Below are 144,179 nucleotides of genomic sequence, written 5' to 3' on the forward strand. Positions count from 1 at the left end.
ACGTAAGTCGAGAAATAGACATCAGAATCCAAACGTTTAAAATGTAACGCATAGCCTATGTTATTGTGCATCACATATGAAAATTTTATTTGATTCGGTTGACTGGTTGCTAAGAAATTAACGATTACATAATGCGCGCATTAATGCAGTTCATTCCAAGTTTGATCAAAAGCGCTATTTTCATACTCGCTTACTGCTTGCCTAAAGTTTATGTATCTCAATAACTTTATAGTGCACATTATCTATTTTATAATCCGACGGTGTTATGTTATTCATGCTCTCACTGAAGATGAATATCAGTTTGTCCGAGAAAACTTTGATTTCTGCAATTTGAAGCTTTCCATCTTTAATTCTTTATGTTATATTTTAAATTTTTCGAAGAACATTTGAGTCAGGAATGACAATGATCAAGTGCTTACAGCTTTACGTGTGATTTTTGATAGCTGCAACATTAATGTTGAAGTTTTAAAAGATTTTAACTTTGCATTACAATTCCTTGGAAAAATTCCAAAAACATTAATGTGTGTGAGTATTTTTAAGCCAGCTGGAATATGCAATAGTTCTGTATGCAACATTTATATCAACATTACCGCAAAAAGATATTTACATGTACCGAGCATCTTACATGCAAGCTTTCATTTTCAATATGTAGGTTTTCAAATTTGAACAAAACCTAATAAATGTTTTGCAAGAAACAGATTTTTTAAAAAGAACGAAAAGGAGTTCACAGAACAAAATTTGAAGCCCATTGACAGTTAACCGCTGGTGCGCATTGTGTTAAATGATCTTTCTTTCAAACTTGGAATGGAGTGATTTGATGCATGCGTTATGTAATCGCGCATTTCTTCGCACTCAGTCAACCGATTCCAGTCAAATTGGCGTATAAGATGCAGAATAAGATGGGCTACACGCTGATGTTTTGATTTTTGGATTTTGATGTCTATTTCTCGACTTACGTTCAAATGTATTCGCCCGGTAATTTTTTCTGGGACACCCTGTATATAGTGACATGGACATAAAGGAAAAGTAAATTAGCAAGACAATAGAAGACATAAGTGGTTCCTGGGAACTATCAATTGGGGCAGGAAGTGCGATGTCATGAATGGAGATGAGAGGGATAAGGACATGAATGAAGACAATGGGCTGAATAGAAAAATGAAAATGTGTGGTAAAAATAAAAACTACAAAAACATAATACATGATGATGGAAGTAAAAGGGAAATAATAAAGTGGATGGAAAATATAAATAACAAAATAGGAAGAAACAAATTGGGGGGGGGGGGTGGTTGGAATATTATGATAATGAAAACCAAGTTAATCGTTTCCCTCTTGGATGTTGAGACCATGTGGCTGGATGGTACGTAGGCGCTTCATCCAGAATTTCTCCCTGCGTCCACAGCCGTTTTACCACAGCACTCACAAAACACACGCAATGTTTTACGTTTTCAGAGTCTTATCCGTTTGTATTCAATGCATATGCTTACGCCACTGAGCGGCAAGTCGCATAATAGTATGAACCAACTTTTGTTATGAACGAACTGAAGGACAGATCTATTGCATGAACTGGCTTACCGCTAAAAATATTTTCAACTTGCATATTATTCCAAGCTAGTGTGATTAGTCATGCATAGAGTAGTTGAACTATTCATTAATTGTGCACCTTATATTGTGAATGTTGAAATAAACACAATTTACTGGCATTCAATGTTGATAATATATATGTTTACATTCCGTATACAGTGTCATCGTTTTATGTAAGTAGATTATGTTATATATTTAAAATATTTGATATATTGTATTAAAACAATAAGATTGTAAGCTTTTTGACTTGCTTAATTTTATAGTTCGGAGAATAAACTATTTTCTAAAGCTGTTTTTACCCATTGTGGGCTCAATAAATGCAACACTCTGTAAATTTAGTTGCCTTGTGTTGTATAAGCTTGCAGACTTGTAGTGGAAAGTACCTGTGTGATATAAAGGGGCCTTTTCTTGAACTACTAACCTGCTGACTTCCCTGCAGTAATCAAATTGTTCAAATCATCACAATATTGTTTTAGTCACATGACAATATAATACTTCACACCCATATTTGGGTGGGTGGGTGGGACAAAAAACTTTCTTCTGGTGTGACAGGCAAAAACCATATGATACCAAATACTAAACAAAGAAGAGCACAGCCAATGCTAAAGCTAGAAAGCTGACAAAAATGCTGAAAATCTAGGCAACCAGAAACAAATTCCTTCAAAACACAATACCCAAGGGCACCGCACTGAAGCCCAAGGAGCATTATGAATGACCTGGAACTTTGCAACTTTGCATATAAAGCTGGCTGCTCTTAAGGACCCTTGGCCTGCATGCATGGCTGGCCAAAGACCAATGGTTAAACAAGTCCCAAATTATCTACTTAACAAAACCCTTAAACCTTAAAAGTATCGGGCGAATGTAAAAAAGCCATATGTCACTCTAAAAAAATATAATAAACATGTATATTTTTTATCAATGAAACAATGGAGCTACGTTGTTTGGTATCAGAGACTCAACTATCAAATATATATATTCTCGTAACCTGATTGATATTAAATATGGCGACCAAAATGGCCGCCAATATACTGCGCGCTGGTACTTATATTAACTTAGTAAACATAGTAAAATATAATGATACAATTTAAGTACATATGATAACTTTTGTGTATATGGTCAATATCTCAAGTGGCATACGTCTGTGGTCCTAAAGGACAATGTTTTATACACATTTACCATACCAGTTGTTAAATTCAAGATGGTCGGCATCAGATATTAGTACTAAGCAGTGGCGTAAATTTCTTTTTGACTTTTGGGGGGGGGGATGGGGTTGGAAAAAATTCTTGAAGTATAGTGAAAGCAGCACCTTTTGGCGACAGAATAAGTTAATGGTACAAATGCGCGCGAAGCGCGCGAAAAATGTTGCTATTTTTAAGCTAAACTGATGAAATATGGTGCAAAAGTGGAATAAATGCGCTTTGTACTTTTGGGGCTAAAATGGGCAAATATGAGGTTAATTTGGTTAGAAACTTATATTCAGGCGTCAACATTGGGGGGATGATTGTATGGAGCATCCCCCCGTGGTAAAATATTGGGGGGATAAATCCCCCCATCCCCCCGGGATCTACGCCTATGGTACTAAGCAGCTGTGGAGCAAGGTGCTCTCAAATTATAATACGCATAATTTATCATTGATTAAACTTAATTGTCATTTATTTCTTATGCAAATTGTGTGAAATTGATGCACCCATACTGTAGGCAATCACATAATTATATGTAACCTAGTGAAACTATAATTCCCAGTGCGTTGTATAATATCGCATTAATCATGCTAATATAGAGCTAATTTCATTTAAAAAAATAATATTATTTCACTTTTTTATGGGCTATCTTCGTTGGTAATAAGATATCCTGTACCGCTGCATTGTTTCCGGTAGATATTAAAAGTTAAATTATTAGCAAGCTGATATATTTGTACTACAAAAAGCAATATGGCATTTACTCTAACAAAATCCGACAGCATGTATGGTTACCCACATCTAAGTATTTTATGATTATTCATGAGAATTTCCGCTTTCTTTCGACAGGTAAATTTGACCAAAAATTGTAATTAAAAAAGTGCTTATGCAAATCTAACGTTTTATGTTTCTTCACACACGTAGGGACTATTTGTATTTCTTTTGAAAAATCGGTCAAAATGGACTCATTGAAGTAGACAATTCTTGACAATCTTGAAAATGACCTTGAACTTATGTTGAAATACTATGCCTTACTATCTATGGGTAGGGCCTATACTATGCTGTAATATACAAATATAACAAGTTTTTTTGAGGGGAAGTAGTCAAAACTACTTGTCCCGAGGTGTTGGATGATTTGACTGCTTCTTCGCTATTACAATAAAAAAACATAAACAAACGTCAAAACACACCGGTACCGGTCAGCGTGCCGGCCGGTATGGAAAAGTGTGCTGAGGCTTGCGGATCAACGTCTAGGCGTTGTGCCTGTGCGCTTTTTTTGTTGAAATAAGCTTAATATTTTGCTTACCGGATTCTATAGGAAGATTTATGTTCAATCAATTTAGATTTATATTATTCTAATTTTCTTTTTAACACTCCATACAAAATATTTCGTTTCTTAGAACGTCAAATTCGCGTGTTAATATTATCCATCGGTACTCTCGGCAAAATAACTGCAGCAGACGCCATTTCCATGTGTGTACATGTTTGTTTGTTTGTTTCACGAAGCTTAGCTCCAGTGATAACTGCGCGCAGGTACTTCATGCTCATCATTGATTAAACTTAACTGCGGTTAAATTGCCATCTATTTCGCAAATTGTGTAAAGCAACCACATTAAATTATAAACATCTAAAAAAAAGTAACTAACCCCCTTAAATAATTACCATTATTCAAAAACAGATGATAGAGGTTATCCACGTTACTCATGTGTGACTTGTAACAAAAGGCGCTGGTTCCCGTAGTATTCCTCATTCAAACCAATTCAATGCACGACCTCGGAGTTACTTGCCTGACTTTGGCGGTCTATTTTGAAACAGTCATGGTTGCACAAGCAGGTACTTCTTTTGAAAATTTTAATTATGGTATAGTAGTCGCTGATAGGATATGCAGCTTATAGAACACGGATAACATCTATTAATTGTATTACAAATCTGTAAAATAAGTTGGAAGCACATTTTGACACCTCATTTGCAGCAATTGACAAAATATTGACGTCACAGCGTACATTTAAATCAATGTAACCCAATATTTGAAAGTTGCAATAAATTGTATTGATTTTGTATTCAGTGTAATGGAAGGAAATCTCCTTAATGATATCTGAGTGTTTTTCTATTGTAAAAATTTGTATGTAAGTGCAACTTTCAAATCTGGACCTCACTACGTTAAATTGACCGGTGTTTTATTGCTTTCTGGGCTATCGTATCAAATGAGGTGTCAACATGCGCAGAAATAACTTCTGCTTTCAACGCATTTTACAGATTTGTAATACAATAACCCCTTTTTGAATAATTCATTCATATATTTTCATGACTAAACGGTTGTTAATGCCTCATGGAGCAATCGGAAGACTTCCATTTTGTTGACATAGAAGGTTTCAAGCAAGAAAAACTGCGATGGGTGCATTAAGGTATGCATTGACCATGTTCATGAGTCAGATATAAAGAATTTGGCTAGTACTTCTGCAAGTATCTTGTTCTACGAATTTATTAACAGCACTTCGTATCGCTAGGTTTCAAAGAGGACCAATAAAGATCAATTGATGAATATCCATCTTAAGTAAAGTAAAAATAGTCATAATTACTACATAAAAGGTTTTCTAAATCAAAAACACGTGTATTTAGCTTGGTAAATTCTCTTGATATTGAAACTTGCTGTCATTATTTACTCTTTAATTTCTATTCAGGAAAACAGACGCACACGCACAGAATGGAATCTCTTGAACTACGGAATTGCTCAGAATATGTACAATCTTCAACCACTCCTGAATCTTTAAGGCTAGTTTTTGTTATCATCATGGCGTTCATGGCCATAGTTGGGCTGTGTACGATAAACTTAAAAGCGTTCACAACATCTTCATTGTAAACTTGGCTGTGGCTGATTTATGTGTCACTACACTTGTGATGCCCTTTGCTATTGTCGGAGCAATAGGAAAAGGGTCTTTCTTTTGTCAACATGATGCAATATGTCAAGTCATGGGACTATTGCTTATAGTAAGCTGTGGTACATCGGTATGTTCAATAGCTAGTATCGCTATAGAAAGATACGTATACATTTGCTATAACCATGTATATTTCAAAATTTATAATCGCGTCACGTTCCCAATCATAATAATGTGTATTTGGGTATATGCTTTTCTCCTTGATTTGCCCAATTTCGTCGGATGGGGAGAACATCTTTTTACAACTGAATTACTTGCGTGTACTTTTCGACCAGTGCCTGGCTACATTTGGTTCATCAATGTGTTTGGAGGTGGCATTCCTTTTCTCATTCTAAGCTTCTGTTACACGCAAATATATCTTTTCGTCCGTAGAGTTTCTTTCAAACAATTCATACTACGGAGAGCTTCATCGGACTCCACAAGCACAATTACCGGAATAAAATCCCCAGACAAACACCTGTTGAAGATTCTTGCCGTCATTATTTTATTTTTTACCTTAATGTGGACTCCTTTCATGTGGCTGATGATAGTTTATTCCTACACTCCCTTGCCACATTGGCTACTTTATATATGTGGTAATTTGTGCCTTGGTAACAGCGCCGTCAATTTTTGGATCTATGCATTTAACAAAGATTTCAGGGATGGCTATCTTCTTGTTGTTAAACGAATTAAACGACAAAAGAAAGACGAAGAAAAAATCGTGGTGGAATCCAAACAGAAGACAGACTTCGATAATGTCACGTATGATACTAAACTGTGACCATAACGATGTATCTTTAGGTAAAGTGCATCAGTATAATTGAAGACCGAATTAAAAAGACTAGTTTGCGTCTGACGTCAGGACAAAGGCGCAACGTGATTGGTTCCCTATACCTGCGCAGTACGCCAGTTTTGGTCTGGTTGTCAGGACGTGATACGCAAACTAGTCGTTTTAATTCGGTCTTCAATTATAGATGTATAATACATCCCTATACTATTTAATATGCGGGTTTGGAGAGTAACCTGTTGTTATATATTGAGGTGCTCATAATTATTTTCACATGCAATATAAAATGGTTCTATTCCGTTTGAAGACATGACCTTAATCTTCCACACAGTGAGTGTGAATTTTAAACGGGATTACCTGAATGGATGACTCCATTTGAAATCTACACACCCTGTGTGGGAGATTAAGGTCATGTTTCCATGGTGGGGGGGTGGATTTTAACCAGAATAGCCCTTGCCCTATAACCTTAACGGGAACCATAGTTTTATTGCTATCGGAAGGGAAAGAAGAAGAGGAAGTCACTTGGTACCTCCGGGATAGCGTAGCTAGCTAGTGGTTTTAGCGCCCGGAGCCAAGGATACTTAATGCCCCTTCTCCATTCTTGAAACAATTACGCGCTGAGCGTGCAAACATTTGCACAAATACCATAAAAGTAACTTTGGTTATAATGAAGTTCAGTGAATTTCGGTCTTAATTGATCAAATGAGTATTGGTGCTGAAATGCGCGCCAAGCTCGCTCTCACAAAAATTTTGACGGCGCAGAATCCATGCTGAATTGGCCAATTTGGCGCCCCACTAAGGTGGCGCTCAGGGCATGGACCCCCTCTGTCCCCCGGTCGCTACGCCACTGTAACAAACAAACACTGTTTTGAAGGTCATCTGCATATAGGAGCTCATAGTATTGCACAGGCCCGTACGCAGGATTTTTTTTTGGGGGGTGCTGATTTTGAAAAAGTGGACCTTTTTTTTTTTTCCAAGTGGGGGGGCGGTTTTTAAAAAGTGGACTTTTCCTCAAAAATTAGGACCTTTTTTGGCCAAAAAAGCGTAAAAACCCTTATTTTTTTGCTCGCTACGTTCGTAAATTGTCACATTTTGGGACTTTTTTTTTTTTATACAGGGGGGCGACGGACCCCGCACCCCCCCCTGCGTACGGGCCTGGTTTTGCACACCCATTCTGAGCAGAAGGTGGCTATTGTGTACATTAAACGAATTAAATGGTAACAGGGATTCCCCAATATGTTAGTTTGAACTTTGTAGCTCTTTGTATATTAACCTTTTGAATGCAGGAGAGGCAGAAAACGTAATTAAATCAATAATTACATACATACATAAAGAAAAATAAAAGAAACAATCACACATGCAACAATAGCTAAAGCATCTAACACTGCTGTAGGTACTCTAGTAGACTAGTAGATATTGTTTCAAGAGCAATTTTCTAATAAATATTAATATCGCCTATTTTAGAGTATATTAAAATATTCAATATTAGATTATTCGGCCAATTAAGTCACGGTTCAAGAACTCTTGGTGTAGTAACATTATTTTCAACTTGACATATTATACCAAGCTAGTGTGTTTAGTCATGCATTGATATTAAAGCAGTTTATGAACTGTTCAATAATTGTGTACCTCATATTGTGAACGTTGAAATACACATACAATTTTAATGGCATTCAATGTTTTATTATTATTATATTAAAATAATAAGTTTTGCATTCCGTATACAGTTGCATCGGTTATGTAAGTAGATTATGTTATATTTATACAATTTGATGTTAAAACATTCATATTGTAAGTTTAACTTGTTTAATTTTGTAATTCGGTGCATAAACTATTTTGTAAATCTGTTATCCATTGTGCACATGGGCCTCAATATAAAACGCCTCACTATCTGACTATGTAGCTCCATTGTAAACATGCATATTTGTAGTGGAGTCATGATTTTTGAGTGACTCAATACAAAAACACATGTGACTCGACTCGACTATTTCTCAATTGTACAGTGACTCAACTGACTCGATATCCGAGTCAACCTGAAAATAGCTCTATAATGCCTCGACTTAATCTCACTTATCATGACCCAACTACAAATCTGGTCGTTAAAAAGAGATTAACAATACAACTGTTCATTTTTCTATATTTGAGTCACTGGTTGTGGTCCAGTACCGGATTACCTTTTCCCAATTTCTTACAGGCGGGCTAGGAGAGAATAACTTAGCGGTTTGCGCTCATTATTGAGACACATGAAGCGGACATACAAGAGGAATGGCATGGTTCCTATGAATTTCATGAAAAGTTTTGATACAAGGGACTGTAATTTCCGCCACATATGTGATGATATTTCTCGGGAAGGGTAAAACGCCGAAAACTAGTCTTGAACTTAGCTCAAATTATATGGAAATATAAATGCGATGAGTGACACCATTTAGCACTTGCTTATCAAATCAATGTATTAGAATACTAAGAAGTACACTGTATTTTTTTTCTCGTTTAATGGCAAAATTGAAAAATGTGGTTCTTGCCATCCCACTCGTCTTTGTAGGGATCTACAGGCTGTTTTGTAAAATGTAAATTATCACGTTGTGAGTGTTTCGTGTTAGTTTCTGTTTATGTTTGGGTTCATTGAACATCTAAATACATGAACAAAGTCATACCAAATTCTAGGCAACGTACCATAAGATACAAAACAGCTTCAACAGGAGTATAATGTCTATGATAAATACTATAGTTCGTTTAATTTGCGCAATTTGACAGGCTCATGTCATATCGGTAAACATGGCAAAAATTGTTATATTCATTTTTTATTCATCAAACATACATGATACAATATAATAATAATAATAATAATAATAATACTAATAACAAGAACAAGAACAAAAACAATAATAATAATAATAATAATAACAAGAACAACAACAAGAACAACAAGAACAATAAAAAAATAAAATAAAAATAAAAATAATAGATTACAGGCAGGTCCAATATTTGATCGTAGTTGTCTATCGGACGGTAGAGGATGGTGAAAAAAATTCATATCGTTTATTGTCTAAGTACTGAATATTTTAACTCCATACTATATAATCTTATCTTTAGGTTTCAATGAAAATCAGTAAAGATCAATTGATGAATATCCTTATAAAGAATTTAAGGAAAGTTTAAATAATCATAGTTGCTACACAAAATGATTACTAAATCTAATCAAAATATACTTGTATTTACTTTTGTACTTAAAAATAAATTTCGCTATTGGTCATTTTGCTCTTTACTTTCTATTCAGGAAAACAGGCGTACACACACAAAATGGAATCTCTTGAACTACGGAATTGTTCGGAATCTGTACAAGCTTCAACCACTCCTGAATCCTTTAGACTCGTTTTTGCTGTCATCATGGCGTTCATGGCCATAGCTGGGACCTTGGGGAACACACTTATTATAGCTGCTGTGGCGGTGTACGATAAACTTAGAAGTGCCCACAACATCTTTATTGTAAACTTAGCTGTGGCTGATTTATTTGTCACTACACTTGTGATACCCTTTGCTATTGTCGGAGCAATAGGAAATGGCTCTTTCTTTTGTCAACATGATGCAATATGCCAAATTATGGGACTATTGCTTGTAGTAAGCTGTGGTACATCGGTATGTTCAATAGCTAGTATCGCTATAGAAAGATACATAATACATTTGCTATAACCATGTATATTTCAAAATTTATAATCGCGTCACGTTCCCGATCATAATAATGTGTATTTGGGTATATGCTTTTCTCCTTGATTTGCCCAATTTCGTCGGATGGGGAATTACAAATTTGCCGGCTTGGGCCCTAAACCAGATATCACACATTGTTACAAAACATTCCAGCAACCTGTTATTTCAATTACTTGTCTTTATATGAATATACTAAAGTGAAGTCAAATAGGCCTACAGCATCTAACTCAATTCATACAAAATCTCAGTTTTGTTAGGCATTGTGTGTTAATGCTGTGCTGACTTTTCAATTAATATTAATTAACAACATTGACAACATTGAAGATAAACCTGCAGTGACAAAATCATTAAACGGAGACGAATATAACTATTCGTCTCAGATGTGACATGTTTTCATTCAAAGATTATTTATTCTATACAGTCTCTTAAGTTAAGTGCTTTCAGTGATCCCAGCGAAAGTACAAAGAAATTAAATTGTTTATAAATTATCTAAAAGTGAAGGATAAGTAATGAAATAGTCATTAGGTATTTTTGAAACGAAAAAACTGTGGCCCCATTCAAATCATGTCTTATTTTGTCTTAATTAATGGCTTTCAGCTGAATTACTATGTTAGCACATCTATGACAATGCAAAGGTACCAAAATCTGAATTTTGATGACTCACGATACGATCGTCCAAATGAGCAAATCGCCGAATGGGCCTTTAAAACCTGTTACCTTTAAATCAGTGGCTCCGGAACCGAGGCAAATCCATCATGTTTCCTTTAATCACAAGACATTTCTTGTTAAAGTTGAATTACTTGCGTGTACTTTTCGGTTCATCAATGTGTTTGGAGGTGGCATTCCTTTTCTCATTCTAAGCTTCTGTTACACGCGAATATATCTTTTCGTCCGTAGAGTTTCTTTCAAACAATTCATACTACGGAGATCATCATCGGACTCCATTAGCACACTTACCGGAATAAAATCCGCAGACAAACACCTGTTGAAGATTCTTGCAGTCATCATTTTATTTTTTGTCTTAATGTGGACTCCTTTCATGTGGCTAATGCTAGTTAATTCATACACTCCTTGCCACATTGGCTACTTTATATATGTGGTAATTTGTGCCTGGCTAACAGCGCCGTCAATTTTTGGATCTATGCATTTAACAAAGATTTCAGGGATGGCTATCTTTTCATTATTAAACGAATTAAAGGACAAAAGAAAGGAGAAGAAAAAATCGTGGAGGAAACTAAAGACAAGAAAAAGGCAGTTTACGACAATGTCGTGGATGATACTAAACTATGACTAAAGGGTTTTACCTTAATATGTAAGCATTACGAAATGTTATATTCCAAAGAGTCTAACCTCAATGCAAACCCTAAAATCCTAAATTTATGAAAGTAAAACCGATTAAAGAGGTCTGTTGATAAATCAGCTTTTGTTTGTGTGTTTGTTCTGATCCTACCAATGGGAAACCCAGCAGAAATAGACAAAGCTACACGAACACCAAGGTGGTAATACCAGTCAAACAAGCAGATTTACGTCTAAGACAATCAACCACATGCCATGACATATAGGTTGCCTTCCTTCTTAGACGAAACAAATAATTTACTCTAGGCCTGTAGTCCCAGAATCAAAAAATTATTTCTTGCATCCTTTTTTGAGGTCATTTTCCAACGTTCCTACGTTTTCTGCTGACAGTTCGCCAAAAACCTTCTGGCTTTCTCAAAGACTTGATGTTATTGATCCATCTGCTTGGAGCGGGAACCTTGACCGGATGTTTTGGTTTTCCAGGAAGTGTTGCTCACATACTCAGTGGCGTAGCGACGGGGGGGGCATGCCCTGGGCGAATACCCTTAGGGGCGCCAAATTAATCAATTAAGCATCGATTCTGCGCCCCCACCAAGCGATGAAATTTAAGACCGATATTCAACTTCATTATGACCAAAATTAATGAGTGATATAGACCCTATTTGTGCAAATGTTCGCCAGGTCCGCGCGCACTTGTTTCAAGAATTGGGGAGGGGCGCCATTATGTATCCTTAGCCCTAGGCGCCACGACCCCTAGCTACGCCACAGTTGCTCCTGCCTCCAACGTTGGTATTGAGTAGACGAAACGAATTAATAATAATGTAACTAGGAAGAATCTGCCCTCGTCTCTGTTCATGGTGTTGTCCCCTCTGTTGCGAATCCATATTGCTTCTTACACACAAAATACACCGAGTGACTTCTTTTGTGAGTCATCAGCAATCCGACTCATTTGTTTGAAATATCGAGTCTTTACTGACTCAGTAAAATTAGGCAAAGATATGGTGAGTTTGGTGACTCACTTCATAATAAGTAAGTTGACTCATTTCATCGTGAAAGATGAGTCAAGATCGCTTTTTGACTCATTTTCAATTCTAATGAGTCAAATCCGAAAATGAAAGCGAGGCTGATTTTCTTTCATCGCCTGCCATTTTGTTATGTGTCGCTTTGGTCTACTGCAGTGATTGAGGTGATATTACTGACATCAAAATCATCATTTCTTTAGAAATTATGTAATTCTGGATGCTAAATTTATGCTGGCATTAGTTGAGCTTGGTAGTCAATATGCAGCTGAAACAACCGACCAGTACGTTTCCCGAAATGAGAGACCGAGTTAGGCTTACCTGTAAGCTTACACAACAATGCAGCTCGTATTTTACTGTGCATGATACTACGAGTATAACTGTAGGTATGTCATGTTAATGTGTTTGATTAAATAGTGATTTTAGTGTCTACAATCTCCGATAATGTACTAAAATGTGACCAAACATGCAAAAACAAAAAAATAAACGTAGGAAAAAGTGGGAACACAGACACAGAGTCAGTTGACTCATTTTTCTCATTTTGTTGAGTCTATGGTTTGTCCATAAAACGACACGCTTTAACATTTAATTGAGTCAATTGCCTCATCACTAATGAGTCAATGAGTCAAGTGACTCAGTAATGAGTCAAACAAATCAATTGCAAATCACTGCAAATGAGTCAATTGACTCATTAATGAGTGACTTGACTCATTTAGAGTGAGTCAGTTGACTTACTAATGAGTCTGCTAATTCAGTAATGAGTCAATTGATTCATTTGGAGCAAGTCACTTGACCCAATTAACTCCTTACTGAGTCACTTGACTCATTAGTGATGGGTTAATACATTTATAAATGCAATAATTCCACGGCATTACACTCAGTTCATTATCCTGATCAAAATCCCAAAAATATGGTGTGTTTTCTGTCTTTGATTGTCTGTCCTTAAAGGAGGATTTCGTGATCCTAGCATCCTCTTTTTATGACATTTTTCAGTAGATATCCACGAAAAAAGCTTATTTCCAAAATTTCAGTTGATTCCGATTTTGCGTTTGCGAGTTATGCATGATTATGTGTATTACACTGCTCCATAGACAATGTGTTGTAATTTCGTTCTGGTGCACCAGAACGAAATTCAAATTTAACGATATTTTGCTAAACGAATTAATCTGCAAGAAATATTTGGTACATAAACATTATGTAGCCAGAGGTATTCAGTGGTGTAAAAATCTCAACTTTTTTTGGGAAAAGTGGGGGATGAGGCTGTGGATCACGAAATGCCCCTTTAACATTGTTTTAATTCAATACCCGTTATGTTAGGGTTGTGTACATGGAACTTCAAATTTCAAGATGGCAACCTATGTGTATAACTTAATGGTCAAGTGGTCTAAGGCGCTGTCGCTATTCCGACAATAGTGGTTTAATTCGCCAGCGAAGTGTTACGTGTTATCCGATTATCACTATGCCAACTGGATCACGCTTTTGAGTTCTGCACCACGATCGAAATGATCGCAACACAAAGTCTATTCGCTACTTGCACGGTTCCGCCATTATGCACTATATGCGGGGAGAGCCTCGAACTGGCAGCATACATGAAAGGAAGAATTACGTAACCTTACACAGAATGTTATATGACTGGTTCAATTCCCATTCATGTATGCTGCCAGTTCGAGGCTCTCCCGCACATAGTGCATAATGGCGGAACCGTGCAAGTGGCGAATGGCATGTACTATCAATTCCAAAAGGTGCGTGGTCCAGTTACCAGGGAGTTACGTAACCACTTCGCTGGCGAATATCGGTGAGGTGCGGCATGGGTTCGAATCGCTCCTCTGCCAAACTTTTGAACATTTTCAATTTAGGAAAATCGGCCTAGAGACGAATTTATGTATGGCGTAGGATGGAGTGGTTTTGGATACTCTCACTGGTATGGATATTAAACTTCGCATGGTTCACAATTATAATATTAGGGAGGGGTGATAATTCGAATCTTTTTTATGACTTCTAAAAATCGAGGGGTCACTAGTTGATTGATTGTCAGCGGCTATACATAGGCTTGACATAGTGCATATCCCTCGCAAAATGTAAATCACAATTTTATTTTGGAAATGGTCAAAATAACCCATGTTCCTAATGATCTAATAATTATGACCTCCATGACATTTAAAAAATAAACTTGAATCGCGTCTGTGGACTTACAGCTACGATGCAGACGATTTAGCTCCATAGTATAATGTTTTTAGTTTCAGACACGTTTAAATGCAATCTATTGCTACAATAAAATTGTGCATTCCGATATTTTACATTTTACATGTTACCCCTGAAGGTCTGTGAACCCTTCTATAATTTTAATACCAGGAAAATGATAAATGCGGAATGTTCAATTTTATCACCCTCCTAAATTAATTACCTAAATCCCATTTTCAATTATGGAAGGATTGAATTCAACATGTAAATATTTTCCATGAACAAATAATTTGTGAAATACCTAAACGCAGTGATCATCACGGGTCATCACACAACACCACATCCACACCGCCAGTGCAGTGCGGATTCGCCAAACAAACAAAACATGGGTGTAAGTATTAATCTCCATGTGAGGGAAACATTTTCCTCGGGTGTTCTAGCAGATATATTATAATAGCTGTAACAATTCGCCCTACAATTCGCTACACAACTCGCCCGTGCAGTTGCAACAAATACAACAACCACAACCCAATCTATAACTCGTCCCACAACTCGCTCGCCAAAACACAACTCGCCATTAGCATGACTAGGCAATCCCGTAAAAATACGACCGAGTGTATTTGAAATAAAAACGCACTGGCGGTGTGATGGAACACCAAGTAATTTGGGGAATTCCGTTGCGCATTTAATAATTCCATTAACAACACAAGCCATAAACATGCAGCTTTGTTGCAACATGGTTGGCAAATAATTTGGGGAATTCCATTGCGCATTAATAATTTCATTTACAACTCTAGACACAAACATGCAGCTTTGTTGAATTTTAAGTCTTAATATTCTTTCCGGTACCGTTAGTGCTTTGGTGGATTATATTCATTCTTATTTAATGCAATCGTACTTTAAAGGTAAGTCAATTTTGATAATTGTCAAGTAAAGGTTGCAATGTCAAGTAAAGAATATAAAATGAAAATATTTCCCCATTGGGAGTGACACTCCTCATATTAAGACCTGGGTCAATATTCCTATTTTGGGTCTTTTTCAATGCCAGGAAGGTGTGACCCCATGTCAATGGAAAGATAAAAAAGTGAAAAATATTATGAAAAATATTTACTCCATCAGGAGTGACACTCCTCGTAAGATCAGGGGCAAATTCGTATTTTGGGACTTTTCTACATTAAATATTTCGAAAACATAACAAAGGTGTGGCCCCTGGTTGGTGGTTTCACATGAAAGGAAAGAGAAATGGTTCGAAACGAGTGACATTTAATATGCATTAAGGGGGTACTACACCCCTGTGGTAAATTTGTGACTATTTTGGCATTTTTCTCTAAAAATAATAAGACACTGGTAACAAAGGTTATGTATATTATTGGGGCAAGGAATCCAATTACTACACTGAAATTTCAGTGACTCAAGAGAAGCGGTTCAGTATTATATGATAGAAAATGAGGTACATCGTAGCGGTACCTTATTTCTTATCATTAATAACGAACCGCTTGTCTTGGGTCACTGAAATTCCAGTGTAGTAATTGAATTCCTTGCCCGTATAATATACATAACTTTTGTTACCAGTGTGTTATTAGTTTTTGAGAAAAATGCAAAAATAGACACAAACTTATTGAGGGGTGTAGTACCCCCTTAAGGGCTGGGGTATGAACGTTTGGACAGTATTTATTTTGGGACATTAGAGCACATCAGACTTATCGAATTGCATTCTGAATACGAAGAAAGTCATTCTGATATCAAATAATTTTGATTTTTGAAATTCGCAATTTAATACACATTTTATGGCAAATCATTAAAATTGATATTTTGATATTTAACAGTACTTGAAGTAAACTTTATAAATCTGATGATTTATACTTAAAGTGTATGTATAAAAAGGGGTGAAAAGCCGACGATCAATTGAAAAATTTGACCTTTCGTATTGAAGATATGGATTTTTTTCCCAAAACACCAAAAAAAAATTAGGTCTTTTGGGGAAAAAATCCATATCTTCAATATGAAAGGTCAAAATTTTCAATTGACCGTCATCAATTTTTCCTCCCAGCTACATACACTTTAAGAATATATCATTAGATTTATATAATTTACTTCGAGGACTGTTATATATCAACAATTTGAAAAATATCAAATTTTTATAATTTGTCATAAAATTTGTATTATATTGTAATTTTCAAAAATTACAATTATTTGATATCAGAAAGACATGCTTCGTATTCAGAATGCAATTCGATAGGTCTGAGATGCTCTCATGTCCCAAAAAATACTGTCGAAACGCAATAAACGCTCATTTTAGATCCCTTAAATTAGCTCTTTGAATACCATGTTTGACGCTTGGAACAGAATATGATTTTAACCTAATTCAATCAGTTATTTTCAACAACATATGGCATGCTTCTTATCCAAACCAGTTTAGATTTCCAATAATTGTTCACTTCGAGAGGTTTTAATGACATAATGTTTTCGAATACATAATCCTCTATAATCAGATAATCCTCTAGACGTTGAAGTTGTACTTTTGAACAGCGTTTCGTAAAATCTCCATTATTAAGGAGTTTCGTTTAATTTGATAGTGTAAATAAATCAATAATATTTGGCTTTACTTGTTTCTATGCCAACCAGTTAAAGATATGAATGCTAAAACCGGTCTCACTCTAGTGGTTAGACTATGCCATGGTATATTTTTGATCAATAAAAGCATGTTATTAATGTTAATCATGATGAAAGCATTCAGTTGAACTCGAAATTATACTGATATTTATTACATTAAAATATATACTAGTATAAAATTGTTATGAAAAAGTTTATATAATTATATTAGTGACAGTACAAGTAAAGTGTACGTAGGCTTATATTATTGAATGCAACATATCATAATGTCACAATTGTATTGGCACTTCACTGAACAATTCTGATTTTAAAATCTGCCAGTTTATTAATCGCGAAATTCCAGGTTAAAAATAGACTATGGACTTTCAATTTTAAACGGGATTTTGAGCGGGCAAAGTCCCTGACATTCACACTGTCAATCACACTTGTTTATCAATCAAATTTAACCGCAAGCAAATACAATACTCGCTCGCGTTCATGCAATTACGCCACACAATGGCGGCAGACTTGTGTACCATGTACATTTACCCGGAGGATTTAAACCATAACGAGATAAATTTTGGGGGAATTTTTCATCAAAACTGTAAAATACTACTAGAAAACATGTCATTTCGGCATGTTACTCTGAAATGTGCACATTTTTGACTATACAGCTAAGTATTTTCAGTGATTTAAAAAAACCAAAACTTACAAAATCAGCAGATAGGCGAGATCTGCTTGTTTCTGTTGACAAGGGGCAGTCTTCAGCAAACGGCTCTTTTCAGAGCCACCAAAACTTAAAAATCAGCAGATAGGCGAGATCTGCTTGTTTCTGTAGACAAGGGGCAGTCGTCAGCAAACGGCTCTTTTCAGAGCCACCAAAACCTTTATATTAGCAGATAGGTGAGATCTGCTTGTTCTCTGTTGACAAGGGGCATTCTTCAGTGAACGACTCTTTTCAGAGTCATCAGTAGACAAGGGGCGGTCTACATGTCTCAATCTTAGGTACTTTGTCCTGAAGAAGTCAGAGCTACTCCTGACGAAAGCTTGACAGTTCTAAACTTGTCCGACGGCGAACCCGCTAAAAACCCACTAATTACAATACAATACAATACAATACATAATACCGTTTTTGTTTTTAAGAGAGACTGTACATGTCTTCGAGCTTCCCAAAAGGGTAAATTGGGACGTTTTGCGCGCGTAGCGGGAAAAAATTTGTATTTTACTCTATTTTCGCGCATGATCTGGATGAAAAGAGCTTTATTGTGACAATGTGCTCGCGCAGCGAGCAAAAAATGTGTATTTTACACTATTTTGGCCCATGGTCGGGGTGAATTTTGGTGGAAAAGGGGCTCCTTGCCCCTTTTCTTTTCATTTGCCCTCCAGATTTTGTTTGTCAGAGGGGCACTTTTTCTTTCATTTGTCAGGGGGAGGGGGCACTCTGCCCCCTATGGTATACAGTAGGCTATGAATACATAATCCTCTAACCCCCCCCCCCCCCCGCGCTGGCTACGCTATACTGTTCGTACCGATACCAATCGTCTCCACTCTTTCCGCAGTCCTTTAGTACCACCCAGGATCAGCATGCCCAGGGTGAGGCCAAAGTGGGAACTGCTACGGCCAGAGTAGGACCAATTGGTGCGTTTTTATTTCAAATACACTCGGTCGTATTTTTACGGGATTGCCTAGTCATGCTAATGGCGAGTTGTGTTTTGGCGAGCGAGTTGTGGGACGAGTTATAGATTGGGTTGTGGTTGTTGTATTTGTTGCAACTGCACGGGCGAGTTGTGTAGCGAATTGTAGGGCGAATTGTTACAGCTATTATAATATATCTGCTAGAACACCCGAGGAAAATGTTTCCCTCACATGGAGATTAATACTTACACCCATGTTTTGTTTGTTTGGCGAATCCGCACTGCACTGGCGGTGTGGATGTGGTGTTGTGTGATGACCCGTGATGATCACTGCGTTTAGGGTATTTCACAAATTATTTGTTCATGGAAAATATTTACATGTTGAATTCAATCCTTCCATAATTGAAAATGGGATTTAGGTAATTAATTTAGGAGGGGTGATAAAATTGAACATTCCGCATTTATCATTTTCCTGGTATTAAAATTATAGAAGGGGTTCACAGACCTTCAGGGGGTAACATGTAAAATGTAAAATATCGGAATGCACAATTTTATTGTAGCAATAGATTGCATTTAAACGTGTCTGAAACTAAAAACATTATACTATGGAGCTAAATCGTCTGCATCGTAGCTGTAAGTCCACAGACGCGATTCAAGTTTATTTTTAAATGTCATGGAGGTCATAATTATTAGATCATTAGGAACATGGGTTATTTTGACCATTTCCAAAATAAAATTGTGATTTACATTTTGCGAGGGATATGCACTATGTCAAGCCTATGTATAGCCGCTGACAATCAATCAACTAGTGACCCCCTCGATTTTTAGAAGTCATAAAAAAAAGATTCGAATTATCACCCCTCCCTAATATTATAATTGTGAACCATGCGAAGTTTAATATCCATACCAGTGAGAGTATCCAAAACCACTCCATCCTACGCCATACATAAATTCGTCTCTAGGCCGATTTTCCTAAATTGAAAATGTTCAAAAGTTTGGCAAAAGGAATTGAATGCGGCATGGCAATTTACGAAGGAGATACCGACAAAGCCATCGAAAAAGGTGTTGGAGCAGTAGTAAGCCTAGGATTTGATGCATTTGGAGGAGGTCTAAGCGTATTTAAGGGAGCGGGAGAATTGGTAGAAGCAGGTATTAAAGGGAAGCTGACGCAAATATCGCAAAAAATAGTGTTCGAGGAAATAGTGGAAACAGCGGGCAAAAAAGTTACCAAGAGAATCATAGTTGAAAACGTCGTGAAAGAATGCTCTATTCACGTTTCAGAAAGAGCTGTGTGTCTTCTTGCAACCAAAGGGGCTTGTCATTGCACCTTGTGTGTGATTTAACATTTTTGACGACTACAAAATCATTAACATTATCATCATTTTTATAATTAGTATGCTATCTATATTATTATTTATAAACTTCAACATCCCTTGAAAATCAAAACAAAGATTAAATAGCTTTCCGTAGCCTACAGTATACCATGGCTGTACAGGACAAACTTGGACAAATAAAGGATGCAAAATAGTGACAACAGAAATAAAAATAAAAAAGATGGCGGAAAGAAGGAGAAAAACATTATTTTTATCGACATTGGATTTGAATCTAACATCAGCGATAACTTGAAGTCTTTCTTCTTCTAATCAATGGCGTGGAACCGGTCCTGCTGTTTTAAGGCGAGACGGAACGCCCCGCTCAAGACTACTCGACAATATTGTTTGTATTTTATATCGCCCAGGACTGTGAAAAGTATGCAACAGGACAATATTTCTCTCAAATATCTAATTTCGTCCGTAACTTGTGGTCCAAGACCATATTGCTAGAAGGGTCGCAAGCGCGGCATGGCTGAGGTCGCTACTTAACGTAGCTTAACATAAGAAATAAGTGTCAACTTCTTTTTATGGACTATAATAGCATTGTTGTCCACAAGAGCGGGCGGAATCAGCTTTTTGCATATTTCTCTAACTAAATTTTCTGATTCTCAAGCTGTGTAATTAGCACAGATATGTATATCTGTGGTAGTGTGTAGCTATTTTAAAAACGAACCATCAGAGGTATCGAGTAATGCAGAGTTGGCGTAAATTTTTTTGTGTGAGCTGAGAGCACATCAGATATACCAAATCGCATTCTGAATACGAGGAATGACCTGATGATATCAAATTATTTTGATTTTTGAAATTCACGATGCAAATTATTAAAACTGACATTTTTGACACTTAGAAGTCCTCGAAGTAAAATTTATAAATGTAATGAAGTTTCCCCAAAGACCAAAAACTTCATGTATATCTTCAATACAAAAGGTCAAATTTTCACATGATGGTCGGCTTCCCATCCCAGCTACAAACACTCTAAGTCAGTACGAAACATATTTATAAAGTCTACCTAGTTTACTACGAAAACTGTTAAAGGGCATTTCTATTGCAAAAACAAGTCTAACTCCATTCGAAGAGAATAATTATTACATTACAAGTTGTTATCGTTGCAATTTTTGTATGCGTATTTCTCCTGAAAAAAGAGAAATTGTGTTGGTAAAGTTCGGCCTCGTACGGGTCCTTCCCCCGTTCGAAGCGAAATTAATTTTCAAGGCAGCGGGATGAATGACGTAAGTAAATGAAGCGGACACTATATGGGAGAGTGGGGTAATCCCAAGCATCTTTTCATTTAAGCCTATTACTATACACATTAAAACAACGTAAGATAGAATAAACCATACCAATGTCAAGAGTGGGATTACCCGCCGTTCCCCTATGTTCACGATAACATAATGGCCTAGAGCTCTTTTCATGTTCATTCATGTATAAATGCGTGACCTTCAATGGTCAACAAAAGATTAGCTACTGGCCCATTGAATAATTTGCATAATAAATACAGTATTGATCACTGATATTAGTATACCTGAATATACTAGTCTCAGATTGATCACGCTAAAATTCTAAGCTCAAAATATATTTTTATTTTTTAGTCCAAATATTTCTCAGTATGTTGATATACATATGAATTGTAATATCACAATTTACTAATATATAATAAAGACGCGGCTGATTTTATCCGTATATGTTTTAAACCATTAAATTTGTAATACTTGATTCGAGTATTCAACAGTTTACGTCCTGTGCATTAAGAGTGTTTACAGTCCATTCTTTCAAAGCGGGCACATTTCATTTCATGACGTCAACTTTTTCTAGGTCAAATCTGTCTCGTTCGAAGGAACTCACAACTTGCAGTTGGTTTTTGCGGAATATCAATTTTAAACGTCTTATTTTCTCATGTATTTCAATATTAAATAGATAACATACACGAATAACGATTTCACATAAATAATTAAATATCTTTGACAATGATTTACAAAATTCAACTGCTTCGTTTGATGAGTACCTGAGTTAAGTTGAATATTGGAATTCTCAGTTCATTTCATTTCAGTTCATTTCAGTTCAAGTCCATTCTTTAGTAATAAAATTTAATACCGACATTTTTATACGTCATTAGTTGGAACCATTAATGTTACAACATGTTCGTACACAGCCGTCCTGGAATTGGTTGATGGTGTGCTGACCCCGAATCTCTACAGATTGGTTTGTCTTAGCTAGGGTGGCCAAACCCGTCACTTTAAATGGTACAGCTGATTAATTCTTAGGGATTTGGTTGGTAACGGTAACGGTAACAATGTCTGGTTCATGGTTGGATGGATCGGTCGAGAACTGAAACATTAATAAAATTACCCAAGTGGTGATAATACAAGTACCAAAGCAAATCTTGGGATAATTTTTATTAGACTCATTTTTTAATGACATTAAAATAATACATAATTACACATGATACTCATTCCATTTTATTCATATTAATAAGTGCATGAATATATCTCCAATTAACAATCATGTAAACATGCAAGTTCTTTGTTCTCCAATTTTGGCGGGAAATCTAAACTTCTTTGTTCTTCAAATACAATCAATTTCCACCAGTTTGTTTTTAAACTTTAAAATAATACATTAAGAATAACAACATACAGTATCAAGCATGCATATAATTTAACATAATAGCAATAACAATTAAGAGTTTTATAAACTTACTTCATCCGTTCATTGTTGTGACTCCCAACACAGTTGCAGATCGCATTTCAAACTCACACGCCCGTGTGACCAATGAGCTATCTTCACCTCAAGTAAAGTGTGATGATAAAAATTACATCAAATTATACCACCCTCTGCCTGGATACAATATAACAATTGAAAAAGCCTATCTTTAGCTTGGATAGGTCTTATACTGGTATAAAACAAGTACAATTAATTTTGTTCTCACAAAATATACTGATGATGCGATCAATTTTGCAACACACACACAATATTTTGTGTGTTCACTTGAACAAGTCTTGCATGGAAGTAAGAACAGTTTCTTATAAGTGGTGTGAATCGTAAAATTATTTGATTTGAAGTTACCTACTCTAAATAATTATTGACAGCAACTGATGTTTTAAAAATGTATTTTGTGGCATTTAGAATATGTTAATTGTCGTCTGCAATCGCTATCGCCGTGATAAGTATAAATGCAAAAGCGACGGGCGATGCATCGCAAAATTCGGCGATTACAAATCGTTTTTTCAAAAGCGATTAATCGCATCGCTCGGCGATCGAGTATAAATTCAGCTTAAGATTTTTGATTTTTACAGGCCTCAACTTCGCCCGTAAGCTTTTTTCGGAATTAAATTTTTCGCGTTTCAAACTAATATAGTTGGTTAAAGAAAGATATTTCCAACCTCTGTAAGGCACATCGTGTGGGTCTATTATAGTTTTGTCATAATATCCGTTTTGATTTCACCTTTTTTTCACTTGCGACTGCCAAAATGTCCAACCAGTACTTTCTATTTGTATTGTGGCTTGCAAAATCATCCATCTATGGGTACATTTGCTAGTTGATTTTGACAAAATTGGTAGTCGGAAGTGAAATAGCTCTATAAGCTTTACATGATGTACTTTAGAAAGTTGGGAAATATCATTTTCGTTAGCGAATTAGGTTACTTTGAAAAGCAAAAACGTTGACCCCCCAAAAAAGCTCGCGGAGCAAGTTGAAGCCTGTGAAAATCGAAAAACTAGAAGCCTAAATTTCACACCTAAGTTAAACACCAGGGTTTGAATAAAATATACAGTACCAACCATTATAGTTTTTCTCTGACATTTGCCGAAGAATTATTGCTTTTTATTTGATCAAGAAAATTAATTATGAAGTGAAAAGGTATAACTAATTTTTGTTGTTGCAAATTTAAACCCCCAATTCGATCGAAGTAAAAAACTTTTGCAAAATGAATACCTAATTGTAGCTATTTGGTGGCCCATTTTGGCACTATTGGTGTGTAAAAATGTAGTTTAAAAAAGCCCAAATTTGTGAAATGACTGTCCATGAAGCCTTTTGTTGAAAAGTTTTCCCTATTATTGTAGGCCTATAAATTGTCGAAAGGAGAAGTGAAATTGACCACTTGTTTATCCACTACATTTTGCAAAATGAAGGTCCAATTGAAGCCAGTTGGTGCATCATTTTTACACTATTTAAATAAATCAATCAATTTGCAAACTTTCAAATGTTACAGACTGAGGTAACTGATACTTTATAAGAGCCGCTCCCCTGAATCGGCTCCTGCGGGTGTAGAAGTGAAAGCGACCACTCGTTTATACATAGGGGGTGTCTGAGGGGGATGTTACTGATGTTCCACTTCAGACGTTGGAAAATTTTGCATAATGAAGGTCCAATGAAGTCATTTTGTCAAAATTTTACTGAGATTTGGGATTCACAATTACTAAAGCATGCATGGATTGATGTTGAAATCAGCATTGAGTCCGTCTTAATACTGACTTTTTTGGTGATAAAATGTGACAGGCCCTGCATATCGGCAGACCCGTAGAAATTTTTACAGGCTTATTGGCCGTGGACCCGCCTTCACGCAATGCCTAAAATAACCACCGGCCTATCATAAACGACTGTGCGGTTTTTTAGGCATAGGCAGTGATGGGCATACTCATTACGTGAAATTTAAACTTCTCTTTTTTTATCTCTTTTCTCTTCTCTTTTTCTCCTTTTCTCCCTTTCTCTTCTCTCTGTTCCTTTTTTTTTGTGGTTTTTACCAAAATGTGTGTGTGTGGGGGGGATTTGATAAAGTGAGGGGGACGTGTTCCCCTGTCCCCCACCCAATTTACGCCCTTGTTCGTCTTACGTCTTGACGTATAAACTGTGTGCATTTCGCTATTCGTCTTACGTCTTTGAACGACCCAGCTGCGTGAAGCTACGCCATGATAATAATACGATCGGCGAACTAATACACGCATTGTAGGCACTGGAATGAAATAGCAATTTTCTTCGTTTTACCTCATTTGTTTGGCTAGAAATTTAAAAAAATGGACAATGTCATCAGTGAAAACTAACATTTAAATAGGAATATCCCAGCAAACACAAAATGTTTTACAGAAAACGTTTAAATGTCGGGTTATATAAAGGGTATAAAGACGTTTTAATAACATTCCAAAACATGTTTGAAAACTTTCTAAACAGAATGTTATTTTGGGGTTGAAAAAAATATTTTGCGAAAAATGTTTGTCCAAAATATTTGTAATAACGTTATTAAAACGTTTTCATGACCTTTATATAACCCGACATTTAAATGTTATTAAAACGTTTTGAAAAAAAAAACATCTTAAGAACATTTCTGTGTTTGCTGGGATATTCTTAATGCAAATCACACATTATGGCTTTAATGCTGTTGAAGGGTATAACAGAGATTTTTTTTTTTTATTATAGCCTATAGTGAAAGTACATGTATGCCTACCTTGTAACTAGAGCATACAAATGACATGTATAATTTTTGCATAATCTTTGTGATTGTGATTCTTGACTTATAGAATAACTCTGATAAAATATTAAAGTGAAAAAAACCCTCAAACTGTTTTACATTCTTACAATTATTACAGTGTTTAATTACCTTTTGAATATAAAAGCGCCCGACTAGTAAACGGAAGTTCGTGGGTTCGCATCCCATGCAAGCGCATTTCCTTGCTTTTTTCAGTTGGGTTGTGCGCCGGCCGGGATTTCATTTATATTATCTAGTAGAATTGTAATACTTTGGATTGTTAAGGGGTGTGCAATGGGCGTGAACCTGGTTTGGATTCCAGCGGCGGTGTACCTGTAAAGAGACACAGCCATCAGAAAAGGACCAGCTCAGATCGCGCGCCAAATAAGTTTGCAGTTCAGAAATAGCATTTTTTTCTCAGCCTTGAAAACAAAACAGGCAGAGCTGGGAATCGAGCCCGGGAGCTCCCTGTTGTAAAACTCAATGCATACCACTGAGCCAAGTAACTATTAGCTGCAAGAAGTTTAATAGTAATCCTTGATATTGCTGAATAGAATAAATCAATACTTATAGCCCTATTTATCTAATGTACGATGTAATTCAAAATTAATCGACGTTCCATAGGGGCCTATAAACTAGGAATATGTGTGAAATGGCTATCAATCGATCAATCAATCAAGTTTTCAAGTTATCAAACAATATAAACCGATGAATCATGGAATATTAGTACTTACATAAATAAATACATAATGCAGAACGCAGTTAGTATTTTGTTATTCTATTATTTATAATTTTCTACTATCATGACTATACACGCAAAGGACCTGTGCTTTTAATATCCGCGCCTAATCAATAATGGGTCTTTCACCATGTTCACTCAATAGTTAAGCTATACTGTATCCCTGCAGGATTATCTACTAACCAGGTGCTAAAGTGGATGCTTTAACAGTACCCAAACAAGTGTACATATCAAGGTCATAGCAGGGCACTATACAAAGAATGGTCTTTGACCATTCTTTTCCAAAGAAGTAGAGTATAGAAGTAGACGCAAGCTTTCGTTTGGGAAACATAAATACATACTCGGCAGTTGTGGCCTTTTTATGAGATTTGATACGGTGCCGAAGACTAAAGCTGTTCCATAATTTAGTCCGAAACCCTGTTTCCAGACGAACATTTGTGTGTTGTTACAAGGAATTCAAAGTAATTTTATCATCAAGTGACCCACATAGAGGAATACGACACCTATCGTGAGCCAATCTGCATTCTGTTGCCTGCAAAAGCCGACGATCAGGTAAAATTCTAAAAGGAGCGTGACCAGATATTTTTCTTAATTTCGAGATAAGCTTAAATTGCATTGAAAACGCCAAATTGCAAAATATATAATATTAGTAAATCACCAAAGCGAATGGTAACGTAGGTATGTGTGAAAGAAGTGCAATGGCAATAACAAAGTATGTGCCCAAAGAGTTGTCTTTGGCATGTCGCTTTTTTGAAATATCACCAAAAATATCCAATTTTGGAAAAACGCCCCAAAATTTAAAACAAACACAAACCTTCCAAAATAAATGCATATTCGCACTCGGCTGTCCAGTCACTATACCTGCCGCTGTGATTTGGGGGTAACTCGTTATACTTTCCCTCTCCAGATACCTGTACTTCAAGTTCGTCCATACCCCACGCCTTTATTTTAGAAGAATTTTGAAGATAAAGTTCTTGCGATATGTTTTAGCTAACATTTATTATAATAGATAATGATATTTTTAGCATTATATTCGAATTTATTGCATATTCATTATTTTAACTGACCTAACATGTCAGTTGTTTATTTTATTATTTAATTTTTCGATTGTTTCTTGAACACATCTTTATCTGTGTCCAGAAAGCTAAACCGTGCTATAATCATACAATATTCTGTTTAGGTCGCATCCTTTTCCGATTCCATTGCAACCTGTTAAACACGACAGCAGAAAGTATGACTAAAGCAATTAAATCAATTAAGGTCGAATCATTTTTCCGATTCCATTTCAACATGTTAAACACGACAGAAGAAACCACGCCTAAAGCATGGTATAATCATAGAATATTCAATTTAAGTTGAATCATTTTTCCGATTCCATTTCAATATGTTAAACACGATAGCAATACTATAAACAACATTTTTTTATAATTCAATTGCTTGTCTAAAATATCCTTGCTTTAAGGCATTTAGCAACACAATAATCTCCCTTAACATTGGAGAGGTGGGTGGGAAATAAATTTTTCGTCTACCCGATTGCTGGTCAACAAATGGAATGACAAAATCCGCGATCTCAGCGACCCAGCGTCGCAGAAAGGACAGCTCTCATTGGCCGAAAAACGATGCCAATCTCGCTGCCTTGGAAACTCCTGGGAAATTACGATCTGACAAGGCATGACCCTGAAGTGTCTCCGTTTGGGGTCAAAAGTGTTGTCTAATTGTTTCACGTTAGAAAACTTTATTTTGTCTTTTATACACGGCTTTTGGCTTATATTAGCTACTAGCAGGTTATGTTAGCCTGCTAGTGGGAAGGATCCAGGTTGTCCCGCAGTACCAGCTAACTTGGTAGAAATCCATCTAACTAGGATCTTCAAGGACTGCTGCCATTATAAGGATAGTATTAAGACTGACCTCTGCCACCAGACCCCATTCACCACTGCTGCTGCCCATGCAGTGGCTTAACTAACCAACTAAGATGTTGATTACTGCCATGTACTGACGCGCTGGCAGGATGCGTTGTCAGTAGAGGTTAATAGGGTTACCTCACTCTGAATGCAAGATGTTATTTGCATCCCATGATGTTAATACAACCTATTAATTATCTATGACACTAACAAAGGTGCCAAAATTTGAATTTTGATGATTTTAGCGATCCTCCGGATGAGCTTATCGCTGAATATGGCTTTAATTACAACCCACCTTTGGGTTTAGAGTCCATGCAAAAGATGATATCAACTGCATGCGTACTGTAAAACTCATTAAAATTTCTCAGTATTATCTTGCATGGAAGACTTAAAAAAATTTATAGGTCTTTTATGAAACTACATTTATATCATCAATACGAAAGGTCAAAATTTTCATATGATTGTCGGCTTTTCCTCCCTGCTACATGTACACTTTAAAGCAATATTATAACATTTTCAAACAAAATAGATTAGCATTTCTTTGCCATAAAATGTTAGCTTTTACTGTCAGATATATCCCTTTTATTTTTGAGCCGAACAACTACGGCAAAGCAAAGAAAATTGGAATTTTCTACTAGGGCACACGTCGCCAATACGTACCACTCCTTCGGTCATTTTGTGGTACGACCCTTTGTTGTGTATATCACCGTCCCGCACGCCGTGACGTACTGTGTGTTATGAACATCGTGTATGTGTTCGACTAATAATTCCATCGTAATAATAAAGCGCTGAATCAGCCTTTAATTCAAAATCACGGATTTTGACAAAACTACAGCACTTAGAGTCTGGATTTTTGCAGGGTATATTGGTTTAATAAAGTACAATTTAATCGTGTAAAAAAGGAATTTTAAAAATTCAGTGAGGGCGTCTTCCTCAGCAAATGTTATAATATGGCTTTAAGTACATAAAGTTTACTTCGAGGACTGTTAAATGTCAAAAACATAAATTTTAAATAATAAAATAATATCCCATAAAATTTGTATCATATCATGAATTTTGGAAAAAAAATCAAAATTATTTGATACCTGAAGGACATTCATCGTATTCAAAAAGTCCATTACGAACTACCGTCCCATCTCTCTCCAGCCCATCATTTCCACGATTTTAGAGAAAGTTATTCATAAATATATTCTCTCCCACCTTCAAGAATTGAATCTGCTCACTGAGAGGCAATTTGGATTCCTTCCAAATTCATGTATCACAGATGCCTTTCTTAGACTGGCACAATGTCATTGAAGCCCGCAAAGATGTTGTGGTTGCCCTTTTCGATCTGGCGAAAGCCTTCGATAAAGTGCCACACAGACTTTTGTTTCAAAAACTTAGTGCGTTTGGCATATCTGGTCAACTGCTGTCATGGGTTAATTCTAACCTTACAGACAGGTACCAGTGTGTTGCCGTCCATGGGTGTTCCTCTCGTCTTGTTCCCGTTGTTTCTGGAGTTACCCAGGGGTCTGGGCTGCGGCCCCTTCTTTTCTTGCTTTTTATCAACAACATATGTCATCCCATTTTCTGCAGGTAGCAAATTAGTTTTATATGCTGATGACACTACTTTGTACAAACCATCAGGATTTAGTTGATTTTCAAGAGGACATCACCAAAATCTCCGTTTGGTTTTCTTGCAATCTACTTCAAGCCAATGCTAAGAAAACCAAAGCCATGATCATATCCACGAAAAACAATCCTTACCCGGACCTACTTTTACAACTTAACCTTTACAAAAAACCTATTGATATAGTGACAGAGATCATGTTCCTTGGCATTCACATTTCAACATCCACATTGATGTCCTTTGTAAGAGGGCTCGTCGGATGATTGGCATGATACATAGGAACTTCCACCTTGATCAACACCTTCGTCGCACCCTGTACACTTCTCTGGTCCATCCAGCTCTTGAGTACAGCAGCTCAACCTGTCACCCACTCATCAAAACCCAAACCAACCGCCTGGAATATGTTCAGTGGTTTGCCTTCCGAGTCATATTACAATCTTGGGACCTGGATCATGACAGCCTCCTTTCCCAAACTAGCCTCCCCTCCCTTGAGGTCCGTCGCGACTCCTTTACGGTGCGCCATGTGTTCAAAATTCTTGCCGGCCTTTCATCTGCTCCTAATGTGTTCACACCTCATTCGTGTTCAAACTCAAGGTGTAACCATTCCCGCGCTCTCTACTCACCTTTCAGCCGCCTCACACTTTGTCAAAGACGTTTCTTCCACCTGGGTCCTATGTTATGGAATGAGCTACCGGAAAATGTTGTCTGTTGCCCCACCTTGTCCGCTTTCAAGGCTGCAGTTAAAGCAGTCGAATAATTGTCTTTTTTTATCTTGTTTTTGCTTTTCAGTTTATTTTTTGTTCGCTTTGTATGTAGGGCTTCCCTTTAATTTAGTGCTCTTTTTTGAACACTATTGGGTATTGCCTGTGCTTTTTGCCAAATGTAATAAATAAAAAAATAAATAAGTATTCAAATGCAAACTGACAACAATGACTGATGTGTTATCGGGTTCCACAAAAATACTGTGCAAAGGTGGGTGAGCGAGCCCTTAAGTCCGATATTCCCCTGAAATGCAGGTAGTTTTTTCATGACACGTGAAAATGATAAAGAAAATGGCACTGAACTCATCAATGATAAATAAAATGGCACTGAACTCATAAATACAATAGTTAATATAGTTAATATATAACCACTTGAAGTGATAGTACAAAGATCATAGATGCAAATGTTGTTTATATTGAGAAATACAAATGATTACCAAATATATTAGGGGAATTTTATTGCGTATGTAAATATAAGGGGTAGTACAATAAATATTTATAGGGGCAAAGATATTTTGGTAAGCTTCAGTGGTGGGTACAAGCAATTATTGGCACTAATGTTTTTGGGCATCGTTTTGTGATATTACGTCCTAAATATATAGCAAGAGACCAGTGCTAATGTCTAGCGACCAAATCTTTGGAACAAAGGTTTGAAAGTGTTTTTGTCATGCCTGAAGGATATTGAACAAATTTGGCTTGGGCTGCCCTCTTCAAAGTGTTGGACATTTTGGTAGGGTTCAATTAAGGTCAAACGGGTCAAATTATGAAATATTCCAATTCTTTAAAAAAAAAAAAAAATTACTCGTCTAGTCATACGGAATCCAAAAATGTATAGTTTGCCCTATCTGGTCTGGGCGTCCATTTGCATTTTTTTAGGTTATTTAGTTGAATTTGCCATGTCAGAAAACATTATAACTAGCCACCAAATCATTGAAATTGGACAATCTTAACCGAATTAGTAACATTGCACAGAGCCTTTATTCATATTTCTGCCCATAGCGTCGTAACTAAAGGTCGCAGATAGGGCAAACTATACATTTTTGGATTCCTTATCACCAGACAAGTAATTTGGTATATGTCTTAAAATATTTTATAATTTTTACCCCCTGTTTGACCTTAATTGACCCCTACCAAAAATGCCCAACACTTTGAAGTGGGCAGCCCAAGCCAAATTAGTTCAATATCCTTCAGGTATGCCAAAAATACTTTCAAACCTTTGTTCCAAAGATTTGGTCGCTTAGCCTTTTAGAGGTATGGCGGACACAATAGGATGGCGCTGCACGATATGGGTAAAGGCTTTTGAATTTGGCGGGTTTTACCCATATTGAATACTGCCCTCCTATTGTTTACGCCATGCTTTGAAAAGGTCTCTTACTAAAACAGGTGTAGAAAAAGTAGGGTAACGTTCAAATGTGCACACGTTCCTGCCTGCTTTCCTCGTAACACATGATTATAAATATTATTCGATTAGTTAGTTGTTGTAAAATGATCGAATCAGAGTATCCTGTGAATAGTGAATATAGTGCAAACAGACTTGACGAAGAATTCAAATATCACAGTTGCGAAAGTGCAATGTTTTGCATTCCGTATACCCATGCAAATATTCAAGGTGTAACTTTTCATTAATCCCCTAGACAATGACAATTGATTTTTTTGAAGTTGAAGGACGTGACGACTATTCTTATAACTATGACGTGCCATGTCAAAAGGAGACACCTTTGGGCAGGTTATCAATTTTTAGGTTTTTACATTCTCTTAAGGGATCCAAAATGAGCGTTTATTGCGTTTCGACAGTATTTTTGTGGGACATGAGAGCACCTCAGACCTATCAATTGCATTCTGAATACGAAGCATGTCTTTCTGATATCAAATAATTTTCATTTTTAAAAATCACAATATAATACAAATTTTATGACAAATTATAAAAATTTGATATATTTCAAATTTTTGATATATAACAGTCCTCGAAGTAAATTATATAAATCTAATGATATATTCTTAAAGTGTATGTAGCAGGGAGGAAAAGCCGACAGTCAATTGAAAATTTTGACCTTTCATATTGAAGATATGGATTTTTTCCCAAAAAGACCTAATTTTTTTTGGTGTTTTGGGAAAAAATCCATATCTTCAATACGAAAGGTCAAAATTTTCAATTGATCGTCGGCTTTTCATCCCACCTACATACACTTTAAGTATAAATCATCAGATTTATAAAGTTTACTTCAAGTACCGTTAAATATCAAAAATATCAATTTTAATGATTTGCCATAAAATGTGTATTAAATTGCGAATTTCAAAAAATCAAAATTATTTGATATCAGAATGACATTCTTCGTATTCAGAATGCAATTCGATATGTCTGATGTGCTCTAATGTCCCAAAATAAATACTGTCCAAACGTTCATACCCCAGCCCTTAAATATGGAGATATTTTGCTCCACAACGCCGTTTTTCCCAATGAAAGCGGACATTCCTAAGCGAAGATATTGAGTTGTAAATTGAGATATCGGCCTTTAAAATATATTATTGACAATGTTGAGAGTAGAAATTACTTTGAAAAATGTCTCAAAAATACAAGATCTGAAACTATCAGACAATATATTAAACATTAATAACATCACAAATTCGCAACAAACCCATATTATGAAAAAATCACCCCCGGGCAGATTTTTGGTTATTTCTCCATTTACGATCCTACCCAAAAGTGTTTCCTTTTGACATGGGAAGTCACAGATTTGTATTTCCCAAAATCTGGTATGCGTAAGTGGGGTGGGATTTGTTGGCACCATGAAAGGGGCCGAGCCGAGCGACGTTTTTGGTAGAATATTTTGAGAATTCTTCCCCTGGGGTACACATAATTATTGCTCAGTCCCTAAACACGCAGCTTTGTTTGAACTTCACGGCGCAATCTTACTAAAGGCTTGTTATTCTATTTCCTGTGACGTTAGCTATTTGTTGGCGATTTACTAACTTTTCAACTGCAGTTTTTTTGTACGTGAAGTGACAAATGAACAGAAAATAACAACATAAATTAAGGTATGTATGAAACATGGGTCTTAGGGCTGTAGGAAAATCAGTTGTAGCCTATATGTAAACCTTTTCATTTAGAAAATAAGCAGAATGTGAAGCGTTCAGACATGAATGTTATAAAATGTCCAGCGCAGTGGCGGATTTAAGCTGTCAGCAATTCAGCAGTTGCTGACAAGGCCCCCTTGCTATTTTAACTTACGTGTCCCCTGGTATTTTTTATTTAGTTTTGTTTGTTTTTTTGGCTTTCACGTGTTCAAAGGTGCCGCGGTAGCTCTACAAATACAAAAGTCCTAGGCCTGGTATGTGGTTCACCTATAGGGCCTTTCCCCGAAGATGTGCATTTGGCCCATTTGACCCCAGCCAGAGGTCAAAGATCAAGGGCCCAAGTGTAATCATATAATACGGAGAGTACTGTTTCTCAGCCAATAAATTAGCATTATACATTCACATTTATAGGCCCATACATGATACATGTAGGTCATCTATAGTATGGGCCCCACGGTCCCAAATGTTAAATACAAGGGTCATCGCATTGACATGGCTAGCTCTAAAACTACAAAGGACCCATGGCCCATAGGTGGACTGGTACACTTAAAAGCCTTACCCCCTAGATGTGACTTTTGCCAGAAGGGATTATGGGCACTCATGGTCATTGTTTTAACATTTGGGACCCTGTGCCCCAGGGCCCCAAATGTTAAAAAAGTAATTTAATACAACACCCAAATAAGTTCATCAGGATTGTCAATGAAATATTAAAGCCATGTCATAACATTTGATGAGGAGGATGCCCTCAATATTTTTCAAAATTCTGTTTTTACACGATTATGTTGTACCATGATTGTACTTTATTAAACCAACATACCCTGCAAAAATCAAGACTCTAGGTGCTGTAGTTTTGTCAAAATCTGAGATTTTTTTTTTATTATTACGATGGAAATATTAGTCGAACACGTAGACGATGTGCATAACACAGTACGTACATGGCGTGCGGGCAGTCGTGACATATCAAGAGAACCGACACAACTCATGTTCGAATGAGTGGCTCGCATTGGCGTCATATGCGCTGGTATTAAATAGCAATTTTCTTTGTATTGCCTCGTCTGTTTGGGCCCAAATTAAAAGAGGACATATCTTTTATATATATACCAATAAAATACAATTCTATTTCTTATGGAAATGTTATAATATGGCTTTAAGTTCAAAATTCTTAGAACAAATCCAATTTTGATGTTACATACCTCGATCAATGACAGTTTAGCACTTTTTCAAATTGAATGACCAATTCCTGCACCTCGACTGCTACTACCTGTTGGAGCTGACGATGGTGGCGCTAATCAAAGATGACTCCGTGGGTGAGAGAACAAACCGTCGAAGACATTATGGAAGGTTTAGAATTTCCTCTCACCACTACATACCGGTACTTCTCTTTCCGCGGACAAATATTCCAACAAAAATTTGGTACCGCGATGGGCTCCCCCGTCAGCCCTATGATGGTTGCCAACTTCTACATGGAATGGCTGGAGCAAGAAGCCTCTAAGGCTAAAACATCTCCACATATCAAACCCCGGTTATGGAAGAGATACGTAGATGATGTGCTCGAAATTGTAAAGAAAGGTTCGGCAGAGCAACTAACCGCACATATCAACCAAATTGATAAGACCGGCAACATCAAGTTCACATACGAAACGGAATCTGACCAACAAATTGCATTTCTCGACACACTCATCGTGAAAAGGCAAGATGGATCCATCAAATGTTTATCGCAAAAAGATGCATACCAACCAATAATGCACTTCAATTCGCATCACCCATTACAACATAAACTCAGCGTCATAAGAACATTAATGGATAGGAAAGACAAGGTAATCACAGAAGAGGAAGACAACAAGGAGGTAGTTCCAAAAATAAAAGAAGCTCTCAAAGCATGTGGCTAGACCGAATGGGTCTTTAAGCAAACGCCAAACAAAAGGAAACCAGAGGACAGAAAACAAACTGAGTTTAAAACCTAGGGGATGACAGTCCTTCCAAAAGGCGGGTGTTCAATAAACATGGCATCAGAACCGCCTTCAAACCACATCAGACCCTTAGATCCAGACTTTTCGGCACCAGACTCAAAGAACACGGAAGCTGAAAAAGCTTCCAAGAAAGCATTTACCCGTTCTTAGAGACAGGCCTCCATTACAGGGTAGGATAACAAATTGGCAATAACTGATCATGTCTCTGAGGAAAACCATGTTATCGGATGGGAGAAATCAGAAATCAAAGACAGACAACTAGAACAGAACAGAAAGAAGAGATATATCAAAGAAGCCATCTTGGTAAGGAAATTGGATTTGTTCTAAGAATTTTGAGCTAAGCTTAAAAAGTTACCTTTTCAGAGTCTGAGTTGAGCGAAGACGTAGCTTGCGACGCCATCACGGCGTCTTCATTTAGCGTAGTGATTACATTCCTCCGGTCACCTGACCACCCGGTGTTTTGTTTTGGTACATCATAACAAACAAAAAACATGAATGAATGAAAAGTTTAACCAATTCTTCACGACTTTTAGCTGTGGTGGCCTGCGGCCGACATCCATCGACCTTCGGTGCCAACTGATGTTACTGGGTTGTTGGAGGGGTAATTTAAAAAAAAAATCATCTTCAAACGCTATTCCAGTTGCGCCGCGCATGCAGATAAGGGCGCACACCTCCAAATCACTCCGCGCGAGATATATAAAAAAAAAAAACGCAGTGTTTCATAGTGCGCTATACGCACAGGCACAACGCCTAGACGTTGATCCACAAGCCTCAGCACACTTTACAGGTTGTCGCTGATCACTACGGCCTCACATCATTCCATAAACAATTTAACAACAACACAGGGACTTTGCTGCTGCAAGAGCGCGCATCCATCGCAACCAGGATCAGCTCCCCGAGTTTCATACGGGTTACAACAAGACAATAATATTATTGTCCAGGGAAATTACAAGTTTACTCAATTTTCCACTGCCAGGGTACCAACCCACAACCTCTCGCACCATAGTCGAACACCTTATTGATTGAGCTAACTTGACTGCTCATATAATGTAGATAAGTTTCGGTAAACATGGTAAAAACAAATTCTTTTTTTGAGGTATTTTGGGTCTTTCTGTGGACTTGTAATCAAAAAGAGGCGCATGTTATACTAGCTCAAATAAAAGTTTGACATCTATACATGAACTTGGATCAAAAAGTTACGTAGCACACTTTTTGATTGCGTAGGCCCTTAGCCCGGTTGTTTGATGGCATGTAAAACATTTTAAAGAAAAGTTGAAAAATTATGGCGCTATTTATCTAATTTGCATCTTTACAAGGGGTAGACACTTGTAAAATGGTATTAGAACATCAGGAAACAAACTAACATATGACAAGGGAATTTTCAGAAAACTTTTTATCATGAAAAAAAGTAAGGTATAACTCATATTATTTGGCTACTTAAGATTTAAAATATATGTTAATAGCGCCCTCAATTTGCACATAGGTGTACCATTCATCGAATTAAAATTACCACAAAAAAAAGAAGAAAACATGAATAATTGAAAAATGGCCACAAACTCGTTTTCAGGGTAGAGAACGGGTAGAAATGATAATGGCCTTGTTCAAAATCGCCCATATCCCTATATTTAATCACATAATTAAATTTTCATCAAACTGTATTTGCAATTGATTGGTGGTATTTTTATATTCAATTTATTGCCAAAAAGGTTTAAAATCTTGCAAAAAAAAGGTCAATACCCATTACAGCCTAGCATAATATAATATATTGAACACTGCCTATTTTGTGATGTTTCCTAGGTAACGAAACATCCTACATAGGATTACAACGTTTCATTATTTGACTTGTTTTTACAGAAACAAAATTGACCACCCCAAGCTTTGACCTTTTTGCCTTTAACTCAAGAACGATATGTCGCAGGTAGGTCAAACTAAACTTTTTCTGCCTTGAAATGACAGAAATTACTTGATATGCTTGTTAAACAGATTTGAGTAAGATAAAATATTTATTGGAGCAGATTCTAATATAATTATATGTGGGAACAAACAGATTATAACAGGCTATAATGTGTGGGAACAGATTAAGTAAGCTAAATAATATATTTGTTTGTCCGTGTTTTTTTTCTCCTCATCATTAGATGGCGCTGTCAAAATTGTTTCCTATGGACAAGTTGGAGTAGATTGCATTCCAGTGGTTGGCACAGCCAACGAAAGAATCGAAAGCTCATGCATAGCAAATCGCGAAGGAGATACTGATAATACCATCGAAAAAGCGGCCAAGGAAGCACTGGAAACAGCGGGCAAGAAAGTGGTGGAAATATCGGCAAAGGAAGCAGTGGAAACACCGGCAAAGGAAGCAGAGGAAAAAGAGTCCAAAACAATGTTGACAAAAGTGGTTTCCTTTGGAGTAGATTGCATTCCAGTGGTTGGCACAGTTAAGCAAGGAATCGAATTCGGCATGGCAATTCGAGATGGGGATACTGCCAAAGCTGTAGAAAAAGGTGTTGGGACAATGATAAGCCTAGCATTTGATGTATGTGGAGCTCCAGGTATATTCCAAGCATATAATGGAGCGGGTGTGTTGGCAGTCAGCGGAGCGGGAGAAGTAACAGAAGCAGGTATTAAAGTGGCAGTGGGAACAGTGATCGAGGAAACAGTGGAAACAGCAGGCAAAAAAGTGGTGGAAATAGCTGCCAAGGAAGCAGTGGAAACAGCGGGCAAAAAAGTGGTGGAAATAGCGGCCAAGGAAGCAGTGGAAACAGCGGGCAAAAAAGTGGTGGAAATAGCGGCCAAGGAAGCAGTGGAAACAGCGGCCAAAAAAGTGGTGGAAATAGCGGCCAAGGAAGCAGTGGAAACAGCAGGCAAAAAAGTGGTGGAAATAGCGGCCAAGGAAGCAGTGGAAACAGCGGCCAAAAAAATGGTGGAAACAGCGGCCAAAAAAATGGGGGAAACAGCGGGCAAGAAAGTGGTGAAAATTGTGGCCAAGGAAGCTGTGGAAGTAGCAGGCAAGAAAGTTACTAGGCAGGTCGTGCAAGAAGCCTCTATTCAGGTCCTCTCAGGACGCGCGATGACCCTTCTTGCAGCCAAAGGGGCTGTTCATGAAATGCCCTTTGAAAATCGCCCCAATAAGTCTAGCTGTTCCTGTTGTTTGCTTTGACAATACCAACTGCTTTCACACTATGAGCAAATATTTGTTTAGCTATTTTTAACATTGATTTTCCTTTCTTTATAAAAATTATTCATATGTTTCCTTTTTCTTGTGGTAATTTTTATTCAATAAACTGTATATTAATTCTGTGAAAATAAAGGGCGTTATTTACGTTTACAGTTTAAATTTAATTAAGCCAAATAATATGAATTATTCCTTTCATTTTATGATTAAAAAAATGATGCATCAAATAGCCGTACAGACTCTTACTTACATATTCTTAGTAACTTTTTTGTCCGCTGTTTCCACTGCAAGCCAACGTCATCTACCGGTCAAAATCAGAATTGCCGCATGAATATTCGAATATTTTGGCCTGGGAGATCTTGTAATACAAGTACATTTTTTATATTTTAAAGTTTTAAAGTACGAAGTACAGAATCGTGTTGCAACGGATCATATAAAAACACCCTGATTATCTGATAGTGTACAATTACAAATTGGTCTGTATACACCACATTTACCTTGTGTTGAAATGTTGTAAAATTAAAAATTTTCGAGCGAAAAATTGATTTTAATATTTGCAACAAAAAAAAGAAGAAGAAGAAGAAGAAAGAAGAAGAAGAAGCGTAGCGTGAGTCAATATTTTTTAACGACAATAAATCTATTTTTAAAAGGGCATTTCGTGATTCACAGCCTCATCCCCACTTTTCTCAAAATAAGTTAAGATTTTTTATACCACAGGAAAGCTCTGGCTACACAATATACGAGGGTTGGTCAATAATATCCCGCAACTATTCTGTTACTTACGATCAATAAAGTTTGTACCTTTGTCTTTCAAAACACATAACAATTAGTATTAGAGTACCTTTAATTACGTAATCTCATTTGCATAAAGTCATTGCTATATGTACACTGAAGTAAGAAGTAAGGACCAAAGCAGTTTAAAAGCCCCATTTTTGGTATGAGGTAATTTGAGTATATTCAATTGATAATTGTGAAAGAAGAAATCTATCCGTCAACAGATGAAGAAAGGGATCGTCTTTGAACTTCACCAAAAAATAGGCCTTGACGGCAAACAAAAATGGTGTGAAAATCGTGAGAAAATAGCCCACAAGGTAGAAGGGAGAATCCAAATTATCTCCAAAATGAAACAAAAACAAATATGATGATTGTTTTGGTATGAGAGATTATCGTCAGGACAATAGAAAGTGTTGCAATAAAATTCGAAATATGCGCATGCGTTGATGGTATGCATGATTAAAAGTACTAAAAATGTACGAAAAAAAGAAAATACCATCATAAAAGCGCTAAAAATATGACTAATACAAGGTTTGAGAAACAGTAGCCGTGTGAGTGAATTGCTATACTAAGTCTTATGCTAAAATTAGACAAACCTTTGGAGATTCAAATTTCTTATTCAATCCAGAGCCTCTCAATGGTGTGCTACTTTGATTACAAAAACATGACCTTTTGAAAACAAAGGTATCATTAAGAAAGAAATGTTTGTGATTTCACGACTGGGACCTCCCTTTTTAATAATCAGTATATACTCAATCGAACCAGGTACTATTTGTTAAATTTTGTCATCGATTATTCTCTCTATCTCTTATTATGTAAAGAACAATGGGTGATAAAGTTTACTCAAAATTGGAGATATTCAACATGATCCCTTATCTTTAATCAAAAATGGTATAGGTCTAAAAAGAGTACAGCATTAATCCTATGTTATCGGTCTACAAAGACGCTAAAACCGCACCAGATTCCATATTTTTTTATTCTCGAGATATTTGGAAATATGTAACAATACCTTCATCATTTGGCGCGAGATTTTCTTGACTACTTTTCACCATAAATCAGGCAGTGTCCATATGCTATTGTGTTTATGCTAATGTCATTACGTAATCAAGTATTCAACATCGCTAATGCATATTTGTTTTGAAAGACAAAAGCACAAACTTGAATGTAGCGTAATTAACAGTCATCCAAGTCATGCATGAGCGGAGATAAACCATAGTTGCGGGAACTTATTGACCAGCTCTCGTATGTACAAAAACTTTCTTGCAGATTCGTTTAAACAAGTCACCAGCTAGAAGCTCACACAACTCTTATGATGCTATGCACTCAACTGTGTAGTGTAAACACGGACTGTGTTCTCTACAAGGTACTGCTGCTTGGACAAAATTGTGTGCTCAGGTGTATCGAGGTGGAAACTGTGCATAGATATAGATGCGTTTATAAGAGAATCGTTTTGTAGCCAAGTGCTTGTCAAAACCTCAAGTGTTCCCTTCATCCAATCAGAATTTTTGTATAGAACGAACGCTAACACTTCCCGCTAAAAATACGGTTTTTTTCATTACGTCAACAGATGACGGAATTCAACATGTTCAATGTTTATAGCAAGGCGAATGTGGTAAATATGTTGAAAACAACCTATTCACGCACAAATTTTGACCAAAATATATGTTTTAAAAGTCAAAGCCACGAGTGATAGATATAATACTTTTCAAATTTGATATCATTAATTGAAAGAGTACTCTTACATTGTCCATTTACTATATTCATTTCAATGAGCAATGGCCAATTCTCTTTAAATTGCAAATCTTGTAATTGTGCGAAAAGTTACAATTTTCGCCTGTTTTGTCATACAGTTTTAAATTCAGTGAACAACAACTTTGCTTAAAAAGCGATTACAAATATTCATATGAAGTATTTGAATAGCACAATACGACGCTTAACTCTAGCTGAGAGCGTAGCCTAAGTTTTTTGAACTCCAAATATAGCTCTTCATACACAAATGAACAAACACAATGGAGGGTAGTCTCCTCCGCGGCCAGTTTTATTCCGAGGGAGCGGAACCAAATTGGCTAAGGAGGAGAATGAATTGACGGGTTCATCTGCCATGCAAATGAGATAGTGTCAGTGGCCTGATACTAATTTCAGGGAAAAACAGTTGACATCAGGCCATAGTTATCACCCCTGTATCAAATTTGATGTTGGATAAAATGTGACCAAAGTTCAATATGGCAACATACACCTTGAACATTGAATTTCTGGATCTAAGTGTTTTTCAATGTTTTTGTGGTTTTTTTTAAATAGGTAACAAAATCAGTGATAAATGAAAGTTGCTGTTCAAATTGAAAAATAAGGGCGTTTGGGTGACACAGTGGCGTACCGTCAGTCAACCGGGGAGGGGCCATGAGAGAGAGACAGAGAGATAGAGAGACAGAGTGGAGGGGTGGGGGAGGGGGGAGGCTCGGCCTGATTGTGAGGAGACTCAAAAACTCAATTTTTATGTGATTTTCTAAATTTTCAAATCGATAGGGGGGCACGTGCCCCATCCTGCCCATATGACGCTACGCCACTGGGGTAACAGATGGAATGAAAAAAAATGGGGTTTTGCATAATATTATACTCGTAATACCCCCTCACTCAATACTACTAGTATTATGAAAGTAAAAACAATAAGTCATGTTGCAACAGCACATTTATTTAACTTTTCATCATTACTGTAATAATACAAGTTGTATACAACCATAGAAAAGGGTACATAAACCAAACAAAGCTATTATAAATTGATCGCCATAGTAATACTTACAATATTCAAGTACAAATTTAGTGTCATATCATGTTACAAAGTGGACGTTTTTAAAAAAATGCAAATTCTGTATACATTGCCTAAAATTGAGGGATAAGTCATTAAAATTGTCATTATGTATTTTTGAAATTTAAAAATTGGCAAAAAAACCCCGAGGAAAACAGAAGAATTTATAAAAGTTGAAACCATTCAAATACACTTGCAGTTAAATTCTGATGATTACGATCCTCCGAATGAGCAAATCACTGAGAGCCTGAGTAGGCCTTTAATAGGATATGAAACTAAACCATAGGCCCTATAATAAGAATTATAAGTACTTACAGTCCATTTGACTTCCTCAAGACAGTAGCTTCCGCGTGTGATACACGCGCAATCAAAGGTGGTGTATCTATAGGGTACTCAACGATAACTTCGCACCGCATCGCGCCGCGCGCTGCAGATGCACCGCCTTTGATCTCGCGTGTTCCACACGCGGATGATACTGTTTCGAGGAAGCCAAATGGACTATTAATAGTAGGTTATAAGGTCACATACTTTCCATGTTATTAAATATTGTTTTGGGCTATTCCAAACATAAGTGCACACCCCCTGTAGATGAGTAACTTTTCAATAAAAGAACTGCCTGGATTTCCAAGTGTGCTTTCTGAAAACACTTGAATTCCGGTTGCCAATTACTTGAAAAGACTTGGAACTGCAATTAAATGAATGGAAAATCACATAAATGCCCCAAATGATGTCCTTTCTGCATAGCCTTGATCAAGACTTTCTCCTTACTTTGTCTCTATTTATGCTCTTCATAGGACCATGTATAATCAGTGGTAGAACTGGACTCTTCAAATTTTTAGTCAGGTCAGATTTTTTGTGTAGGACGACTTGGCGCTCAGGCTGGCTACATCATGAGCTAGGGAGGATTTGTGCCTTGTGGGCATGGTGGGCATTCTGCTCAAACACTACCCCTGCAGTGCACAGTATGCCTGGAATAAAATAAGATAAGAAAGTCCACTATCTGGCCTAACAATTCAAATGTCAAATAGATTTTTACAAAGTTATGATGGAAAATAATTATTTAGAAAGAATAACTTCAAAATTTTGAAACAGAAATTTTTGGAAGATGTGGTAAAGCTTCCATGAATTTTACGTTCACTAACTATGGATGCCAAAGGACTTGAAACAAGTCTATTTCTGCAATATTTTTCGCTTTTGGACAGTTTAGAAAGTCTGGATTTTCAACAATCACGACTGACGTCCAGAAATCCGAACTCCTCTGTAGGTGGTCGCGGGTGGTGGTGGTGGTGGGGGTGCATCTATTTTCTGATAGCCCACTTTGACAATATTTTGATATAAAAATATGACTACCTTGGTCAGGGAATATATCTAACACTTCCCACAATGCATTTCTTCTATTTCAATTTACTGTATACTAATTTGCTATATATAGTGCAACATGGGTCGAGCACATAGTCTATTCTCAACATGAAACAAGGGGAACCAGTACAAAATAATAGGAGTGTAATGAGGTGATGTGTCATGTTGCAAAGGATTTTGGGAAGGGTAAGATATCTTCTCTGTACCTGGGTATTGTTATTTCACCAGCACATATACATATGTATTGTATTACATTGAACGAACAATTGTTTTCTCTTCAATGACATGAATCTGAATTGTCCGGTGTTACTGTTTGTCAGGTTTGTGGTATTTAAAATATCGCCATTCTGTGATATTCACATTGATTGTAATTATAATGTTGACACCTTGTATTAATAATATTGATTAAAAAATACACATTTTTTTATTAGATCTATAAATAATTCATCTTTTATTTAATAAGGCTTTAAAAATAGCTGACCTTTTCAGTTATGGATTATGTTAGTGACGATTTGAATTGATTAAATCAGTGAATCACATTATCGGATATTGATAAAACGCAATGTTTACTGAACGTTTGGCATTAGGAAACGAATTTGGAGAAAACCTTCTGTTAATAAAATACTATGCTGAGCCACCAGCCTGGGTGGCTCACCCTCCAGTAATTTCAGATGATTGAGCTCAGTAATACATCAAAGAATGTCTTCCAATTCATGAAAACAAATAGATAATCAGCTTATCGGATTAAAAGCTTATAGAGGGAAGGTCTTGCTGCTCAGCGAGTGTTTGTAATTATCTGAAGGTTTTCTCCAAATTCATTCTCTAATGGGCAACTATATATGAACAGTGTTACCTAAAACAGTTGAACTGTCCAAGTAAAATACCGTATACTATTGTCTGTTATTTTTAGAGTTGTTCAGCTGAGTTAATAATAGCGGGTCCAACGTTTAGTATCTTTTACTATATCGTCACCCTATGATAATTGCTCAAGTAATTTTTCGTAATTTTGAGAACAAAGTACAAATTACAAAATATGGTTCAAGCATGCATTTAAACATATTTATTCACCAATCTTTGCACAAGAACAAATGATAATGAGACTCATGGAAGGGAATAATCAGAAATAATTAGGGTGATTACGTGACTGATGCATACTTGAACCATATTTTGTACTTTGTGCTCGAAATTACAAAAATGGACTTAAAGCAATTATCGTAGAAGGGTGACGATATATGATTTCGAATTGCTTGTGAAAAAAATCCTAAAAATTGGTACTGATGCTTATAACCCTAGAACTACGAAAAGGGGGGAGGAGGTTGTACCACCCCTCCTAAGATTTTTATCCGTCATAAAAAAAATGCACGCATTTACGCCCAAACGACCTAAGCTAGTCGTAGATCCATCCTTTGCGCTCACTTTATAGTCTGTCCACAAAGAAGTACAAAGTAAATAGACCTCGGAATGGAGGTATGAGAATAATTATTTCAGTGCAATGCTTCTTTGGCGCGCCAACTGCTGCGCGATTTGTGCACCACGCTCTATACACGTCGCGTCGCGCTCGCGTGTGACGCAAAGCATCGACCCCCGATGCCACAGATTTGGTTTGTACTTCTAAGTGGACAGACTGTAGTGATAAAATTTTTACCTCAGCACCTTACCGGAGGTAGGACTGGCCATCAAAGATGACCATAGAGGGGGGTTGGACGATGAGGCCCCAATGATTGTCATTTTTCTCTTGTGAAATTATTTCAAAGGCTACTGACTTTTTACTCATAGTTAGGTGAAAATAGTCATTTCCTTTTTATATTTAGGAGAAAATTCGGTGAAAATCGCATTTTTGTGTTTAGCTGAAAGTCAACTTTGCCTTTTGTAGCCAAGAATTTCTCAAATTTGCATGCGCGCCCTCACATTATGACGTCATAGCGACATGTGTGGAATGTCTGTACTTATTTTGGTATCACTAGATAAAGGGGACCCATGATAGCTATATATTAGTACCAAAACGGCATATGCCGTTTATAATTGGAAATTAGGGGTAGGGTTGCAACAACCCCCCTCCGTAGTCCGTGTTACAAAATATGGCTCAGTAGGGTTTTTTTTATCCTGCGTGTTCCAAAACAAAAACTAGTAAAAGTGAATTGACATCAACATTAAATACAAAATTAGCCATCATTACACTTTAAATACATATTTAATTATACTTAATAATATTGAACTTTGATCAGGTGTACATCCACTTTAGTGTTTGTTTTGGGCTGCCATTGAATCATTCAGTTACTAGGAACCGAATGAAGCGGATGTTGGCAAACGTGAATAAACCGCCCATTTAATCATAGACTATCGTTGACATTATCTTTTAATATCTTTTGGGTCATATTACTTCAATTTTTACACCAAAACTGCATCTTTTAAACCTTTTCTTTTAAGACGCAGAATATTTCAAAATAATGTGAATTTTACACCCTCGTTTCTCTTTCTTTTAAGGGACCGTTCACAAACACTTGTAAGGGGGGGCCTGATGCAAAAACATTTCATCGCGAAAATTTTTCGGGGCCCCCTTTACAGACCTCAAAAATTTCAGGCCCCCCTTTTTGACATGAAATTTTATGGGTCAACCCCATAGAAAAGCATATAAACTTAATTTTTCCAGGAAAATTTGTGGTCATTTTTTTCAGGGGCCCCCCTTAGGAGGGTCAAAAATTTTCAGGGCCCCCTTTTTGCATCAGGCCCCCCTTACAAGTGTTTGTGAACGGTCCCTAAGTTTCAATGAAATGTGGAATAGCCTATACATTATAGGTTTAACAAGAAAAACTCAACCTTGGCATTTTTTTCTCAGTAATGCTGTTTAATTGCCAATCATTTGCAAAATATATTGGGAAAAACTAATTAAGTCACCTGATCCCACGTAAACAAGCAAGGTAACACGAGATTAATTCACATTTACATTTACTCTTATTCATGCCGAATAACATTTGATACCAGAATCTTCCCGCAAGGCATAAGTCGCCATTTTGTTTTAGTCTGCTTGAATAAATAGATGCAATATCCATGCTAACACGAACGCGTTGCTATGGTAACGGGTTCCCTCACTTTTTTCAAAAGCTTTTTTTGAGTAGACATCATAAAGCACGCACGACTATCGTATGCATTAAATTACATATCCTGGTGACAGTGATTGGGGAAAAACATGACACTAGGATCTGAAATATGCCCGGGAAATATGCTCATCTATCACGGCACAGTTCGTTTCATCATAATGTTTATATGTACATAGAATGACCTTTGAAGGTATTGGGTACAAAACATCATACCCCGCAATTTGATGTCATATTTGGAGCTATCAGTGTTGAGTGGATGTGACATATGAAACAATTTGGGTCATATAGTGTGATTATTCAAAATGAGATATCTTTTTGGGTGTGTAGTAACTTTGTAACCATGACTGTGCTTTACAAATAATTTGCTAATTTTATATCATGATTGATATAATTTTATAGACAAATAAAATGTGTCATTTATATCAGGAACGTCTTGTTTTATCCCCGGTTTTAATCATCGAAAATTGCAACTGATTTTTACTATTGGATATGAAATCATATAGGTTTGTACGTACTTTACATTTCGTTAGTGAATTTTGAGTAATTTGAGTAAATGAAATAAAGAGATCATAGTCATTTACAATTTGACCGCATTTATTCATTAAGGCTCGATCTCATTTTACAATGAATCACGGTAATAAACGTCAAAAGATCATCACCGTGCACTACATACGTTTATATATTTGTGTTAGGGTATAATAGCTTTTCATATATGAAAATCAATCTTAACCAATTGTAAACATGCACTTAAAATTGTCCCTCATCAGATGGAATTGCGCCCAACTTTAAAATTGACGTGCACATTTGCACACCACGAAAAACGTAAAACGTCTTAAGGTGGTACTACACCCCCTGATAAATGTTGTGACTAATTTTGCATTTTCTCAAAAAATAACTACACTCTGGTAACAAAAGTTATGTATATTATAGGGACAAGGAATCCAATTACTTCACTGCAATTTCAGTGATTCAAGACAAGTGGTTCATTATAGGTACATTCTAGCGGTACCTCTTTTCTTATCATAAATAACGTACCGCTTGTCTTGAGTCACTGAAATTCCAGTGTAGTAACTGGATTCCTTGCCCTTATACATGTAATACTCATAACTTTTGTTACCAGTGTGTTATTATTTTTTTTTTTTTTTTGCAAAAAATAGTTTACAAATTTATCAAGGGGTGTAGTACTACCTTAATTCGAGGGCTGTTTTCTTATCATAAAAAAAATAAAATAAAATAAATTAATAAATATATAAAACTGATTAGAAGAAGGCAAACCATTGTAATCTATAACACATTGGCCCCCGGGGCATTTGCCCTATTCATCTATTTTTGTGTGCAGGGTCAAATATAGAGAAAATGGCACTGCAAAAAGTATTATTTGAGCAACACCTTTTAGCAAGTATATTAATTATTAATAACATAATAAATAAAATAAATAAATAAATAAATAAATAAATAAATAAATAAATAAATAAATAAATTTAAATAAAAACAAACAAAATGAAAGTGCTGATTCATCATTGAACATAATCTTCTTTCAGACGATCTTTTTTTTGCAGAAATAATGACCTCTTCTTACAGAGCGTCTTATTATTGTTGTGCCATCTACTAATTAATTCCCGAGACGGCTTTATTTAGACAATTATCTTGGATGACTACATTACCGTGCATAATTTGACATTCAGATTGCATTTTATCCATGTATCGTTTTTGCACATTTTACTATTTGTGTCCTTAAGGGATCTGGAATGAGCGTTTTGAGCGTTTCGACAGTATTTTTTTATGGAACATGCAAGCACCTCAGACGTATCGAATTACATTCTGAATACGAAGCATGTCTTTCTGATATCATAAAATTTGATATTTTTCATATATACCAGTCCTCGAAGTAAATTTTATAAATCTAATGATATATTCCTAAAGTGTATGTAGCAGGGAGGAAAAGCCGACGATCAATTGAACATTTTGACCTTTCATATTGAAGATTTTTTTTCCCAAAAGACCTAATTTTTTTTGGTGTTTTGGGGAAAAAAATCCATATCTTCAATACGAAAGGTCAAAATTTTCAATTGATCGTCGGCTTTTCATCCCACCTGAATACACATTAAGTATAAATCATCAGATTTATAAAGTTTACTTCGAGTATACTGTTAAATATCAAAAATATCAATTTTTAATGATTTGCCATAAAATGTGTATTACATTGCGAATTTCAAAAAATCAAAATTATTTGATATCAGAATGACATTCTTCGTATTCCGAATGCAATTCGATATGTCTGATGTGCTCTCATGTCCCACAATAAATACTGTCCAAACGTTCATAACCCTTCCCTTAATAGCTAAATAAATCGAGGGAGAAAGTGGGTTTTTTCTGGTCATACTTTTGTAATTTCATCTCTAAAAAACTTTGCATTCAAGTCAATTTTTATTAATCATCTTCAACTGTTCAAATCACAATACTTTATTTGTGACGCTATTACGGTGTTTTATACGTAAATCGAGGTGAATTTTACAGATATATTTGTGACATGTTTGAGATGTTGAATTTGCAATAATAATTATTGTAATTTTATCCCTAAAAATACCAAATTACCAAATCTGTTCTCATGTCATCTTACTCAATCTTCAACTCAAGACATGAGCCAAAGTGGAATGTCCAAGAAGTCATATAACTTTTTTTTTCACCGCCATGATGTATTTCCTCATTGTTTATGTGTATATTTGCTGTTTACCCTTGCCTGAGATCTGTATGGATCTCAGTTGATCTTGAGGGTTATATGTTCTTCTTTTGTTGATAAAGATGATTAAATAAAAAATGCACTAATCACGTCAATTTTTATATACTTATCTTCAACTGTTGAAATCGCAATACATAATTTGTAATGCTCATTTAATTCGTGTTTTATACGTACATCGAATTATACAGATATTTTGGTGATTGAGATGTTGAATTTGCAATAATAATTATTGTAATTTTCTCCCTTAAAACTTTGCATTCACGTCAATTTTTATAATACTTATCTTAAACTGTTGAAATCGCAATACTTTTAATATTAAAATATTTGTAATGCTCATTTAATACGTGTTTTATACGTACATCGAGGTGAATTATACAGATATTTTGAATTTGATATAGTAATTATTTATCAAATTAATAACAAATTCAATTCTAGACACTCGAATAAGGTGTATTCTGCAATATTTTACATAGAAACAAAATATTCGAACATCATTAAAAAAACCATTACACTTACAGAAGAACTGACAATTCCTTGAGCGCTTCGCTGCCGACAAAATCATAAAAGTCCTTTTAAAAATAAGAAAATGTTTTAAACGCATATTGTCATCGTCTATCTTCCTTTTTATCATGTTTATCCTATCTATGATCAAATCTCGTATCCAGTTACCATGGTTACAATTAAAATATTTCACATGTTTACAAAGCTTTGACTTAAAATGCCTTTATATATGAGCCATGTGAACAATTGATATTTTTGACGTAAGGGTCCGCCTTTAAGGCGTATCGGAGGGGAGCATGCGGCGGTGTTTCCATTCAAATATTGAGACAAATAAAGCTATACTTTGATCAGCTCGTAATCGGCGGGAATTATCAGGCTTTTACCCCTTCGCCGAAAAGTAGACCCACGTTAAGATTGATATAGGTGATCTGCCTGGTCTGTATTTTGCGTGTTAAAGAAAGTAGACAGAGTAGAGGACTTCGATTAATAATTTGTAATACATCTGGCAAGATGTCACAAGACAATTCTGCAAATAAAATATATTGATATTAATCCGCGATGTTATAAGGCCCGCCGATTACGAGCTGATCAAAGTATAATGCTGTCACACAATGGTTCTGTCAAGGAGATCCCGGGGATTACTAGGAATGCAATACTATGTCATTTCCTCCTCATGTGCATAATGATTATTGGGAGGGGAAAAAGCCCAGTATCTTATAGATATATAAATTCCCTATAAGATCAATGTATTAAAAAAGTATCCCCGCCAGAGCAGTTATTCTCCGGTGAACCAAACCTGCATGGTTATCAAATTAATCAGTGACAAGGTTATCTCTGAATTTGACAGCTGCTAAGTGATGTTTCAATGTTATTGCATCAATTAGCACTTGTCAAATTCAGAGATAACCTTGTCACTGATTAATTTGATAACTAGGCAGGTTTGGTTCACCCCAGAAGAACTGCTCTGTCATCCCTCTCGCCTTAACATGTTTAATATACAATTGCTTGCTGCAGCTCAATATGTGCATAATGATACAATCACGTGATCGTGCCTTAGCCCACCAATCGATAATTGGTATAATTGGTAAACATGTGTCAAAAGGCCATATGTTCTCTATTTAAATATTGTACTTTCTGTAAAAGTACATCATATAGTGACAATCATAGATGACAAATGATGAATTTTTATATAATTAGACAAAAATGCATTCAGTTCAAAATAATTTTGGTGCGATGCCTCGTGGTTTATTATGGCAATTTTTGTTTTGATGATCTGAAAAACCTAAGTGAGCAAACTAACACCCTTGGTGGTGTCATAGGACCACATCTGGTGGTGTTAATATTGAACGAGTTTTGTGTTATTGTTCATTCTTAGTGTAATTTTTTACAATTCATGGTGTAAAAATGGCATTTAAAGATAACACCACTTGGTACCTATATGGTATGGTTCTCTGGTAACACTATATGTTAACACCCGCGTTTTTGCAGTACGTATGTATTAAACTTGCGTACATATTTTGCAAATTTCTGTCATCTAATTGCTGCCTTAAATTGGAACTGGCTGTGTACTTGGGTGAATTAGTAATTTCATTATCAATTTGCAATTCAATCATCATGAACATTATCCATTAGAGAATAGCACTTTTAAAACGTGTACTGGGAACGTGTATCATACCTAATTTGTGCGCAAAATATATAAATTAACATGTTTGATTATCACAAAGTAAGTGCATTGCATGAAATCGTTGCTATTTTCAAAAAGTACCCAAATTTTTCATTAATTGAAAATAAATAATTGTAAGACATTCAAGGCAGCCATTTGATGTTAGATATAAGCATGTAATAATAGATACATTAGAAAGGCATATGTCAATAGCTGCTGTATATCATGATGATATGGTTTGCACGAATTCTCCCATGCAAAGTAGAATGAGCTTATTCACATCACATGGCCATCATATACATAGCAGCTATAGTTGGAGATACGTCTTTCTGCCACCAAGCCATTGAATAATCAAGTCCTTCTTAGATAACAACACCATAATTAAGTAATATCTCCTTTTCTCCATAACATATCCATTGCGTGAAGTGTTTTTGTGTTCATCATGCTGTCCTTGTCTCGTACTTGAGTATCCTTCATTCGATCGCTAATACATGATATGGAGTGCTTGTGTCTGAAAATAGAAAGCAGAATAACAGAGTATGTTAAAATTATACGAAAGAAGCAGCAGTTATGATGCATGTATGCAACTCGACAACCTCGACAACCACAGATCCCTGGACACGAATCAGCTCCCCAGCAAACACAAAACGTTTTCGATATCATTCGCGAAAGGTTATAAAAGGTTGTCAGAAAACGTTTAAATGTCGGGTTATATAAAGGGTATATTAAGAGTATAAAACGTTTTCATAACCTTAAAAAACATTTTTTTTTAATCTATTGATCAGCAAACAAAAATGTTTTACAGAAAACGTTTAAATGTCGGGTTATATCAAGGGTATAAAAACGTTTTAATAACATTCCAAAAACATTCTTGAAAACTTGATACAAAACATTCTGAACAGAATGTTATTTTGGGGTTGAAAAAATGTTTTGCGAAAAATGTTTGCTCAAAATATTTTCAATAACGTTTTAAGAACGTTTTCATGACCTTTATATAACCCGACATTTAAATGTTATTAAAAGGTTTTGAAAAAAACATTTTAAGAACATTTTTGTGTTTGCTGGGTTCAAATATTTTAACATAATGTTATTTAAGTATTGACACAATATTTGGCAAAATGTTTGCAAAAATAGTTTATAATAACATTTTTTGAAAACATTTAAAGATATTGTTGTAGTGTGTTTTCATACAAAACGTTTTAAAACGTTATCATGACCTTTATATAACCCGACATTTTAATGTTATTAAAACGTTTTTACCTAAACCAAAAGCCAAAATATAACTTATTTAAAACGTTTTTAAAACGTTTTTGTGTTTGCTGGGTTACAGGACTTTGGTAGAAAAGTAAGCATGGTAAGTAAATTCAAATAGTGTATTTTACCGTTGTGAGAAATCTATGGTTTATATCAACAATCATATCATATGGTTGCTACCAAATACAAATACAGGGTGTCCCTGAAAGAACTGTATCGTCGGAAACTTTAATGTTTGTGTATTTTAGTGTCCGAACCACCCGGGCCGAACCAACCAGAACTAAACAGTTGATATGGTCGAGCAATGAATTATCTATCACATACTTTTTGTGAATTTCGACAATTGATAGATCCGTTTATAAAATTCTTATAAAATTAGAATTTTACAAATCTCATTTTCAATCTGTAACACGAATTCAAATATTAACAAATGACATTGATTGATATTTGAATCCATGGAAAGGTTTGAAAATGAGAGAGTTTTGTAAAACTCTTAGGCCTATAGGCCTATTTCAAGAATGACCAGATCAATAACAAAATTCAAAAGTATGTGATAGCTGATTTATTTCTGAACCATATCAGTTATTTAGGTATGCTTGGTTTGGGCATTAAAATACCAAAAAAAAAGTTTCCGACGATACAGTTCTTTCCGGGACACCCTGTACAACCCAGAACCCAGGGTAAACCTAATATAATCGATATCCCATGCAAGCCATATGTGTATATTAATTACACATCAGCCTTTTTAGATATATTAACATTTTCACATCATATAATTACACAATAAAAAATATTTAATTTCCAATTGTTTCCCAAATCTCTTTATTAAATATTAGTTTTACTGCTACCGCTGTACATACTACATGTATTTCTTGGGATATTGCTGCTGCTGATAATGGTCGTAAGAAACACGACAAATAGAGTTGGCTGCGTGCCCTTTAACAACCAACAGTATGCACTTAGCATTATTTGATTAAAACGTGTATAAAATACGGGGTTTCTTTCATGGCCTGTTACTGCCCATCTCATCCATTTAACCCAGACTTCGGTGTTATGTCCATTTCACAAAGATGTTCATTTTAGTTGTATATTAACACAAACCGTTTAAATATTAAATATGCTATTCGAGGGATAAAGACGAAAAGATCACATCTGCAATAGCTCCTATAAAGTGAACTATTTTAGATGTGTACAATAGGGGGGGGGTCTCAACTTTGGTTTGGGTTGGGATATGCGGCTAGGACTCCGAAAAACTACCCGACTTTAAACCAAATTTGATGGAAAACAGACCCGAAATTATACCGAATTTTGGAAAATTGATACTTTTTCACGGGAAAACTGTGAAAAACCCCTTTCTTAAACCAAATTTTCATGTAATTGATGGTCATCAATAAACCAAAATGGCTGAAAATGCACCCCGAGTCTTAGCTATTAAAATGGCTGAAAATTCACTGCGAATCTGCCGCTCATCTCCGTACCCTTATATCCACCATGTCCACTAAGAACAATATAAAATGCAGAAATTATTAAATGGTTATGAGGGAGCTATTGGGTGTTGTATATTTTGCGCTACCCTTGCAATTTTCCCCCACTTTACAATTATAGCTTCGCAGTATATTTTGCTGCGCTATGTAAACATATCAATGCATTTTGTAATAAATACTGCGCACAAAATTTGCTATAGTCAAAGAGATATTAGAAATTGACACAGAACAAAAGGGATTATACAGGTATACTTATTTTTATCTACATGACAATGCTTTATTAGAAAGAGAGAGTGTCGCTAAAGCATCGTCATTTAAAAAAACATGTTTTTCCCCTGCAAAATGACGATTAAATGAAGATGAAATCAAGATATATTGTATCTTAAAACATCTAATATTTGGGTGTGTTAAGCACACCATAACGACATTCTTGATCTTTCCAATGCTGTAGTAATTACAATAAATTAATTTCAAGATCGATAACTCCATAATTGCAAATTATGGAATTGCTAGAAGCTCGCACGTGTTTTGTTATTATTATTTTACTTAAAAATTACTGTAATACCTTTTCCACTCAACCATCGAAATTACGCTCCTCAACACAATCAAAAAACAGTAAAATGATTTATATTATAAATTTATGCTGATAATATTTTGCTAATCAATAAAACATGCCATCCATCTGTCAACGTAATTTACAATATATGATAATTATTATCCTTAATGTGTATTATGTCTCGACAAGCGGAATCATTTAGCAACGTGGTGTATTATTTTGATGAAGATTTGATTATTAACCCAGCAAACACAAAAACGTTTTAAAAACATTTTAAATAAGTTATAATTTGGCTTTTGGTTTAGGTAAAAACGTTTTAATAACATTAAAATGTCGGGTTATATAAAGGTCAGGATAACGTTTTAAAACGTTTTGTATGAACACACACTACAACAATATTTTTAAATGTTTTCAAAAAATGTTACTGTAAACTATTTTTGCAAACATTTTGCCAAATATTGTGTCAATACTTAAATAACATTATGTTAAAATATTTGAACCCAGCAAACACAGAAATGTTCTTAAAATGGTTTTTTTCAAAACCTTTTAATAACATTTAAATGTCGGGTTATATAAAGGTCATGAAAACGTTTTTAAAACGTTATTGAAAATATTTTGGGCAAACATTTTCGCAAAATATTTTTTCAACCCCAAAATAACATTCTGTTTAGAATGTTTTGTATCAAGTTTTCAAGAATGTTTTTGGAATGTTATTAAAACGTTTTTATACCCTTTATATAACCCGACATTTAAACGTTTTCTGTAAAACATTTTTGTTTGCTGAGCAGTAGATTATCAAAAATGTTTGTTAAGGTTATATAATCTTTTGCGAATGATGTCGAAAACGTTTTGTGTTTGCTGGGAATATCCTTTTCTGTTTTTACCTTAGTTTTGAATTGTTTAGGGACAGTTTAAAAGTGAAGGATAATAAGACCATAAACGTCTCACGTATGTTTTCTTTAAATATAAAAATGACAGTGAAAAAAGAAATCAGCAATGTGAAGCCCCATCCAATCCTTGGGCTATTCCAGTTAAAATCCACACTGCCCCTGTGGAAGATTTTGGAAATAGCTTCCACAGGGGAATTATATTTTTCAAATGTAATTGGTCAGGTTTAATCACTTTGAAACTCAATTATACTCCCCCTGTATTATGGCTTTACCTATATCTTCCAGTGAGTATTTCAAATGGAAGCTACCCAATTGTCTATTGTATTTAAAACTCATACTCCCTCTGTGGAAGCTTTAGCTAAATCGTCCTCAGGGGTAGTGTGGATTTGATATGGAATAGCCCATTGTGCGAGTGGTCAGACTCCTCCAACATTGACTAAAACGTCAAATTTGACCCTTCAGTCCAGGTCCCCTTTTGGTCTATCACTTGCAGATTATGTTACCACACCTATAATCTTTACAAACAAGTCTGATGAAGGGGTGGCTCACGCTCCAGTACTGAATTTCAGATGATTGAGCTCAGTAATACATCAAAGAATGTCTTCCAATTCATGAAAACAAATAGATAATCAGCTTATCGGATTAAAAGCTTAGAGGGAAGGTCTTGCTGCTCAGGGAGTGTTTGTAATTATCAGAAGGTTTTCTCCAAATTCATTCTCTAATGTGGTTATTAGTTATTATTTTTGGCAATAAATTGATTATGCAATATGTCTGACTTCAGAGCAGTATTGATAGAATCAATATGAACCTAACTTCAATTTGTGATTTATTTAATGCGTGATGAAGAAAATCAATACCGGGTCAAGGCGATATCATTCAATCTTACTGTGTGGTTATTTTTAATCATATAAATTTACCATTTTCCCTAAATAGATAAAAGATAAAATTATATGCCTACATTTTTCTGTATTGTTTTTGAATTATTTAGTTTGTTTGTTTTAAATGAAAAATATTAATATAATTCAACATCAGAAAGATAACAACAACAAATGTGATTTAATTTGGTAGATTTGCTGATTTCACTCACTGTGGAATTTTAAGATATTACCAGCATATTTCGCTTAATTTATTAGTGTTAGTACACGCTGAATGGATTTTTATTCAAACACATTATGCATTAGAGCTGTAACATTTAATGTAATTTATGAGTTTTCAAACATCAACATCGAAAATATCAACGGCCATGTATGTAATTTAGGGCTAATTCAGTTAAAATATCTACACTCTCTAAGACATAACTTTAATCTTCCATACAAGGAGTGCGAATTTCAAATGGGGTGACCTGAATGGGTAACTCCAATAGACAGAAGAGTAAGGTCATGTTTTCCATAAGGTGTATGTATTTCAACTGGAATAGCCCAAAAGAATATGTATTTCAACTGGAATAGCCCAAAAGAATAGCAATTACTTACCACGAAAAGCACAGAATCCAGCATTCATAAAAGATCTCTGAGCTGAGAAGTAGTTGCAATTTCTGTGTCCAAGTCAATTCAGCAGAATACCTCCAATAGAATAGGGTTGATTATTCCAAGCAGTTTGGCAATCAAGAAAAGAAGGCTAATGTCATGACGTCATCGTTTCGGAGAAAACGTTTCAACACACATAATTCATTTGACATTATTGTCATACACAATATATTCTTCTCCAAGTACACTTGTTATTAGAATCTCATGTGCTTATAATACACAGTATAAGTATTCACATCCAGGCACACTATTTTGATACGTAGGCATTATCCATACAAAGGTAAAAACACGATTCCACAAATTTGCATGTATTATAAAAAACGCTTTGGCTTCACATTCAATTTAAGTAGCAACATATTGTTTGTGCATTGCATTGTTTCATTGTGACGTTTAGTGATTTGTAAGTCAGGATGATGTGACAAGTAGTGTAATATCACAATGTTCAAAACTAAAAATATACACACAGTACTCCAATACGTGATAACTGCTATGAAAATATCTGTATCTTTGTAACTACAGGTCCTTATTATAATACATTTCATAGTTGCAGTTTGAAAGACAGCGGAGACAAATAACAGGCTTGAAGCGTAGCTTTAAAGGTGATTGAGACGTATTTAAGGCATATTTAGTGGCTGGTACGACATCGAATTCAAAGTAAGAGTGCTCTGCACGATCGATCTCAGACCTGCTGTGACATTTACATCAATGTAAAACAATTGTGATTTATCGTTGATTGGAAATATATATAAAATTGTTCATCTTCTTCATTCTTAGGTTAGAGTCATCCAAATTGATCAGTTTATAACAACAACAAAATTGTAAGAATTCTGAGATACCAACAGATTGCAATATTCAAAGTTTCGTTGCAGTTGCACTACTAACTACATCTTCAAGCTTATCAAGTTCGGCATCTAAATCGATGGAATCCAACAATTGAGGATTATCTATCCAACCGAAATCATTTGGATCCGAATCTGGCATTAAGACGCACATGAACCGGGGACCTGTGCCTCCTTCTCGGGGGTAAATTGTCACGGGTGTAAAATGGTCGTGGTACTCTACCCAACGACATAATTGGTCGTAGACGTCCGAGTGCTGATGTCGAAGACTGACACCCCTTTGTCGTAGCTGACGTTGGATGTGAATGAAGCAGATCTGTCTACTCTTCTTGTCTAGCAACCCTTCAGAAGACACACCAGATGGCGCAGTCAATATGAGAGTTTCTCTGTCTTTACTTGGTAATTGACGCGCCTGCGTATGCATCATGCTTAACCGAACCTTCGCACACTTCTTGATGCTTTGTGCTTGTTTTCTCGGCCGAGTTTTAGATGACGATTCATCAGATGCCATGATAGCTACGTTTAACACAAATTTAACATCTGGATCATAAGTCCTGCACATCTGGATCAAGAAATGTAAATGATCTCCAAAGAGACCAGAATTCTCCAGGTCTCGTATTGTTGAATATGTTGGCGGGAATGGCAATCCTTCCATACCGAAAGTCATATAACTCTCTGCTGAATCTACATCGGGAAAGATAAACAAGATGGCGCCGCGACCACGTGACAAGTAACCAGTACGTGCTATCCTACTAAGATCATTCTGCAAATCTTCGTTGTATCGACTGTTGTAGATAACATGCTTCGCAGCACTGTTAATTCGGCTATATACACATTTCCTTTTATGTTTCTCCCAGTGAGCTAGACGACATTCTCTTGAACAATAGTAAGTGTAACAGTTATGACAAGTTTTGTAAGACTTCCGAGCTTCTTCGAGTTCCTTTACTTTTTCACACTTCCTATAGCTACATTTAACCATAACAAGTTCGTTTCCAACAATGTCACGGGGTGACCGAGGTGTTGACTCTTTACTTGATCCACTTAATTCCTCTTCTTCTTCGTCATTTCTGATAATAATTGAATTGAGTGGACTCAAACCCTCGTCGCTGAAAAGACTGTCAAGACTCGAGCTTTTATTCATGGCGCTGCTTAATTGTTGTTGGTCGGAAAGAGAAGACCAGTTTATCTCTGGAACTGATCCTTGTCGTGCTGTCTTTGCATAACTATCAGCATCTTGAAGCTCGTTTCTGCTAGGAGATCGGCTGGTGGATGAGAGACCTAATAAACTATCAACAATCTCTTCCATGCTAACTTCTGGAGGAGGTTTAATGTTATTGCCGTGTTTTCCGAGAGTGTTCTTTGGCTTACTAGAGGTCACTACTGACAGGACGGCGGCAAAGTTTGATTCCCTGAATTCATCAAAATCTATCGGGGATTTGGGCCTTGGGATTGGATCGTGAGGAGTATCATTTGGGGTGCTTGCTGATAAGATCGGAATAGGTTCTTCGTCAAGGGATGTATCTGTTATAGTAATCTGCACGTTACATTTCTGACGTCGGGATGGAGAACCAGCTGGACTCGAGGAGACGTACTCATTCTTGGATGGTGTCACCATTGGAAAAGGAGTCACTTTTTCATTTCTACTCCCATCTGGTTTATAACGAGGATCTGGTCGAATTGTGGGCGCAATTTGTGTACTCTCTGATTTTCGTGGTGTTGAAGTATCCTCTTGTTTCGGTGTTTGGTGCGATAAATTACTTTGAAAAGTCTGTGTAACTTCATCTTGTGCTAGAGTAATTGGTACAAATTGGTAGCTTTTTGGCTCGCTAGATGGCCCTATTCCCTTGCTCTGAATGTGATTTTCATTGGAAACGTTTGCCTTTTCAGATTCCGAAATTCTCGGAGGTTTGGATGGTGGTGACTTATAACTGTTTTTCACACCCTGACGTGCATCGCCTACAGGTGACTCCTTTGTAGTTGGTAAGTCAGTTGGTCTGATGTAAGCTTCTTTAATGTCATACCTTGTTTCTTTGGGAGGCTCATAACTATCATTGAATCCAGAATCGTCACCGGGACTTACAAGTTCAGGAGCTGATTTACCATCTACTTTTCCTGTTATATAGAAAACAGCATCATTTGTCTCACGCTCCAGTCGTCGTATAGAAAGTGCGCTTAAGTTACAGTCCTTAGGAGTCTTTTTGTACGAGTCTCCCATAGATCGACTTCTATTGCGACCTGGAGACAAATTTGGAGTACTTGTATGATGCGGAGATGACTGAAGCACGGAACTTGATTTTTTGTCTATAAGAGGTTCATCATCAACACTTAGCAAAGCATCACTACTGTGGTATTTCTCACCGGCTTCTGCTTGGATTTCACAACGTGGATCTTTTGCATCATAAGAATAAGGGTACGTCCCACGTGGTAGTTCAGCGCATGAGAAAGCTGTTCGGATTGGTCTATCTGCTGATGAAAAACTTTTATAATATCGATCGTAATTGTGATAAGCTCGTCGATATCTTGCTTCCGATATAAAGGAGAGTTTTGTCACACTCGAACCTGTCCCCGTTGAATCCATACTCCAATCACTACCACCAGCAGTTGGTGAACAACTCATAATCCTGGGTTCAGAAGCATAGTCAGGATAATCCACATTTAGCTCATCATTCAGAACTTTCCGATGATACTTAGATCGTTTATACCAATCCGGCAGATTAAGCTTACTCAAAGATTCACGGACTCTTGCTCGTTGTTCTGTTATGACCAAACTGGCCCTCTCACTTGCATCACTGTGGATAGAACTCTTGTCGAAAGTCTCACTGTCTGGTGTTCGTACATGTGGTATTTCATTAGTATCAGGTTGTTTGGTAGCGACAATAGGATCCAATTTTGCTACAGTGATTACTCTCGCGGATAATTGACTTGGTTTTTCTTCCTCATGTTTAGTAATTGAAACCTCATCTTGTTTATCGTCTGCGTCTTGCCTTACGTCCTGTTTAAATTCAGTTAATAGTTCTTTTATTCGATCTGGTCGCTCCTGTTTCGTGTCGGGTAGTATTTCCAGACTATCACTGCCTAGTTCTATTTCTCCTCCGTATTTAGTTGATCTCGGGTTTTGTGTTGCACCGGCTGGTTCATTCTCGTCTTCCACTTGTTTAGTATTAAAGGCACTTTGTTTTTGAGCTAGCAACGGCGTGTGGTTATAAATATAGGTGTGTGGTGGTATAACGGTCTCCTTATCAAGATTTGAATGTATTTGCTTGTCCTGAGCACACATATCATTAGAATGGGTAGCTTGATTCGGCTTTGAATGTATTTGCTGAGTTACGTCATCGCCACCTATTACATTCCCTGGCGTCCCTATCAGATAAAACGCATGCGTAGTTTCTTCTGCATATCCTTTTGGTTTGATAATGTTCCCATTTTCAATGAGTGAACCATTAAAACTTAATTCATCATCATCAAATCCATCATCTTCGGAAGATGCAATAGGGATCTTGAATTGTATTTCATCTTTCGTTGAAGAAATCGGGGATTCTTCAAGAAATTCGTAGGAACTACATGTAGGGCGAATAGAGTAATGAGATTTAGGATTGTCACTCGTTGCTATGGTGTCTATGACAACAGAGTTTGTTTGATCGTCGACATTGTCATTAAAGTCCAGTTGACCTGGTTCCAATTCAATGCCATTTATAAACTCAGGGCCTGATATATGACCATCGTCCTCAGATGAATTCCCGATAAGCTCTGTGATTTCAGTATCGTTAGATTGGCGTTTACTTGTTTGTTCGACTGATGCTAAATAAGGACCACTTTTCACGCTATCTGCGCTACTTGGTCTCATTCGAGGCGCTTGACAACATAACAATCGGACGCTTGAGCGCTCTGGGCGCTTTGATCCATGACTTGGGTTAGTAGATAGTGGCGTCTGATGTTCTGGCTCCGCGGTGTGCGATGGTTGATTTTCAGTGCCCTCAATGTTTGATGGATGTATTTCAGGTTCATCTTCGGCATTTGTCGTGACCTCTACAACAAATGCGTTCTCCGTTGTGTTCTCGCAATTTCCTCCTTCTTCTTCCGCTTCCTCTTCATCTTCTTCATCAGAGTCATGTAATGTTGTAAAATCTTCATCATCATCAATATCAAAAGGATCTCTTTCATCCTTTTTACCTTTACGGCGTTTTGATTTCTTCCCTTTCTTCTTTTTAGTTTTATCTTTTGTTTCTGAGCTGTCTGATCTTCTAAATTTGTCCATAAACTTTTTACCTTTTTGACTTTTGGTTTTATCACCATCTTTACGTTCGCTTAAAACACCATTTACATGTTTCTCTGTATTCTCGACATGAGTATCTATTTCTTGTGGTGTTTCTATTTTATCTTCTATTTCCTCATCAACTTGTTTAGTTCCTTCCTCTTGTTTGATTGGCATGACAACATTGTCGATATCCGTTTCTAAAAACCCTTCATTACAGCGAGTTACTTCCTGGTTTTCGGCGAAAGTTGCTGTATTTTCTGTTTCACAAATTTCACTTTCTATAGGAAATTTTTCGAGGTGGATCGTTGGTGAAATATCGGGTGGTTGGATGATCATGGTTGAACTAAAAGTTTCTACCCAACCATTTGATGAACCAAGTTCATGTTTGCTTACTGTAATATCATCATCATCATCATCATCAGCAGCAGCAGCAGCAGCATCATCATCATCATCATCATTATCATCATCATCAACATCATCATTATCATCATCTTGTGTATCATCATATTTGGGCGTCTCCTCTACATCATCTGATAGATCCTGAATATGTATCAAAGGTGGGCTAATCAAATCAATTCTCTCTTTGATCGATGGTTGGGCATCTTCTGTAGCAGAGGTTACTTCTGGTGACTTGAGACTTGAAATTGCATTGACATTCGAGTAGGTCACTGTACTTTTTGATGGTTTCACTTGTTGGTCTAAAGCAGCGGCAAATGCGTCAGTAGCAATAGGGAAGCTGTAAGTCCATTCTGCTTGTCCACTTTCTGTTGTGATGAAATTAGGTCTATCTATATTACCATTAACAACATCATCATCATCACCATCTTCTTCATCTTCATCATCATCATCATCCTTGGTTAAATATTGACTATGCCCTGGATAAGCCGCAGGTATCGCTGTACCTTGAAGTAGATACGAAGGAGTAGGCATAACGGCTAATACAGGATTCTGAGCTTCCATTTCTCTATCTACCATCAAAACAGCATCATCAAATTTATATCTATGAAAAGTTTGATCATGCACAAGCTGATGTTCATTAACATCATCAATATTTGTTTCCAGATAACCTGCATGTTGTTGTACCGGTGGCTCAATATGTCGTGATTTTGTAATACACCATACTCTACCCGCATGGTATATCTTTGGGGATTCATTGACATCGTTTATGTAGGTTGCATACGTTGATTCAGAGCTTGAGTCTTCCTCCTGGCGCCTCCTGTCTCCAGAGGCATCCTCTTCTTCTTCCGTAATACTTCTAAAGATACACTCCATGGAGTCGTGGTAGTAGTGTACCTAACTTTAGGTGGTTTTGTATAATGTGGCATCACTTCTGTTACAGTGTGTACCTCATTATTGTTATTATTTGTACACAAATCTTGATAGTCATCATGATCTACGATGGATCTGTATTCACTACGTGCGCGTATAGTAGGTACGGGTGACTTACTCTCGTCTACCGTAGATAGCACGTTACTCGGCATAGGCATGTTGTGAATATCTTCTTCGTTCAATACAGTGTCTTGTTGATTATTCTCCGCTTATTTGATAACGAAGAAAGTAGTAAATAGTAGTAGCAACTACGGTGATAATATTAACAGCAAGAGAAATCTGAGCATATAATTTATCATTTGTTCCATTCAATACTATAGCATGAACACTTCCATGAAAATCCATAACATGAGCTCCGTGTACGATATAGAACAGTCAATCTCATGTTTAATGAAAGTCTAGTCCGTTTTACTGCCCACATGGTTAATATCGTATATACGTACGTGTCAAAGATGAACGAGAAAAACAGAACTGAGCGACATCAGTCTATTTTGTACAGTGAATAATTTTATCCAGACCTGCTGTTTATCACAGGTGCTCCATATAGATAAATGATTATACTCGTTGAAATTCCACAAAATTTAACAGATGTTGTATATTCACATTGCAATAACAGTATATCCGTGAATGCGATCCTATGATAGTATCAGTTGTCAATATGCACAATATATGAGAAGGTAAAAATAGCAACTCAATTCACTGCAGGCTCATGGGTTTATCACTCTCTCTGTATCGTATAAGCTTCTTAATTCCTCTCCTTTTCTTGTGGGAAACAAAAATACACATATTGCATCTCGCATGTACAGCAGACAACCAATAATGAGCAACCACCTAACCGCGTGTAGCAACGTCGTGTTGTATGGCTTTTAAAATCCATCAATTTCAATTTTATCCGCATCAAACGCCATTCCTATTATTCATTATTGAGGTGAATTTTTTTTGTTCGACGAGCAGTAGATAATAATAATTAACCTTGTGCTTAATCAGGAAGCATTTTCTTCACAATCTGAGCAAGAAAGCAAATAAAAGCAAGTGGCTTTGTTGTGAGTGGTGATATTGAAAAATTACGGGTCGTAAAAATAAAAATGTCGTTATTTATAGATCATATTTGTATCAATGTATATAGTATTGAATTATGATCTACGCTTATATAGAGCACGATGAAACACAACATAAAAATGTCAGAAAAACTATTTTGACTAAAAGCCTATTTTTTGTACCAGCTTCAGGAATGTATATGTAATAATTGAAAAATGTCAACCACACCCATGTGTCAGAAAGCGTAAGATGTAGTCATCTTTTAGGTTAATATTTATTATCAATAAATTATTCATTTGTATTTCGGACAGAGCGCTTTTAAGTGACATTAGAAAATTTTTAAGAGTATTCTTATTTAACTCTATCCAGCATCATTGTATGGTAAATTAAATGAAAGTAAGGATATCGATCTAGCAGAAAACATTGGCATAAAAATGTACTAGTATACAAATATTAACTGTCTATGAGTGTGATGGTCGAAATATGACAGATTGTGGCCCCACATCATTCTATAAACCATTTAACAACAAATCAGGGACTTTTGCTGCTACAAGAGCGCACACCCTAGACATTCCACAAATAACCATCGCAACCGAGTTTCGTATGGGTTACAATATTGCATTTTTCATATACGCATATTTTTAATCCTCAATATGTTAGCCACATGACCACGGGTCCACGGCCAAGTGAAGGTAAAACATATGTGTTACAGCTTGTCAATGTAGGTTAATATATTCGAATTCAATGAAATTAGCGCATTTTCTTTTTCAGTTAAAGCGAAGTTGAATTTGAAGTGCTTTAAAGTGCTTTCTATTTGACCAGACTTGTAGAATAGGCATGATTTGATTTTACAAGTGAAATACATTACGGTAATAATTAAAGAAATAAACAATAATTTGACCTATGGAAAGTTAACAGTATTCAGTTCATATTTACTTTCATTTAATTTAGCAGTTGCAGATGTTGAAATGGATAGAGGTAAATAAGAATTCTTCTTTCTTCAATGGATAGGGTGTAAGGGTGTTCCATATTTCTAGGAGGCCTCGAAAAGCAGACAGAGAAGGCTAAACACAACAAATACAATAAATGCCATATTGCATGGGCAAAGATAATGGAAAGATCAGTAGTTTATACCATGTGGAATGAAGATTTGAATCCAAAACAATTTGCAGAATTTTTTGCGTACATGTATAAAATTGATCATCAGTAATCATGAAGGAAATAATTCCATTTATTAGTCAACAATAATATTATCAATGAATAATTATTAATCAATGAAAAAATACCAGGGACAGACTTAGGTTTCAGTTTTCTACTGGCCCTCTGCTAGTTAGCTGATTTGCCATTTCACTGGCCCTCCGGGCCAGTGAAATGGCAAATCTAGTGACCCTGCAATAAATTTACTGGCCCTTTTTTTGTTGGTGTTTTGGGGAAAAATCGACATTAATTTTTAATAATTTGTCATAAAATCGTGAATTTCATATTATTTGATATCAGAAGGACATTGCTCGTTTTCAAAATGCAATTTGATATGTGTGATGTGCTCTCAGGTCCCACAAAATGTGGAAACGTCGTTATCCGAGCCCTTAAAGTGAAGCAAACCTTAACATTTTAATTTGTTTTGTATTGAATGTACGTACTCAATGTAGAGAGTGTAGTCACTAACACAAGTTCAGTAAGTAGTCCTGGCTTTTTTTAGATCCAAAAGTTCACAAACATTCAAATATGCGGTATTTGCGGTATCATAGGCCTACTCATCATCAGTAGTACGTATCGCCGTAAGAAGCGGCTGTATATTTCCAACTTAACTTGCTAGCGGGCTTGCTAGCAACGCAAGAATATGTAAATAATTATACGAAAAATCATTGAAGATATAATTATAAATTACAAGCTATTACAGGTGACAGGCAGAACAAAAACTGTGTAAATATGTCTATTACTGATTATATCTTGTCTCATCATAAGTGTTATATCAGGCTCAAAAATCTAGTGGCCCGCTGGGCCAGTGTTGTTGGAAGTTTACTGGCCCGACGCAAAATCCACTGGCGCTGGGCCTGTCCCTGAATATACTTTACATTACCAAAACGCACAGCAACCACACCTTCTTCCGGCTTTGCGCCATGCCCTTATGAGTGTAGACTTCCCCGTAGTCCACTTGCCCATTTTGCATACTCTGTCTATTACATTTAAGCATAAAACTCTGATTTGTATTAATTTGTGTGCAATTGATAGATTTTCACATCTCAATGATATTTTCAGTCACCGTACTCCCTCTGTTTGTCAGCTTTCCAAGTGGATTTTTAACTCGGGCTTTCGCGGTCAATAACTGGTAGATTCCAAAATCAGAATTGTTTATTATTGAAGTGAGGCAGTGAGCTCTTATAATTATGCAAGATATGTTGCATTCAAAAACATAGGACTACGTATACTTTACTGTTACTGTCGCTAATAATAATAAACTCTTATATGACCATTTTACTATTGAACACTTTAATTTTAATAAATATCAGTATAATATGAGTTCAACGAAATGCGTTCATCATGATTAATATGAGTTCAACGAAATGCGTTCATCGTGATTAATAATAACATTTTTTTAAATTTTTATTTACCAAAATTCGACTATGGCATAGTCTATTATGAGTGAATCACATGATAGACAATTAGAAAAAACGAAAGAAACATTGGATTCTATCAGGATATAACAGCATTAATCACTGAAACAGTCATTATTTTTAATGTATTGGGAGAATAAATTAAACTAAAATAAACAAATAAATAAACAAATAAATATAAATAAATAAAAAAAAAAGAAAATAAATAAATAAATAAATAAAAAAATAAATAAATAAATAAATAAATAAATAAATAAATAAATTGGCCTAAATAGATACAATACATTAATATAGATAACTTATAGGACCTACATTTTTATTTATCATTCATTTACTTATTTATTTTACTACTCTCAATATTTCCGATTTCAGCTTTATTGGGGCTTCCAAAAAGTGGATTTTTCGAAAGAAAAATGACTAACTGAGATTTTTTGGAAAAAGTGGACATATACCGATATACCCCCGCCTACAAGGGCGGATCCAGGACTGCTTCCCGCCGGGGTGCTTTAAAAAATCACAAACAAGTAAAAAATGGGCGCGAAGCGGCATCGCGTCAGGCTTGCGCGACGCAGAGGGGTGTCTGAGGGGATGTGCCCCCTCAGAAGTAAGAAACTTTTGAAAAATGAAGACCTAATTGAAGCCATTTGGTGGACCATTTTGTCACTATAGAGTGTGTAAATTTTGTTTGAGCATGTTGAAAAAGCCGAAAATTTGTGAAATGATGGGACATGAAGCCTTTCGTGGACAAGTTTCCCCTATTGTTATAGGCCTATATATTGTTTTAAAACAAATTAATTTTGAAATCAGAAGCAAAATGTCCACTTGTTTATGCACTACGCAGGGGTGTCTGAGGGGGATGTCCCCCCCTCTGAAGTTGGAAATTTTGCAAAATGAAGACCTCCTTGAAGCGATTTGGTGGACCATTTTGGCATTATTGGTGTGTACAATTTAAGTTTGAAAAAGCCGAAAATGTGTGATATGACGGGCCATGAAGCCTTTCGCTTCCCTATTGTTGTAGGCCTATAAATTGTTTTAAACATAAATGAGCAGAAATGAAAATGGCCACTTATTTATCCAGTACGTAAGGGGGTGTCTGAGGGGGGATATTCCCCCTCAGAAGTTGGTGGACCATTTTGGTATTATTATTGTGTAAAATATTTTAGTTTGAAAAAGCCGAAAATTTGTGAATGACGGCCCGTCCATGAAGTTTTTCCTATTATTGTAGTGACTTTGCGGGCCCGCAGTAATTTTCAAATGCTTTTGGTACGAGGTCCCGCCTTCAAGCAATGCCTAAAAATTGCTGGCCCATATTATAGGGCCTACTTCCGATCGACCCGACTCTGCGGTTTTTAGGCATGAACCTCAATTATAACTCAATTACGTGCAAGTTAACCTTTTCTCTCCTCCTTTTCTCCATTTTCTCTTCTCTTTTTCTCCTTTTTTTAGCTTTTCCGCCTTTCTCTTCTCTTCTCTCATTTCCTTTTTTGTGGGAAGAGGGCCCGCCCCCAAATCGCGCCTGCTGTAAAGTAAGTGACCAATACGGGGGTCCAGGGTGTTGGAAGGGGCTGCATCCCCTTGCCTAGGGAAATTTTGCATTTCTGAACTCAATTCGCGCGATTTGGTGCATACTTTTTCCTTTCTTTCTTTCTTTCTCTCTCTTTCTTTCTCTCTCTCTCTTTTCTTTTTTTTGCGATTCATACCCCGGGGTGCTGCAGCCACCAAAGCCCCCCCCCTGGATCCGCGCTTGCCCGCCTATACCTTCCTCCTCGAATAATTTATATTGTGTCATTATTCGATAGCTGCCAAGGCAACCACGTTGCACCATAGAGTATTTATTCTAACCTTTATGGTTCAATGGTTGCATAAAAATATGCACTGAAATGTTAACTTGAAACACTCAACGTAAGTCACACCATTATAATATTATGTAGACGGGTCAATTCAATGAATTCACTGCAACCATGTGCGACCCGATCTGCAGTTATAGTTGTATGATGGCGCTATTCTGTTCGGAGCAAATACAACAGGGAGTTAAATTTAGATTGGGATTTTCCCATGAAAGGTTTTTTTCCACAATCTATATCCACAAGCACAATTATTATGTTGAATTTAGATTACACAACACGGTATTTCCCAATGCTATAAAATACCAACATTGCTATCAGTTGAGAAATTTAGTTTCTGGAAGAACTTTGAATTGCGAGGAATATTGAATTTGTCGGTAGGCCTATATTTAATTCTACAGTACATGTATAGGTAAGTAAATGAATTGGGATTTTATTACGAAATCCACAGCCGAAATGCGGAAGTAGGCCTATAGACCTACGTCATGGCAGTCATGCACGTATTTTATTGTTCATTTGTGATTTGTACCATTCATTTCATTTTGAAATATTTTGTATTACTAGTAGGCTTAATTGACTTCTAGGTGTTGGTTAAATTATTCAAAAATTACACATATGACATATTTCCAAGAACAAAATAAAATCGCATTTAAAGCACAACATACTGAGTTCAAGTTAGATCAGTGTTAGATTAAAGCCAATTGTGCAGATTTGCATATTTATTTATTTACTTATTTATTTGTGTGATTCAGCAAATTTGGAATCAATCATGTGATGATTAGTGAACTGTTTGGGGACAAATATTGCTTTTTTGATGAAATCCACACGAGCCATGCCGTAACTAGTATTTTTAGAACGGCTTAGGATATTATTTGTTATTGTTGTGTGTTGCAATCACTTACCACAAGTTGGTACAGGACTAGGCTAGTCATAGTTCAGTTTTCCAAAATTATATGCCTGTATGACACAGCATGGGTTTTTTATTGGTACTAAAATGCGCATTGAAGTCAGGTATAACATGTAGGATATAGCTTAAGTGGACGTCCATTCCATATTTTTCCATTATCTACAGTTACACTGATTAAGATATGGACGTTGAATCAAGAAAAATCGTTCGACCGCCGCAGTTTGAGCTTTCGCCATCTGTATCCTCATCTTCATCCCCGGTGCCTTCTCCTCCTTTGAGTCCGTCTGAGCCTGACGACCATCTCAATGAGGAAGGTGAGGAATTTATGAAACACAGATTATTGGAACAACAAGAAGAAATTAAAGGATTAAAAACCGAAGTAAAGAATTTAAGACGATGTATACAAGGAGTTCATATCATTGGTATGTACACGTATAATACTTTTCTTAGAAATACTTTGTTGTTGTGATGGTTTCATTTTGGTTTTCATTTGCCTGTTTAAATGTTTGTTCAGTGTTCACAGTGACGTTTTGTGTTTCTATAGGGCTGACATGTTTTGGTGTTCAACCTCTTGTAGGAGTTATATGATATAAGATCCCCTCCCAACAAATATGATTGATTTCGGATTTTAAAACAATAGTGTCCCTGTCAGAAAACACTTAATTAATTCGTTCGAAACTGATGTATGTCATTTCATATTCATTTATCTAAGTTTCATTCAAATACAAACAACAATAAAAAACAAAATTTGAATGTGGATATAGGCTACTCAAGAGGCTAAACGGCCTGAAACATAACAAACGCCCCTTACATGACCATAGTGGGCATAAGTTGCATAACATTTCCATAAGCACACACATATTATATACCCCGTCATACAAATAGGCATAAAATTCGATTTTATATAAAATATAACGTCATTATCATCACAAACAACACACAAGAAAGTTGTTTAAAAAGTAGGCCCATGCCTTACGCTCAAAGAACAAAAAAATATTTGTTGGATTTACTTAGAGTTTAGAGGTGACTTGCTGCCTCAACTTTTCTGATTATGCCAACGAATAATAAGTGATGCTAACTCAAAGTCATTAAATTGATTAACAGCACATGATTTTTTTCGCTGATTTTTTAACAAATAATTGTAGTGTCATCGACAAATAAAACGAATTTAAGAATGTTTGTTAAAATTATGATATGATAAAACAAATTTATGATCATGTCATTAAAAAATGTCACACACAAAATGAATGATAATAATGGGTCCGTGAAAGAACCTTGAGGTACTCCACATACCTTTATACGGATGTTTACGAAAAAAATACATATGCTGTTTTCTGTTATGGATTCAAAATCCATAATGTTCCAATAATTTTATGTAATAAAATGATGTGATCAATAGTGTCAAAGGCTTTTGACAAGTTTAAGAAAATCCCAACAGAGGTTACTAATTTAATAATACCATAATACATGTATTTCGCAAACTCAAATCAGATGATCTAAGGACCATACAAGTATATAATTACATTTTCTGTAAAAGCTGCAGTTGTGTTATCTCTTTTAAAATTAAATAATAAATCTTTGAATCTTTGATTACTTTATTTAGGTCGTAAACTCGAGAAATCCCAGGAAGAACTCAAGCGTCTGAAGAAGACTCCATTGGATGATACCATTGGTAAGGATGAGAAAGCAGGTTGTTCAGATGATGGTAGGTTAAAATTAAATATCGAGAACCCTGAGACTCATGTCCATGCATGCAAAAAAGAAAAACTATTAAGGACAATTAAATAAATCGTTAACCCTTTATATGTAAACAACGAAGCATTAGTGTTTATTTATTTATTTATTTATTTATTTATTTATTATTATTTTTTTTGTCTTTATTATTTATTTGTATATTTTTAATTATTAATTAATTAATTAATTAATTTGTTTATTTATTATTTATTGGTATATTTATTATTTGTGATTATTCATGTATTCTATCTACTAATCAATTCATTCACTTATTGTTTTACGTAATAGGCCTATGTTATGCCAATGATGTCATCAGGTTATCATTTTGGCGTTGTTTGAATATTAATTTATAAGTAACACTATATGACATTTTTATTCAGCAGGTAATGAAAAAACAACAGTCACCGAAGAAATAGCAAAAGAATCTGATGATAAGAACAACGTTTTAAGTAGCAGTGAAGGTAGCTCAGATGAGGAGGAGGAGGATGTGAGCGAAGAGGAGGAAGAAGAAGATAGCGCGGAGGAGGATTCCAATACGGATGAAGATGCTAATGAATTTGATGGACTGGAAGACAATGTTGAATCGGACGAAGAGGAAGAAGAGAAATCCACTACTCGTGTTACTAAGAGGAAGAGCAAATCAAGAAGTAAAGTAAAACCTGTGACCAAAACGTCTACGAAGATTCAACAACTGATGTAAGTTGCTCCTGATTTGCATGCGTCTGTACCATCTCCATGAGGGTGTTGATAGCAGACGAAAAGTTTTAAATTTTCTCAAAAAATTAAAAAATTTCAGAATTGTATATTTTCATGACCATATTTGGAATCAGCATGAAAAATGCGTTAAAATGAGTACAAACAAGCCCAGGATTGGTTCAGTGGTTCTTGATGAGATAACTCTTGATATTTTAATAAATATCTCAAACTTTCGGGCTTTTTATGTTGAAGCATATGGCTAGCACGCGGAATAAGAGGCCTTCCATTTGAAATCCATGCACCCCCTATATGGAAGATGCGACCTTTATCTTTCACATAGACTTCAAATAGAGTCACCCATTCAGGTAACTCAATTTGAAGAACATACTCCCTGTGTGAAAGATTAACTCAATTCTTCCATAGGGAGGGTGGATTTCAAATAGAATTACACATTTAGTACACACATAAACAAAATTATAGGATCATACTATGTCCTGGGCGCGGGATTTAAAATAATCCCTACACACTGTAATTATAGTGATTGATCTGATTTTGGATTTAAATTTGAATCTCAATTAGGTGCTTAAAGTCTCACTTTTATATAATTAGTATTTCAAATTTTAGATTGGAAGCAAATTATGTATACGGTATGGCCATGCCAATAAATCAACCGCGATACTGTATCATCGACTGTATAATCATTAGTCAGAAAGGATGCGGTATTGTTATTTTATCTTCTGAGTTGAAATTTATGGTTTACCCATTATCATCGGAATATGTTTCTTTTACACAACCGGCCGGATTTATGTAACCACGACGATGGGCAATTGAGCTTTCTCAAGATTTATCTCAATTCGTTATCAGCACGTGTTTTTGACTTGGCTTTCACGTGCATGTGATAATTTCACCAACGCAATGACGAACGTGATCTTGAACATGAGTTTATAGGAAATTACAGCACATTCAGGGACATAACAATTACGTGGACAATGCCTTAAAAACCGAAGTAGAAAGACCTGTAAAAAAACCCAAAATCACTGGTCATATATCGTCATCCTATTCTGTCACCTGTGTTAACCAGTCAATTACACAATAGCCTATAGACTATGCCATAGTTGATTTTTGATAAATAAATTTATGTTATTAATCATGATGAACGCATTCAGTCGAACTCGAAATTATAGTGTTTATTCATCAAAATACTAGTAAAATGGTTATAAAGAAGTGTATATAATTAGTGACAGTAAAAGTAAACTATACGTAGGCTTATATTATTGAATGCAACATATCTTAATGGTATAATTACAATGGCTCACTTTGCTGAACAATTCTGATTTTAGAATCTACCAATATTGATCGCAAACAGCCAATTGGGAATGAAAAATCCAATTGGGAAGCTAACAAACAGAGGGAGTATGGTGACTGAAAAGATCAGATGTGAAAATCTATTGCGCACAAATTAATACAAATCAAGAGTTTTATGTGAAATGGAATAGCCAGAATACACAATGCCCAGATAGCAACACTACGTTGGCCCAACGTTGGTCCAACGTGAGCAAACTGATCTTACTAAGTTGGGCCAACGTTGCTTTTTGACGTTGGCCCAACGTGGATTTGGCCGGGCAGCCAACCCCCACCAACTTTGAACGTTGAGCCAACCATTGGCAAACAAGCCCAATGAGAAAAAATAAACGAAAAAATTAGTTACTTGTGTATACTGCGCTTACTTTAAGTCTTAAATTACCTGGCTCTCTATTTTACAACGGCACAACGTTGGCATGCTGACCGTCATTTTAAGGTTGGCTGGCTACGTTGGCTTGACGTTGGCATACCGACCATAATATAAGGTTGGCATGGTCCAACGTTGGCTTAGCGTCGGCTTACCGACCGCGACCATGCCGACCATTGCCAACGTTGGGGCAACGTTTTCTTGCTATCTGGGTGGGCAAGTAGACTACGGAGAAGTCTAACAATAGCACAAAGCCGTATTGTACTATTGACTGCCAGTTGAAAGATTGGGATGATGACCTGAAATATCAGCGTGTCACCAACATCAATTTACTGTTATCATGTTTATATTTAGTCAAGGCCTCTGAGTCAAGGAAAAGGACATTCTTTAATCGATTCCGAATAGCAATAAATGGTATACATATGACTCCAAATATTTGTTATTCAATCTATTAAAATAGTATTTTTGTGGGAGCTGAGAGTACACCAGACCTATCGAATTGCATTCTGAATATGAGGAATGTCCTTCTGATATCAAATAATTTTGATTTTTTTTTAATACGCGATATAATACAAATTTTATGACAAATTATCAAAATTTGATATTTTTAAAATTTTTGATATTTAACAGTCCTTGAAGTTGAAGTAAACTTTATAAATCTCATAATATGTACTTAAAGTGTATGTAGCTGGGATGAAATGCCGACGGCAATTGAAAATTTTGACTTTTCATATTGAAGATATACGTATCAATTTTTAATAATTTGCCATGTGTATTATATCGCGAATTTCAAAAAATCTAAATTATTTGATATCAGAAGGACATTCTTCGTATTCAGAATGCATTCGATATGCATGATGTGCTCTCATGTCTCACAAAAATACTGTCCAAACGTTGCTACCAGAGCCATTAAATGAATTTAAGATTATTTTTGAACAACTTATTATACAGGTCTGAGAATTCCCAGCTTCGCGCAGAAAACAGCGAGCTACAAGCGGCAAGAGAAGCCGAGAGTGCCAACGCCTTTCATTACGTAACTTCTACCGAAGCAAACCAACTTCAAGCTAAAGCCGATTCCAATGAAAATGAGGTAATATATCCATAACAATTAATAAACCTCGTAAATACGCAAAACATGTATTTTTTTAAAAAGAAAACTACACTCTAAATTTTGCAACGGTTAATGTAGTTGTGAACAAATGGCTGAACTGTTTGTTGCACTGTCTTGATGCTACGTACTTTTAATAAACCTGTGTATATACAGTGCTTACGTTATATGATATAACTACCATTAAAGTAAACTGTGCTTCATTGAAGTAAGACATGCTTATTTTGCTCTGAACTCAGAGGATGATTTAAGGAAGCCCCATCATGCACTGCAAAAGTGTTATCACTAGAGTTTCAACTGCCACTTTACTTCTCAAATCCCATTGAACTCTGTGCAAAAGATGTTGTTTTAGAATTGTGCGTGTGTCATTATTACTTGGTCGATTTCAGAACAAAAGTGATGTGTGTTTCAAGGATAATTCACACCTTCTGTAGGTAACATAAAATGTGAAATCGACTAGCATCTTCACAGCGTTTTTATGTAAATATAACTGTACAAATTCAAATTAAACCATGCACGTGCAGTACGTCTATATATGCAGTGGGCGAGTAGTGGTGTCATGTTCGCTCACACAGCTATGCTAACCGCAAGTAACATAGTGGAATGTTGGGAAGTGCTTAAATCATCCTCTGCTCTGAACTTATCTTGTTTGCTACTGAGTTCTATTTGAACTTGCCTTAATTTTTTGACTTGAATTTGTTTTTAAACTACACACAGCATGTAGTTTTTGTTGTTTGCTTATATATTTTGTTGTCTGTCCCTGGTTTTGTTTGTCTGCTCCAGGTTATTTTGTACTGTTTTGCTGACACTTCTGTGGGCTCTGAAATTAGCAATTTTTGGCCATCGAACTTTGCCTGTTTTGGTACCTACATTGGTTGTTTGGTTTACCGAGTGTGCACAGTGATTTACATCATTGATCCTTGTTGTTTTTGCAGGTTTAGCACTTTTGTGAGCCTTGGAACTGGTAATTTTTGGCTATCGAACTTTGCCTACTTCGAATTTCCTATGCCTACATTTGCTGGTTTTGTCCCCCCCCCCCGCATATTGTCTAGTCTGTATTTTACATGTTTCCCCACATCAAGTTGGTGTACCTTGCTCGTTTTCTTTTCTGTTGTTCATATTCAAGGTAACCTCTTGTATCATTTATTGATCCTTGATGTGTTTCGTGTCCTCGTCCGTTGGATTCACCATTACCCACTTTTACCATTAAATGGCCACATGTGTCAAAAATTGTTTTTGGTAAAGGGCTCGTAATTGTTAGAAGACAATTTTTTTGCTCTTTATGCAAATTACACCATGTATTTTTGGGACAACTATGTGTTAGTGCACTAGCACATAGTTGTCTTGAAAGTATGCGTTTGTATTTTCGGGACAATTATGTGTTAGTTAGAGAATAAAGGTATTGTTTTTAGCCTCTGGAGTGCATCTATCGTCTCATATAACACGGGCCACATCATTATTTTACGCCAAAAATAATGTGTCGCCTGTGTTATATGAGACGATAGATGCACGACAGCGGCTAAAACAAATACCTTTATTCTCATTCTTAAACACTTCAATTCAAATAAAAATATCTTAAGTATTACAAATTTTAATCAAAGTAAATCCTACATTTTGCAAGGAATTACCTAGGGCTTAAAATCGATCAGTCCCGTTATTGCTATGCGCCTCCGATTGGTTCAAATTGCGAGTACGCGTATCGCGTCGATGCACACGCGCTGACCCGTGTGATATCGTGTCATATCACACGGGTAAGAACCAATAAGATTTCAGGAACATTCTCAAGTGTTTAAGAATGCAATATAAATAGCCAATAAATTACTTTACCCAATTACGAGCCCTTTTCCAAAAGACAATTGACATTGATTTATATTGTCATATAGGCACTCTATGTACACAGGTTTATTCACGTAGTACCAAGACAATGCAACAAACGGTTCAACCATTTGTTCAGAACTATATTCTCCGTTGCAAAATTTAGAGTGTAGTGAAATATATTTTGCAAGGTAAAACATTGAGCTTAGAACCAATACTCGTTTCTGAGACTATTTCCAACATTTTTTTTTTATCTTAGAGTGCAAACATCGTATCCATTAATGTTGCTTTTAATTTCTTTTAATGCATTTAATACTAACCATTCTTTAGCTTCATGTAGATGTATGTACAAAGGTTTCGTGAACCAGGAAATAAGTTAATCGACAATCTTAGTTTGGAATGTAAACAGTAATTAACGTACCCAGAAGTAGGGCAAACTACAGGGGAATATCAAAAAAATTAAGAAAACAATGCACACATGTATGCATACGTACAAATGTACCAGGAAGTAAATGCATGTATTTCAGCAATTTGAAAAAACGTTCAACAATTAATGGTGTGAAATCAATCAAGCATATTAAAATGGTAGCATGGCCATTGAAATGAAATATATACGTGAACATGGTGAAAGTATTATCCAAAACATCAAAGCATAGATTCTGATAAGGCATATTATTCATTTTCAAAATAAAAACAACAGATTAGTATTACTTGTTACAGATTGTATTAAATTGTAATTTTTTATGTTTCTTTACTTCTTAGTTCGGGAGCTCATAGTTAACACAGTAATTCATTAGAGAGACTGAAATTTCTGTTGCAATTCCAGTATAGAGTGCTGTCGATGAAATACAATGTGTATGTGAAGAATTCTTAGGGAGTGTTCACTCCGAACATTTAGTCAATCTCTTTGTTAACGCAACCTTATATAAAACGTAATCACAAAGTCGTCTGAATATAGATTGTTGGATTGATGCGAAACTCGGTGGATGTGATTTCTATTGATCCCTTTGTTTGTACAAGTATAAATTAAGTAAATGTAGACCTATTTAACACACATTTTTCAATTTAGCTAAATAGTATGTCATTGGTGGTATTCGTGGTAACAACATTTCCAACCCGGTTAGTTGTGCATGTGCTACACACAAAATTACTAGCATTCCAAGTACTTGTCAATGTAAAATTATGAAACATGAATTTCATCCATGGTGTTGTCTTTTTAAAGACATTTCCTGTTAATTAACCAGTTGAAATGCTGTACAATGTACCGTATTTATGAACACGAGGCGTTATGGGTCAACTTCCAAAAATAAGCATCCGACGTCCGACCCCCTCAAATGAAGCTCCATAACCCTACAAGAAAATTTTATATTTATTTATTTGTCTATTTTCGACCTTCCCAATTGACAATTTCACCCACATGATATAAATTGTAGAAAAGGCGAATACCGTGCATCACTGTTTTCTTTTTAATCATTGTCATGAATACAGAAAGAAGAATCCAGTGTTGGCATGGGCACTGAGGTCTTGGAACGGGAAAAGCGCTGTAAAGACTTGGAAATTGAGAATAATGAGCTCAAAGCCACGGTGAAAGAGGTGAGTACAAACTGGTAAAATTATAACCGATCGAAATCAAGAGTATTATCCATTTGTTTTGATATTGAGGTAAAAAACGCATTATCCTACATAATAAAATGAAGAAAAAAAAAACCCGAAAGAAAAGATTTCGAATTCCTGAATCAAATTGGCTGAATCAAATCACCGGACTGAAATTTGGAACCAAAAATTGCCGGAAATTTCGACACAGGGACACAAATGTTTACAGAGTACTGTATACAACGATGTTTGAGTGATTTATAAATCTTCATGTTCTTAGTAAGATCATAAGTTTTTAGAGAATTTAGTGGTTAAACATATGGTGAAAATCAGCGGTAAGACTAATCTTTTGAGTTATTGCCTGTATAGGCTCTGGTTCTTTAACAGCATTGTTACCACTGTCCAAAATGTCAGATTCCTCCCCAAAAATATAAGACCTATTACAACAGACTGATATATATTTTTTACACATAGATTCATGATAATCCATCTAATAAACATCTTTTTTTTTCTATTTTTAAAAACTTTTTTACTATGAGACAACATAAAGCAATATCAAAATCATTGGCCATTGTTCATTGAGATGTGTGATGAGAAACTTTAAGTTTTAAATTTAAAAGTACATTATAATGATGAAATATTCAAAACTTTATTTCTATGTACTTAAACACCCAGATCAAGAAAGTCAACCACAAGTGGGATCAGTTTTGGACCGACAAAAAAGGTGAATACGATGCTGTAAAAGCTGAACTTACGACTAAGCTAAAAGAAGCAGGGGATGAGACATCCATATTGAAGGCAGTGATAGCGCAGAAAGACACCGAAATTGGGATTTTGAAGGAGCAGCACGAGAAAGAAAAGAAGGAACATAGTGTCGCCATTAGGAAGATGGAGTGTGTCTTGGAAGGAGAAGCTGACGAAAAGGAGAATATTGTGAAGGAAAAGGAGGACTTGTTGCTCACTGCGAAACAAAGGATTGATAATGCCGAGGTAAGCATGGTAAGGGGAAGTGAAATTGTATTATTTTAAAGTGACAAAAGGTAATAGAACCGTGACAATTTATAAACAATCACGCGATGATGATGATCATAAAGAATAACTAAAGTTACTTCCTTTTTTCTCTCGAATTGGGTTGTCAGCTTTTGAAATCTCGTCAAAAACTTTTCGCACGTTTCAAAGTTGTAGGTTCGTTGTTTTCACAAAAGAAACCTATATCGTCTGAAGCTACATGATGATGGCTCTTTTCACACCTCATTGTGTGTTAAAACGATTTCTTACAAACAACATTTTCTGCGTTGACATGACATGACATGACATGACATGACATTACCCTTCCCTTTAAATTGCATAACCAATTCCTTTTGGTAAAATATGACAAATATTAGTTTTTAAGGAATTTGTAACGTAACATTCATCTATTTTAATAGCATTTAATACTATGCAATTTGTTTTAGAGCGAGAACGAAGAGCTGCGACGTGAGATTACCGAGAAGCAGGGGAAATATGAACAAGCGCAGAAGTTTGCTCGTAACTTGCTGAAGCAGAAACGGGAAATGGAAGCTGAGATTGAAAGACTCAATGGGGTAAGACAAATTGAAGCCATCGTAAATTCAGTCAAATTTGAGTCGATGTGTTGACAATATTCTCTCATCTACTCGTAATACTAATAGGCGGGACTCAAACATCGTTGATTGATCTGAATGGCGTGCACACAGCTGGGCGCAGCACCTACGTGAATTACGCTTTGCGTACTGCATGACTGGTGACGTGCTCTTTTGTGAATTTTACGCGGGCTTAAGTTGGGACTAAATTGACTAGAAGAGTAACAAAAAACCGAATAATTCTCGTCTATTACGAGCTGATCATAGCGACCCAGCCAGATGACTTTGAAAAACTACTGATATATTAATAATTCGGACTAGCTAATCAAATGCATGAAACTAGCCGCGTACATGAAAAGTGCAGAAATAAGACAACATTGCGCATTGCCCCCTTGAAATCTGCGGCACCCTCATCAATTTTCACCAACATGAATGGTAAAAGTTTATGACATTTTATGAGACTTCACACTCACAAATCAACAACAGGTAGGGGGGCTAATGCCATGGATTGATCAGTTGATATTCACGTGCCCCCAGGGTAAAGCATCGTCGGGCCAGCAGTGGTTTTCCCGGGCTTTTTGCCTGAGAGTCCATCTTATTTCAAGCACTGGAAATGGTATACTAAAAATAACGGCACATTTTAATAGCAACATTTGGTAATCTTTTTACACACTTCGAATTTACCGCCGCGCTGTATTTTGACATGTCATCTTTTGTTCTCAATAATAATACTTTTTCGTTACCACTTTCAGACATTGACAGAGAAAGTAGAAGAACAAAGCTTGTTGAAATCAATGGATCCTAAAATCATAACAGCAACGACGGAAATGCAACTATCAGTCACTGAAGTCAATCAGCAAAGATCGTCACCACCTCTATCGCCATCTTGTATGCTTGTGATGGAAGAGGAGCTTTTTGGAGAAGTTCCGGAGAAAAAGGTTCAAGTTAGACATCAGAGAAAACCAGTTGTTGATCAGCATCCGGCGCCGGAGCTATCTGAAGAGGAGAGAAGTTTAACGAAAGCTGAACTGAAAGAAAAAGTGGAACTGTTTAGAGAACAGGTGAATAGACATTATGTAACTTGTTCCCACGAAATGAGTGTTAAGTCGCAAGTTGATAGTTTCGAGACATCCTGGCTGACTGAGTTGATGTTCTTTGTTTCCCGCGGCGCACCTGTACATGCCAGCACCTGTACATGCCAGTAGTGTGTCCTTTGTGAATGGCCCAATGCATTCACAAAAGACATGCAGACATCTGGACATACTACTAGCTTGAACAGGTGCTTGTGAAACAAAGAACACCTACGCAGTAGCCAGGGGGCCTCGAAACTATCAACTTACGACTTTACGCTCATTTCGTGGTAGTTGTGGTAGTATAGGCCATATTTCGCTAATTCTACTACGCAATTCAACCTGTGCCTTACTGCCTTTCGACCTACGGACGAAAATTCATCAGATTTAAATTCACAATGTCTTTTAGGAATTTCAGAAATGGTCTATTTGTTTATAGGCAGTTGTGTTTGGATATTAGATAAAGAAAACATTGCTATTTAAAACATTTTGATAAAAAGAATTATTCATTTAGAAGGGATAAGCGTTTGTGTCTCCGTTTCTTCAGTACACATGCATAAAAAAATATGTTAAAATGATATGTGAACGTTTCATTCTGTGCACTGAAATCTACATGATTTATATGTATCTCTTGTATGGTTTTGTAAATGATTTACATAATCAGAATAATGCAAAGATATTATTCTGTATTTTTCCAAATACTATGTCAACTTTATCATTTAAGATACGATTCCATTCAAACTTAATAGAAATGAAAACATTTAAAAAATGTTTTGCTTTTTACGTCTGTAGACTGAAGCCTATGAGAGTGACTTCCGTCGTGAAAGACGTGATCGGGAAGCAGTGGTTGGCAAATTAGACTCCGTAAAGAAGGAACTGAGAGAAACTAAGGCAATGCTGCATACTGGCCATAAAGTAAGTCACACCATGAATCTAATCAGCTGTCTAATACCCAGTGGCATAATTCAGTGCCATCTATTCCTCAATCAGAGCTCAAAATTTGACCTCAAGTTGTAGAGTATGAGTTTTTGTACCCAACACATTAAGAGGTCATGTGATGAATGTACAAACATATTGAGCTTAAAGAACTGTGTCCCGACACATTGGAATATTACAGATTTTTAACTATGAGCCGAAATAGTCTCATTTCCAACTGCATAGTTCGGTGACCGCAATTCAACAATCATAGCTACAAATTGACCTCAAGTTGTTGGGTATGAGTTTTAAACTCAATATAATTCACAGGTTATATTCTTTGATGAATTAGCATATTGGGGTTAAGGAACTGTGTCCTAGAGATTGTAATGGTTGAGATCATAGTGTCAGGAATAAATAAAAAGCGTCTCTCAATCACATGTTATACTTTCCATTGGTTTCGGAGTAGAATACACACAAAACAAAATACAAAGGTTTCTATTTTGTAATTATTGTTCTGCACGTTGTTTCGCTCTTGCGAAGTAATATCGAAAGCAAACTAATTAATATAAACTGGCCTCAAAAAGAAACTTATAATTTTTCACAAGGTCATATCTTAAAATCCTCTCAATAAAAATGAACAAAATTGCACACAGGATTACTTCAATACTCTACTCTAAACACATGTCAGTAACCAAGCAGTTGTCCAACTGACACAACAGTAAAATGCACTGACACGGAACAGCTTCCGGGACCACATTCACAGGCGAATAATTGGAACCCAACAGTTTCTTTTTGAGGCCTGTTTACTTCAAAATGTGTATATTAGTACTCGTTATTTCTTAAGCTTTAATAATTGAGTTTAAGCTTAATAATGCTCTTTCCAATTTAATGTTGACGGTGCTTGTATCGTAGTCAGTTATGTTTCCGCTTTAAATAGTAGTAAATATTCTAAGACCTGTATTGTACCCTCCTACTAACACACAACGTCATATCGCTGTCACAACGTCGTCAGTTGTAGCAACGTTGCCACAACGTTTAAAAACGTTATGGTGTTACCAGAGTATATGCATTTTGAATATCCAAGAATAAAGTGCAGAATTAAAGTGCAGAATTAAGTTTTAGTAAATAAACGTTAACTAATCCTGAAATATCTAATAAAAACTCGTCATTTTCCAATAGGTGTACGTTAATCGTGTCAAAGACAGGCCACTTCACAAGGATCCTCTGATTCATGAACTCCCTGGGTATCAAAGGCAAGCTACTGCTGCGCAAAGATACATCTTTCCAAATAAGGTAATAATACTCACGTAATGTACCCAAATAAGGTAATATACTCAAGTAATCTATTCAAATATAGTAGTATACCGTACTCACATATTTTTATCCAAAGAAGTTAATCTATCAAAAAAAGGTAATCTTGCTGTTAAATAATTAAACCTTCCTTTGTGATTATTATCAGCAACCTGTAACTAAAATCAGTATCTGTGATATAATGAACTAATTCAGAATTATTTTGGACCAATGATGTCTTCGTGCACACTATATTTTTATATCTGCCAATGAGTTTGCGACTCAAGACGCTAATGATGTCTTCGTGCACACTATATTTTTTATATCTGCCAATTTTGTTTGTGACTCAAGACGCTAAAGACAAAGACATCACGGTCAGTTCCAACTAGAAAAGCGACTTTGTTGGACAGAAATATCAGATTCTATAGCTGACTTTCTCGTCCGTTGCTAAGTTTGTCTAGCACGTCCTCATGGCTTGTTTGCAATTGTTGAACACTAGATATATTATTCATACTGTATAGCATATCCAATTTGATAATATTATTTCAGTAGTTTTTTAAAATTATGTTCCCTTATCTTATTTTACAGCGAGACAAATTGATTGCTCACGGTCATCACGCTACCAGCAAATCCAAGGAAAAGGAGCGTAGTCAGCCTAAACGTCATCAGCGTGAACAGCGGTATCACCAACACCGATATTTTGAGGAATATCCTGAATATGACCCGGAAGTGTTTGGAGATGAAGATGTGCAGATTTGCAGATGTCCAAAGTAAGATTGTTAAATAAAGCTGTCCAGCCAATGTAAAACGTAATATCTTAAATCCATACACCACATACGGAAGACGTAACCTGAATCTCCCACACAGGGGGTGTAGAATTCAAACTTGGCCACCAATTCAGTTAACCCCACTTGAAATTCACACTCCCGGTATGGAAGATTATAAAGGTCATGTCTTCCTTTGCATAGGTGTGTATGGATTTCAATTGGAATAGCCCTTTTTGTGAATTGCAAGCAGATAGTGCATCTTCAGGAACAGACTTATTCAACATATTGATAACACAAAACAAATGTTTTTGAAACGTTTTGTTTTCATTTTGGTCGACCAGTTAAATGTATAGAGGTCATGGAAACGTTTATAAACATTTTGAAATAAAATACACTTCAAAAATGTTTTTGAAATACTGTCGAAGTGTTAATGAATTTTTTCTTTTGCAAAATGTTGTTTTTTTCCAAAATAATATTTTGTCAACACTTAATAAATAAGTGTTTGCAGCAAATTAAAAAAATTATATAACGTTGATACTATTTTTAGGGCATGTATTTATAACCCAATATTTAAACGTGTTCGGGCAACCCTTTTCTAATCTTTTACAAAAACGTTCCGTGTTTGCAGGATGATATTTACTTACTGATACCTTTATTATAAGTTAAAAGTAGACCGATTCCGAAGTACATGTCTTCCGAGTAGAAAAACCACATATGCAAAACTTGCGCGCATCTGCTCAACACAGGCCTAATTGGTAGTAAGCACGGGATTCCGTCGACGCATTTTTCGTTTTTGACAAAACTTTTGCTGTTGATGGCTTGTAAAATAAACTTTCTTATAATCGTCGGACGGTTTCATAAAATATAAAACTTCTTCTTTCAAATAAGCCTGAATTCAATTATATCCAATGACGGGAACCGGTGGGCAATTTTGATTTCGTTTGGTCATTTTTTTCAAGCTTCAATGAGGACAGTGCCTGTTTTTGATGATTTTCTACGGGTTGCCAGCGCTAAATTCATCAGCAAAATTAAACTATCTGTCAAATGTGAGGTCGTCGGACGGAATCAAAATCTACATAATATTCTCTTTCCAGTGATATAACACACTTCGTGATTGGTTCATGGGAAGAGGTGGGCAAAACATGTCCAATCACGAGGACCGTGTCTCCAGGGTTGCCAAACCCGCGATTTGGTAGCCCAATTGGGCGACTTTTGAAGATTTTCCCCGCGACTTCTGACAATTTCCTGTCCCATAGAAACCAATGGTTAAGAAAAAAATTGGACGACTTTTCAACATTGTCTCCCGCGACTTCCGATAGTTTCCTGTCCCATAGAAACCAATGGTAAAGAGAAAAATTGGGCGACTTTTCGATTATTTGACCCGCGATTCGGGCCACAACACTTTACGATACGGGGATGTGTTTGTCGACGCTATACTTCCTGCTATAGGCCAAACTCACTCTGTTTACGCTAATGTTTAGGACCCATTTGGACAAGTGAATGGTCCACTTATCTGAGCAGTGCTCATGCGCCGTGCAATTAGGTCGTCGTGTACAAAAAGGTCACACACACACTGAGTGTTGCAAACAAATAGCTAATGCACAAATCAGGGCAAAAGTTTTCCATATGGTACCGATATCTGCCAAAAAAAACCCCGTTTAAACTGGTACAAGAAATAGCAACAATTTGTCATTGTCTACTGTAGGATCAAAAGGTTATGCCATTGTTTTTACCTCTAAATGAAATCTGTGAAATAACAATTAATATGTTTCCCACGATTTTGTTTTCAGACATGATTGTTACGTTCCAGTGATTCAGCCGGTGAACAATCTTTCCAAACCAAACGGTACCTGTTAAGAGACCGCTGGGTAGGGGATGATATTGGAGCTATGATGCCACTGATGTGGATCTTTATGATCTAGATCACTTGTATCTGGATTTGGATGATTCTGTCAAGAGAGATGCCAACTAGATGGCTCCAATATAATGAGGAAGACAACGACAACCAGCTAGTATCACATGATGTAGATCAGTTCGATGTCTACCATTGTCAGTATGTCAATGGATTTAGATGGCAGAATTGAGAACAGCAGAAGAGATCTCGTGAGCTGTTCCTGATGTTAACTCTCTTCACGCGGGTGTCGACTGCAGACGACATGTTTCAAAAAAAAATTCAAAATTCAAAAATTTCAGAAATGTAAATTTTCATTACAATATTTGGAATCAGCATGAAAAATGCATTGAAATGAGTACAAACAAGCCCAGTATTGATTCAGTAATTTAAAGATACCTCTTGATATTTTGAGAAAATATTTCAAAATTTGAACTTTTTCCATTCAAGCGCATGGCTAGCACGGAGAGCATTAAGATCATACTACGGAAGGATAATCACGAGGAAGAGAGCAGTACTCTGCATTATGTTAAAAGACCGCTTCCAAAACGTTACGATGGGATTAATTTTGATTGCACGATTGTGTCAGCTTATTTATGGAGTTTGTGGATTATTAACAAAAATCCACAACCAAATTTACATTGTTTTGGAATGGTCTTTTTTAAGGGTCTTTATTTTACAACTTCGTCCTAAACATCAAAAAACTTAAAAGTTAGAACTCTTTCTTATCCCCTACGTTGGCAATTCTTAAGGACTTATAACATAAAGTTAACATTTTTAGTATTAAGCAAGTAGAAAAAAGCACAAGAAATTAGTACTATACATTGATGTAATATTTAGTGATATCAACTTTAAAATACTTTTAAGTTTTGTTTTTTTTTAAATAAATTTCTGTTTCTGTATAAACCTTTAGTTAAAACCTTTTAGTGCCATGCATCTAAAAGTATAAATTATCATGAATATTTTGCGGACACCCCTGCACATTATATAACAGTATTTACAACTATAGGAGTAAGGACCCCAGGTGGTTGTCACCCCTACCTAAAGCGGTTATCAGAACACCCTACGCACATGATAATGAGTGACGTGGGAATATCAGTATCGAAAAGTGATATAATCGTATAAACACCTCGCTACTGTCGGTTCCGAACTAATCACACGTCTGCTCGTTTACGTATACTTTAGGCCTTAGCGTTTCTAACCATATAGCGGTGAATGGGTGATATAACAAAATTGCAATTGAGACTAAAGAATATGTTGTAGATATAAATTTATAATCATTTATTTGTGTATTATACTGACTTTTTTTATACATTTATTTGAAATTATTTTAATATTACCATTGGAACCAGGTTAAGTATAAATTACAGATATATAATTGTTGCATATTTACAAACTAATTTTAATTTATTTGAATATGTAATAGGCCTATATCTAAAGTTACGCAGAACAGGGCACTGTACCAAAATATATACAAACCATTAAGATATTAATAAATTATAACTTCTTGCATAACGCACAAATTTGGTTGATACAGACGTCAGCTTGAAAAAAAATATTTCGACGTTTAAAAAAAAAAGTCTTTTTCAGTTGGTGGGATAATTCCGTGTACGTGACCTTTTGAGGAACCATATTTATACTCTATTCTGTTCTTGTCATCCTATAACGACAAGAAATTCTTTAAAAAAACACCCAACTCGTTATTGTTATAGTATTCTTATAAATATAATTTTTCACTTCACGTGTTTTCATGTTATATTATTTATTATCAATATTTTGATAAACCTAGTAAATATCACGAGTATATACCGAATTTGTACAATACAAATTAGAAAACTGTATAAACACACGATTAGGCTGTGGGCAGTCAATTGTGAGTTTCCCGTCACATTTTCTAGAAACAAGCGAGGCAGCATTTTCATTATTCACTATTTAGATTAGGTCTAAGCTTTAATTTGTTTTAACAAAATGTAAGCGCTATACTGTCTGAAGTCAGAGGATGATTTAAGGAAGCTCCATCATGCACTGCAAACGTGTTATCACTAGAGTTTCAACTGCCACTTAACTTGTCATTATTACTTTGTCGATTTCAGAACATAAGTGATGTATGCATAAAGGATAATTCACAATTCACATAATAGGTAACATAAAATGTGAAATCGACTAGCATTTTGAATGCGTTTTTATTGTAAATATATCAGTCCAACTTCAACCATGCCCGTCAATGCAATGTGCGAGCAGTGGTATCATGTTCACTCATACAGCTGTGCTAACCGCAACGCAGTGGCGTGGTGGGAAGTGCTTAAATCATCCTCTGGTCTGAAGTGTAGACAACTAACAAAATATTGGTGTAACAAATGATGGTTTGGTAAAAATTTTAATTCTACATGCATTGAAGATCCATGAGATTTGAACTGTTTGTTATTGTATGTAAAAGCAGTATTATGTATTATGACAGTATCATATCGAATTCAATGGGTCAAAATTTACACGAGGGCGGGTGACGGGAAACTCGAAATCGACTTTCATCAGCCTTAAACAGAGAACTGTTAAGAAGTATTGTAAATTTAGTATTTTGATTCGTAAGCACATTATGAAAAGTCCATTATAACATTGAAATATTTTCGGAATAAGTTTTTCGAACTGTGAAAATGTGATATTTGATATATTGGAGAGGTAGTTATTTCTTCATACAATTGTTATTAATTTTGTTGAAAAAATGTGTACAAAACTAAGAAGAGACATCGAGGGCGAATTCGTGAAGTGTTCTCTTAATATTGAGCCCAACATCCTTTGAATAATTTAAAAATTTGAAAACCTATTCGATTAGTAAAGACGTGACACATTTAGGTTTTTCTTACATCTCTTAAAGAATACCGGGTAAAATTTAGAATTTTAAAATCACTTTAAAGCTTAGCATATTACATCAAAATATTTAAAAAGCTACATTTTGTCGTGTTCTTTGTTTTGACATTTGACGAATGCGTAATTTGCACTTTGACATAATTTTTGAGACCTTCGTGAATTTCTGGCCCTGATGTGTTTAGTAGATTTTTTAATCGTAATTAATGTTGATCTGTTCAAAGATCTGTACAGGGTGTATCACAGAAAATAAAATATTAAAAATAGTAGGAACCCGTTCTTGTATATAAATTTTAGGCATACATCAAAATTAGTTTGCGATACACCCTGTATGTTCATAGTGTCCATACAATTTCAAAATTTATTTGCTTTGCATGTATATTTTGTAAAAGAAATTCTACGAATGTACCCAGAAAAGTCTAAAAAGGGGAAACCGAAAAATTAAGGTTAATACTTGTATCTGTACATTAATGACTACATCTGCTTTTACATTTTTTGTAAAAAAGAATAAATTGTTTCAAGTTAGAATCGTTGCAGCCTTACTGTTTACTTTATAATAATTCTGTTATAATCGTAGACTGGATCTTCTTACTTCCTCATGTTTTATTTTTATCATTTACTTATTATTTCAAAGATTTATTGAGTGTATTTCTAAAAAGAACAATGCGCTACAGAATAAAAATACATACAAACTACAAATGGCATATTAATTACACAGCAAAAATGTGATTTTCAAACACAAACCCCACCCCACGCACCCCCTCACATATTCACCCCCACACGTGTAATCGCGTCCAAACGTGGACGCTGTTAAGGACCATGCAAACGTGGTCGTCTGAATCCGTACTCAATCGACATACCGAGGACTTTTTCCGCCATTTTGTTTGTGTATTTTTGTGTGTATGGAATTTAACCTAGCAATTTCGGACGTTATTTCTTATATACCGATAGAGGTTGTATTTGTGGTCGTTTGCAGGCCTCCAGAAACCGAGGACGGTCCCCCATTGCAAGGTGGTCCGCGGGTTGAATGTGAAGTGCGAGTGTGTGTCCTCGTTTGCTGGCAAAAACAAACGCACCCCAACATATCCACCTCCCCATATCCACACCACACCGTACATACATCTACAACACACCCCAAATGAGCCCATTTCCCCACATATCCCACTACCTACTCGTATTCACCATTAAACGAGGACTTGTTTTTGAACCTACAACCATGGAGTTCTTTATTTTAATGACTTGAGTTGTCTTTCCTCATACAGCAATTCATTCGAGTTGCCATTGGAGTAGAATTAAAGGGAAAGGGAAACGGGTTTTATTCAGCTCCATCTGAAACTTGATTTGCCGCATCACAAAACAGCAACCATACAACACGAGAACATCTATCCATGCTAACGAAATGGGTCACACCCTAGACTTCTCCGTAGTCCACTCTGGCTATTACCATTCCCAGCAAACACTTATGTTTTTGACATCGCAAAAGGTTATAGAAAAGGTTGCCAGAAAACGTTTAAATGTCGGGTTATATAAAGGGTATATAAAGGTATAAAACGTTTTCATTCAAAAACATTTTTTGATAACTTACTGCAAACATTCTAACATATCGTTATTTAAAGCCTTAATATAAACTGCAAGTGTTTATTTTTAATGTTTTAAACTATTGTGCCATTGTATGTGTATTCTTGTCTCGTGAATAATAAAAGCTTGCTGATGAAATTAAAAAAAAATAAAAAAAAATACGATGTTTTTACAGAATATACCTTTATTTTTTCAAAACCGATTTTTTTGGCATATTTGTAATACTTTCACATGTTCCAACCTACATCTATGAGCAAACTGTCAAATTCGCCCTATTTGTAGCAAAACGGGATGATTTTCTGTTGGTCCGACATATTATCATAATTTTTCAGATTATGATATGTAGGAACGGTCACAAATCTTAATCTCCTACGAAGCCAGTTTGGTTACCATGGTTACGCTCTCTCCATACATGTGGAGGGAGCATAACCAAATTGGCTGCGTAGAAAACTAACTCTCAGGCCGCACTCGCCGTTCTAATCCAAAAAGTGCGAGATATTTCGAGTGATAGAGGTGAAGTTTATGATGTTGTTTCTTTGCAAATTTCCAATGTTTTTCGCGTCCAAATGTATTGGGAACTTTCATATTGATTACATATTATCATTTTGGAAGAAAAAAAGAAAAATCTAAAAATTTAAAAAGATCGTACATTAAGGCTTTAAGTGACAAAATATTTGCCAATTTGTGTCCGTTACAATAGCTCATAATTTATTCGCCATCGCCAAAGTGGTTAAATCTTCCCCTATATATATTACCATCTTTGATGAAAGTTCATGGAACCACCTCATATCATGATTTTGATAATATCATGATTACATGAGCAGCAGTATTAAAATATTGCGTGAGCATGAGCCTCGATATTTTACAGTTATCGCTACCTATATATCAGCATCTCTCCGCACAAACAAAGTCCATTAAAATTTGCATCATTATTACATGAGCAGCCTGGGATTTTACGCTGATCTCTCACGTCCGTCTAGCGTGTCATGTAATAATTTTGGCAAGTCTTGTTAAGATATTTATGAGGGAAGGACTGATTCCACGAAATAACGTAAGTATCGTTATCAAATATTTTAAAACTATACTCTAGACCATGCAAGCCTTCTCAACCGGCGCGTTTTTTTTCACATAATTTTTTTGACAAAAAAGGGGTGAAAATACCAAATATGAGCCTTTAGAAAGCCTCAAAATCTCAGAGCTTCTGGGGGCGCTGCCCTGGACCCCGCGGCCGGGGCTTTAACACTGGACCCCTCCAGGGGCCATAAGGCAGGCCCCTGGACCCCACCCGATATGCGTTTAGTCGCGCACACGCTCCATCGCAAAATCCACCCTTAGCATGTTGGCACTTCATGATCACTAAAATTTCCCAGTTGGCACTTCAAATAAACTACTTGAGAAGGCCTGCTCTAGACCTACCAGTTCAAAATAGATCGAAAAAGCATATTTTAAACGTTATTCGTCATTATTTTCTAAAATGTCATGACTACCATTCACCTATCAACTTTACCAGACCATCAACTTGAAAAGCCCGTGCTGGTGATATTCAAGTGACTGATCAAAAACCCTCAAAATCGAAATTCAATTGGTAAAAATAGGCTGTTGATTTTACATTTATCACACATGCCATGACAACAGAAGTAAGGCCCCTAAGAAACAAAAACCCACGCGGTCCATATCAAGGAGTGAGTGGGCTGGTTAGCTTTGTTCACAGTTAGCAAAGAAAATTAACTCCATATTTGACTATATTTTCAGATTTAAAATTGCAATTTTTTTCGCGCTTTGTTCCTTTTTTCATCATATAATTTTAGCCTTGAGCTGGTAGGTATTTTGGAGATGGATGTAGATATTCGTGAGAAAGCCTTACACATTAGTCTATGTTTTGAAGAAAATAATCCGAAGACACTAAATATAAAAGACACTAAAAACTCCCCGTGTGAAGTCATTTTAACCTAAAAATAACGATGTTTTTCCGCGGCACGCTAAATTTATGTGCCACAGAACGTACAACATGTACAAATGGTAAAAATATGGACTTATATTAAACAAAATTCGTTTCTCAAATCTAAAAACAAATTGTTGAAAATATAGGAACTTTACGATTTAGAAAAAAATTGTCTCACCGAGGATTAAAAATATTGTCACGCCCAGGTGTTAAAAATTGTGTTTGCTACACCGAGGTGCTAAAAATTGCTTCACAGCGGTGCTAAAAATAATATTATCACGACCAGTCCCCAACTACCCAGCCCCCGACTTTGATATCTTATCTAATGGTGCGTCCCTAATGTCTAAGCCACAGTGAGGCGATTTTTTCCTCACTAATGAGTAAAAAAAAAATTTCCCCACCCAACTCTGAATTAAAAAGGTATATATTAAAATTGGAAAAAAAATCGCCTCCTTCGGCGGTTAAAAAAATCCGCCTTCGGCGGCGAATTTTTTTTGCCCCATTCGGCGGCAAAAAAAATCCGCCTGACCCAAACTCCCATGCCCCCCTGAGAATTAATTGGTGCGTCCCTAATATTTTTTGACGATGTCGTCTGCTATTTCCACCAAGCGGTAATTCCCCAGATCATGTAATCACGGCTCTCATGCAACTTCGATGCACGGGGGATTTATAAGCATGAATTTGGTATGTTTGTTTGATCTTTTTATTTTACCTGGTGGGGTTGGGTAGGTAGTATATATTTTTTTTATTTTCATATATGAATTGGTCTGGTAAACACAAAATTTTACCTTAATTTTGGGCTAACAATTAATTATGTAAATGAGTTAAAGGAGGTTGCGTGAACATGTCGAGTAGTTCATCTCTGGTAGTGTACAATGTATAAGGTCTTGGTCTTTGGTATTACCCCAGAATGCCAATTTTTTACTCCAGTTTAATAATTATTTGTAACAATATACATACATAATTATGCATATTTTTACTTCAGGTAATTTATAGTCAGGTTGGGACTAGTCTGCTAACCAAACATGGATGTTATATTTGGTCATTGTTGGCGATGTGAGAATGCCATCACACGAGAAGTGAATTGTCGTCAATGTGGTGTAGCCAAGTACTGTTCAGATACATGTTGTCGTCGAGATCAATACAGGCATCAGCCAGAGTGTGAGGAATGGAGACCAAAACAATGCAGTAATCCAACATGTACCAGCGATTCTCGCCAGTCATTAAAAGAGGTTAGAGAAGTAACCTTTAAAATATCTTTACTTGTATACGCGACATATTGTTGGGCTTTTCAGCATGCATGTTTTAACCGATATTTTGTAAAAAAAATGCGCACCGCCAAACGAACGCGGGCGGCAGCTCCGAGACATACTATTTGTTTGGCCTTATGAAAAGCTACTTTGTAGCGAGTACAAAGGGTTTTAGTTATTGATTTTTAAAACAATGGCACTCCAATTTGAGCACCCCCTTTCTTCTATTAATGATGATAGCAAACTTAAAAGAAGGGAGAAAACCAGAAAATACCGTCCCTGTGAGATAATTAATGGTCCAACAAGTTCAGACTATATAACAAATTGTTTTCAGGAAAGATTTATGCATTGACCAAAGCTGAATACTCACGACTATGCTAATTCGTGTATTTATTATCCGTTATCTCTTTATAGTGCACCTCGTGCAACGAAGCTTCATACTGCGGTAAAATTTGCCAAAAGGCACACTGGAAAGACCACAAACACAAGTGTCGGGAACGCGCCCAAGAAATACGCATGAAAGGTGCAGCCCTACAGAGCTATTTTAAACAGCGGCGTGGCATTCCGTTGGCTGTTCCATATTACTTCGGTAATACCCTAGCAGTCGATATGCTCAACGTTCAGGCAAATGAGTGCAGTTGTGAGCAGGAACCAGGTGACAAAGATCCTCTGAAAAGCGACTACTTCATTTTATCAGCCGGTTGTGGTAATTTACGAAATTGGATCCATACGGTAGCGTCTCTACCAGCCGAGTTTTCAGGCAAGCTGCACACCTTTCTCAATGATTTTGATCCGTTTGTGCAAGCCCGAAACGTGTTGCAGCTCTACATGATGGTCATGCACCGAGATGAAGATAATATTGCCACAAGTATCACAAATATCTATTACTCGCTTAAACTTTCTGCAAAGGACTACAACTTACTTGTAAATTGTCTGACGGCACTTCAAGATCTTACAGCCACTGGTTTGAATGAGATAACTGGAGGCGTCATACGACTTACAGATGCAGACATGGCTCCGATGAGAGAGGTATGGCAATCATGGCTAAATCTAGAATGCCGCAAAGGTCATCCCAACTACATTGATCTTCACAAACAAAGGCAGGAAGGGTTTAGAAACTCCCCAGATGCAGCTGAAGGTATTAAAGTGTACAAGACAGAGCTTCCAGATGAGTTTGTGCAATCGTATGACGATTATCTTGCAACTGGAAACTTCCAGCCACTTGGATCAAAACGTGACGATCTTCAATATGACAACCCAACGTTGACTGGCTACAGACATCCGTACCTTGGAGGTGTTGATATGGGCGAAGTACAGAGGATTCTCGCATCTCCGAAGAAGTTAGAGTTTGTATACTGTATTGAGGAGAATATGAATCCGTTTGGTTCATGGGATTATCTGAAAGTAAAGAAGAACCACTACCACATATCAATGATAGTTATGTTCCATGGATACATCACGGATCAGATACAACAAGTGTTGAAATGCTTAAAAGCTGGTCTTCTTACCGTTTCCTTTGTTGTATGGAATTGCCTCGAGCTATCTGTAAGACTTAATCCAGAACTGTGCAAAGTTGATCGCATCTTTACGTCCAACATGGCGGACTACGCGGGAACACAGCCGTTGCTCAAAGTCATGACGCCTTACCTGAATCGAGGAAATAAATGCTCGGTGATTGTCACTCAGTACCGGCATTGGTATGCGTTGTTTCCAGATGCGAGGATAACTAGTCCTGAAACTGCAGGCGAAGATCGAATTGAAGTCATGTCTAATTGCATAGCTGCAGCCGTGAAAGACACCCACATCGACACAAAGGAATCATCTTTGAACAATTCCAGGCTCATGAGTGTCGAGTGCAAGAAAGCAATGGCACGCGGATCGTTTTTCTTTCAAGAGTATTTCAACTACATGATTTACTTCGTCAATTACTTGAGAGCAGAGTATGTAGCATTCAACGAACCTCTTGAAGACGTCAGTGATGAGTTACGAAATGTTGTCAACATGCAGAACGCATTTGAGCATTTAGGATTAGGACGTGATGTAGCTTGCATTCCCAAAGCGGCATCACTGGGAGCCTCAACCACCAAGCCGCTGCCACCGCCATCCTTTCAGGAGGTGAAACACACGGAAGGCTTGAAACTTCGTGATTTTAGGCGCGGAGAACTGAACAAAGTTGCTCCTTATCGGTACCGTCGAAACGTACGTCGAGTAAACTTACTTCGTGGTATGCAGCGAATGTTGGAATGGTACATCCCATGAAGCTCATCTTTCATCAATAAGAATGACTAATTATGACGTGATTTCTACATACTATTGAAAAATAAAAGTGGCAAAATTGCGACAAGAACTGGGAAAAACTTTTTTTCGGGAAAAATATTTTTACAATATAACAGTAATGGAAAGAAAAGTGCAAATATTCGTCATTTTCCGGCACAAATATTTTTGGCAAACTCCTAATTTGCATAATAGTCGCTATGCCTCCAGCTAGCTCGTCAAAATACAAGGTACCCGTCACCTAGTTTGTATCTTTGATATGACAAGCGTGTTACACGATTTTGCAAGTGCTGGTTATCTTAATGAGGGATTCATCAGTATGTCGCGATTGTGCTCGATGCTCGATTCAGAATCCGTTAATGTCGCCATCTGTAGTCATAGTGATACAAAGGAACGGTTTATAATTATTTGGGGTTCATCAGTATGAGGGAATCACTACGAGATTAAGTACGATAGAACATTTTTATTTATCTATAAGTCCCTTCACATCAATGATTATCTGTACATAATAGTTTGCCTATGAACTGCCCTACCAAATTATTTAACAAGTATGAGTAGGTCAATTTCACCATAATAGGTCATGCTTTATTTTATAAAACATTGCTAATACATTAACTTTGTAAGTGTTAGGGCCCAATGATTATCCTCAGCTTCGACTGATTGCATGCGCGTGTAAAACATTGAATTCATTGAACAGCGTCACTTGGCGTTGGTATACTTTTATCCTTCATTCGTGTTACATATCAAATGTGATCTTTATTAGATTGTACGTTTGCCGTTTGTGTGGTTTATTAGCACATTAAAGCTTGCTCTAAAAAATGTCAAAAAATAATTTTGATGAATTTTAGGGATGTTGAACCCTGTACTTTTGAAAAGTTTTGGTATTGATACATGTATATAGAGTACTAAAAAAATACATCATATCTTCATAATAACTATTATCTTCCATGTTTGCTATTGGCTTTGCATTTACGCAAACCCAAAATGTATAGGATAACACCAATTGATACAGATTAAATAAAGACTGCAGTCGCTGCTGCCTCCTTGTATATGTAATCCAATTTAAGTAGTACTGTAGCCATTACGGAAAACAAAACTCTTGACAAAACACTTCTGTACTATTTAACGCAGAGGATCAGGGTTTATGTATAAATAAGATGGGGCCAATGGACTACGGAGAGTCTACAGAGGATGCCGTTGTATTGCCCTTCTTCTCCGTTCATGATGTTGGTACTGCTTCCTGGTTTCTCTTAATACAATAAATGTATTTTAAACAAAACCATGGACGAATAATAGAGCACGAAGTGCGATGGACTTGCAACTCCGTTCACCGACGTGAGGACAGTGACAAAAAATGAGTCCTTATATAATTACGCGATTTACGTAGCCAATATCGCTAGCTATCGTTGGTGGCAGCAGCATTTTTCTGTAATTATATATTCATATATTCATAATGTATCAAGATGGCGGTCGAGTCCCGGTTCTCTGTCTCTAATTCTGTGGTGGCAGCAGCATTTTTCTTCAGTCACGTGATAATGGGACCGGCGAATAATACACGGGGGAAGCCGACGGTGTCCCCACTTTTTTGCATTGCGCTGGTATATGAGTTGCAACGGCCTGACAAAACGCAGAATTGGAATTTCTGATTTTACAATAATTTTTTCTTCATTTGTAAATGTAAATAATGCTTATTATCAATAAATGTGCCGATGTGGTTTTTTTGGTTGCGTGTGGTTTATTTATTTATTTTATGTTTGCATAAGGTTGAAACACACTGAAGTGAATAAGTGGTGCTGTCTGATAGGCCAACAGGGATTTTCCTACACCATGTTTTTTCAGTTAGCCAGGACCCTCAAATATTAAAATCGGTTTGCCATTAATCTGGTGGTAGGTATCAGCATAGGAGCCCGGGGGGGGGGGGGTACTCAAGTTTGGTTTTGGTAGGGACGTGCCGCTGAGAATTTGAAAGTGGTCCCATAAATATTTTTAAAGACATTTTGACCCATTAATATACCAAAAGTCAAAAGTCCATCCCCGTTTAGTCTTTTGTACTGAGTACCCCCCCGGGCATAGGAGTTAAGCATAGCTCAACACAGGGGTCAAGGATTCAGAAAAAATAGGCCTATAGGTTGACCTATCTGTCTATCTTGACCTACCTATCTATCTTGAGTTATAAGCAAATTTTCAAATTTTCAAAAGTGTCAAAAACTAAAAGTGCTCCGATTTCACCGAGTGGTCTCAAATTGTCCGTCATATAAAAAAAAAACAAGTCAAATAAAGAAAAGTTCTCACCATCAACGGAACATCGCAAAATAGGTTAACGGTTAATGGGCAATACGGCCTACGGGGAGGGTTGACTATTGTCAAATTTTGGTAGTAACGAAACATTCTAGACAGTGCAAACTATTCCTTATTTGACTTTATTTTCATGACGAACAGTTTGAGACCGTTTTGAAATTTGACTGCTTTGATTGGCCCCTACGCCTATACCCATTATACCTAAAACGGCTAACACGCAGATTATGACAGCTGAGGACTCTGGCTAACAGATTAACATGGTAGATGAAAATGTCTAAAAGGGGAGGTTTTTGATTATTGGCCCATGGACTAATACCCCATGTGTCTCGAGTGGACGCATGCTGCGCAGCCACGCGCGCTTCCCGCGCTCTATTCGAGGGTGTTGCGATACATAGAAATATAGTTTGTCTCGTCCAAAGGTGTTTTACTTTAGTAAAACCTAGATACGCTGAAGCGTATACTGATGCACGGCAGTGAACGTAATCGTTCCGGCTGAAATCCAGAAATGACGTCATTTGTTCTGGTGCTGCCACTTCCGGGTAAAACGGGAGAAGAACATGCCTTTTGCAAACAAAATGGCCGACTCGTCCCGGCCCTTTCCAGCGAAAATACAGCTTATTTAGCCAATGTGAACATGGGGTCATCGGTTATAATATTTTCCTATCATACCGTAAAACCCCGTCTACAAGCATATATAGTGTTTTTTATAAAACCTTAATTAATTCGAAGCAAGTGTTAATATACAAATACAATAGATCGGTCTTAAAATAATACTTGTTTGTATATGCTTGGATCCGTAATCTATTTGCTCAAACTCTATAATGGCGGTGGATTAACGTAGCTTTCATCAGAAGCACACTATATGCTTGTAGATGGGGTTTTACGGTATTGGACTAACACGTCAGCTATATGGTATTTCACGATATAACAGTAATAAAAAGAAAACTGCAAACGTTCGTTCGTCGGATGTTTGACGAAGTGACCAGCTCTAATGACGTCACTATGTAAACACCATAGAAGTATAAATAATTAATTAGGTAATACCAAATATGGAGGTATCCAAAAGTATGCTAATTAGAACAGGTTAGAAGGCACGACGAATCAGAATACGATTCTGGTATCCAATTCTATGCAAATGAGTTGAAGGAGGTTACGTGAACATGTAGACTAATGCGGCTCTTGTGTATACCGACCTCTGTGGTCTCGTCTCAAGTTGAGAGCAACGCCATTTTGGATTTTGCAAAAATCCTAAACCAATAGTTTTATTCTCGTTAGTTAAAGATACTTCCCCGGAGGGCACTTTAAGGGCTTCGTTAAATCGTGTCGTGTTAGGTGATGCTGTAGGAGTCGTATATGACTCTCAAGTCTAAAACGCCTTTTACTCAAATTCAATACAGATTGCACAACAGAACACACTGTTTGATTAAGTTAACAATATATGAATCTTTAATGTCAAGAAATCATTTAGAATAATTAAAATTCATTGTTTAGGAATGTTTATCCGCCAGTCTTCTTTGTTGGTCACTACGTTAATGTTGCAATTTTCCGGACGACTAAGGTATAATCCTGATTCAAACCTGAAGATCACTGTTCAACGAAGTGCATAATGATCCTGACTCTGGAAAATATGTTTGCATTTAGGCTTTTAGGCCACCGACAGGAAACTTTTTTGCCTTATTCTGAACTTTATTCATTGTTTGCAGAAGTCCCTTCAGGTCCCGATTGACACATTCTAGGCCTATATGTTAGCTCTGATGTTTTGTTGGAAATGGCTAAAGAACAACGCAACAAGTTCAACAACCTGACATCACACTTGATGTGATTCCTCAAATCCTGTCGATTTCACATCTGGATATTGTGTGTACTAGAGTTTCTTCGTTTCTGCATTCGAACGGGTGTCCGTTTTTCCCCTTACTTATCCCAAAGAACTGGAGCAGATCCAAATATGGGGCTTAAGGAACTGCTGGAGAGCCTGAAAAAGGGACCCTTGACCGCCGCACATACCCGTACCACCTTAACATGTGAGTGCCCCCCGGGATTTCCACCCCCCGCTAAGAAAGATTCAACCTGAATCTTCCCCTGAGGGAAGATGAGTTTCAAATGGAGCTGCTAATGTGTTAATTCCATTTGACATTCATACTTCCCCTGTGGCAGATATTTCCTAAATCTTCCACAGGGGTAGTGTGAATTTTAAGTGGAAAAGCCCAATAGCACCACCTTTAGGGCACTCATTTTCCGTTATTATTATTTTGTCAATACAGGTTCTTATTTGATATGACAGGGAGCTTCACCATCTCGTTTACCATCTTAGCAGGATTATCTTTGGTGACATCGTTATCGCTTGGATTGGGAGACATTTTAACATAACCATAGCGTTACTTCATTTGGTTTTTATGGGTGCACCCAAATAATAAATAAATGAACTGGAAATATCGACTTTCACTCCTATTATGTCAGAACTTGTCATCATGCATCATTTTGCACCAGGAATTCGACTGTTCAGTGCCACCAGTGGGTAAGTGCAATAGCTGCCATGTGTAGATGAGTATAATATATTGTGTGTAAATTGCCAAACGTTCACAGGGCAGCTATTGCACCTGCCTACTTCTAGCCATGAGCAGTCAAATTATTTGTACGGCGATCTAAATGGTGTTTTGTAAAAAAAATATAGTAAAAGATGTACGATTTTATAAAACGAATTTGGGTTTTTTGGGTGTTTTTTTGTTTTGTGTACTACTCAGGTGCATGGAGATGGAAACTATACATAGATGCGTTTATAAGAGAATCGTTTTGTAGCCAAACCGTTCCATATGTCTCATCAATACACAAATCCTATATCATTTTCAAGGAATTCTGTGCATAACAACGTAGCCGATAAAGCTGACCATTGTGGCCCAAAACACACCATATAAATCATTTGGCGACAATCAGAGATTTTGCAGCTAAAAAGCGCACACCCTACAGATACCACAATAAATCACCGCAGCCAGGATCAGCTCCCCGAGTTCTCGTACGGGTAACCGAGACAACAAGCTTAGTAGCTTGTCCAGGGGAGTTTCACGTTAGCTCAATCAAGTAAACAGAGACTGTGCCGGGGCTCGAATAACTTCGTAAGGCAGATGCCATTCTAGTGTTCCGTCCATTAATGCCACTCATTAGGTTCATCGTACACGCGTTACGTCGATAACAAAATGGTACAACCCTTTTAGCTCTGCTTTGGAGTTTTGTTTTCAAAACTAAACAATATAGCTCAATATCCCGCTAACCTTGACCGTTTTTCGATGGACCATAATGGCTAGATACAACGTCTTCAGCAGAATTCTTCAAGTCTTCACAGCATATCAACACCATCGCCCGCCCATCGTGTGTCCTGAAGATGTCGACATGTCGATCTAGTGAAAACGTTCAGAATGAGTTTGAACCTGTGCCGTGTTGAAGTCAAACCTCTGTCCAATTTTATATACCACTAACCATGATATTGAACAGAATCTTGCGTATTCTAACATAAAAAAATCTCTTTCGAGTGAATATCACCAACCCTTTAGTGTCTTTACCCCAAAACATGTTAATCTACAAGAAAGTCGTCTGATGTAAAACGGCACATGTTGAATTATTTTGATAGAATGTATCCTTACACATTGATCCAATAGCTCCCAAGTGCACATCAAGGGAGATGCCATTCCAAGGTTCTATCCATTCCAGTCATTAGGTTCACCGTACGCACGTTACGTCGATAACAAAATGGTACAACCTTATTAAGTTCTCCCTTACGAAAGTCTCGAAGTTGAAACCCTACGCTTTGTTTCACTTCTTGAAAGGTCGGCACTTGTTGTGTGGATCTTAAGTCGTCTGGAAGAGTGTTGATTGCCAGGTATTCAGCTCTCAAATAGTTGACAAACCACCTCATGTAATTGAAGTATTCTTGCGGGAAGTAAAACCCACGATCAAAATTTCTAGTGATTTCAGTCACAACAAACTTCGGATCCTTAAGCTTCGCGTGAGCTCTTTCGTCATCGGAATAGATATCGTGGGTTGCTGCAAGTGCGCATGATTGAATCATGTCGAAGCGTCCACCACTAAGTGCAATTTGTGGAAACTCATGAAACTCTGGAGGACCTTGTAATCGTGCCCACGGAAAGTATAAGTGCCAGTTCCAGTAGTGAGTTACAATCGTGGAGCAATTGTTATCACGATTGAGAAACGGTTTCATCGCCTTCAGTAGAACCTGAGTGCCAGCATAATCAGCGATGTTCGATGTGAATATGCGATCAAATTTGCAAGACTCTACGTTTAGCCTTGTTTGTAGGTCAAGGCAGTTCCACACGATTATAGATATCGTAAGAGACCCGGCTTTCAGTTTTGCGATAACTCTCTTGATCTGATCAGATATGTACGAATGGTACATCACAACCATGGACTTATTATAATGATGTTTCCTTACTCTTAGATAATCCCATTCACCGAATGGAGTTAGATCAGGCTGGATACAGTACACAAACTTGTTCTTTTTGGGTGATGATAGCATTTCAAAGGATTCTTTTCTAGAAAGAGAAAACATGAAGCCTGTGAATGTCGGATTATCGTATGCAAGATTCTGACTGCATGTACCAACAAAAGGGACGAAATCCCCTCTTTTATTGTATTTATCATACGATAGAAGCAACTCTCTAGGCAACCCCAATCGGTACAGTCTTATACCGTCCACCGAATCTGGTTCATCGATCAATCTTTGGCGCTGTTCATGGAGATTGATGTAACCTGGATAACCATCTCGACATTCTAAACTCAGCCACGCTTCCCAAACCTCTCGCATTGGAGCTATATCTGCTTCGGCAAGTTGTACGATACCTCCAGTAGCATTGGCAAGATCACCGGCTGAAAGAGTTTGAAGCTCTTTGAGACAATCTACCAGAAACTGGTAATCTTCTTCAGGCAAATGAAGAGAGTACCAGATGGTGGTGATTCTTTCAGCGATGTTGGGGTCATCAGAGTACATTATCATCATGTACAGTTGCAATACATTTCTAGCTTGCAGAAATGGGTCGAAATCGTTGAGAACGGTGTGCAGGGTGCCTTTGAACTCTTCAGGTAAGGATGCAACTGTAAGAATCCAGTTTCTAAGATTGCCACAACCTGCAGACAGAATCGAATAACTACCCAGCAGTGGATCTTGCTCTGATGGCTTAACCGATGTTTTATCTTTGGCGTTTTCATTCGAATTTAAATTTAACAAATCTACTCCTAAAGCATTGCCGATGTAAAACGGAGCGACAACAGGCAGAGTAGCCAGGCGAGCAAACTTTTCTTTCATGACAGGTGCAGCTCGTAGGATTTCTTGCTTAAATTGCTGACATCCTGGCTTGTGGTTTTTCCAACGCTGTCGCTGACAAGTTGCTCCACAGTACCAAGCACTGCAACAAGCCGAGCACTGCATAAATGACAATAAACAAAGACACGATAAAATGCTATTGGAGAGATAATATACCGTAAAAACTCGATAGTTAGCATAATTTATTACTATCGAGCGCTTTCGAAAACATGAAATTGTACCGGCGCTTCACCAACTGAGCTAATGGGTTGAGACATAAATTTACAGGTTTACTTGTTCGTACAGTATGTAACTATGCGAATCGATGATTTGCTTAAAACCTTTTTATACTTTTGTGGATGAGATTGGCTCTTCATGTTTGCATGTTTCCAAAGCGCTCGATATTAAGCATATATGTGACCGTCCACGGCGAATTAGCCGTAAATTCCTCCTCCGGTCAATTTTGTTTTATTTTGTGTTTAAAAAATAAACATCAGAAACTTAAAAATGGTATATCATTTGACTTCAAACGATATCCAGAAGCGGGGTTATGGTTTGTTAAACTTTGCTCCTTCAACATAATTATAGCTTTTTACGTTTTTACATGTGTCTCTTTTTCCACATTGTTGGCAATAAATATCAAACAGTCATAATTGGTGGTCATTTCAAATCATCCCCAAGTCAACGAGGTTTAAGAACGTTCTCTCATTGTTAATTGTTGGTTATGCATACCTGTACAATGCCTGGTAACCCACCACTTGAACAGGATTTAGCAATATAAGCAAACAAAGACCAGAGCTATTAAAAGTTCTATAGCCATCTAAGGTAGAAGCTTATTATCCACTTCAACAATAGGATTATTGATTAGTTTTTGAAATGAGACGGATGTCGGGCCAGCTTGTAACCGATGAATATGACCTTCGTACACATTTTACACCATAACTCAGAATACAATTTAGGGAATTTACGGCTCATTTGTGCTGCCGGGTCACATATAACTATCGAGTTTTTACGGTACACAGCAAGAATATTGATAGACAGAGGAACGGGAGAGGAAGACGGTCAGACAGACAGGCAGACAGACATGACACAGAGAAATGTTTACATAAACGTTGTGTATAGAACATCATTATTAACATGTAAAATTTACCTCAGAACTGTAATATTTTATGTTGCCAAATTATGTAAAATTTTAATTACTTTTACCAAAATTAATTAAAGTTGTAAATCATATTAACCAAATTATATCCAATTTTAATTGATTTTATTAAAATCAATTAATTGATTTACCACAATTAATTAAAATCAATTGTAGCCATCGACACACAGGTAACGATTCATAAATGGTATGTCTTTTCAATATCCTTTTAAAGACGCATTGGCAACATCAATAATATGCTTTATTGGTTGCTGTTGACCGTACTGAAACATCTTGTTCACACTTTACAAATGATAATTTACTCTGACAATTCGATCTCTTCAATTTGCAATTAGACAGACAAACAGACACCCGACACCCCGATAGACACCCAGACAGACAGACAGACAGACAGACAAAAAGATATAAAATCATACCTCTTTCAATTTTTCCGTTTGACCACAATTTGGATTTGAGCATTGCCTTGGTGTCCACTCCTGACATTCTGGACTATGCCTATATTTATCCCATTCTCGACATTTCTCTTTGCAATACTTGGCTACTCCACAAGAACCACATGCCACTTCATTCTCGATTATTTTTTCACATCGCCAACAACAACCACGCTGAACATCCATGATCTAGGCTGCAATGAGATTTAAACCATTTCATTTTTTAACCTTCTTCAAAAAGGAATATTGTTTTTAGGTTCTAAATGAAAAAGTGCACGAGGCTGTTTCTGTGCACATAGATCCCCACTCCACGCAATATTTTGTTATTAAAAGGTCAACTAGTTTGCCCCGCAGGGCTACAAAGAACCACTAACCGAGAAATAATGGATATCCAACAAGCTTAAACTATAAACAGGGCTTGAAGAATGATGGAAATTAAGGGGTAAAAGTTTCAAACATTAATATTAAAAGTAGAATATATATTCTTTGGTGTCAAATTACATTAAGGTTTAATATTGTTTTTCATTAAGGTTACTCTTGCTTTCTTGCCCTGCGGGGCCCACTTGTAGTGTTAAATCGTCGTATGGGGGTCGCCGGCCTCGGGCCTGCCGGTCCTACGGCCTTCATGTTTTCTCTATTGTTGTGACGATAATTTATTTGCATAATTGAATATTGATCATTGTGCCTTAAGCCCGGATACCCGATGATTTTGGCCCCGCACACCATGGGACTCCAAATCCGGTACCACGCTCTAATTTTTCCTTTGGCTAATTCCCCAATCAAGCTTCATAATAGTATCAACAAAAAACACCAACGACGACTAAACATTCCAGGTGGGACCCCAATATAAAGGCCCCACAGGGCAAGAAAGCAAGAATAAGCTTAATGTAAAACAGTGTAATTTGACACCACAAAATGTATATTCTACTTTTAACATGTCGACATCCACTTTTACTAAGTCGACTTGGCATAATAATTTATCTTACCCTGTCAACATCTACTTTATTGCCAAGTTGATTTGGCGTGATAATTAATCTTGACATGTTAACATAATGCTGATAATAAGTCGACATGGAAAGATAATTATCTTGCCAAATCGTGGCACTTAGACGCTTCCGCAATTTCCCCTGTGTACATGTATTAAAACATAATGAAGTTAAATAAATCAAATTTTAATACGACCAGCACACAACACACAAAGATAAGGCAAAAAAATGTTTGTTTCCTGTAGCAGGTCCAAAAAGTCAAATGCGAAATGCGGGTGTTTTTTTAATCCATGTCTGGAAATGGAAAAAAATACCCTTTTCGCTGCAAACTGGAAAGGGAATTTTACAGTGGGTTTCTCCGACACAAAAAAAAAATCATATTCAAGAATATTTATGACCCCTTTTCAACCTGCAGTAGTTTTTCACTACCGTATGCTCGTTTGTTGTGCAATATGTAAATGTTTACTCCAGTAGTGTTTTATATTATTTTTTGGTGATTTTTCCGGGTTTTTTTCTTTTTTTCTTTGTAAGTGAAAAAACTTCAAATGCGAACAATAAGCCGTCAAAAACGAAACGCGCGCGCTACAGGAAACAAACTTTTTTTTTTTTGGCTTAAGATTACTTCATTATCAATTCACCAATAATTAAATAAATTGCATAATTTACTCGTATCATTCCACCATTTCCCCTTGTTTTCCAACATGTCCAAGACCAAAAGAATTATGTTATACCAGCACAACAATGTCGCTTTCCCAGTTGCTGGTACTCCGTGCTGCAATAATTTCACGATCGAATCGAACCTATCATGATAAAATGTCTAAGCCATCTCCCTATAAATTCATGCACTTCTAGATAGCGAGAGCCAAACAGATCAAACTAAATCCAAACCATGCATTGATTGTGTATATATACACACGTACTACGCGCAAGGCTTTCGGACGCGTTCATTTTTCTTGCGGGTTGATGCATTTATATTTTCCAACACTTTAGATGCATTTGTATTTACACTTTTGAAAATTTTGTTATAAAAATTGTAAAAATCATGGAATTTTTTTCCTCGTGTATGAAATAGGTTAATAAATGCGTGTGTCTTGTTGCTCGAGAAATAATATTGTACAAAATATTAATGCACTTGTACTGAGATGTTGATGCGTCCAATGCAATTCCCCTTTGGGGCTCGTGATCTAGACGTATCAACATCTGAGAACGCATGCATTATTTTGTATAATTTTACTCCCAGCAAGAGATACGCATTTCTTAACCTATAGGCCTTAACGTCTAAGCCATTTGTCAATGTATATAATACATTGTACATGTAGGAACATGCAGTGGTAACATGATCGTCTTCCGACATTTTAATACCAAAACGAACCATGTATGGTAAACCATTGCATTAAATATTCCTGGCATGAAATAATGAAACTTACCCGAAAACACCATGAACACTGCACTGTGCAATATGAAGAGCAAATTGAGAACATTATATTTCGTAATAGATAGCAATAATTGTCAGATATTTAAAGATTCAATGACCCATATGGCCGCGTGTGCTCAAAATGAATTCAAGGTCAAGTTTATTGTAGTCAGTTTTTGGTCGATTACACATTTCTGTTTATCGCATGTGTGTGAAGGCTCTTTTGCATGTTTGCAGAAAAATGCGGTGTCGCTACGTGACGAATGTTAATACCTGCTCGGTCAAATGTCAGCAAATAGCTCCTGCAAATTGTGAACATTGAATAACAATAATAGGCATATCATGTACACGTACATGTCCTGGGATGACATAGGGCATGGACGAGGTGCCCCACGTTTTGGCAAAATGACCCATTTTATCCATAAAAATCCACAAAAAAATCCATGTAAAAATTATAATATTGTAACAAACATAAATACGATTGATGTTGTGTACAATCGTCTGTGGTGCAATGATTGCGTATACTATTTCATGAGTTGGTATTATCAGAGGTTGTTGACGCAATGTACAGGCTGCAGTGGAAGTATTAAATTATATCATGGCAAACATTGCGACATTTTAGCACGCAATTAGTACAGTCCAGGGTACATATGACATGTAGTACTACCAATCGTGAGTGTGCAATATTAAGAGCTAATAATATCTTATTCTACACAATTAGTTGTTTATGAGAACCCACGCCTAAAGCACAGATAGTGAAAAGACTTTTGGCTTCGAGTTCGACGAGCAACAAATCAGTCCTTTAAGCGCACAGTTGCATGAATTCACAATCATTGTGACCGCTTCAGATATCACCACGATGGATGTACAGCGTGGACATTGTTGGAGATGTGAGAAGCTTATAGATGGTAGTCATGTCTACTGCAAGTATTGTTGGATTGCGGTCTACTGCTCTCAAGTGTGTAGTGTTTCTGATGTCTTCAGGCATAGTGTACCAGAATGTGAAGAGTGGGGACATAAACAATGCAGTAACTCTCAATGCGGAGAAAATGGGCCAGCAAGAAAGTTCCTTGAGGTAAGATATGCCACATGCATGCAGTGATTTTCATTGAATGTCACAGTACGGGGTACAATTTCAAATGTTCACCCAACCTCCCCGGTCTGGTGGATGCCAATTTGTACTATATACCAATATAGGCCCTACAATGATATATGAAGTGGGAATTTTGCAGTCCAAAAGCAACTGTATTTGGCCATGCATTTTGAACTGAGACTTCGTTTAATTTGGTTGAACCGTGACATCTGAGGGACTTTGGTGCACTGGTGCACTCGTATATGTTATCATGCATCCTCAAGTAGGCCCTCACCTTTCAAACTTACCTTCCCTGAAATCTCAAAAGAAGGCCATTTTCACTGATTACTGATTTGGATATTAAAAGAATCTGGTAATTTCAAAATGGGGAAAAGATATCGGAACCTGTGATCTGAACAATGTAGGCCTATATGTTTGAACCGAAGACTATCATGAGCCGTATTAGATGTACATTTTTTCAGTGGCGTGCCAGTGGGGGATGACCGCTAAACATGGCCGTCGATACATCTTAGGCCGTCGGTACACGACGGGCCTTGGTGAAAAAATGGGTGTCAACAATATTATTTTGTGTATGTTGGGTGAAGAAACAAAGTACATGTCGCTCAAATACTTCAATACAGATGTGACTCATCTTTAGGCTGTTTACGTTGGCACATTGAAAGATATAAAACGTAAATGGGCTTTGAATTTTTTGATTTTTTGTTGTTGAAAAATTTGGTCAATACCCCCCCCCCCTCCCCTCCCACTTTTTCCCACTTTAGATTCTTGAGGAGCACATTTGGTTCAACAATTTCCGTCGGCAAAAGTATTTCCATCGGGTAAATTTACAAGTAGTGTTAAATTGTATTGTTGACTGAATATAAGTGAAATTCTGACGGATTTATGTCGTATATGTCTCTTTTTGCAGTGTTCTGGATGCGTTGGTACTTGGTACTGTGGTAAATCATGTCAAAAAGAAGATTGGCTAAACCATAAAAGCTCCTGCAAAGGTCATGGAGAAGAAGTGCGATTCGCAGCTCAACGAATACGTGCTACCATAGAGAGCAAACATAGAAAACCATTGCCACAACCTTTCTATGTCGGAAACGCAATTGCAATAGATATGCTGAATCTAAAGAACAATGAATACAACGTGACGGAAGTGTCTGCTAGTGACATACACCCAGCGCTAACCAAAGATTACTCAATACTCTCAGTTGGGTGCGGTAATCTGAGAAATTTCATCCACACTGCTACTTGTTTACCAACCGAATTTCGGGGAAAACTTCATACAACTTTGAACGACTTTGACCCATTCGTGCAGGCACGGAATGTCCTTTTCCTGTACATGATGATCGCATTTGCGAATAAACGCAATATTGGGGCAATTGTGACCACAATATGGTATTCACTACATCTGTCAAATGATCATTATGAATTCCTCGCAGGTTGTCTTCGTAAGCTTAGTGAAATATCCTCAAAACGTCTAAGACAAGCCACTCAGGGCATCATTGATATTTCGGCGGGAGATTTGAATCTGATTAAGAAGGTATGGGGAAAATGGCTCTCACTTGAATGCTGTCGTCGAAACCGAAACTACATCGATCTGCAACAACAACGTCAGAAATGGGTAGGAACTAGAAATAATATGACTCCTTTACTAGAGAAATACAAGGAAGAGCTAAACGCCGAAGATGCTGAATCATTCGAAGAATGGTTAAGAGACGGGATTTTTCTTGTTACAGCAGAAGCCAGGAAGCAATATTTGGGATATGGAAACCCAACACTTACCGGTTTTGTGTTCTTTCAGTATTCAAATGTAAGTTTCGCGGGAGCCATGGATATTGATAGAAACATACGCGTAGATGTCGGCTCAATCTTCAAGCACCCAGAGGAGCTTGACTTCGTCTACTGTGTACCCCCAGACCTCCATCCGTTTGGTACTTGGGATCATCTTTTAGTTCAGAAGTTCGCTAAAAGAACATCTCTCATTGATATGTATCACATGTACATCAGTGACCAAATACAGCAAGCTGTCTTGTGTTTGACAAATATAAAACAAAGCGTGTTGTTTGTCGTAACCGAATGTCGAAATCTTGACAAAAGTGTGCCACAACCAAAATATGATCGCATCTTTACGTCCAACATAGCCGATTACGTAGGCACACAAAATCTTCTTGTTACTTTTAAGCGCTTTCTCAATACGGAGAACAGATTCGCTACATTAGTTACGCAGCATTGGAATTGGTACCTCATTATTGGTAGAGCTAATTTTGATAATCCGTTGAACCCGATGGAACTATTGTTGCGTTCATTGGATGGATCCGCCAGTGACGTAATGCGACGGGCTGCTTTAGACACGGGAAAGCTTTTGATAGGGACTTCTATTGTACCTGGTCATTATCAAGAGTACATGAACACTATTGGCGACTTCGTTACTTTCTTAAAGGCCGATTTCATGGCCTGCAATCCGCACAACCCGGTCCCAACATTTCAAGACGTGACGAAATCTTCAGGAGCAGGTTTACGTATGCGAGACTTTCGTCGCGGACTCAACCAGGTTGTTCCCTTTCAATATCGACGGAATGTAAGGCAAGTTAACATGCTTCGTGGGCAAATGGCTCGTATGGTGGAATGGTATATACCTGAATAATAGGAATTTAGAATACAGCATATTAAATAATAGCGTTCCCAGTCCCTTGTTTTACCAATGTTTAGCTGAAAGAAGAGGTAATAACTCAACCAACCAACTGGGTGTCACAAATGGCAAAAACTAAACAAATTGTGCCTTGTTATATTGAGTGCCTACATATATCAGCCCATTTCGCACACATGATGTAGCCAACCTTTACTCTTACGTGAGATGCAATTCCTGTTACAAAATCCACTGATCTTACAAAAACTCGGAAATAAGTTATAAAATGTGATCGAATCTTCACTTCAAATATTGATGACTACATTGGGACACATTATCTTCTAATTGTCTTCAAACATTTTTGAATACCGGTAACATGTTTGCTGCAAACTGCAATTGCTGCATTGGAATTGGCTCCTTCATGCGGTAAAAGCAAATTTCGACAATCCTGCTAACCCAATGGATCTTTTAATGGAGCCTTGTGGACAAACACGCGTAACCTTACACGGGAAAACATACACGGTTGAATGGGCACCATCAAGATGTCGAGGGTACAGAACCAGAAAGCCTTAACTCACTTTTTGCCATTTTGAGATTTCGGTACCAAAATTGTTGACAGGACATCACTCCACTTACTTCATGTTTAAAGAGGACCTATACCTTCAAACTGATGGCCTGACGATGCGATCCCCCATCTCCCCACCAGTGGCTGACCTGTTTATGGAGTCTTTTGAACTCCTATCCACCGCGGATTTGGAAACGCCATGTTGATGTTATCGAACGCGAACACTTACGAGTCTTTTCTGACCCACCTTAGGCATATCCATTCTACTCCAGACAATTTCAATAGGGACAAAGGAGTGGACTGTGGACATTCCTCCTGAATAGAATAGATTATTCAAAAGGACCTCTGACCAAGTTAATTAACCTGTTTGCAGTGGCGTAACTAGGGTCGGTAGCGCCCGGGGCAAGAAACAAAATTGGCGCCCTACCACCCCCCCCAGAATTTCAGTTTATTCTTGAAAGAATTGCGCGCGGAGCGCGCGAAATTTTGGACAAATAAGGCTTACCACTAATTGATTTTGGTCACTAGAAGTTGAATATCGGTCTTAAAATGTTCTTTCAATTGATTTTGTGTTGAAATGCGCGCGAATCGCGCGAAAATTTTGACTTTCGTCACTTGGAGGGGCGCAGAATCGAGGCTGGCCCTGGCTGAATTGGTCAATTTGGCATGTTGCCCCCCCTGCCCCCCCCTAGTTACGCCACTGCCTGTTTGTTCTCCACACAGAGAGTTCCCTTATTGACTCATTGACACTTCCCTTTGGACAGTTCATGTCACTCATTTTGACATGTCCTATTGACAGTTCCCCGAATGTATATATGGCGCATCAATCATATTCATGTTTATTTATTGCTCTGAAGATGGCACTCGCTAGAGTTCCAAAAGTTCAGCCCTCTGAAAAGGACTTATCCAGGAATAGATATTACTCAATTTAAGGCATGCTTACATTAGCTATGTTTCAGACAAGATGTCAAATATTTTTCAGGTTTAGGGGCTACGTATACGAGACTTCCGCCAAGAACTAAACACAGTGGCACCTTTTCAATACCAGTGTACATGTAATGTAACATTCGACAGGTCAACATGCTTCGCATATGGTTGAATGGTATGTTCCATAAAGAGGAACAAAACTAATATTTATTCAGAAAAGCTCAGAGACTGAACTGAATTTATATTCTAATATTAGAATGTGACACTTGGCACTCTTATTCACTTTATATGCATTATTTTAAGTATAGTATTTTGTGATCTTATAAGTTATAATACGATATGAGATAAAGAAAAATGCACGATCTAGGATAAAACAACATAAACCAATAACTCTATTATCATGCTTCAGCGCTTAGCTAAAAATGATTAATCAGGTCTTACGTAAGCTGAAAATCATTTAAGGTGACAGTGCACTCTCAGAAATTATGGAAATGCATTATAAGTGCTATAACATTTTAATTATTCATGTAATTTATATATAAGTATACATTTATATTTATTATTTGAGTCAAATCGATGAGAATAAAAACAATCCTAAAAAACGTTGGCAGCAAATAAAAGAACTTGGTTATATATAGCTCCAAAAGAAAAGAGGGTAGAGGGTAACAAAGTTGTTTTAGATATTGATGGTGTTATTTGCTATGATCCCCACAAAATAGCAAATTCTTTTAATGAATTCTTCACCAGTGTTGCTCCTACCTAAATTTACAATTTGACCGAGCATCATCTTACATGCCAGCTTTTATTTTCAATATCGTGCAGGTTTTCAAATTTGAACAAAACCTAATTAAATGTTTTGCAAGAAACATATTGTTTAAAGAAAACGAAAAGGATTTCACAGAATAAAATATGAAGCCCATTGACAGTTAACCACTAGTGCGCATTGTGTTGAATGATCTTTCTTTCCAACTTGGAATGAAGTGAATTGACCAACGCACTGAAGGGTCTATTGTTCTATTGTGTCCGATTTGAGCGCTGACATATTGGAAAATGTTGCCAATCAATATTCATGAGAGTGTACATTCAACGTCCACTTATCGAAATTGGGTGACTTGTGTTTGGCAGGTGTGAAATACATCTGACTAGGTGTTTTAATTACGTAACGCATAAAGGTTTTGGCATCATTGAATGGCTGCCTAGTGCTGTTATATCGATATGCTTAGTTTCTATAATAATTATTATTATTTTCTTTATTCATCCATTTCTTTTCCTTTCTCTGCACTTATTCTTTCTTATGCCTACACTTAAGCAGTGGCGTAGATTTCTTTTTCACATGAGGGTGGGATTTTTTTTGTATGCCAACCCGGTATAATGAATCCAGTACCTGTACCTTATGGTACAAATGCGTGCTAAAAATTCTACCATAGGCCTATTGAAACTAAACTGGTGAAATATGGGACAAAGGTGGAATAAAGCACTATAAAATTGGCATTTTTGTGGCTAACATGGACAAATATGAGGTTGATTTCGACAGAAACCCATACACAGGCGTCAACATGGGGGTCAGGGTGATTGTATGGACCATCCCCACGGATCTATACGCCTATATGCACTTTGGGGACCTGTCACTCCATCGATCTCCTTCTCCCTCTCCTTCTCCCCTTTCTTCCTTTTTATTTTTGTCTTCCTCCCCTCCATAAAATCTCGATCACCCATCCGCTTCTCCTCTTTTCACCCCTCGACCCATCCTTCACTACCTCAATTGCCCCTACTGGCTTTTAAAATGGATATTCGTGATATTAAGAAACCCATTTGACTTTATTGAACAGGCCTATAACCATGATAATAACATATAGGCCTACTGCGAAGGAGTTAATATAGTCCGGCTGCAAACTATTGTTTTATTTGGTTAGATGGTTTTGCCAGTTTAAGTATTTTTCTTTGCTGATTATTAATCTATAGGTGTTACAAAATGAGATTATGGGGGATGTAGAATTGTCACCCCTGGGTAATTCAAGATCTCCAAGGTCAAAGTTTATACAGGGGTCAAAATTCAAAATTGCACGATTTTTTTAAAATCCCATACCAAAATGTTCCTCTGATCCTAAGGATTCAGAAAAAGTATAGTTTGACCCACCTCCGACTTATCGTTTCGGAGTTATAAGGTCAAAGGTTAACTTGGAAGCAGCACAGGTGCTGAAAGAGCTACAATGCTCCAATTTTGATGAAAATGGTCTTAAATTGTTGGCAGTGTTCTCTCAATCGATTAAAGAATAGTTATAACCAACTGTAATGACTCATTACCAAGGTAAGCATTCAGAGAAGTACCAGTAGGTCAACATCAGTAGGACTCAATTGACAATGACCTATTTTGATGTGTTACCAAGGCAACAAGTCATTCTAGGTAGTTCAAACTATTCATTATTCGAGTTGTGGTACAGAAAGACCAACTTGAGACCATTTTCATCAAAATTGGAGCATTTTTCAATTTCAACCCCTGTGGGAGTTCTCTATTTAACCTTTGACCTTTTTACTCATAACTCCACAACGATAAGTAGTAGATATGTAAAACTATACCTTTTCTGAATCCTTATGACAAGAGGAATAATTTGACATATGTTTGGACAAAATTGGACAAATTTATAATTTTGACCCCTGTATAAACTTTGACCTTGGATATCTCGAATTGCCCAGGGGTGACAATTTTACATCCCTCGAAATCTCATTTTGTACTACCCACAGAACAATAATCCAGAAACAAAAACACTTTAACTGGCAAAACCAACCTACCTTGGTCTGCCACCGGACTAATATGCATAGCAGCCATCAACGCTCTGCAGAGTCTATTGTTCTATTGTTTCCGATTAGAGCGCTGACATATTGGAAAATGTTGCCAATCAATATTCATGAGAGTGTACATTCAACGTCCAGTTTTCGAAATTGGGTAACTTGTGTTTGGCAGGTGTGAAATACATCTGACTGGGCGTTTTAATTACGTAACGAATAAAGGCATTGACATCATCGAATGGCTGCCCAGTGCTGTTATGTGTTTAGTTATTATATAGGCCTATAATAATTATTATTAAATGTATTCATCATTCCATTCTTTTCCCTTCTCTGTACTTATTCTTTCCTAGGTCTACACTTTAGCACTCCCTTGCTCTCCTTGTACCCTCTCACCCTTCCTCTCTCATTCCCACCATTTTCCTTATATTTCTATTTATCTACTTGCCTTTATTATATCTTTTCATTTCTCCCTTCCTCCAGCCCTCTCTCATTCTCCATATCCCCTCCCCCCCTCCAAAGACTTCTCACAGGGGTGAATCTGCCCCTACCCAACCCCCTCCCCTCTTTGGGTACGCCACTATTTCTATACCAATCTCCTTCTTAAAATAAAATTAAATGGAAATTTCTTAAAAACAACCTTTATAGGCTTATACTTATACTTACATGTATACGTATAGCGATTACCATTATAGTTATATAATGGAAATGGTAGCCTTCATACATTCTAATGTGTAATCGATCAGCAAGAGCATTCAATTTATTTAAATGAAGTGCCTAAAGCCAGGTGGGTGGTAAAGATGATTGCATCGACAGCTAAAGCCTCCTTTATCGGCTTCAGACCTACACAAGCACACATTGGATACATGGGAACAATTCGCCACTTGCACGGTTCCGCCATTATGCACTATGTGCGGGGAGAGCCTCGAACTGGTAGCATACATGAATGGGAATTGAACCAGTCATATAACATTCTGTGTAAGGTTACGTAATTCTTCCTTTCATGTATGCTGCCAGTTCGAGGCTCTCCCCGCATATAGTGCATAATGGCGGAACCGTGCAAGTGGCGAATGGTACCACTTTACCCATGACTGCCCTTACACATGACTGTATTGTGGTCACTTATTGATACGCGCCTGTTGTGTAGAGCGTTAATATGATGCCGGATCAGTGACCAATTTAATGGCGGAACCCCTTTGTTCGAAACAATGGTACCACTTTTATGAATAGCCTGTCGCAACTTCTAATCGGCATCAAAGGAACAAAGCATTATATAAGCTATTGCGACTCTATTTCTATTAAAAGCTCTTAAAAGTCGTGTTCACACAGTCGGACTTAAATCACTTATTACCGGTCTTAAATTACGTCGGTAATAGTATCGGATATAAGTGGCAGTGTGAATTAGCGTCGGATATAACTATATTCGACGTAATGTGCTTTAAATCCGACAATTTGTTCACACAGTCGGACTTAAATTACGTCGGTAATAGTATCGGATATAAGTGGCAGTGTGAATGAGCGTCGGATATAAAAAAAATAATACTATATCCGACGTAATGTGCTTTAAATCCGTAAATTTAAGGCTGAAGATGACCAGGGTTAAGCGATCGAAAAGTATGGCCCTGGAAGTAGATGGAGATGACATTTGTTAAGCCATAAGCATGATAACATTAAGGCATGTAATTGGATTTTAAAATATGATTAGGGGGTCCCAATATACGGAAAGAAAAATAGGGGGTGTCATAAAATAATTTTTGATGACCAAAATTTAGGGAGTCACAACACAACATGACTACAGATAGTGTGTTTATTTTATTCCAAAAGACTGATGCCTGTTGGGGGTGCAAACGGTGGGGGGGGTCATAAAATCTTTGCTGACGAAATAGGGGAGGTCGCAATTTTATTGAAGCCAACTTTTTGTAAATTTGGGACCCCCCCAAGAAAAAAATAGTATGATGATGGGAGTCATTGTTATTTTTTTTATTCTTGTCATTTTTTCAAAGATGTCCACCATGTAGGGCCTACATGTATAAAATGCGATATAGAGCTAAGTCTACTGTAAAATGGGACTACTTTGTCAAACTAAAATAATATTAATAATAATAATAATTTTTTTTCTAAAGAGGGGCGTTTATTGAAAGTGAATTTTCAGTGAAAAAATTTAAAATCGGGTTATATTTTCTGATGATGCTCATGTAGAAAGGAGGGATTTATGACCGGTAATAGGCTTATCGGACATAACACGTCGGACATACGCTGGCGAAGTTACGCAATTTATCGGATTAATTACCATAGCAATAGGTGAAAACAATTTTGAACATATAGATTGATTACAATACTGGTCTTTTCAAAGATACTAATCTTACAGGTGCAAGTAATCATCATGATTCACCTATTGCTATGGCAGTTAATCCGTTTATTACGTAACTTCGACAGCGTATATAGCGCTATTGCCGACAAATGTGAACGCGCTAAGGGATTAGCGGAAATATTTAAGTCGATCGGACATAAGCCAAGATAAAATATTACCGGTAATAAGTGCATGTGTGAACACAGCTGTAGGCAGCCATGGCACGTTGTTACGGGTAATCGATCAGCAACTATATTGAATTGATTTAAATGAGGCGCCTAAATATAGGTGGGTGGTAAATACTTGTACTTCGACGGTAATGTGTGATTTGTGTGCTGGCGAACACTCAGTCACACCCTTGGGTTGTATGAGTACAATAGGTACCTCACACTCAAGTGGCCGCTTTCACATGACATTCTTTTGATCACTTATTGACAGTAGCCTGCATGGTAAAGCGTTAATACGCTGTCAGGTTAGTTACCGATTTAATGGCGGATCTCTCTTGTGCTGAACAAAAGGTACCTCTCGGTGAATAGCTTGGCGGAAATCTAATCGGCACAAAGTAACAATGCGTTACATAATCCATTGCGCCTCCACGAATATGATAGCTCCGTGGAATTGACCCATGCGTTATGCAATCGCTCATTTCTTCGCAATCAGTCAACCGATTGACGTATAAGATACAGAATTTGCTGTCGTAGTGCACGTTACATACATACATAAAGGTGATTTAAGGCGCTTATGCAAAAAATTGGTCTAAACGCACAAAACTACATTACCAACAACAAACATTGACCAGCCAGTGGAAAACAAGAAAAGTCAATGTAAAGACAAAATGAAAAATACTAAAAATTGTACAAGTGAGTTTTCAACAGCTTTTTGAATTGTATGAGAGAAGAAGCTTCCCGTACGTTCCGTGGCAGGTTGTTCCAGATGGACGGTCCAGCAGCTGTAAATGACTTATCACCACAGGTTAACTTGCACACGGGAATTTTTAGGAGAGTTCTTACCAGGACAGATCTTGTAACAGGGCCACTGGAATGTGTAGGCTTAATACTAATTGAATCGATGAGGTATCGTGGTGCGGAGTCAGTCAGGCACTTATAAATCAGAAGACAGAGTTTGAATTGGTTACGTTAGTAACCATTGGTTACTGCTCCAAGCCTGGGCTAATACACCTGTTCCGAATTTTGATATGCCATAGGCTTTGTGTTGTGATCATTTCGATCAGTGGTTCGTAACAAAGAAAGCGTGATCCAGTTGACCTGGCAACGGCCATATTGTAACGTGCACTACGACAGCGAATAAGATGGGCTACAAGCTGATGTTTAGATTTTGATGTCTATTTCTCGACTTACGTCCAAATTTATTCGCCCGGTATGCTTTTCTGGAACACCCTGTATATTCCTATTACCAAATGAAACGCACCAAATCCTAATTGTTCTAGTTGAACCTTATTGGCAATAAGAGTGAAATTCTGACAGGGTTGCTTGATTTAAAAATCATGTTGATTTAAATCACGATTTAAATCGCGATTTCAATCAACTTTTTAATTTTATACCATTTTTGATAGGTGAATTTCTTTCACTTTTGGATACAATTAGAATACTTCAATGGTGTCATTTTATCGATTACCAAAGAAAATTAATCTTCAAGGTGCAGAATTCAACAGGGTTTTCCATGATTTTTCCCCAATTCTTTTTCTTTGATTATTTCACATGTAAAAACATGTTTTGAATTTTTGTAAATACCTGATAAGATTGCTTATTATGTCCAGCATTCCACCAGTCTCTTTTGACTTTGTCATGGGGTATAGCTGTTCTTGAAATTAAAATTGTTTTACATTTTTTTTTAATCCGATTTAAATTTGTTTTTAAATCCGATTTTTTTATATTTTCTTTTAAAAAAAATCAGCAACCCTGAATTCTGATATTTAGGAAAATCTTGCATTTTGACATGATGTTTTCATGACCACAATTACATAATTTAGACTTGCGTAAAAGCTACCTGAAAAGTCTTTAATAAAAAAAAATGGTTTTAGATCAATTAAAAATCCGTTTGCTAAAAATTAGACTGCATAAACTTTGCATTTGTGATCATCACAGCAAGGTACAAAAAAAACCTAAAATATAAAAATTTGACTTTTAGTAACAAATAAAAATCATCAATTGAAATGCGGGTAATTAAATGCAACCGCTCTCGAAAAGTGTTGATTCCGGTAATTACTTTAACTCCGTTGTCAATTGAAATGTAGGTACTAATGTGCAACTAGCCCTACCACAGGGCCTTTTTTTACCCACTATATACTCCGAGACACCATGCTATATCCTGAGAACTGCTAAAAACCAAGTGACAGCTCACAACCCACTCAGCGGTTTAGTGGGTTTCAGTTCTCGGCGTATCTCGGAAGCGTGTAAGAAGAAGAAAAATGGCCCTGTGGTAGGGCTATGTGCAACCGCTCTCGAAATGTGTTGATCCCGATAAAAACTGTAACTCCATTGTTTTTCTCTTCGTAGCCAAGTATCCTTGTATTTTTTTCTGTTCGTAATATGTACATGTTTTATACAGTTATAGTTCCTATATTCAACTTCAGTTGCTTATAAGGTCTAACCTTAATCTAAAGATCTTCTTGATTGTCTAATCTTAATCTATAGATCTTCGTGATCGGTTAAGCAAAATGCCATTCCAGCATTCTGTCCATTCCACGCGTCATGTTCACGCTGGCACGAACATTACGTCTATAACAAAATGGAACGACCTTGTTGGAGTTGCCACGTCGAAAGTCACGCAGCTGTACCCCTTCACTTTGCTTCACCGTCTGAAATGACGGCGGATTCGCAGACTGAGAATCTTTGTTAACTGCCAGATATTCCGCTCTTAAATATGTAACAAACCAATTCATGTTGTTGAAGTATTCTTGGCAGAAAAACATGCCTCGAGATCTATCTATAACTTTGTCGCATTCCTCAGCCAAAGCCAATGGGTGTTTCAGTCTAGATAGCATGGCTTCGTCATCACTGTTGATATCATTAGCTGCTAAAATTGCGCACAATGCCATTTCTTCTGAACGTTGAGTTGGACAGGGTACATGGGTGGCTGAAACCTGTGAAAGCTGTAACATCTGTAGTCCGTCAGTCATCATGAACATTGAGTAGGGAACGCAGAGATACCAACTCCAGTATTGAGTAATGATCGTAGCAGACTTGTTCGCACGATTGAGAAGCGGTTTCATCACCTTCAACAAAGCTTGCGTTCCTGAAAAGTCAACAATGTTTGACGTGAATATGCGATCAAAACGGTCCGATTCTACGTCGACACGCGCTGATATGTCGAAACAGTTGCATATCATGACCGATAAGCGTTGAGCCTCAGCCTTTATGCTTGCGATAGTCCGTTTCATCTGATCCGATATGAAGGAATGAAACATCACAACCATTGACTTGTTGTAATGGCGCTTCTTCACTTTCAGGTAATCCCATTCACTAAATGGCATCAGATGATAGTCAATGCAAAACACAAATCTACCAGACATAAGGAATAGCAAGGATTCTATGGGTGTTACTTGGGCCGACTGTGTAAACATGTAACCTGTCAATGTGGGATTGTCGTATGGAAGATTATGAGATTTTGGATTTTCACCAGGAATGAAATTTCCGTGTTTGTCGTACTCGTCAAACGACGGTAACAACTCATTCGGCAAGTCCTTGCGGTACTGTTTCATCCCTTCTTCCATTTCTTGATTTTGGTACAACAATCTCCTGCGCTGTTCTTGGAGATCAATGTAATTTGGATGACCCCTCCTACATTCCAACTCCAGCCAAGCTTTCCATACCGGTCGCATGGGAGTTATATCTGTTTCGGAAAGTTTTAAGGCTCCTCCAGTAACTTTATCTAGGCTATCAGCTGAATAACCTAGCAGGGCTCTTAGGCAATCTATCAGAAACTTGTAATCTTCTGCAGGCAAATGAAGAGAGTACCAGATGGTTGTGATTCAGAGTACATTATCATCATGTACAGTTGTAGTACATTTCTAGCTTGCACATATGGATCTAAATCGTTGAGTACGGTGTGCAAGGTACCTTTGAACTCTTTTGGTAAAGACGCAACTGTATGTATCCAGTTTCTGAGGTTACCGCAACCTGCCGAAAGAATGGTATAACTACCTTCAAGTGGATCTTGTTCTGATGTCTTCGCTGATCCTGCATCTTCTTTGGATAATTCATTGGTAGGTAAATTTAACATGTCAATAGCTAGTGTATTGCCGACATAATATGGATATGTCATTGCCATTCCGGAGCCGGAGCTGATTTTCATCTGAAGAGTTTGAAATTTAACCTTGAGGGCTGCACCTACTTCTCTGATTTCTTGTGTGCGCTTTTGACAACTTGGCTTGTGGTCTTGAAAGTGTTGCCGTTGGCAGGTTTCTCCGCAGTACCAGGCATTGCAACACGCCGAACACTGATAATAAACAAATGAAAACGAAACAAATGTAAGTATCCACTTGCGAGATACCCCCTCCCCCACTCTACACAAAATTGGTTAACCAATGCGTGTTCAATTTTTCAAAGTGAATTTTCATAAATTATTATTATTAACGTAAACTCGAGGAGAAAAAATAATGTTGTAAGTATTTCGCCGTAAATGGTTGAGGTCTAAAAAACAGACAAGGAAAAAGTTTGCAACTCATATCGATGATATGATCGTGGGTGCCCCAAATACGATTGGCGCAACAAAGGTAACATGACTTTGCACAGTTACTACTCCAACCAAAGCTTCGTAAAATATGTAAATGTATTTATTCACTTGCATATCTAAAAGTATACGCATATCTTAAGGGATCTAAAATGAGCGTTTATTGCGTTTCGACAGTATTTTTGTGGGACATGAGAGCACCTCAGACCTATCGAATTGCATTCTGAATACGAAGCATGTCTTTCTGATATCAAATAATTTTCATTTTTGAAAATCACAGTATAATACAAATTTTATGACAAATTATTAGTTTGATATTTTTCAAATTTTTGATATATAACAGTCCTCGAAGTAAATTATATAAATCTAATGATATATTCTTAAAGTGTATGTAGTAGGAGGAAAAGCCGACGGTCAATTGAAAATTTTGACCTTTCATATTGAAGATATGGATTTTTTCCCAAAAGACCTAATTTTTTTGGTGTTTTGGGAAAAAATCCATATCTTCAATTCGAAAGGTCAAAATTTTCAATTAATCGTCGGCTTTTCATCCCACCTACATACACTTTAAGTATAAATCATCAGATTTATAAAGTTTACTTCAAGTACTGTTAAATATCAAAAATATCAATTTTAATGATTTGCCATAAAATGTGTATTAAATTGCGAATTTCAAAAATCAAAATTATTTGATATCAGAAGGACATTCTTCGTATTCAGAATGCAATTCGATATGTCTGATGTGCTCTAATGTCCCACAATAAATACTGTCCAAACGTTCATACCCAGCCCTTAAGGACACTAAAATTAAATTGCAAAAAAAGTAGTCGATAGATATGGAACTTTGATACATTGTTTTTTTATTCCAAGTTATACGCATTTGAAGGACAAAAGATCGAGTTTCAAAAGTGACAAATTTAGATATTTTGTAATTTAGTTTTAGTGTCCTTAGAGGTCCGTCACCCGATCTACAGCATCATCCCCCCCCCCCCATTTTTCTCATTGTTGATACCATATAATGGATCATACTTTTCTCATTACCATCTTACAATTTGACGCTTCAAATCGTGTATTTCCGGAGAAATCTTGAAGAAAAAACATCTTCCTTTGGTCACTGCTTTATCGAAATTTCACACTGCACGGGTGATTCTGGGCAGTCAAACAATGAAATCGGGATGAATTTGAGACACTATAATGATATGAACATAAAGTAAAAAATAACAAATAGGGCCTACTTAGGTGGGATATACCAGACGGGGACCCAGCTATGGCTGCCATTGAGGTGTAGGAATGTGTGAAATCGGATTCGTCTATATCGCCCTGCTGACGCCCTGCACTACAACGTTCACGCGGTACCTATACATTGAACCATATCATGCTGAACACTCGCACCTGTAAGATTATTATCTTTGAAAGAGCGGTATTGTATTCAATCTATGATTGCAGACAACACATATGCACAGGTGATCAGGCCTTGCCGTTTAGATTTTAAAGGCGAGTGGTTAATCACTCGCTAGCACGAAGCTTGGCGAGTGGTCGATTTTTCACAAATACCACTTATTTGGGTATAATAATAAAGTAGAGCTTCGACAGTCGAAGCGCGCTCAAATTTGTGACTTTCTGCTCTTAGAGAGGGCACAGACTCGATTTAATGCTGAATTGGCTAGTTTTTGGAGATTCGCAGTGAGTGGTATTAAGTGTCTATGGCGAGTGGAAAATCGCTCACTAGAAATCGAGTTTGGGCGAGCGGTGGCGAGCGAGAGCGATCGCTCGCCTCAAACGGCAAGGCCTGGGTGATGAGCAACCTGCTTGTTGTAATGCTGGGTGATATAGTCAAAAATTGTATTCATCTATTGCTATGGTAGTTAATCCGATTATGACGTCACTTCTACAGCGAATAGTACACCTCAGAGAGGGTAGGTCATGGTTTTAGTATTTTGATAATCGGGACTCAGAAGCTAAGTCCATGTTGCCTTTCTACATTCTTTATGCTAGAAGTGGGTGTTACAAACTGTCAGCTGTGTTTTTAATTCAACACTTTTCCCATCTGCTGTTGATATTTGGAATGTGGCACAGGGGGGGGCACTTCAATTTGAAATGGATATAGGTGTAGGGCTGGCACTTTCGCACTAAGGGGCATTCGGTGAGAGCAAAATGTAAAAAATATGGGGTCATTGGGTGAGAGCATGATTTTGGCATTCGGTGAGAGCAAAATGTAAAAAATATGGGGTCATTGGGTGAGAACATGACCTTTTTTAATTGAAATCTTTGGGTGAGAGCCGAAACAGCGCAACAGAAACCTCGAAAATCGAATTTCTAGTTCTAATGGCTTCAAATTTCTTTGTTTTATCAAAATAAGTGACAAAATCAGTGATAAATGAAAGTTGCTGTTACAATTGAACAAGTAAGGGTCTTTGGGTGATAGATCAAATGAAAAAATAAGGGGTCTTCTGGTGACAGAACATGTGTTCGTAAAAAATATGGGGTCTTTGGGTGACAGCGATGCTGAAAAAGGGGTCTTAACAGCCCTACATACGCGTCACCTCCAAAGCTGGAGTGCCCCCCCCCCCGGGTGTGGCACAGGTGGCTACATCTTAAAGCTTCATAAGGTGGCTTCCCGGGACAGAGGTAAATTTAAGAATAAAAGGTGAACTTATAGTCATACACCCCAGACAAACTAGTCTATGGTCATACCTCTCTCAGTTTGTAAATTTAAATATCTGATCTTATAGCCATACCTCCGAGTCTTTCAGTTGCTTAGACACTTTGCCGCATTTTGCATTTGAGCACTGCTTCGGTCTCCATTCTGCGCATTCTGGCGTGTGTCTCCACTGATCACGAAAACGGCATTTTTCGCTGCAGACTTCACAAGCAACGTCCCTTTCGATTGGATTTTCACATCGCCAGCAACAACCAAGTTGGACATCCATTGTCTAAACAGGAATAATAGATTTACACGAAATAACATTACTAATAATTTTTAATAAACAGGTCTACAATAGGCTTTCCAGAAAATAAATGCACACCCCCGATGCACACCCTTATAGAGAAATAACTTTTCAATCATAAAAATGTCTGGATTTCCAAGTCTGCTTTCTGAAAACAATTGGAATTCCAGTTGCTAATGTCACTTGAAAAAGCCTGGAAAACCAATTTAAATGAAGGAAAAATCACGGAAATGTCCCAAATGAGCTCTCAAATTGAGGATTTCTGATTTTGAACCATTTTTCTGCTGGATTTTTTCGCCTTTGGACACTTTGAAAGTCTGGATTTCCAACAATCACGACTGGACAAAAAGTCCGGAAATCCGAACTCCTCTATAAGGGGTGTACATCTATTTTCTGGAGTAGCCCAATGTAGAGAAAATAAAAAGGTATTGATATTTAACAATGTGTAAAAAAAAATCATTTACACATTTCTATAAAGTGAAGGATAAGTCATTCAAATTGTCATTTGATATTTTTGTAATGAAAATTTGGCATAAAATGAAGAAAAGAGCAGTATTGTCGAAGTTGAACCACTAGCAGGTTATGTTAGTACATCTATGGCAATGACACCGGTGCCAAAATCTTAATTTTGATGATTTTTACGATCGTCCGGATGAGCAATCATGTACGATTTCCTTCAGATTTTGAATTTGTTATTCTATACTCAAAATGCTAGTAATAATTGTCAGGAATGGTTTCTATCTATTTTGAGCTGAAATTACAAGTTAAAGTGAAAGAAACCCTGCTGTGTTGACCTACAAACACAACAAATTTGGCCGATTCCATATTAGGTGCAAGTTGGGACATGTGTAAACATTACTAATATGAAAAAAAAATTAACCAATTTCATAAAATCGTACATTATGGATTTAATGAGTGCATTGTAGTATCTAAAGAAGAATCTTGTTGTATTTAATGCACATTTTAGTGCTATTGGGGACCGTTCACAAACACAAATTTCAATTGACTAATTGTTCAATAAAGGGGTCATTCATGTAGGCTACTGAAAAAATGGGGTCATTGGGTGTAGGATTTGCCAAAAAATACCGGGGTCTTTTCATGGGCACATGACGTATGGGGAGTGCCCCCCCCCCCCGGGATATAGGTGTTTTCTATGAGTCAAAGGCCATAACTTCTGGGTGGCAACTTAATCTTCCTGGGGTAAATCTTCTACAGGGGATCCCAGCATGGGGTCAAAGGTTATATGGGATCAAATTTGACCCCACGTACCCTAATCTTTGACACCATGGTGGGACCCCAGGAAAATCCCCCCCTGACTGTTCTGATCCGCCACTATGGCCAAAATTTATTTGTTTGTTTGCAAAAAAAAAGGGAAAAAAGTCTAGTGTAATTTTAGGTTAGGTCGGGTTACGCAAATCAAACAATATTTTATAGGCCTAACAGACACGCACAAGGTCATTAAGATGTATGTATTACTAGATTAGTCACATGCAGTTTCTATTCTGATAATTCGGTTAAAAATAACGGTATTTTTTAGCTGAAGATGCTGATACTTACCTACACTCGGAAGCTCCTTGCCGTACTTTATTTCCCGGCTACTTATTAACACACAACAACCACTTTCTACTAATAGGCCTACGTCGCGTCGTTATAATTAGGATAATCCTACGTTTAAAGCAATATTATAAGAACTGTTTCATAAGAAGGTTGCTCTCTTCGTTGAACTCGTGACTAAAACATGTAAAATAAAATCGTGAAATGTTGCTGCTTGGGTGATAGTCACGCTTTAATGAAAAGGAGCGTGACTGCAGACACCGTATAATGATTCCGGAATAAGCCGACTATCTGTGTACCACGCACTCCTCCCTTCGTCATACATAAATTCGCCTAGCCCCATTTCCCTAAAATAAATTTTTCAAAAATTCACACTTGGCAGAGGTGGGCCTCGATCCCGCGCCGCTTGCCACTAACATTGCTAACTTCATATCGCGTATAGAATTAACAATATAAAGACAGAAAATGTACCATATTTTCAGAATTCACCTTAAATGTGTATTATAGAGCTACCACTTTAATCTTGTTGAATTCTCAAGCACGAGGGGCCTATGATACATATACAATACATAATCGATTTTGATTTGAAGCACGTGGTCTGTGCTCAGGACATCGCGTCGGTTTGTAAGATGGGTCTGGATTTTTGCAATTTATAGGAGAAGTCCACATAGGTCCCCAAAGTTTCTTTTAGATATTAAAAAATTAGATTCCCATAAAGACGAAACAGTAATCTTTAGTTGGGACCTATGTAAATTTTAAATAACATTTTCACCAACAATTCAGTGTTAATTTTTACTAAATTCAGAAAATATTTTGGCGTATATAAAATTGAAATAAAATTCTCTGCCTCATAAAACTCAGCACGATTTGGTATCACGAATCGTTATATATGATGTACAGTTAATATTCAAAAATTCTTTTATACATATGCTTCAGTTTTTACACAAAAAATATTTCATTGAAAACCCTCCCACTCGGTTTAAAAAGGTAATCAGGCTTCCTCAGCATGTGCAATAAATTAGCATTAAAAATTTTCTTATTATAGCAGCCTTTTAGAAACACTTGCTGAATCGCGATCACTGCTGTAGCATGTACATGTACCTGTGACGCGATGTCTCACGGTTTCATGATTTATCAGTCCACAACCCTCGTACCATATTATGCTCACGCAATACTGTATCCACTTCGGTAGCCTGTGTATTCCAACCGTTTAAGGTAGCTATGAATAATTAATCAGGTTACATCAAATATTCTATGTCAAATATTCGGAGTCTGGTCTGGCCTTTATTGCTGTCCTATAAAGCTGTATCGAAGGGTAATTTTACCAAATATATGGACCCATATCCATATATATTTGTATTGTATATCACCTTAATTTTTCACTGGGTGGGGACTTAAGGATATTGAGATCAAGGGTCATCTGGGGTCTGATGAGGTATGTATGCACAATACTAAAAATTCATATTCCCTTGAATATATCAATATTACCAATTTTGGTTTAAATACTTCTTAGTTTCAGTTTATTGTTTAAAAAACCCTTAAAAAACAAGACACAAGATCATTTCAATTCACATCAATAGTACAGAATGTATGAAACTACAAATATATCAACCAATACATGACCAAAATAAGTGCTACAAAGTTTTACAAATTTTAATGGAAGATAAAACATTTTGGGACATGGCCAAAATAGGCGCTACAAGCTGCTACAGGCACTACAAAGTTATAATAACGATAAAATATAATAATAACAAACAATGAAATTAAGGAAGATGCAGCATTTTGGGATGTGGATAATGTACATTAAAAAACTACGTAGTTTACACAGTTTAATCCAATGATCATTAACTTAGGCAAAAAAAAATATGGTTTGTCTCAAAGCTCACGAGTGGTTTGAAAACAAATGCGAAATGCAATTTTTTATATTTTTTTTATTCCCGACCTTTTTTATGGTATTTGGAGAAAAAAATCTGATTTTCGCCGAATTTTTCCGGAAAAACTAAAAAACTAAAAAATGCGTACGCGAGCTTTGAGACAAACTTTTTTTTTTGGCCTTTTGATGTTTTTGATGTGGATGGATATTCATTAACAGATTTTTCAATCAATATTTTTCTTTCCTCTTCACTAAAACGTTTACATAACATACATTGTAAGCCTAATGAAATCCATCTCCCAATTAAAAAAAATCACACTGCACTTCCCAGCAAACACAAAAATGATCTTAAATTGTTTATTCAAAAAGTATTTTTTAATAATAACATTTAAATGCTGTGTTATATATAAAGGTCATGAAAATGTATTTAAAATGTTATTGTTATATATTTTGGGCAAACATTTTTGCAAAATATTTTGTCAACACTTGCACAACACATTCTGTTTAGAATGTTTTCCCATCAGGTTTTCAAAAATGAGATTTGAATGTTATTAAACCACAGGTTTTTCTACCCTTTACATAACCAGTCAACATTAATAGGTAAATTTTCACGGGAAAATTTTCTGGACACGTGACCAATGCGTATCAATGTGAGTGTAACCTCGAGCCTGATCTCTGACCCCCGGCGGTGACCTCGCTATTCAAGTCTTAGTAATTTTGAATTGGAATTGTATTTTTGACCGCAATTTTGATAGAAATTTGTGCATTGCAAATTTATTAAATATTATGTTATCTTAATTTTTCACAATATCATCAAAACGTAATTTCAAAAATATCTATCTACGGAAAAAAATATTTATCTACGGAAACTCTTACCATAACATTATTAACTTGCGACAAGTAACTTATTTTGCCTCAAAGGAGGAATTCTTCCTATTCAAATACATTGGAAGAACACCCGCTGTGCTCGGGGTCACATTCCATAATGCTAATATGTCTGCGCCCATGGGTGTCACGTGTCCAGAAAATTTTCCCGTGAAAATTTACCTATTAATTCTGACTGATAACCAGACATTTAAACGTTTTACGTTGTGTTTGCTGAAGGTGCACGATAGCCCCTTCTTCCAACTAATAAGTTTATTTTGAAATTTATCAACAGGACCAATAGCTAAGTTGTTTTTTTACAGTCAATGAAATAATCTTCTGACAAATAAAACAAGGAAATCAAGAATGGTTAAGTTGTCAGCGCTTACACCCATTTGCTATTTTGAAGCTAAACTGATGAAATATGGTGCAAAAGCGGAATAAATGCGCGCGAAGCACGCAAAAATTTGCACTTTTGGGGCTAAAATAGGCATATATGAGGTCAATTTGGTCAGAAACCTTTTTTCAGGCGTCAACATTGGGGGATGATTGTATGGAGCATCCCCCTGGTAAAATATTGGGGGGGGGGATAAATCCCCCATCCCCCGGGATCTACGCCTATGGCCATTGCAAAAGGTCTTTGCAAAATCGAGTAACTAGTGTAGTAGTGTATCACATTTTTAGTATAATGAAATGATTTCCCCAATCTTGAGGAATAACACCTGTATCAGGCCCGTAGCCAGGATTTTTTTGTGGGGGGGGGTGCTGATTTTGAAAAAGTGGACTTTTTTCCAAGGGGGGCAATTCTGTGAAAAGTAGACTTTCTTCCCCAAATTTAGACCTTTTTTAAACCAAAAAAGCTTAAAACATTCTGAAATTTTTGGGACTTTTTGAATACTTTTGCAAATTTGGGCTAAATATCTGGCTACAGGCCTGACATGTATCCAGAATTAGATTGAACAACATAACATTTATCAGTGGCGTAGATTGCGGGGATGAGGTTGGGGAAAATGTCTTGTATAGTGAATGATGTATAGAAAAATTATGTATATTATAGGAGCAAGGAATCCAGTTAGGGACCATTCACAAACACTTGTAAGGGGGGCCTGATGCAAAAAGGGGGGTCCTGAAAAATTTTGACCCTCCTAAAGGGGGGCCCTGAAAAAAATGGCCTCAAATTTTTCTGGGAAAATTGAGTTTATGCTTTTCTATGGGGTTGACCTAGCACTGGTTTCTGTGCTGTACTCTGATACCTGTATGATGATTTTCCAACTGTAGGATAGTAGCTGATAGTTGCCCCAATAATATACATAACTTTTGTTACCAGTGTGTAGTTATTTTTTGAGAAAATGCAAAATTAGTCACAAAATTTATCAGGGGGTGTAGTATCACCTTAAGCTAAGCTAAACTGAAATATGGTGCATAAGTGGAAGAAATTTGTGCGGAGCGCGCAAAAATGGGCACTTTTTAGGCTAAAATGGCCAAGTATGAGATTAATTTGGTCAACATGTGATGATTGTATGGACCACCCCCTATCAAAATATTGGGGGTGTTTATCCCCCCCCCATCCCCCTGGATCTACGCCTATGACATTTATAACACTATTTCACTGTTATTTAAAGGATCCGACTTATTTATTAGCATTTTTTAAAAGCAGCAATGACATTGTAAGGCTGTGTTCACATTACACAATGTGGGTTCGTACCTAGGTAGTAATGTGGTGTCGATCCATGCCGAATCCACATTGATTTCGCGTTCACACTACATGGAAAGTGGGTTATGACGTAAGTGGAGCGAATCCACATACTCGGATGAGTGACACAGAAGTAAAGCACCATTACCACGGAGCATAGATACCAAATTTCGTTAACCCATCACCCCAGAGAAGCGAGTAGTGGTGACATTGTGGTGTCTATCGACTAATGCTGAATACAGAACCATAGGCTATTTATTTGGGATTGCCACGTAACATGGCCTGTCTGATCGTAAAAAAGTAATTTAGGCCTATGTAAGCTTCTGTTGAGCATGCTGTCACTGAAATATTTTTAGCATGTAAATATCATTAAGTCAAATCCTAGTGAATACAGTTTGTTTTGTTCCATTGACATGCACAATCTCGGCCCGTACGACCACTTCCGGTATAATCTGGATCGACTCCACATTATCGCGTTCACATTACAAAATTTATCCCACCTCGTAGGGTCGAAACTACCTCAACCAGGTAGTTTCGATCCACATGTAGGGTCGAATCCACTTACTTTGTGTTCACACAACACGGGGAAGTGGTTTCGATGTACATTGTAGGGTCGACTCCACGTCCCTACATCAAAAGTGCCTGATGTGATCACGCCCTAAGTCAGTCGAGTGTCATTTCATTTAATGTTTAGGCAACAGAACCATTGTCCCATGCATGACACCGAAAAACACTAAAAATCAGGATTTTGGAACAAATTGTCAGTTTCTGATTCTAAAATATTTTGAATGTTACATTACAAATCAAGACACAAAATCATTTCAACTTATGTACATTATAACAGAGAATGTGTAAAACTACAAATATATTAAACAATAAATGGCCACAATAGGTGCTACAAAGTTATAAAGTGCAACATTTTTGGACATGGCCCAAATAGGCGCTACAAAGTTACAATAACAATAAAATAGCATGACAATGAAATAAAGGAGGATGCAACATTTTTGGATGTAAACTGAGCTCAAAAAGAAACTTATAATTTTTCACAAGGTCATATCTTGAAATCCTGTCCATCAAATTGAACCAAATTACACACAGATTTACTTCAATACTCTACTCTTAACACATGCCAGTAACCAAGCAGTTATCCAACTGACACAACAGCAAAATGCACTGACATGGGACAGCTTCCTGGACCACATTCACAGCCCAGCCGTGTTTCATGAAAAAAGTGTATGAAAAGCAGAAAAACAGCACCGTTTTATCATCTGTGCAAGGATCTGGTGTACATTCTCACAGATTTTTTGTCCTGGGTGCCAAATGTTGGGTTGTGAAAGTGAAGGAAGTCCAGGAAGCTGTCCCATGACCAGGGACAGGCGATTTTCGCGGCGCGAAATCGCGCGACGCGCCGCGAAATTTTCCTTGCTCCGCGCAATTTCATCTTCTCCGCGAAATTCATGTTTTTCCGTGCAATTCACTATGAAATGTGAACAAAAATGGTGTTTTGTTTTGTTTGTCTGTATTGAAATATCAGCCTTGTTTGAAGAGTACGCGTCATGTAACGATAGATTAACAAAAACATGAATGTAACCATTTACTAATTGTCTCGTACCAGTGTTGCTTACTTTCGCGTATGGGGGTACTTCTCTAATTCTGTGGGATGTACGTATATTAGTAGGGGTGAAAATAATGATTCTGTGACCAAATCGCGGGAAATATGATTTGAAAGTGTTTTTTTTTTTTTTTTTTTTTTTTACTTTGAAGCATGTAAAACATATGAAATGGTCAAATGGTGTGAAAAACTCCAGATAGAGGGCGCTTTTCAAAATGGCCAAAATGCCTAAATTGGTCAAAAATTGCCACAAATTTTGTGATTTAGATATCATAATGTTAAACATACCTAATACTCTGCATGACACGGTATATAATTTCATATTTTGATATGTTTTTTTTTCTTCCTGTGTTTTATATGTATGTTTTATGTATAAAAGTTCCGCGCAATCTCCGCGCAATTTGCTATTTTTTTCCCGCGCATTTCCGCGCAATTTGCTATTTTTTTCCGCGCAATTTGTTATTTTTTTCCGCGCAAATCGCCTGTCCATGACAGTGCATTTTGCTGTTGTGTCAGTTGGACAACTGCTTGATTACTGATATGTGTTTTGAGTAGAGTATTAAGGTTATCCTGTGTGTAATTTTGGTTCATTTTGATTGACAGTATTTTAAGATATGACCTTGTGATTCACAAGTTGTAAAAAATTATAAGTTTCTTTTTGAGCTCAGTTTAGATAATGTGCATTAAAATATACCCTGTTTACACACAGTTCAATCAAATTATTACCTTTTGAGTTGAACAGCTGATCAAACTTGGTTGTGGACAGATTATTCATTAAAAATATTTTTAATAAATTATATCCTTTTCTTTCATATTTAAAATGAGTATGTAACATAATGAAACTCATTTCCAATATCATTTCAATCACACTTATTCCAGATGCCGGAGTATAAGGAAATATTGAAATAACTGCTGGCCTCAACAGGTAATTTAAATTACTATCACATTACATTCCTACATCTTGCAAACAATCTTTGGCTTCCAGTTCATAGTGAACATTAACTTTGTAAAAAGAAAAACAAATCTATTTTTATGGAAATGTTACAACATTGCTTTAAAATTTCTTTTTTTTTTATTTACAATTAAGAAATATAAGGATCAGACTTATTAGTATTTTTAGAAAATAAATATTGTAATTCACATGAGTGTAATTTCATTTGCACTTTGCTTCGGAACACTTACACTGTGTACTCAAGTCCCATGACCCCCCCCCACACACACACACACCCCAACACACAGACACACAATTGAATACCTGGTGGAAGAAGGGCCCAACTCCAATGTTTTACAAAAATGAGTTAGACCTAGCATTTTATTGCCTGTAGACTGTTCTTCCTTGTGTATGAAAGATGAGCCAAAATTCACTCTCTAAATAGTCTTCCACATACACTTAATCATGGTTTTCATGTTAGAAAGGCCCAAGAGTTGGGCCCTTCTTCCACAAATATTGGGTTAAAGAGAAATTTTGTTCATCCACGAAATCTGCTTTTCACTACAATAAACTTTCTTGCTAACATATTTCATGCTTCTACTTGTGCAATTTAATGGATAATTATCAAATTTCTGTAGCTATTTATAACACATCTGCTTACAGAATTGACACTTACAATATATTAGTGGAAGAAGGCCCAACTCCAGCTCGTATTAAGACCTGTACCATTGCCATGGAAACATCATATATAATTTTAAATGTATGTAATATTGTATATTCATGTATTAAAGGTCCCCTGAAGATGAAAACATTATGTCTTTAAAACTTTTCCAATATCTCAAAAACAGTTTTGATGGAGTTGGGGCCTTCTTCCACTCAGGTATTCCATTTTATCAGCACCATGACAATGAACCATAGAAAATAAACAATGAAAATCAGAATTGTCAGTTCCTGATCCTCTAAATATTTTCAGTAGTGTGCTTACAAAACAAGATACACAACCATTTCATACATTCATGTAATAATAGAAGAGAATGTGATGGCCAAAATATGTGTTACGAAGTTATAATAATGATACAATAGAATAACAAACTGAAAGAAGATGCAACATTTTGCGATGTGAATAACTAGTACATTAAAAGGCCCTGTGCAGTTTAATAAAAGGATCATTACCTTTCGAATTGAACAGCTTATCAACTTTGGTTGTGAATGGATATTCATTAAAATATTTTTCTTTCATATTAATGATTACATAACACAATGAAACTCATCTCCAATATCACTAAAATCACACTATGCATGAATATGTTTGAGTGCAAGAAAATAAAATAACTACCAGCCTCAACAGGTTATTTACTAACATTCCTAAAGTACATCTTGCAAATAATATTTTGCTTCAAGTGCATATTGAGCATTACTTTATAAATAACTGATACAATTTTAGAACCACAGACATTTTTAACCGTCAAGTTAGCTCAATCGATAAGGCGTTCGACTGTGGTCCGAGAGGTTGCGGGTTCGAACCCTGGCGGTGCATAGTGCCCTCACATGGAAAAATTGAGTTAGCTTGACATTCCCCTGGACAAGGAACTCACTGCTAATTTGTCTCGTTGTAACCCGTACGAAACTCGGGGAGCTGATCCGGATTGCGATGGTCATTTGTGGAATGCCTAGGGTGTGCGCTCTTGAAGCAGCAAAGTCCCTGATTTGTTGTTTAATGGTTTGTGGAATGATGTGGGGCCGTAGTGGTCAGCGACAACCTGTAAAGTGTGCTGAGGCTTGTGGATCAACGTCTAGGCGTTGTGCCTGTGCGTAGCGCACTATAAATCACTGCGCTTTTTTAAAAACCCAAACTGGATTATTATACAATGTCTACTTGTATGTAGAACCATCAAGAGAAACCAGTTCTTGAACATTCATAGAAGTTCCTTCTGGCCTTTCCAGAACCCTTTGGGCTTCTTCATAGAACCATTTAAAAAAAAACCGCAGTGATTTATAGTGCGCTACGCACAGGCACAACGCCTAGACGTTGATCCACAAGCCTCAGCACGCTTTACAGGTTGCTTCTACATACAAGACAGCTAAGTAACATATCCCAGTAACATATTTTAGGTTTTACTTAGCACAAGTTTTTCTATTCTCAGGCAATCTGAGCCTGGCTTTGCAAGTGGTTAACTACCATGTGATTTGTTTTTAATCAACACATAAATCTCATGCCAGTAGTTCAGTACTTGAATATAAAAATACATATGAGATGAAAATACCTTGTCTCAGATCCAAACAACCAACCAACACACACATACAAGAAATCCACACCCCACCCCGTGCCTCTCTCTCTGCTCTCTGAAAAACATCCACACACTGACACACCTCCTGTTCATATTAGGCAAAAACAATTGTTTGCTTGCACTTCACCGACCGACCCAAAATTGGCCAAAATCAGGGTCGGCCCTTCAAAAAAAAATATTATTTTTAGTTTTCAGTTTATAATTTTAATGGTTTTTATTACTTTTTGTGTGTGTCTAAATTTCATTTCAGAGCTAAATTTGGCCAACAAATCATTACTGTAAACTCATTATAACATTTATAACTATAACTATCCATTCATGCATCAATGTTTCCAATAAACTTGGTTTCTTATGCTTCTAAGTATACACATGCAGTCGTTCTAATAGAATCAATTTCATATTGAAAGTCTGTCTATTGATGTATCTTTCCACATAACCAATGTTCATTGCCTACAGGTGAGTCATTAAAAAAAATATTTTTCTGACCGACTGACCTGCCCCAAAAATCCCACTGGAGGACAAGCAAGCATTTTTTTCTTGGCCCTAATGCAATGAGTTGCAGAAACAGGAAAATAGGCATTATAGGTGATAAGACAGAGACTGTTATTTTGTATCAATATCACATGTTAGGTGGTTTGAAGCACATGGGCCGTACTAGATCATGAAACTTGCAGCAATCATAAACTTACACAGACAAACCAGGACTCATACTTGTATAAGAAACTTCTGTATTAACAATGGATACGGTACCTAGGTCCACTGTTCATACATGGTGTTTCTAAATCTAAACCTGTATAAAAATAAAGGTTAGTAACAAAAATCAGTAGTAATTAAAAATGTAAGTACAGGGGCATCTATTCTTAGGTTATTTGCCTCCAAAGAGGAGGGAATAATTTTTCCCCTTTGGAGGCGAATTTTGTGTTTTGAATAAGGAAAAAAGATAGGAAAAGACAGAAAATAATAAATCACAGCCCTGAAAATAATAAAGAGCCTAGGTGTTTGACATTCTGAATCTGTCTCCCCTTCAAACCATTAGTCCTTAGATGCAATGGTTCAGTGTCCAGACTGAACAAGCTAGGGAAGAATTTGATATTTGTAGGCAAGACAGAATAGAATAATTAACTCACAAGTTTCTGGGTCTGAGTTACAAATTTATACTCACCTATTTTCAGTCAGGATCCATGGAAGTGGAGATAACAAGAAAAATAAGGAAAAGTATATGTAGATAGCAACAAGTATAAAAATTTCCCTTTTGGGTCCATTTTTGTGGGATTCCAGTTGGGGAGGAATCTGGGGAAGGATGTGACACACCGCGGTAGGGTGAGGGAATAATTAAGATTTTCTGGAAGAATAGACATCCCTGTGCAAGTACTAATTAAACACAACCACTCTTGTAAAGTTAATTCAGGTGGTAAGTCCCTGATACTCCACTGTAACTTTCACAGTTTTGTTGTAGCCTTGTATCATTGTATTTTCATGTTCATAATATGTACTACACAATAGTGCCTACAGTAAATTTATGTTGCTTACAAAAGTATCAAACATTGTCTGATCTTAATCTAAAGATCTTTGTGATCGATCTTTAAGGAAAATGCCATTCCAGCATTCTGTCCATTCCCCGCGTCATGTTCACGGGACGTGCATTACGTCTATAACGAAAAGGAACGACCTTGTTGGAGTTGCCACGTCGAAAGTCACGCAGCTGTAGCCCTTCACTTTGCTTCACCTTCTGGAATGACGGCGGTTTGGTTAACTGTGAACCTTTGTTAACTGCCATACATTCTGCTCTTAAATAGCTAACAAACCAATTCATGTTGTTAAAGTATTCTTGGCAAAAAAACATGCCTGTATCTATAACTTTGTCGCATTCCTCAGTCATTGTCGATGGGTGTCTAGATAGCATATCTTCGTAATAATCACTGTTGATATCATAAGCTGCCAAAATTGCACACGAAGAAATTTCACATACACGTTGCGGGGCTTGTAAGGTTGTTTGAGCTGCTGTAATTTCACCGTAAACCATCGAGTCGGGAACACTGAGATACCAACCATAGTATTGAGTTATGATTGTGGAAGACTTGTTCGCACGATTGAGAAGTGGTTTCATCGCTTTCAACAAAGCTTGCGTTCCTGAAAAGTCAGCAATGTTTGACGTGAATATGCGATCAAATCGGTACGATTCTACGTCAAGACGTGCTGATAAGTCGAGACAGTTGCATACAATGATGGATACACGTTGAGCCCCAGCCTTTATGCTTGCGATAGTCTGTTTGATCTGATCTGATATGAAGGAATGAAACATCGTAACCATTGACTTGTTGTAATGGTGCTTCTTCACTTTCAGGTAATCCCATTCACTAAATGGCATCAGCTGATATTCGATGCAATAAACAAATCTACCAGACATAAGAATAAGCAAGAATTCTAGGTCTGTTGCTTGGGACTGTGAGTGTGCGAACATGTAACCTGTCAATGTGGGATTGTCGTATTGAAGATTGCGAGATTTTGCATTTGCACAAGGAACGAAATTTCCGTGTTTATCGTACTCATCAAACGATGGTAACAACTCATTCGGCAACTCCTTACGGTACATTCTCATTTCGTTTTTCATTTCTTCATATTGGTACAACAATCTCTTGCGCTGTTCTTGGAGATTAATGTAGTTTGGATGCCCCTTCCTGCATTCTAACTCCAGCCAAGCTGCCCATACCTGTCGCATGTCAGTCATATCTGTTTCGGAAAGGTTTAAGGCTCCTCCAGTCAACTTATCAAGACTATCCGCTGAAGAACCTAACAGCGCTCGTAGGCAATCTATCAGAAACTTGTAATCTTCTTCAGGCAAATGAAGGGAGTACCAGATGGTGGTGATTCTTTCTGCAATGTTGGGGTCATCAGAATACATTATCATCATGTACAGTTGTAGTACATTTCTAGCTTGCACAAATATATCGCAATCGTTGAGAACAGTGTGCAAGGTGCCTTTGAACTCGTTCGGTAAAGATGCAACTGTGTGAATCCAGTTTCTCAGATTACCGCAACCTGCAGACAGAATGCAATAACTACTTTCAAGTGGATCTTGTTCTGATGTCTTCGCTGATCCTACATCTTCTTTGGATAATTCATTGCCAGGTAAATTTAACATGTCAATAGCTAGTGTATTGCCGACATAATGTGGAGATTTCATTCTCATTCCGGAGCCGGAGCTGAGGTTCTGAAACTTAACCTTGAGGAGTTCACCCACTTCTCTGATTTTTTGTGTGCGCTTTTGACAACTTGGCTTGTGATCTTTCCAGTGTTGCCTTTGACAGGTTTCTCCGCAGTACCAGGCATCGCAACACGCCGAACACTGGTAATGACAAAATAATGGAAACGAAATAAAGGTAAGTAAACACTTATCATGCTAATATTAGACATGTCGTCCCAACTCAACACAAATAAGTTACCCAAATTTGCGCGAATTTTTCAAAGAGGTTTTTGAATCAATTTTCATCAATGAAACCCTCTCCCCGTTTGAATGTAAAATCGAAGACAAATTTGTGGGTAAAAAACATCTCTTTTGATTTTTTTACATGCTAGAACACACCATTTCAATGACACCTGAATAGTTTTTCGCCGTAAATGGTTAGAGTCTAAATAAAATATACAAGGATAAGGTGTGCAACGATGTCTTTGTTTAAAAAAAATAACAACGATGATAATTGATTGTGATCGTATAGGTGCCCGAAATACGCTTGTCGCACAAATGAATCCCGACTTTGAGCATGTTGAGCAGTTACTAATTACATCTCTAAGCATAGCTTCATAAAACATTTATTCAGTTCACTGTGCTATAATATGCCATAAATAGTTAAGAATATTCTAGAATGGTAAGAAATTATATATAAGGCCTGGATAGGCAAAGATTAGGGCAGCAGTTTATAATTATAAGAGCGAAACTTTGTGAAACTTATGTTAGCCAGTGGTGGCACAAAAATGACCATAATAATTGTGTGAAGTCTTCAAACTTCGGTTCGCGGTTCTTGTGTGTTCGAGAGAAAAAAATACGCCAAAGGTGGTAGCAAAGCCAATAGTGCTTGATTGTTTTGTCGACTCAAAGAAGCGACAGACAGAAATATCTCTATCAACGAACTGTGGCTAACAAAGTGTGTTATCTGTCAAGTGGAGCAGAAAGCTTGCTCAAGAGATCTCCGAGAGATGAGCTTACGGTCAATATAGAAGACCATTTGAAAAGCACTAGCATACCAGCTAGGATATTGAAAACATAGTCTTCAGGACTTGGATTGAGACTGTGGTACACCAGGGGTTTCCCTTGAGTAGACAGGATCTTGGTCCTTGGACAATGTCGGATCTTGGATAAAGAGAGACCATCAACGGAATCTCATCAGAATTTCAGCCAATCAAGAACTCCATGCTTAGATAAGTTACCATAAGCAAAAGTAAATATTTATAGTGATTGTAAATTTATCTCTTGTATGATTTTTTATCATGTTTTGATTGACAGCCATACAGCACTAATTAATAAATTATCATAAGTTTTTTGAAAGAGTAAACAGTGTGTTTGCGTGTTTAGTGTTGAGTGAATTTGGTAGCAGGTGATTTTGGCCTGTGTCATTTTAGTGACCATAACAAGTGTTTGTGCCTTAGTCACTACTGGACTTATGTCATTATCATGAGAGCTCTGAATTGAATAAAGCTCTGATTAAGAATGGAACATGGACTTCCGCTTGTGGGAAATACAAAAATATGATTGACTTCATCACAATCCAACCGAAGAACCTAAGTGCAATTCAGAACTACCGCTCAGCTGATGTGGGCTCTGATCACTATCTTAATTGTGATTGCTAAAGTGGTTTCAGCACCAGTCAAAATCAAACGCTTGAAAATAACCAGTGGCGTATCAGGAATTATTGCGCCCAGGGCTAAGGATACATAATGGCACCCCAAGGATACATAATTGTGATACAAAATAATACAACATTTTTACTATCATCACTTGGAGGGGCGCATGATCAATGCTGAATTTGTCAATTCGGCGCACAGGGTACGTGCCCCCCCCCCATGTCACTGAAAATAACTCCATAACTGACATAAAGAGCCATAACACCAGTTTAATTGATGGCAGAAGACACTTGGCAATCATTTTCAGATTTTCTGAATTAACCTTTTTTCGGATTTTGTGGACACAGATGAAGGCCTCATTTTCATGATTTTGCGGTCCACGCTGACATTCGAATAAAATACCCCTTTTCCAAAATATTTTAGAATGCGCACTGGTTACCCACTTTTGTGTTGATCCGGGTATATAGGCGCAATGCGAAACATTGGAATGGTGTAATGGTATTTCGTGAAACCTGAATTTACATGTGTAGAACACGGCACACACAGTGGGAACTTTCCAAGAAAATATTTTAACTTTGTTCAGAACTGTCTGGAATGTCAGTGGCATATGTAACTTTACTACGTCTTAAAATGGCTTCCCGGAACAGAAGTTTATTTAAGAATAATACTTGAACTCATAGTCATACCTCTCTATGTTGTCCAGACACTTTGCCGCATTTTGGATTTGAGCACTGCTTCGGTCTCCATTCTACGCATTCTGGTGTGTGTCTCCACTGATCACGAAAACGACACAATTCGCTGCAGTACTTAGCTTCGCCGCAGACATCACAAGGAACTTCCTTTTCGATTGGATTTTCACATCGCCAACAACAACCAAGTTGGACATCCATTATCTAAATAAGAATAATACATTTACACGAAATGACATTACATAATAATTTTAAATAAATAGGTCTACAATGTAGAGGAAATGAAAATGTTAACAATAGTCATGATAAAGGTAGAAAGTTAAAGCCATAATGTACGATCATATAATATGAAATTGTTTAATTTTTTTCATACCTGACTTTTTTGCATTATTTTGTAATGTTTACACATGTCCAAACTTGCACCTAAATGGAATCGGCCAAATGTGTTGTCTTTGTAGGTCAAGAGAGCAAAGTTCAACACAAAGTCATACATTCATGAAATTATGACTTTATGCCCTCCCAGAGAAGCACCATGTTAAATGGCCAAAATAACCAGTAGGATTTCTTTCACTTTACCTTGTTAATTCAGCTTAAAATGGACAGGAACTCTTGCCGGCAGTTATAGACTTCTCCGTAGTCCACTGCCCATTTTGCATACTCTGGCTATTACATTTAAGCATAAAACGCTGATTTGTATTAATTTGTGTACAATTGATAGATTTTCACATCTGATATTTTCAGTCACCGTACTCCCTGTTTCTTAGCTTCCCAAGTGGACTACTTACTTTGACTTGCGGTTATCATTTTTAACACGGGACTCTATGGAGAGTTAGGCCAATTTCTGGCTTAACTAATATTGGCCATGATGTAATGCATCTTTAAATGGATCTGGCTTGTGATTGGTTGCCCAGATCTCGCTATGGTTTAAATCCTCTGGGCACGTGCAATTACCATTAACTACGTCGTACACAGCAATCTATGGCATTTGCGGCATGTTTGATCTGGCGCGAAAGTTAAACTCTCAGTGGTGTGTGGACGATGGACGTACATTTAGCGCATCTTACTACCAGAGCCATGCTTGGTACTTGCGGTTAAATTGGATTGATAAACAAGTATGATTGACAGTGTGTTTTAGAGAAGTCCCGGGGTAAAGTTCTGCTTAAAAGCCAATGTAGGCCCTACATAGTCGGATTTTTTACTCGGGCTTTCGCGATCAATAAACTGGTAGATTCCAAAATCAGAATTATTCAATATTGAAGTGAGCAATTATAATTATGCAAGATATGTTGCAGTCAATATAACTTTTTATGACCATTTTACTATATTGAACACTTTAATTCTAATAAACAGCAGTATAATTTTGAGTTCAACGGAATGCGTTCATCATGATTAATAATAACATATTTTTTTTAATCAAAATTCGACTATGGCATAGTCTACGACAGTTATTACTAATATTATTTCAACATTTTGAATGAAGACTAATAAAATTAAAATTTGACGGATATTGTACATTAAAGCTTTTTATAATATATAACGCCCCATTCAGTGATCCCAGTGCAAGTGTAAAATTAAAATTGTTTATAAATTGCTTAAAAGTGAAGGATAAGTCTTTCAAATTGTCATTTGATATATTTGAAATGACCCTACTTGAAAGGTGCGTCCGCCCGTAGAACAGGGTTTCTTTTTTTTCGTCGCCTAATGGACGATCTTTTTGAATTTTTAGATTTTCC

At 36.8% G+C, this 144,179-nt stretch overlaps 6 protein-coding genes across 15 annotated transcripts in view; 4 read left to right on the forward strand and 2 right to left on the reverse strand.

The window, feature by feature from the left end:
* Positions 1-15,333: 15,333 nt before the first annotated feature.
* LOC140159180 (uncharacterized) lies at positions 15,334-90,018 on the forward strand. 9 transcript variants are annotated; one of them, XM_072182554.1, is made up of 13 exons: positions 15,334-15,567; positions 70,582-70,838; positions 72,020-72,121; positions 72,531-72,846; positions 75,527-75,665; positions 78,987-79,091; positions 79,767-80,081; positions 80,546-80,674; positions 81,445-81,753; positions 82,555-82,677; positions 83,860-83,973; positions 84,559-84,740; positions 86,528-90,018. In XM_072182554.1, the coding sequence occupies exons 2-13, from the start codon at positions 70,598-70,600 to the stop codon at positions 86,592-86,594; spliced, it is 2,142 nt and encodes a 713-aa protein (XP_072038655.1). In that variant the 5' UTR covers positions 15,334-15,567; positions 70,582-70,597; the 3' UTR covers positions 86,595-90,018. The 9 variants fall into 9 exon arrangements, with proteins under 9 accessions (XP_072038655.1, XP_072038654.1, XP_072038656.1 ...); XM_072182553.1 differs by lacking the exon at positions 15,334-15,567 and adding an exon at positions 69,751-69,921; XM_072182555.1 differs by lacking the exon at positions 15,334-15,567 and adding an exon at positions 69,751-69,921 and having other exon boundaries at positions 72,534-72,846.
* LOC140159596 (uncharacterized) lies at positions 35,098-35,691 on the forward strand. Its single transcript, XM_072183089.1, has one exon. The coding sequence runs from the start codon at positions 35,098-35,100 to the stop codon at positions 35,689-35,691; it is 594 nt and encodes a 197-aa protein (XP_072039190.1).
* Positions 90,019-91,922: 1,904 nt separating the features above from the next.
* On the forward strand, positions 91,923-97,595 carry LOC140159181 (uncharacterized). 2 transcript variants are annotated; one of them, XM_072182563.1, is made up of 3 exons: positions 91,923-92,119; positions 93,996-94,242; positions 94,675-97,595. In XM_072182563.1, the coding sequence occupies exons 2-3, from the start codon at positions 94,036-94,038 to the stop codon at positions 96,517-96,519; spliced, it is 2,052 nt and encodes a 683-aa protein (XP_072038664.1). In that variant the 5' UTR covers positions 91,923-92,119; positions 93,996-94,035; the 3' UTR covers positions 96,520-97,595. The 2 variants fall into 2 exon arrangements, with proteins under 2 accessions (XP_072038664.1, XP_072038665.1); XM_072182564.1 differs by lacking the exon at positions 91,923-92,119 and adding an exon at positions 93,642-93,694.
* Positions 97,596-100,261: 2,666 nt separating this feature from the next.
* LOC140159182 (uncharacterized) lies at positions 100,262-105,919 on the reverse strand. The gene is made up of 2 exons (XM_072182565.1): positions 105,716-105,919; positions 100,262-104,260 (listed from the first exon to the last, which is right to left on the reverse strand). The coding sequence occupies exons 1-2, from the start codon at positions 105,914-105,916 to the stop codon at positions 102,497-102,499; spliced, it is 1,965 nt and encodes a 654-aa protein (XP_072038666.1). The 5' UTR covers positions 105,917-105,919; the 3' UTR covers positions 100,262-102,496.
* A 2,828-nt stretch (positions 105,920-108,747) lies between these two features.
* Positions 108,748-113,031, forward strand: LOC140159183 (uncharacterized). Its single transcript, XM_072182566.1, has 2 exons — positions 108,748-109,205; positions 110,131-113,031. The coding sequence occupies exons 1-2, from the start codon at positions 108,990-108,992 to the stop codon at positions 111,853-111,855; spliced, it is 1,941 nt and encodes a 646-aa protein (XP_072038667.1). The 5' UTR covers positions 108,748-108,989; the 3' UTR covers positions 111,856-113,031.
* A 25,286-nt stretch (positions 113,032-138,317) lies between these two features.
* Positions 138,318-144,179, reverse strand: part of LOC140159185 (uncharacterized) — a 6,800-nt gene continuing 938 nt past the window's right edge. Inside the window, exons 2-3 of the mRNA XM_072182567.1 lie at positions 142,444-142,650; positions 138,318-140,264 (exon numbers count right to left, since the gene is read on the reverse strand). Of these exons, the coding sequence (XP_072038668.1) occupies positions 138,501-140,264; positions 142,444-142,647 (1,968 nt within the window). The 5' untranslated portion in view covers positions 142,648-142,650 and the 3' untranslated portion in view covers positions 138,318-138,500. The remainder of the gene's footprint in view (positions 140,265-142,443; positions 142,651-144,179) is intronic.

Source organism: Amphiura filiformis, chromosome 8 (genome assembly GCF_039555335.1).
Source record: "Amphiura filiformis chromosome 8, Afil_fr2py, whole genome shotgun sequence".
Lineage (NCBI taxonomy): Eukaryota > Metazoa > Echinodermata > Ophiuroidea > Amphilepidida > Amphiuridae > Amphiura > Amphiura filiformis.

What these genes read in the sequence shown, in the direction of transcription:
- LOC140159180 (XM_072182554.1), top strand. Translation starts at nt 70,598, where the DNA reads ATGGACGTTGAATCAAGAAAAATCGTTCGACCGCCGCAGTTTGAGCTT. An exon ending in AAAGGATTGATAATGCCGAG is followed by an intron (nt 80,082 to 80,545) that starts GTAAGCATGGTA and finishes AATTTGTTTTAG; the next exon opens with AGCGAGAACGAAGAGCTGCG. An exon ending in AGATTGAAAGACTCAATGGG is followed by an intron (nt 80,675 to 81,444) that starts GTAAGACAAATT and finishes TACCACTTTCAG; the next exon opens with ACATTGACAGAGAAAGTAGA.
- LOC140159183 (XM_072182566.1), top strand. Translation starts at nt 108,990, where the DNA reads ATGGATGTACAGCGTGGACATTGTTGGAGATGTGAGAAGCTTATAGAT. An exon ending in CAGCAAGAAAGTTCCTTGAG is followed by an intron (nt 109,206 to 110,130) that starts GTAAGATATGCC and finishes CTCTTTTTGCAG; the next exon opens with TGTTCTGGATGCGTTGGTAC.
- LOC140159181 (XM_072182563.1), top strand. Translation starts at nt 94,036, where the DNA reads ATGGATGTTATATTTGGTCATTGTTGGCGATGTGAGAATGCCATCACA. An exon ending in CTCGCCAGTCATTAAAAGAG is followed by an intron (nt 94,243 to 94,674) that starts GTTAGAGAAGTA and finishes ATCTCTTTATAG; the next exon opens with TGCACCTCGTGCAACGAAGC.
- LOC140159596 (XM_072183089.1), top strand. Translation starts at nt 35,098, where the DNA reads ATGACTCCGTGGGTGAGAGAACAAACCGTCGAAGACATTATGGAAGGT.
- LOC140159182 (XM_072182565.1), bottom strand. Translation starts at nt 105,916, where the DNA reads ATGGATGTTCAGCGTGGTTGTTGTTGGCGATGTGAAAAAATAATCGAG. An exon ending in AAACGGAAAAATTGAAAGAG is followed by an intron (nt 104,261 to 105,715) that starts GTATGATTTTAT and finishes TCATTTATGCAG; the next exon opens with TGCTCGGCTTGTTGCAGTGC.